The 144179-nt window shown below is 42.3% G+C and overlaps 1 protein-coding gene and 1 pseudogene across 1 annotated transcript; both read right to left on the bottom strand.

The window, feature by feature from the left end:
• Positions 1 to 39882: 39882 nt before the first annotated feature.
• LOC129821426 (uncharacterized) lies at positions 39883 to 99230 on the bottom strand. The gene is made up of 7 exons (XM_055879066.1): positions 97361 to 99230; positions 96628 to 96890; positions 96380 to 96452; positions 96086 to 96175; positions 85421 to 93237; positions 84877 to 85158; positions 39883 to 39970 (listed from the first exon to the last, which is right to left on the bottom strand). The coding sequence occupies exon 5, from the start codon at positions 90019 to 90021 to the stop codon at positions 87940 to 87942; it is 2082 nt and encodes a 693-aa protein (XP_055735041.1). The 5' UTR covers positions 90022 to 93237; positions 96086 to 96175; positions 96380 to 96452; positions 96628 to 96890; positions 97361 to 99230; the 3' UTR covers positions 39883 to 39970; positions 84877 to 85158; positions 85421 to 87939.
• LOC129821505 (uncharacterized) lies at positions 48154 to 82915 on the bottom strand (annotated as a pseudogene).
• Positions 99231 to 144179: the final 44949 nt, after the last annotated feature.

The raw sequence follows: 144179 nt of genomic DNA, 5'->3' as shown, positions 1-144179 counted from the left end.
TTATCTCAGTACGTCCTTGCTGGGATGACACAATCAATATACTGCTGGAGAATAACAACACCAACCACGTTGGTTCACCGTTCCACGGGAGCGGACAGTACACAGCATACCATAATGTTCTGAATAATGGCCAAGTCTACCTCGCTCCCTATTCCACTGAACCGCTTAGGCGTAACAAACACAAGTCCATCATTTATCGGAAACTGTTAAACTACCTGTTCACTACCCTCCTGCTCTCCGGGGATGTGCAACTCAATCCTGGGCCCAACATCACCGAGCCAGCGATACTCACTGAAGTGGAAAGCAGAGGATGGCCTCGTCCACTGATCGTCGCCACTGCGGATTTGGGTGAGTGCTATGGTCCCATAGTTTCTCTCGCGTCACCCGGCTCCAAGATGGAATTTGACTCTTCAAACATACCCAAGTTGCTATATGCGTTCCCTGACTCTGCTTCTGGTATGCAAGCTGTTTTACTTAGTTCCCTGCCTTCAGTGCAAGCGGGAGGGATAGTTAATTGCACTACCAAACTGTCCCTAATCAAAACAAAACGTCCTAAACCCAGCCGTCAGAAAACACCAAAAATTGTACTTTTTTCAATGTGTCAATCACTCTCGAGTCATCTGGTATCCACGAGCTAATCCCAATGGACTACTATGGGGCACTTGAACATTCGCAGTGTCAATCCAAAAAGTGATCAAATTCAACATCTTCTCACAGACTCCAACCTTGACTTCCTTTGCCTTTCAGAGACATGGCTCCATAAAAACTCTCCATATGCTGCTTTGATTGTGCCTGGCTATAATGTTTTCAGGAGAGACAGGACTGAAGGAAGAGGAGGGGGTGTGACGATTTACATCAAAGATCATATCCGATGTAAACAAATTGAGTGGTCGTGTGATAATGAACTAGAACGTATTGGCCTGAACGTTACACTGTCTCCCCAAATGTCTTTTACCCTCATTGGAATGTATAGACCACCTTCCACCAAAAGTGTGTTTTTTGATCAGTTTAATAACATGCTTAGGGAATGGGATTTTGGGAAAGAGGTCATCTTAATGGGAGATTTTAACATTAATAATGAAGACAAGTCTGGTAGGAAACCCCCCAAACGGATCACTAATACCTTTGACCTTACACAGCTAGTTAAAGGGCCAACCAGGGTGACTTGTTGCTCTAAAACACAGATTGATTTGGTGTTCAGTAATAAACCAGAGAGAGTGACTAAATCATTCAATATGGTTACTGGGCTATCTGATCATAATCTGACACTTATAGCCAGAAAGCTGTCTAAGAGCAGGTTTAACCTCTCTACTGTTAGAAAGCCGGATCAGCTAAGAATACCTAAGAGTGAATTAAATTAACTTGAAAATGCAATTAAGGGAATTAACTGGAATGATCTCTTGTCCTATACAGATGTGGAAGCTGAGAGTCAGCCCTAAAATCCAAATTAGAGTATGACAGACGTAGGTTTACCATGTTGAGAAATAAGGTGATGAAGGAAATCAGACAGGCCAAGGCAAGCTTTTTTATTGACATAATTGGTGAAGCAAAGGGGAATTATAAATTGATCTGGGAGAATCTAAAAAAGTTAACAGGGAAAGACATAGTAACACTGCAAAAAGTGAAATCATGGTGAATAACAATCTAACACAGGATGCAGTCGAAATAGCAATATCCTTCAATTCCTACTTTATTGACTCTGTCAGGGTACTGACACAGAACCCCTCCACTGGTTTCTTGGGCTCAGTGCTAGTAAATGACACTCAACCTGTCTTCATCATGAGAGAGGTTTCTGAGTCAAAGGTGAACAAGGTGATTAGCTCACTAAAGAACTCTAAAGCCAAAGCTGTGTTTGGGCTGGACTCTACCATTCTTAAAAACTCCAAAGAGTCACTCATTGGCCCCATTACTAAGGTCACCAACACATCTATTGGTCTGGGGGTGTTTCCAAGGGTATGGTAGTCGGCCATAATAATGGCCATCTTTAAATCAGGCGACCCTGCTGACGTGAGTAACTACAGGCCCTTTATTATACTACCTGTGGTGTCAAAGGTTGTTGAAAAGTGTGTAGCAGAACAACTGATTGCCCACCTCAACAACAGCCCCTTCACATTCCACTCCATGCAGTTTGGCTTCAAAGCGAAACACCACAGAAATGGCCAACTGCTTTCTTCTGGAAAATGTGAAGTCCAAGATGGACAAAGGGGGAGTTGTTGGGGCTGTGTTTCTGGACCTAAGGATGACTTTTGATACTCTTAACCATGAGGTTCTCATCACAAAATTGTCCAAGTCAACTTTTTCCCCGATGTCTTGAGATGGATGAAATCATACCTTGAAAGCAGAACTCAGTGTGTCAGAGTGAGCAATGAGCTGTCGCCCACTCTTAGCTATGATGTGGGCGTGCCCCAAGGGTACGGGTCAATACTGCCTTCTGTCTGTACTGGGTCTGAAGTTCAAATGTATGCAGATGATACAGTGATATATGTGCATGCAAAGAGCAAACAACAAGCTGCACAAGAACTCACTACTGTAATGGTCCAGGTTACAAAGTGGCTCAGTGACTTGTGTTTGCATCTCAATGTGAAAAAACCTGTCTGCATGTTCTTCACAGAGAGGACAACAGATGTTACTGAGCCAGATGTCTATGTGTCAGGGGAGAAGCTCCAGGTGGTATCTGATTTTAAGTACCTTGGCATCATACTTGATTCCAACCTCTCTTTTAAAAAGCAGGCGAAAAAGGTAATTCAAATATCCAAATTCAACCTAGCTAATTTCCAATTTATACGAAAGTGTTTGACTACAGAGGTAGCAAAACTGTATTTCAAATCTATGATACTCCCCCACTTAACATACTGCTTGCCTAGTTGGGCCCAAGCTTGCTGTACAACATTAATTAAAACCCATTCAGTCTGTCTACAAACAGGCTCTCAAAGTGCTTGATAGCCATCATCACTGTTACATCCTCAGAAAGCATGAGCTCCTGAGTTGGGAAAATATTTCGCAATACACCGACGCATGTCTTGTATTCAAGATCCTAAATGGCCTGGCTCCCCCCCTCCACTCAGTACTTCTGTTAAATAGAAAACCTAAACATATGGCAGTAGATCCACAAGGTCTGCTATGAGAGGTGACTGTATAGTTAGTTCCCTTAAGGAAAAGCACCTTTAGTAAATCCACTTTTTCTGTGAGAGCTTCCCATGTCTGGAATACACTGCCATCAGACACACATAACTGCACCACATATCACACTTTCACAAAAAACATGAAGACATGGCTAAAGGTCAATCAGATTTGTGAAATAATCCATAGCTTGTATTGCCGGTTTCCATGTTGTCTGTTGTCTGTAGCTTGTGAGCAGTGAAAACACTTTGTTGCTTTTATGGATTTTGTCCTGTTGCTTTTTGTGCTATGTTCCTCTGTCTGATGCTATGTCTTGCTTGTCCAATGCTCTGCGTGTGCTCACTGCAAATTGAGTGTCTGTATTGTAATTGTTTTTAATAACCTGCCCAGGGACTGCGGTTGAAAATTAGCCGGCTGGCTAAAAACTGACACTTTTACTGAAATGTTGATTAACATGCACGGTCCCTTTAAAAAATAAACTCAAACTAAACTCAAGTAACAAGATCATTTCCCAGGACATAGACATATCTGATATGGGCAGAAAGCATCAATTCTTGTTAATCGAACTGCACTGTCCAATTACAGTAGCTTTTACAGTTAAAGAATACCATGCAATTGTTTGAGGAGAGTGCACAGTTATGAACTTGAAAATGTATTAGTAAACCAATTAGGTACATTTGGGCAGTCTTGATTCAACATTTTGAGCAGAAATACAATGGTTCATTGAATTAGTCTAAAACTTTGTACATTCACTGATGCCATCTAGTGGCCAGAATCTAAATTGCGGCTAGACTCCAAAGTGATATAATGGCATTTCTCTTGCATTTCAAAGACGCATGTTTTTCTTCTTTGTATTATCTTTCACCAGATCAAATGTGTTATATTCTCCTACATTCATTTCACATTTCCACAAAATTTGGGTATGTCATTTTAGGTGAAAATGGAAAAAAAATGGCCAGATCTTTAAAAGGTTCGCAAGGCTGCCTGCCCAGACGGTATCCCTAGCCACGTCCTCAGAGCATGCGCAGACCAGCTGGCTGGAGTGTTTACGGACATATTTTTATTTTATTTATTTATTTATTTTACCGTTATTTTACCAGGTAAGTTGACTGAGAACACGTTCTCATTTGCAACAACGACCTGGGGAATAGTTACAGGGGAGAGGAGGGGGATGAATGAGCCAATTGTAAAGTGGGGATTATTAGGTGACCATGATGGTTTGAGGGCCAGATTGGGAATTTAGCCAGGACACCGGGGTTAACACCCCTACTCTTACGATAAGTGCCATGGGATCTTTAATGACCTCAGAGAGTCAGGACACCCATTTAACGTCCCATCCGAAAGACGGCACCCTACCCAGGGCAGTGTCCCCAATCACTGCCCTGGGGCATTGGGATATTTTTTAGACCAGAGGAAAGAGTGCCTCCTACTGGCCCTCCAACACCACTTCCAGCAGCATCTGGTCTCCCATCCAGGGCCTGACCAGGATATTCAATCTCTCCCTATCCCAGTCTGCTGTCCCCACTTGCTTCAAGATGTCCACCATTGTTCCTGTACCAAAGAAACCAAAGGTAACTGAACTAAATGACTATCGCCCGTAGCACTCACTTCTGTCATCATAAAGTGCTTTGAGAGGCTAGTTAAGGATCATGTCACCTCCACCTTACCTGACACCCTAGACCCACTTCAATTTTTCTCCGCCCCAATAGATACACAGACGATGCAATCTCTATCGCACTGAACACTGCCCTATCCCATCTGGACAAGAGGAAGACCTATGTAAGAATGAGGTTCATTGACTATAGCTCAGCATTCTACACCACAGTACCTTCCAAGCTCATCATTAAGCTTGGGGCCCTGGGTCTGAAACCCTCCCTGTGCAATTGGGTCCTGCACTTCCTGATGGGCCGCCCCCCCAGGTGGTGAAGGTAGGAAACTACACCTCTACCTCGTTGTTCACCCATGTCTGCGTGGCCACGCACACCTCCAACTCAATCATCAAGTTTGCAGAAGACACAACAGTAGTAGGCCTGATTACCAACATTGACGAGACAGCCTATAGGGAGGAGGTGAGGGCCCTGGGAGAGTGGTAACAGGAAAATAATATCTCACTCAACGTCAACGAAACAAAGGAGCTGATCTTGGATTTCAGGAAACAGCAGAGGGAGTACGCCCCTATTAACATCGATGGGAACACAATGGAGAAGGTGGAAAGCTTCAAGTTCCTCTGCCTACACATCACTGACGATCTGAAATGGTCCACCCACTCAGACAGTGGGGTGAAGGCGCAACAGCGCCTCTTCAACCTCAGGAGGCTGAAGAAATTTGGCTTGGACCCTAAAACCCTCACAAACTTTTACAGATGCACAATTGAGAGAATCCTGTCGATCTGTATCACCGCCTGGTACGGCAACTGCACCGCCCTCAACCGCAGGGCTCTCCAGAGGGTGGTGCGGTCTGCCCAACGCATCACCGGGGGCAAACTACCTGCCCTCCAGGACATCTACAGCACCCGATGTCACAGGAAAGCCAAAAAGATGATCAAGGACATCAACCACCCAAGCCACAGCCTGTTCACTCCGTTATCATCCAGGATGCGAGGTCAGTACAGGTGCATTAAAGCTGGGACCGACAGCAATGCACAGTGATATGGTCGCCAGGTGTCGGGTCTTTCCTTCGACACATTGGTGCGGCTGGCTTCCGGATTTAGCGAGCATTGCGTCAAGAAGCAGTGCAGCTTGGTGGTGTCGTTTTTCGGAGGACGCACGGCTCTCGACCTTCGCCTCATCCGAGTCCATTTGGGAGTTGCAGCGATGGGACAAGATTGTAACAACCAATTGGAAATAAAGTAATTGGGGAGAAAAAGGGGTACAAAATAAAAATAAGCTGAGACTGAGAGACTGAAAAACAGCTTCTATCTCAAGGCCACCAGACTGTTAAATACCCATCACTATCCGGCTTCCACCCGGTTACGCAGCCCTGCATCTTAGAGGCTTCTGCCCTATATACAGTGCCATCAGAAAGTATTCAGACCCCTTGATTTCTTCCACATTTTGTTAGGTTACAGCCTTATTCTAAAATGTATTAAATTGTTTTTATCCTCATCAATCTACACACAATACCCCATGAGGAGAAAACGAAAACAGGATGAGAAATTTTTGCTAATTTATTAAAAATTAAAAACTGAAATATCACATTTACATAACTATTCAGACCCTTTCCTCAGTACTTTGTTGAAGAACTTTGGCAGTGACTACAGTCGTCTTGGGTATGACGCTTCAAGCTTGCCACACCTGTATTTTGGGGAGTTTCTCCCATTCTTCTCTGCAAATCCTCTCAAGCTCTGTCAGGTTGGATGGGGAGCGTTGCTGCACAGCTATTTTCAGGTCTCTCCAGAGATGTTCGATCGGGTTCTGGCTCTGGCTGGGCCATTCAAGGACATTCAGAGACTTGTCCTGAAGTCACTCCTGTGTTGTCTTGGCAGTGTGCTTAGGGTCGTTGTACTATTGGAAGGTGAACCTTCGGCCCAGTCTGAGGTCCTGAGCACTCTGGGGCAGGTTTTCATCAAGGATCTCACTGTACTTTGCAACGTTAATCTTTGACTCGATCCTGATTTGTCTCCCAGTCCCTGCCACTGAAAAACATCTCCACAGCATGATGCTGCCAACACCATGCTTCACAGTAGGGATGGTGCCAGGTTTCCTCCAGAAGTGACGCTTAGCATTCAGGCGAAAGAGTTCAATCTTGGTTTCATCAGACCAGAGAATCTTGTTTATCATGGTCTGAGAGTCTTTAGGTGCCTTTTGGTAAACTCCAAGCAGGCTCTCATGTGCCTGTTACTGAGGAGTGGCTTACGTCGTGCCACTCTACCATAAATGCCTAATTGTTGGAGTGCTGCAGAGATGGTTGTCCTTCTGGAAGGTTCTCCCATCTCCACAGAGGAACTCTAGAGCTCTTTCAGAGTGATCATCCTATTCTTGGTCACCTCCCTGACCAAGGCTCTTCTCCCCCGATTGCTCAGTTTGGCCGAGGCGGCCAGCTCTAGGAAGAGTCTTTCCGAAGGCAATGTACATAGACTTGGAATCGCTGGCCATTTTAATAATGGAACACTAGTCACTTTAATAATGTTTACATGCTGCTTTACTCATCTCATACTCATCTCATATACATATACTGATTGGCTATGAAAAGCCAACTGACATTTACTTCTGAGGTGCTGACCTGTTGCACCCTCTACAACCACTGTGATTATTATTAATTGACCCTGTTGGTCATCTGTGAACATTTGAACATCTTGGCCATGTTCTGTTATAATCTGAGTTGTCAGCACAGCCAGAAGAGGACTGGCCACCCCTCATAGCCTGGTTCCTCTCTACGATTCTTCCTAGGTTCCGGCCTTTCTAGGGAGTTTTTCCTAGCCACCGTGCTTCTAAACCTGCATTGCTTGCTGTTTGGGGTTTTAGGCTGGGTTTCTGTACAGCACTTTGTGACATCAGCTGATGTAAGGGCTTAATAAATACATTTGATTTATTGATTGATTGATATTGTATTCTATTCTACTGTATTTTAGTCAATGCCACTCCGACATTGCTCAATCTAATATTTCTTAATTCCATTCTTTTACGTCTAGATTTGTTTGTATTGTTGTGAATTGTTAGATACTAATGCACTGTTGGCGCTAGGAACAAGCATTTCGCTACACCCGCAATAACAGCTAAATATGCTAAATATGTGTTTGTGACTAATAACATTTTATTAGATTTTTATTTGAAGACAGAGTGATGTGTCTCTTAGTCATTTAGCTCTTTAGGGTTATCCTCACTGAGTACATGACAACTCACACACACACACCTCCCCCACACACATACTTCAGAGTGTTTTCCACTATGCCTCATACAAGCACAACCCAGTTAGCCATGCGTTGTGTGACGGTGACAACCATGATAACTGTTAAAAGTCTAAAGACTGGCATAGCGTAAGCCCTCAAACTAGACAGTTTTATATCCATCTATACATTCAAAGACTTAATAGTGGACACTTACTGACACTTGTGGCTGCTTCGCGTGATGTATTGTTGTCTCTACCTTTTTTCCCTTCGTACTGTTGTCTGTGCCTACTAATGTTAGTACCACGTTGTGTTGCTACCATGTTGTGTTGTTGTCATGTTGTGTTGCTACCATGTTGTGTTATCATGTTGTATTGTTGTCTGAGGTATCTCTTTATGTAGTGTTGTGGTGTCTCTCTTGTCGTGATGTGTGTTTTGTCCTACTTTCTTTTTCATCCCAGCCCGCGTCCCCACAGGAGGCCTTTGCCTCTTGGTAGGCCGTGATTGTAAATAAGAATTTGTTCTATGGACTTGCCGAGTTAAATAAATGTTAAATAAAAAATATAAAAAATGGCCTGGAGTCTCTCTAACCAGCCTGCTCCCCAACAAGCAACAACTTGTCAGCCGTTCTCTATGAAACAATAACTGCCTCTGTTCCCAGCTGGCACCCATTTCCCTACATAATGTAATACTTTTGAACACATCCCTACGGGCCCTGGTCAAATGTAGTGCAATATCGGACACAGACAATGTCAGATCAATAATTGACTTTGAATCCAGGGCTAAACAATGCTATTCTACGCTATTCCCTACTGAGCTTGGCTTAACGTCGCTTCACTGACCTCGGACTGGAACAGATAAACGCATGGGACATGTTGTAACTAAATCACTTTAACTAATCATCACTTTTGCCTGTTGTTAATCAAATAAAATCCCATGGTATTGAGTGTAATCGTAGGGCTTGACTGTGCTTGGTAAATCTGACTACAAACCACCCAAACTGTAAAACTCAGTAATGTCACGACACACGCAAACACGCATGTGCAAAGAAAGACACACACACACACACACACACACTTTTATGCATGTACCAAGTGACCTATGGGCTTCTGAAGTAAACAAGATTAAAATAGCTGCGTCAGGAGATTGGATCAGTTATGACTTAACTTTGCTATGGTTTTAGTACAGACTGTCAAGTATTCTGAGCTTGCAGCCCCTCGGCCAATGGGCTGGCTTCCTCAACACATAGCTAAAATACCAGGAAGGATGTAGAGATGTGATGGGCTGTGAGTGTAAAAGAGGATTTCATTCATACGATTTGATTCCTACTGTAGCTAAGCTGATTACTCAAACCATTACAAGGTAGCACACATAACACAAAAACGATAGTTTGAATTACAATGTACAGGTACGTCAGGGTTGAGGTCCATTCCAATTCAATTCAGTTTCATGAAGTGAAATTCAAATTAAAGTGTTGAAAAATCCTAACTGAAACTAAAAGACACCTTTCCATTCTTGAATTGCAATTTCAATTCACCTCCTGAATTGACCAAATTAAAATGGAATGTGGACCCCAAACTTAACTAGCCCACTGAAGTACAGTGAGGCAGCTTTGAATACTTTGAATACTGCTACTACCGTACTTTGAATACTGCTACTACCGTAGCCTGTCTTCGTCGTGCAAACTCCTGTGGTTAAACACATTGGCAAGACAGTACAAACAAATCTGGGACCAGGCTGCTAATACCGTATACATAGAACTATAATTACTGAAAGGGGCAAACATAAAAAAGAATGGGTTATATAGAGTATAATAGAGTGAATAACTATAGAAGAATAAAAGAATAAAGTGTTAACCTAGCCTAGCACAGCATACAGTATGTACAGTAAGGTTATATATTTACCTTGGATATTGCTGCTATGCCCAGTAGTCGTTCGAAGGCCTTGAGGTTTAGGCTAGGTCTATTATAGAAAGTTTCGCTTTGTGCCTTCCTACCCAGCCAGTATATGGAGATCAGCACCTGGGAGAAAGAGGACATGAGTTATTACAAAAATCATGATTATAACGTAGGCATACGTACTTTACAGGAGCAATGCCAATGTCTCTAAATACAGCAACTGGGTGGGTGCAGATGCTTTTTGACAGAATTCTTTCAACTGTTCTACTAGAACAGCTTTTAAAGAGAATAAACAAGCAGACCTGGGTTCAAATAGCACTTGTTTTCTTTCAAATACTTTTAGTGTTTGAGGAGTGCCAGATGGGCAGGGTTTGCAGGTTTGCACTTGTGGGACAATTGGTTATATGCCAGGCACCCTCAATCAAGTGTGGCTAAATTATTTGAATGAAAACAAATCCTGTTTGAACCCAGGTAAACAGTGGAAAACAGTAGGACATAGTTATATATTGATAAGGACACACTTACAGTACATTCTAGCAGAACACTAAGAAGCCTACATATAGTATGGACTGTTAGGATGGTTTCTGTATTGTAATGCCCATACGTAGTTGTCCTCAGGTTATACTGGCCTCTGTGGCTCCTGTGGCCACTAGTGTCCAGCTCTTTGCTTTCCTGCCTCATCCAGAACCGTCTGATATATCGCTATTTGTTTGTGTGCACTGACCTGACCTATACCTCTTGTAAACATGTAGGTCTTTGAATCATGTTCTAGAAAAGTAATGTAGCTCTCAATAATGTAATTCCATGAGCACTACAGATGTCACAGAACTCAAATGCTATTTGCATGTAAAAAATGTTGAGGGATGCTTTTACTCCATTTAGTACGTTTTTGTCGGTGTCCCGCTCTTTGATGGTAGTTACCCTTTATGTTCAGTTTTCTGCATATTACATGGTAATTACACGTTGTATTGGCAGCACAGGGTAATACTAACTACAGAGCATATTACAGGCCTTCCCTGCAAAAATATTGCTCAAGAGTCTTTAGACTAAAGCGGATACTTCGTCAGTTGCACAACTGAATGCATTTAACCAAAATGTGTCTTCCACATTTAACCTAAGGTACAGGGAGGCTGCCTTATTCGACATCATCTACGCCTGGAGAGCTTACCTTGCTCAAGGGCAGAACGGCAGATTTTTCCACTTTGCTGGCTCAGGGATATGAACCGGCAACCTTTTGGTTACTGCTCCAACACTCTTAACCACTAGGCTACCTGCCACCCCCTAGCCCAAGCTACTTGCTGCCCCAGAAAGTGATCTGGGTATGCTATTATGGAAATCACTTCTAATGCACATTGTCGGGCTTCTATTGACGCGGTCTGATGGTTAAAAAATGACTACATACTGTATACAGTAGATTGGAATGTAGCAATAGGATGGATAAAGACATACTGTAAGCACAAAACCCTACAATCACCCTACTGTTCCATTGGATTCTACAGTAGTGGGCAAAGCCAATCTCCGCCATCTCCTCAAACCTTCACAAGTAAAATAAAAACATTTCCACTCACATGTTTCAGTCCCCTGTTGGTCTCTTGATAGGTGTGTGTGTGAGAAGTGTATGAGGGAGTGTTTGTGTGGGTTATCACTCACAGCCTGCTAAAATGACAATAAAAGAATAGTGTGTTTAGGTCTATGCGCTGAAAGAGCTGGAAAGAGAGAGTACAATCCATGCGACTGCCAGCCCTCGAATCACCCCTGCCCCCCCTTACACAACAACAGAACAAGACAAAGGCTGGGGCTAGGATGGAGTGGAGGACACACACACAAGCACACAAATGGACACGCTAAGCACACATACAATTTGTGTCAATAGCCATATGCACACAGACTCACACAAATACATACAGTGCCTTCGGGAAGTTTTCTGACCTCTAGACTTTTTCCACATTTTGTTAGGTTACAGCCTTATTCTAACATTGATTAAAATGCATTTTTCCCCCCTCATCAATCTACACACAATACCCCATAATGACAAAGCAAAAACAGCTTTTTAGAAATGTCTGCTAATTTCAGAACACAGAAATATTACATTTACATAACTATTCAGACCTTTTACTCAGTACTTTGTTGAAGCATCTTTGGCAGAGATTACAGACTTGAGTCTTCTTGGGTATGACGCTTCCAGCTTGGCACACATGTATTTGGGGAGTTTCTCCCATTTTTCTCTGCAGATCCTCTCAATCTCTGTTAGGTTGGATGGGGAGCGTCACTGCACAGCTATTTTCAGGTCTCTCCAGAGATGTTCGATCGGTTTCAAGTCCGGACTCTGGCTAGGCCATTCAAGGACATTCAGAGACTTGTCCCGAAGCCACTCCTGAGTTGTCTTGGCAGTGTGCTTTGGGTCGTTGTCCTGTTGGAAGGTGAACCTTCGGCCCAGCCTGAGGTCCTGAGCGTTCTGGAGCAGGTTTTCATCAAGGATCTCTCTGTACTTTGTTCCGTTCGTCTTTCCCTCACTCCTGACTCGTCTCCCAGTCCCTGCCGCTGAAAAACATCCACACAGCATGATTCACAGTAGGGATGGTCCCAAGTTTCCTCCAGACGTGACACTTGACATTTAGGCCAAAGAGTTGAATCTTGGTTTCATCAGACCAGAAAATCTTGTTTCTCATGGTCAGAGTCTTTTTGGCAAACTCCAAGCGGGCTGTCATATGCCTTTTACTGAGGAGTGGCTTACGTCGGGCCACTCTACCATAAAGGCCTGATTGGTGGAGTGCTGCATAGATGGTTGTCCTTCTCGAAGGTTCTCCAATCTCCACAGAGGAACTCTAGAGCTCTGTCAGAGTGACCAGCGGGTTCTTGGTCACCTCCCTGACCAAGGCCCTTCTCCTCCAATTGCTTTGTTTGGCCGGGCGGCCAACTCTAGGAAGTGTCTTGGTGGTTCCAAACTTCTTCCATTTAAGAATGATGGAGGTCACTGTGTTCTTGGGGACCTTCAATGCTGCAAAAAAATGTGGTACCCTTCCCCAGATCTATGCTTTGACACAATCATATCTCGGCGGTCTCCATACAATTCCTTCGACCTCATGGCTTGGTTTGTGCTCTGACATGCACTGTCAACTGTGGGACATATAAACCGGTGTGTGTCTTTACAAATCATGTCCAATCAATTGATTTTCAAGTTCCAACCAAGTTGTAGAAACATCTCAAGGATGATCAATGGAAACAGAATGCACCTGAGCTCAATTTCGAGTCTCATAGCAAAGGGTCTTAATGTAAATATGGTATTTCCGTTTTTTATGTTTTATAAATTTGCAAACATTTCTAGAAACTTGTGGGGTATTGTGGGGTATTGTGGGGTATTGTGGGGTATTGTGTGTAGATTGCTGAGGATTTTAATTTAATTTGATCCATTTTAGAATACAGCTGTAACGTAACAAATTGTGGAAAAGGTCAAGGGGTCTGAACATTTTTTGAAGGCACTGTATTTGGCAATAATACATGGCTTCATTGACTAAATGGGTTATATCAAATAGCTGTTTTCTGATCTCTTTAATAAGAAGTGTATGTTTTAAAATCGAACAAGGTTGATTCCAGAACAATCTTCTATGTGAGTATGTTTTGGGTGGTCATGGCTTTATTGATAATGTATTGTTATCAAAGAAGATGCATGCATACATAGTTGGAAATAAAACTGGCTTAATTAAGTACATTGATTGTATCAATCTCTTTTAGAAGTTTATGTTCTCATAAACTTTTTCTCAAGTCTGACTTGAGAACCTTCCTGTGTGTGCATAGGTGGTTCAGCTGTCACAAGAAGAAGACCAAGGTGCAGCATGGTGAGCGTACATACTTTTAATAGTAGATGTCACCAACAAAACAATAAACAATACCAAAACAAACCGTGACGCTTAAGGCTATGTGCCATCAAACAAAGTTAACTTCCCACAAAGACAGGTGGAAAAAAGGGATACCTAAGTATGGTTCTAAATCAGAAACAACGATAGACAGCTGCCTCTGATTGAGAACCACACCCGGCCAAACACAAAGAAATAGAAAACATAGAAATAAAGAAACTAGAATGCCCACCCTAGTCACACCCTGGCCTAACCAAAATAGAGAATAAAAGCCTCTCTATGGCCAGGGCGTGACATCAGCGTTTGGTTCATATTTGCTTTGGTTATTTACGACAGTCACTAAATACCACACAGCCATAAAAATAATTGGACTTTGAAGGGTAAAAAGCAGAGGTAAGAAAACAATGAGGTCCTGACACAGGCCTATTGATTTATATGAATTTAAACCTCCCAAATACAGTAACACACATCCTGCACATATACGTAGATTCACAGACTGTCAGAGATATACAACCCCAAAACATTCCACTGATGCATTTCCAGAAGTTCAGTCATATTTTTGGTTCTTGTGTATACTGACTCCCAAATGTCAGTAAGTCACGCTAGTAGTAGAAGTATTGAGTCTCGATGGGTCACTTTGCAAGTGCAACCAAACTACACCGAAAAACAAAGCACATTCTAACCTTCCTGAACTTACACTCTGCCTCCAATTAGTCTCCATATGTCACCTGTGAAGAGGACAGTAGTTTTTACGTATATCACGTGTGCTTCTACAGGGGACCAATAGTGCTGTAAAGTAGCACTAACGTGATAAACACAGTGACAGAGGGATATACTGTATACAACCATTCTCCGTGCTCCGCATTCCTCCCGTCACACGACGGTAATAGAATACTCACACCACACTGAGCGCGTGTGTGGTGTCCTGTGGCCCTTGCTTTAAACCAGCATGCAATGGGACTGGTGCGGCTTGGAGCACTTGCTGAGTGTACAGGGGGTGAACATTCCGTTCTGACAACTGAGCTGCTGCGGCGACGACCATCTGACTTTCTATCAAAATGGTCGGAATTCTACTACTGCTTCGGTTTAGCATGAAAAGCGACAACAACAAAAAACATATAGGTATGAGAAAGGTTCAATTCAGTTTGAGGTTAAATTATTGGTGTTGTTATCCCAATATTACTTTTTAGATGATCTTTCAACTTTATTTGGTATATGAAAGTACAATATAGTCTGATCTATACCACACAAGACCACTGTCAAATTTAGATTTTTGGGGTGACCTATCTCTTTAAATGCCACCGATATGGTTGATGAAAACAAGCTAGTTAATGAAGTCAACATGGGTTGACACAACATCACAGTATGTGATATCACCACGGCTGGCTCTCAAGGACCTGCACCATTTCAAATGCAAGCGATCCTTACACCCCAACAAACCTGTGAACCAAAGTAAAAATTAAACCAGGCGTTCACCGATTCCACGTCTCCCGGATTTATGGGGCCAATACACCATCTCACTTTCTCTCCCTGGTGTGGCCCGGAGCAAAGTCTACATTCTTCTTAACATTTATGGTTACTGCGAGGACTGGAGGGGTGGGGGTGGAGGGTTCAGGCCAAACTACCACAGGCCTGGTTACCTAATGCTAATTTATGAGGGGTGGTAATGGATGCAGGCCTTGTTAGGAGAACATGGGATAAAAACCTATTCTCTGTGCCCCTCGGGCCTGTACTGACGCCTCACCACCGGATCAGCTGAGAGAGAGCTATCAACAGCACCAGGCATTGTGACTCGTGTCGTCATTGAAACTGAGGCATTATGCTTCCCTGTCAAAATAAAGGCTTAATAATAGCAGGATACCATCGGATTAAAAATGAACACGGTTGGCTCTATATAACACCTACAGTATCTATACGTACTTTACATTGTTTGTTTGCGAATCACACATAATATCACTATAATCAGAGTGTTCATTTTCGGAAGTTCCTTTCATTTCGGCGCATGTGATTTGTAAACATTTCAACTGTATTATATAGATAATTACACCCATCTTTCTTCTCTTTCTTGTGATATAAGTGTCGAGACGATGCCTTAAATCCCAGACTAATCTTTAGCGCTCTTATAGATGCAACGGAAAGGCGTATTCCATTGAGCTTAATTCAGCCATTACTGGGGTATGTTTGACAGGTCAAAACAAACATTTCCTTGGTCGTAATGTTAACGGGGAAAAAACGACAGACACAGGCAAGAATATGAAAGAGCCGCAAGAGTAAATGAAAGCAATCAATCCAGTGAAATTTAAATGACAAGTGGATTTTGCACACCTGAAACACAGGAAATAGACGGCCGGGAAAGACAGATGCTCAGGTGGACAGGGCATAAGCTGAGAATAGTGACACACGAGTTACAAGGGTTGAAATCAACGCAGCCGCAGTGCCACACGAGTACATCGCCACCTGACTCATTACTGAAATGTTCAGAATGTCTCAGATAGAAAATTCTATGTATATAATAGTTTAGAACGTTTCAAATGTATTGAACACACTCCAAACAGTATTCATAGAGAGAAGATCATTCATTTAAGGCTTATCATGAAGCTGCTGATGAACAGTTCTTGTGATGACGTTGCTTCCAGAGACAGTTTGGAACTCGGTAGTGAGTGTTGAAACCGAGGACAGACAATTTTATGCTCTACTCGCTTCAGCACTCGGCGGTCCCGTTCTTTGAGCTTGTGTGGCCTACCATTTCACAGCTGAGCTGTTGTTGCTCCTAGATGTTTTCACTTCACAATAACAGCACTTACAGTTGACCGGGGCAGCTCTAGCAGGGCAGAAATCTGACAAACTGACTTGTTGGAAAGGTGGCATCCTATGACGGTGACAAGTTGAAAGTCACTGAGCTCTTCAGTAATGCCATTCTACTGCCAATGGTTGTCTATGGCGATTGCAAGGCTGTGTGCTCAGTTTTATACACCTGTCAGCAACGGGTGTGGCTGAAATAGCCAAATCCACTAATTTGAAGGGGTGTCCACATACTTTTGTATACAGTATATAGTGTACATGCTGTAGCCCTTTATACTCTTACTCGTTTACAGGACAAAAATGGCAGATTTGGACGCTGATAAGTGCCTAAATTGGAATGCAGTGGCGCACAGAAACATGCTAAACGTAACATCAGATCTCTGGGTCTCTGCTTCACAGCTTTGTATGGCTTTTGACTGACAGCCATTCTGTCCAACACCTGTGAGTCCAAAATGTTCACTACATTCACCAAAATTGTGATTGGATTTTCTGAATTGCCCTGTTAAAGCCCAACATCGTATTTTACGATTTAGCTAGTCATATTGGCAATATAAAAAGCTTCAAATGGTGCCTATCTGACCCAGATTGAGATTTATAATGGACTGTTTTGGGATTTAGTAAACAATACCAGTAATTGTGTTATGGCTGTGGTCCAGACTGCACAACTACACGTGTGCTTGCTGTGGTTCTTCAACGGCACAGCTAGGAGAGCTAGAAAAAAAGCACCTTATAGTTGATGACTCTTCTATGAGTCATAAACGTGCATTGAAATGACTTAGGAACAGTGTACACTGTGGAGAGGTGTGTGGCCACTTGGACACACCAGTTTGACCTCTCACTAGAAAAAGCCTTGTCATTTTTTTTGTCTTATGTTACAGCTACACCAAATTTTCCAAGAATATTCATATCATGTTATTGAATGTATCCCACAATCTCCAAACAGTTCCCTTTTAATTGCTACCATGGTTATGCGTATGCTTTCCATATTTTGTCTGTAAGAAACGTTTCAATTTAACACTATCCATTTAGGCCAATTCCCAGCCCCTGTTACCTCATATCCCCCCTGAGAAGAAAACACTTCAATTTGCTCAACTTGGCATTGGCTCAACCATTGGCTCAACTTACCCCAAGACAAACATTTTGACTATATTAGCCCACACAGCTACAGGGATGCACTTTCATGCTAGGTTATGACCTCATATTGAGGCTTATAGAGACCCCAACTGATGTATAGAACAATCTTAAAATGATCTACTTTGATTTAGATACAAGCATCATGAAACCTCTAACACATTAAATGAATTAGACTTTGTGAAAATCAGTTTTTTGGTTGCTTAACCACTTTTTCCATGTGGTTTCTTATGCCAGAGACTCAATGAAATGATGACATTTTCCTAAATATTTGGTCAAATTATTAATTTTGTGTATGGTTTCCTAGAAACAAGGATGGCTCAACTTACCCCACTCTCCCCTATGTCCTGATTTGATAAAACATTAAGAACACCTGCTATTTCCATGACACAGACTGACTAGGGGAATCCATGTGAAAGCTATGATCCCTTATTGAGGCCACTTGTTATATCCACTTCAATCAGTGTAGTTGAAGGGGAGAATGACAGGTTAAATACGGATTTTTAAGCCTTGAGACTTAGATAGTGTATGTGTGCCATTCAGAGGGTGAACGGGCATGACAAACTATTTGAGTGCCTTTGAACCTGGCATAATAGTAGGTGCCAGGCGCAACAGTTTGTGTCAAGAACTGCAACGCTGCTGGATTTTTCAAACTCAACCATTTCCCATGTGTATCAAGAATGGTCCACCATCCAAAGGACATTAAATCAACTTGACACAACTGTGGGAAGCATTGGAGTCAACACCTTGTAGAGTTCATGCCCCCGATGAATTGAGGCTGTGCTGTGGACAAAGGGTGGTGGTGCACCTCAATATTAGGAAGTTATTCTTAAGATTTTGTGCACTCAGTACACACGATAACCAATTGTCTAACAACATCATCACATGGCTCTTTCACAAAGCAGTGTCAACGAGTGAGCCAGCTAACATTTGAGATAAGAGAATCCATATTACTGTCTTGTTTATAAAGAAAGATGGGGAGAGTATAACTGTCTTTCCTTGAAACTCAACTCAACTCAAATATTCAACTATAGCCTTTTTTAGAGGCAAGGAAATGAGGTCATACAATATGTAATGTCAGATAATTAACTGATTGCTGCCGCTTTGTGACTTAACTTACAACTTTGCTGAATCAGAAAGCCTTCATCTTGCTGGGGTTGACAAATTGGGGACAAATATTTGACAATAACTCATCGACATGGACCTAGTGCCCTCCTGTGAGTCAAATGTTGCAACCTCTGCTTGGTTACAATGGGTGGGGTGGACCAAACCTCCAAATTCCGGGATAGGTCGAGCAACGAACCAAACAACCGCGGGCCTGTCACATCCTTCCTGGTTCGACCGCCAATGTGAACAGAAGAGGAAGTCAGACAGTACATTCTTGTGCGGTACCGTCCCTGAGGCAGAAACAGAAACTGGAGCCTTCTGACGGAGGCCCTACCTGCACTGGTAAGGTGTATGTCAGAGGACAATACAGGCACACGTTGTACATCTGCTAGGCTGACGGCTATGGGAGTAATACGTTTAAGGGCTGATCTTTCAGAAACGCGTACATTAATGACGTACTGTATATTACTGTTTTGTATGTGACTGTTTTGAGAGGCTCAATTAGATCATGGATAACTACAGTGCCACTTTGTTAGCTATTCACTGTGTTTCTTAAGGACACTTGTTTATTGTGACTTAATTCCCTTTTAATTGCAGGTAGATTTCTGAAGAGTTAGATACACATTCAGACTAATCACAAACATACACGCTAATAACAAAAATACAATGCGCACTAAATCGCACACACAAACACTAATCACACACGCACACACACTCAACAATAAAAGGATCTTGCACTTGCTATTGCTCCGTGCCAAACGAACGGCCTGTACACAATGGAACACCACCCACAAGGACACACCTGCAAGATGCCAATGACCCATTGGTCCACCCCACCCATGCCAAGCCCTGCTGGGCGAGACAAGGCCATCACACACAATAGGATGGGTAGGTCTGCGAGTCCTGATGAGTGATGCCTCAACAGTAAAAACGACACACACTGAACACACATACCTAAACACCACACCGCGTTGTACCGATAGTACACCCTTCAAAAATAAAAATACCAACGCACAGTCATCAGCATACCTGGGAAAATTAAGATCATCAGTTCTTCTGCGTGATTGATTGATTCAGCCAGGGCATGGAATAATCCTACTCTGCGTTCAGCATCAATAAATACCTCACCTATATACGTACACATAACACCTTGTCACTAAGCATAAATCAGGTGTCATGAAAAATGAAAGGTGGGTTATAAAAAAAATGAAAAAAGCTCTCGAGGAAAAATGTCTAGGATCAGTCTCAGCTGAGCTCAGATGTCAAATATTGGTTTATTGGAGGCATCACACACACACACAAATATTGAGAGAGGGATTGTGTCACGCTTATGAGACACTATAGCCACTGTTGTCGGGTAAAGGAACAAGTGGGTGGGCAAATGGTTGGGCTGGCATTTCTCTCTCCAGCCAGGGAGCACAAATATAGCCTTTGAGCTGTGTCGCTCCGTCGCCGTTTATAGCCAGGGCCGTAACCATGGAGGGGAGAGGACTTTATTGGCCGTTCACCATTATCGCTCCTCGTTCCGTTTCACAATCTCTTCACAGTTCAAATACGGCTGCTGCAGAGGACGAATAGTTTGAGCAGTACAGTAAGGGATGAAAGCACATCAATACAGTGCGACTGTTGTGTCACAGACACATTAGGAAACAGAGAGCTCTTTTTTTCTGCTTTACTGAGGAAAAGGGACAGTTACAGACTTGTCCTTGTGAAGATAAAACAAACAAATGCTGTTTCTTTACGCCTAACAACGGCAAGCTGAAATGTCATAAAAAATAATTTTAAAATCCTTGAATATGAGATGGTGCATCTCAAGGGGTTTTAATACTGTCCTGAACATTTCTAATGAATAGATAAATGTTGATTACGTACTTGTGCAGCATTACTATTCAGCTTGATTTTATGTTTAGGCAAAGTAAACGTTCATTTCCAGCTGTCAATCTGACAAAAAAGGAACTCCACCCTGTAAATCAGACAGTTTGCTCGATCAACAGTTGCAGAGTGTCGCAAAATCAAACGCTATCGTGCCACATTGCCATTCCTCTAGCTAATTGTCTGGTGATTTAAATTCCTCAGGAGCCGAAGATGATTGTACTCTAACTCATTCAGAAGCCTGTGTAAAGTTATGTTTTTGGGCTGTGAAGTAATCTCCCCATGTCAATAATTTATATCAATAATTTACCAAATCGAAAGGCCATCAGCAGAGTGACTTTGGACCAGAAATACAGTCTGTGTCTCTCATAGACACAGAAAGGAAGCCGGAAGGTCTCAAATTAAGACAAAAGCGGAGCTAAATACTGCATATTTAGGCTGCAAGGTAGAATTTGCCCTTAACCACAGATCTAGGATCAGATTACTCTACCCTCTACAACCCCAACTATTAGGGAGGAAGTCAATTACTAGAACAATGCTGTTGGTACAGTCGTATCCATCCTATAAGATAGAAAGCCCCTTTAGCCTGTAGATTTGGGAAGTAATATGACGTATTCTGAAGGTGTAGGTTCACAGACTAGGACCTAATCAGCTGATTTCCAGGGTCAGCTGGTAAAGCCTGACTCAAGACATTCCAGAGCTTTATTTTCTTAAACAGATCAGAGAGACTGTAGTGCAGTCTGTCGTTGGACACAGATTTTTAGTCTGAATCTGCCATTATTGAAAGTTGCTTGGGTGATGACGTTTGTGGTGAAAACAAAGTCATCATGCAAGCCGTCAGACAAGTGAAAAGTATGGTCAGTGTAGAAACCTTTAAGCTTGTCAAAAAAACGTGTCAATACTTTGCCTCTTGATAACCAGCACACTTCTCTACGTTGTAAAAGTGTTACATGGTCGCTGCCCATATCATTGCATAGTGCAGAAAATACACAAGAGTTCAGGGGACTTGCTTTAACAAAGTTAACCATTCTCACTGTAGTGTTCAAAACGTCTTTCAAGCTGTCAGGCATTCCTTTGGCAGCAAGAGCCTCTCAGTGAATGCTGCAGTGTAACCAAGTGGCGTCGGGAGCAACTGCTTGCACGCGTTACCACTCCACTATGTCTCCCTGTCATGGCTTTTGCGCCATCAGTGCAGATACCAACACATCTTGACCACAAATGTCCATTTGATGTCACAAAGCTGTCCAGTACTTTAACAATATCCTCTCCTGTTGTCCTGGTTTCCAGTGGTTTGCAGAAGAGGATGTCTCCTTAATTGACCCCCCATAAAAGTAACGGACATATCCCAGGAGCTGTGCGAGGCCTGTTGACTCATCCAGCTGTAACGCATATAATTCACTGGCTTTTATGCGAAGCAGTAATTGTTCAAAAACATCTCCTGCCATGTCACTGATGCGTCGTGAAACAGCGTTGTTTGAGGAAGTCATTGTCTGTACAGATTTTTTGGCCTTTTCCCCCAGTATTGTCCCAGCCATATCCGCAGCAGCAGGAAGATTTAAGTCCTCCACAATAGTATGAGGCTTGCCTGTCCTAGCTACTTGGTAGCTCACCATATAAGGCTTCTTATTAATGGTATCTGTTGCTTTTATACATGTGTTACTACTCGAAAGTCGTCTTTATTCTCGCTCCAAAAACTCCAGGGGCTTATTTTTCAAATTGGCTTGCTTTGTTTCTAAATGTCTTCGCAAGAGTGAAGGTTTCATCGAGTTGTGAGATGGTACTTTTGCACATATAACACACTGTGGCTGAGGAAAGGCACTACTCCCAATATAAGTGAACACCAAATCAATGTAGTTCTCATCATTTTTGAGCCTCTTCGAAGGTCCAACATCCCTATCTGTTGTTCGGTGCTTTCCCGGGTAAGGGGGCTGCTTCTGCAACTGTCACTGTCTATGCTAGATGGGCAAACAACAAATGTAGAATTACTGATGCTAGCATTGGATGTGCTCGTGGAAGCAGAACAACTTGTGTCGTCGACAGGTGCAGGTGTAGAGCTGGTATGTGTCTCTACTTTTTTTTTTTTTACCATTTATAAATTTTTAGAGCAAACGGAATGAGCAACAGCTAGGTTACATACGGACCGTTAGTGGAATTCCCGCGAGAGAGTGACGGTTAATGTGATTGGATCTTAATTATTTGATTAGGCTACCTGTATTTGACATTGTGTTGTTATTTCGCTGAACACTAGATGGTTTCATTTTATTTTTGGAAGTGTAACGAGGCTACTCAGGCGAGAAAAAAAAATCTAAATGGACTGTTTGAATGTGAAATGTGAAAGAAATAGATATTATTATTTGGCATACCCCCAACACCATTGCGCGTAATCACAGTTTGGGAATACCTGGCCTAGAACATCAAGTCAACAGGCCCAAGATCAGAACAACATACCAACCCAATGATAATAGGAGTGATCTTACCGCTGATGAGATAATGACTGGTGTATGAGAACACACAGACATGGAGCAGCACACCTGTCAGACTGGCTTTGAGGGAGTGGAGACTTGGACACACACCAGGAACACAACAGCTGATGTGGCATTCTTAACGTGTGCGTATGCGTGTGTGTATGTATCTGTGTATGTTTGTGTGGCCAACAACAGCTCCAGGAAGACAAGAGTCATGGCCCAGGGTCTATATTGGTAGACATTCCAGTTTGTGCATGCAAAACATCCACATACCTCCTCACCCTCGACACGCAACTCACAGTTTACAAGAAAACATACACGTAAACACACAGTCACACACACACAAGGACTAATCGAGGGGAGAATGCCAAGCTGGGGAGAAAACACAAGCTAAAGAAAAGCTACATTCCCAAGAATGCTCTCATCATCCCACTTAATCCAATTTCAAAATGTGATCCTCCAGGTCCTAAATTTAGCCAAGCTAGCCCCCCATATCGTTCCCCCCACTTGGATACCTGAGATGGGGGGAACAGAGAGAAACATTGCCCTAGAAAGAACCAGCACTCAGCCTGGTATTAACTCTGTGTGTACTGCCCCTAAGGGAGTATTAGCCTTTGGACATTCGATATATATATTTTTTTTTACATACAGTACCAGTCAAAAGTTTGGACACGCCTACTCATTCAAGGTTTCTTTTTTTTACAACTTTCTACATTGTAGAATAATAGTGAAGACATCAACACTATGAAATAACACATATGGAATCATGTAGTAACCCAAAAAGCTTTGAACAAATCAAAATATATTTTATATTTGAGATTCTTAAAAGTAGCCACCCTTTGCCTTGCTTTGCACACTGTTGGCATTCTCTCAACCAGCTTCATGAGGTAGTCACCTGAAATGTCTTGAAGGAGTTCCCACATACACTGAGCACTTGTTGGCTGCTTTTTATTCACTCTGCAGTCCAACTCATCCCAAACCATCTCAATTGGATAGAGGTCAGGTGATGCAGCACTCCATTACTGTCTTTGGTCAAATAGTCCTTACAGAGCCTGGAGGTTTGTTTTAGGTCATTGTCCTGTTGAAAAACAAATGATAGTCCCACTAAGCGCAAACTAGATGGGATGGCATATCACTGCAGAATGCTGTGGTAGCCATGCTGGTTAGGTGTGCCTTGAATTCTAAATAAATCATCAACAGTGTCACCAGCAAAGCACCCCCACCCCATCACACCTCCTCCTCCAGGCTTCAATGGTGGGAACCACACATGCGGAGATCATCTGTTCACCTACTCTGAAACACGAGCAATGGACATTAGACCAGTGGAAATCTGATGAGTCCAAATGTAAGATTTTTGGTTCCAACCGCCGTGTCTCTGTGAGATGCAGAGTAGGTGAACGGATGATCTCCGCATGTGTGGTTCCCACCATTGAAGCCTGGAGGAGGAGGTGTGATGGGGTGGGGGTGCTTTGCTGGTGACACTGTTGATGATTTATTTAGAATTCAAGGCACACCTAACCAGCATAGCTACCACAGCATTCTGCAGTGATATGCCATCCCATCTAGTTTGCGCTTAGTGGGACTATCATTTGTTTTTCAACAGGACAATGACCTAAAACAAACCTCCAGGCTCTGTAAGGACTATTTGACCAAGGACAGTAATGGAGTGCTGCATCACCTGACCTCTATCCAATTGAGATGGTTTGGGATGAGTTGGACCGCAGAGTGAATAAAAAACAGCCAACAAGTGCTCAGTGTATGTGGGAACTCCTTCAAGACATTTCAGGTGACTACCTCATGAAGCTGGTTGAGAGAATGCCAAGAGTGTGCAAAGCAAGGCAAAGGGTGGCTACTTTTAAGAATCTCAAATATAAAATATATTTTGATTTGTTCAAAGCTTTTTGGGTTACTACACGATTCCATATGTGTTATTTCATAGTGTTGATGTCTTCACTATTATTCTACAATGTAGAAAGTTGTAAAAAAAAGAAACCCAATCAAAATGGTGGACTGAACACAGCAGTGTAGTTCACCTCAAGATACAAACCATATCGGTAAGCTACACTAAATATTAGCACTTCACAAACTGGTGGGTAATAACCTTCAATCTCGATATCAACACAAACAAATCATAAGACTTGAGAAATGTATCTACAAATATTACGAAAACAAGCAACACCCAAACATGACGCAGAGTGAAACAGGGGAACCAATCTCAAAACGAGAACGTGACTCTTCTACAGACACGGACTATTTAATGGTAAAGGTTGAAATCGATCTGTTAAAATCAGTACTGCTGATACTTGAACTAGTCAGTAATTATATGAAAGAATTGAAGGCAAGCCTCGAGATGAGTGAGTAAAATGCTGCGACATTGGAGAAAGATACAAACAAGCTAAACGGGACAGTCAATAAGATTGTAACCGATGCTGAATGAACTTAAAAAAGGAGAACATCGTTCTGAGAGAAGCCTTACTTGACAAGTCCTCCACAATAGTATGGTGTTTGCCTGTCCTAGCCACTCGGTAGCTCACCATATAAGACGCTTCTAGCCCCTTCTTATTAATGGTATCTGTTGCTTTTATACATGTGTTACTACTCGAAAGTCATCTTTATTCTCGCTCAAAAAACTCCATTGGCTTATTTTTCAAATTATGATGTTTCGTTTGTAAATGTCTGTGCAAGAGCGAAGGTTTCCTGCAAGAGAGTAACGGTTAATGTGAATGGATGTTAATTATTTGACTAGGCTACCTGTATTTGACATTGTGTTGTTATTTCGCTGAACGCTAGATGGTTTAATTGTATTTTTTGGCAGTGAAACGAGGCTAGCTAGGCGAGAAAAAAACCTCACCCAAATGTATTGCCCTGTTGGAAAAGAGAAATGTACTGTTTGAAAATGTAAAAAAAAAAGAAAGTGAATCACATTTTTATTTGGCGTACCCCTATTTACAAGCATATAAATTATTTATCTTCTTGTTTACAACCTCAATTAATATGCCTGACGAGGCTTGGACATCTTATTTATATTGTGATATTTGTAAATATTTGGCTCTGAGGTGGACTATTGTGGCTGCAGCTGTGAACTATATTTTAAGGAGCATACTTACTGCAGAATCTGTCCATTCATGACATCATGACCCTTTCCCGTTTTATCTGTATTTCACATTCTGTCTGTCTGTGCTGACCGCGTTGTTAGGGACAGGAAGGTGTGGTGTGGTTAGTTACCAACAGGCAGAGTTAGCTTTGTTTGATGTGTGCGTGGGCTGGTTAGTGTGGGTGCTATTTGGTGTGTGTGTTGTTGTTGTTGTGTGTCGACCTATGTGTGTTCACCAGCCGTGCCTTTGACAGATTGGTGGAGGACACAGCCATTGTGGATCCTGGGAGAAATGAACCTGCTGCTAGTACCACTCCACCTTATCAAAGAAGGGGCTAATTTAAGCATAGCTGGATCATTATACAATGCTGAATGACACACTAAATCCGAGAGAGAGAGAGGCGAGAGAGAGAGAGAGAGATTCACTGGCGTGGCAGGTTCACTTCACAGCGGTTTCGTGTTTTAAGACATTACTGGAACACACTTCTGTCAAATGAATCACTTCTTAAAAGAGTGCAGTGTATAATAGACTTCAACCATGAGAGTCAATAGTCTACATCAGTAGTGTGGCACACCACCTAGTATACAGTGTATTTATCTTATAAAAATCCTATTTGTTACAAATAATTTGACTCTCATTAGCGAACTGATTCATCTAAGCGAAGTTCATTGTGAGCATAATAATGTTTGTGTCCCATGGTTTTTGGACCACTATAGGCAGCCAGGCACTATAGACATTCTTATAAGCAAAGTGTATTGATATTTGTTTGTGCTGTTTGGTTTTCTCCATGCTGCGCCTGCTGCCATGGTAAACATGTCTGAGTGTATGGTCTCTAAATTCCTCCGCCTCGCCCTTCTGCCTCGCTGCCTCCCCAAGACACACCTGTGTCAAAACGGAACAGGTTGTTCGACATACCGCATGCAAGGTTGGAGCTGAGAGTAGGAGAGCAACCAACACAACAACACAAACTATAAAACACGCACACAATATTTCTCATTCTCTCTTTCTCTCTGCTGTCTAGCTCTCTCTCTCTCTCTCTCTCTCTTTGTCTCTAGCTCTCTCTCTATCTCTGCTCACTTTGTTTTTGGTTTCACTGGGTGAATACCAGCGTAGCATTGTATATTAAAGAGACATAACTCAACCACGGCTGATGTCAAATTCGAACACCTGGGTGGTATTCATGACGGAGCAGACACACCAGTAACAAAACATGTGCGTTTATTATTGAACAAGTTGGACCTGCAGAATCCCTAACAGTATGATCATTTGCAGCCGCTTTTATTCCAATCAATTTATAGTTTACACATACACGTACTTTGAAAACATTGCTTAAGCAATGTGTGTTCTGGCTCTGACCCAGGGTCATGGAGTATCGTCTGATTCAGACACCTTGCAGAGTAAGAAAAGTCCGTGGGCATGGCATAGGGTTTGAACGGAGCAATTATTCTGGGTAGACCCGGCAATCTCAATACCATGTATGTTCAGAGTCACATTCCTGTCCAGCTTAGAGAGGACCTCATGTCAAACGCTGTTGAAGTAACATCGCTACAGGTTCACTTGCCTCACCAAAAGCCCATTTTTGTGGGGAAGCTGCTATAGACCACCAATAGTTAACAGTTAGTATTTGGGTAATATGTGTGAAACGCTTGACAATGGACGTGATGTCAACAGAGAGGTATATTTTCTGGGTGACCGGAATATTGAGTGGATTTCGTCAAGCTGCCAACTTTAAGAAAACGCTTCAAACTCAAGCCAGTGCCTGCAACCTGGCTCAGGTTTTCAGTCAACAGGAATGAAATCATCCACATGTATTGAATTATCTTTACTAATGTTGGAAAAATCTTCAAATCCATCAGGTGTAGTGATCATAATATAGTAACCATATCTAGGAAAACCAGCAACCAGAAGCTGCACCTGACACATTGATGAAATTGCTTATTCCAGTTACTAATATGCACCCATTAAGAAATTGACTGTAAAAACGGGTCTATCCCAGTTTATGGCTGAGGAATTGAAAATGGTATGGTTGAGAGGGATGAGGCAAAGGGAATGACAATAAGTCTGCCTGCACAGCCGATTGGCAAATGTACTGCAAATTGAGAAATTATGTGAGTAAACTTAAAAAAGAAGAAGAAACAGTAAAATGAAACAGAGCTAAATGATATAAAGACTGATAGCAAAAAGCTTTGGAGCAGCTTAAATTATATTTTTGGCAAAAAGACCTAGGCAAAAACACCAGGTCTATATTCAGACAAGAACAGCTCAAATAAGCTAAGAGAAACGACCGTCCATCATTACTTAAAGACAAGAAAGTTTCTTCAAGTGCAGTCGCAAAAACCAGCAAGAGCTATGATGAAACTGGCTCTCATGAGGACCGCCACAGGAAAGGAAGATCCAGAGTTACCTCTGCTGCAGAGGATACGTTCTTTAGAGTTACCAGCCTCAGAAATTGCAGCCCAAATAAATGCTTCACAGAGTTCTAGTAACAGACATCTCCACATCAACTGTTCAGAAGAGACTGATTGAATCATGCCTTCATGGTCGAATTGCTGCAAATAAACCACTACTAAAGGACACCAATAAAGAACAGACTTGATTGTGCAAAGAACACAATCAATGGATATTAGACTGGTGGAAATCTGTCGTTTGGTCTGATGAGTACCAATTTTAGATTTTTGGTTCCAACTGCCTTGTCTTTGTAAGGTGCAGAGTAGGTGAAGAGATGATCTCTACATGTGTGGTTCCCCCCGTGAAGCATGGAGGAGGAGGTGTGATGGTGTGGGGGTGCTTTGCTGGTGACACTGTCTGTGATTTATTTAGAGTTCAAGGCACACTTAACCAGCATGGCTACCACAGCAACCTGCAGCGATACGCCATCCCGTCTATTTGCCACTTAGTGGGAATATCATTTGTTTTTCAACAGGACAATGATCCAACACACCTCCAGGCTGTGTAAGGGCTACTTGACCAATAACGATAGTGAGCCAATAAGTGCTTAGCATATATGGGAACTCCTCCAAGACTACTCGAAAAGCACTCCAGGTGAAGCTGTTTGAGAGAATGCCAAGAGTGTGCAAAGCTGTCATCAAGACAAAGGGTGGCTACTTTGAAGAATCTAAAATCGAAAATATATTTTGATTTGTTTAACACTTTCTTGGTTACTACATGATTCCATATGTGGTATTTTTCACTATGATTCTAAAATGTAAACAATGGAAAAAAATAAGAAAAACCCTTGAATGAGTAGGTGTGTCCAAATGTTTGACTGGTACTGTATATACACTGCTCAAAAAAATAAAGGGAACACTTAAACAACACAATGTAACTCCAAGTCAATCACACTTCTGTGAAATCAAACTGTCCACTTAGGAAGCAACACTGATTGACAATAAATTGCACATGCTGTTGTGCAAATGGAATAGACAAAAGGTGGAAATTATAGGCAATTAGCAAGACACCCCAAATAAAGGGGTGATTCTGCAGGTGGTGACCACTGACCACTTCTAAGTTCCTATGCTTCCTGGATGATGTTTTGGTCACTTTTGAATGCTGGCGGTGCCCTCACTCTAGTGGTAGCATGAGACGGAGTCTACAACCCACACAAGTGGCTCAGGTAGTGCAGCTCATCCAGGATGGCACATCAATGCGAGCTGTGGCAAGAAGGTTTGCTGTGTCTGTCAGCGTAGTGTCCAGAGAATGGAGGCGCTACCAGGAGACAGGCCAGTACATCAGGAGACGTGGAGGAGGCCGTAGGAGGGCAACAACCCAGCAGCAGGACCGCTACCTCCGCCTTTGTGCAAGGAGTAGCACTGCCAGAGCCCTGCAAAATGACCTCCAGCAGGCCACAAATGGGAGAACGAAGCTAGTGAGCGTTAGAAATCTTATGTGTATCAATCCAGGTCATCCAGACCGGGGAAGCTTACCGCTAGTTCAGTAGTTCATACCTTTGATGATACTGTGGTAGCAATATATAAGATCTACAGAAAAGACAGAAATGCCAAAGGTGGAGGTGTGGCTGTTATTAATATTCAGAACCACATTCCTGTAAAGCTTAGAGAGGATCTCATGTTAAATACTGTTGAAGTCATATGGCTAAAGGTTCATCTGCCGCACCTAAAGCCCATTCTGGTGGGAAGATGCTATATGCCACCAAGTGATAACAGTCAGTATCTGGAAAACATGTGAAATGCTTGATAATGTATGTGATATCAATAGAGAGGTATATTTTCTGGGTGATTTAAATATTGACTGGTTTTCATCAGGCTGCCAACTCAATAGAAACTTCAAACTGTAACTAGTGCCTGCAACCTGGTTCAGGTTATCAATCAACCTACCAGGGTATTTACAAACAGCACAGGAATGAAATCATCAACATGTATTAATCACATCTGTACTAAGGCTACAGAAAATCCATCGGATGTAGTGATCACAAAATACAGTGGAAGTCGGAAGTTTACATACACTCAATTAGAATTTGGTAGCGTTGCCTTTAAATTGTTTAATTTGGGTCAAATGTTTCGAGTAGCCTTCCACAATCTTCCCACAATAAGTTGGGTAAATCTTGGCCCATTCCTCCTGACAGAACTGGTGTAACTGAGTCAGGTTTGTAGGCCTCCTTGCTCGCACACACTTTTTCAGTTCTGCCCGCAAATGTTCTGTTGGATTGAGGTCAGTGCTTTGTGATGGCCACTCCAATACCTTGACTTTGTTGTCCTTAGGCCATTTTGCCACAACTTTGGAAGTATCCTTGGGGTCATTGTCCATTTGGAAGACCCATTTGCGACCAAGCTTTAACTTCCTGACTGATGTCTTGAGATGTTGCTTCAATAAATCCACATAATTGTCCAACCTCATGATGCCATCTATTTTGTGAAGTGCACCAGTCCCTTCTGCAGCAAAGCACGCCCACAACATGATGCTGCCACCCCCGTGCTTCACAGTTGGGATGCTGTTCTTCGACTTGCAAGCCTCCCCCTTATTCATAACGATGGTCATTATTTGTTTCATCAGACCAGAGGACATTTCTCCAAAAAGTACGATCTTTGTCCCCATGTGCAGTTGCAAACCGTAGTCTGGCTTTTTTATGGCGGTTTGGAGCAGTGGCTTCTTCCTTGCTGACCGGCCTTTCAGGTTATGTTGATATAGGACTCATTTTACTGTGGATATAGATACTTTTGTGCCTGTTTCCTCCAGCATCTTCTCAAGGTCGTTTGCTGTTGTTTTGGAATTGATTTGCACTTTTCGCACCAAAGTACGTTCCTCTCCAGGAGACAGAACACGTCTCCTTCCTGAGCGGTATTATGACTACGTGGTCCCATGGTGTTTATACTTGCGTACTATTGTTTGGACGTGGTACTTTCAGGCGTTTGGAAATTGCTCCCAAGGAGGAACCAGACTTGTGGAGTTCTACAATTTATTTTCTGAGGTCTTGGCTGATTTATTTTGATTTTCCCATGATGTCAAGCAAAAAAGGCACTGAGTTTGAAGGTAGTTCTTGAAATACATCCACAGGTACACCTCCAACTGACTCAAATGATGTCAATTAGCCTATCAGAAGCGTCTAAAGCCATGACATAATTTTCTGGAATTTTCCAAGCTGTTTAAAGGCACAGTCAACTTAGTGATTGTAAACTTCTGACCCACTGGAATTGTGATACAGTGAATTGTAAGTGAAATAATCTGTCTGTAAACAATTGTTGGGAAAATGACTTGTGTCATGCACAAAGTAGATGTCCTAACTGACTTGCCAAAACTATAGTTTGTTAACAAGAAATTTGTGGAGTGGTTGAAAAACACGTTTTAATGACGCCAACCTAGGTGTATGTAAACTTACGACTTCAACTGTAGTAGCCATATCTAGGAAAACCAAAGTTCCCGAGCCTGGGCATAATATAATGTGTAGGAGGTCAAACAAGATGTTTTGTAGTGATTCCTATGATGTTGATGTGAAGACTTTTTATTGGTCCGTGGTGTGTAATGAGGAGCAACTAGATGCTGCTCTTAACACATTTATGAAATCGCTTATCCCAGTTACTAATACGCATGCACCCGTTAAGAAAATTACTGTAAAAATTATTAAATCCCTGTGGATTGATGAGGAATTGATAACATTTTATGGTTGAGAGGGATGAGGCAAAATAAATATCAAATAGGTCTGGCCATCTGTACAACCGATTGGCGCAAATGTACTGCAAACTGAGAAATCATGTGACTAAACTGAATAAAAAGAAGAAACTACACTATGAAACAAAGATAAATGACATAAACAATGATAGTTAAAAGCTTGGATTACTTTCAATTAAATTTTGGGCAAAAAGGCAAACATTCATTGAATCCGATGGCTCATTCATCACTAAACCCACTGATATTGCCAACTACTTTAATGATCTCTTCATTGGTAAGATTAGCAAACTTAGGCATGACATACCAGCAACAAACGCTGACACTACACATTCAAGTATATTTGACAAAATTATGAAGTCCGTAAAGTAAGTGTGGAAGAGGTGAATTTTTGTTGTTGTTGTCTATCAACAATGACAATCCACCAGGGTCTGCCAACTTGGATGGAAAATTGCTGAGGATAATAGCGGATGATATTGCAACTTCTATTTGCCATATCTTCAATTTAAGCCTACTAGAAAGTGTGTGCTCTCAGGCCTGGAGGGAAGAAAAAGTTATTCCCCCACCTTAGGATAGTAAAGCCCCCTTAACTGGTTTAAATAGCCAACCAATCAGCCTGTTACCAACCTTTTGTAAACTTTTGAATAAAAAAAATTGTTTGACCAGATACAATGCTATTTCACTGTAAACAAATTGACAAAAGACTTTCAGCACGCTTATAGGAAAGGACATTCAACAAGTACAGCACTTACACAAATTATTGATGATTGGCTGAGAGAAATTGATGATTAAAAGATTGAGGGGGCTGTTTTGTTTGACTTCAGTGCGACTTTTTACATTATCGACCATAGTCTGTTGCTGGAAAAACGTATGTGTTACGGCTTTACACCCCCTGTGTCACGCCCTGGCCTTATTATTCTTTGTTTTCTTTATTATTTTAGTTAGGTCAGGGTGTGACATGGGGAATGTTTATATTTTGTTGGTTTTGGGTGTTTATTTGGTAAAGGGGTTATGGGGTGTAATATATGGTTTTGTGTTGAGTGTAGATGTCTAGCGTTGTCTATGTTGGTGAGTTATCTAGAAGAGTCTATGGTTACCTGAATGAGTTCCCAATTAGAGACAGCTGATTTCGGTTGTCTCTGATTGGGAGCCTTATTTAGGGTAGCCATAGGCTCTCATTGGTTGTGGGTAATTGTCTATGTCAGAACGTTTGTAGCCTGTCTGTCTATGCACAACGTTTGTAGCTTCACGGTCGTTTTGTTGTTTTGTTTGTTTGTAATAGTGTTTTTTCGTTCCATGTTCATCTTCGTTCGTTTCATTAAAAGAGAAGATGTATTCTTATCCAGCTGCGCCTTGGTCCTCATTCTCTCCAGTACACGATCGTGACAGAATTACCCACCATCGGACCAAGCAGCGGAAAACAAGGCAACAGGACCTACCCATAAAGGATTTCTGGACATGGGAGGAGATACTGGATGGTAAGGGGCCGTGGGATCAACCTGGAGAATATCGCCTCCCTCGTGAAGAGCTGGAGGCAGCGAAAGCCGAGAGGAGGCGATATGAGGAGGCAGCACGGAGACAAGGCTGGAAGCCCGTGAGTACAACCCAAAAATTTCTTGGGGGGGGCCTTAAAGGGAGTGTGGCGAAGTCAGGTAGGAAACCTGCGCCTACTCCCTGTACTTACCGTGGAGAGCGAGAGTACGGGCAGACACCGTGTTACGCAGTAGAGCGCACGGTGTCTCCTGTACGCGTGCATAGCCCGGTTCGGTACATTGCAGCTCCACGTATCGGCCGGGCTAGACTGAGCGTTGAGCCATATGTCATGAAGCCGGCCCAACGCATCTGGTCACCAGTGCGTCTCCTCGGGCCGGCGTACATGGCACCAGCCTTACGCATGGTGTCCCCGGTTCGCCTACATAGGCCGGTGCGGGTTATTCCACCTCCCCGTACTGGTCAGGCGATGGGGAGCATAGAACCAGGTAAGGTTGGGCAGGCTCGGCGTTCAAGGGAGCCAGTACGCCTGCACGGTCCGGTATTTCCGGCGCCACCTCCCCGCCCCAACCCAGTACCACCAGTGCCTCCTCCACGCACTAGCTATATGGTGCGTGTCTCCAGCCCTTTACCACCAGTGTCTAAACCACGCACCAAGCCTCCTGTGTGTCCCCAGAGTCCTGTATGCCCTGTTCCTGCTCCCCGCACTAGCCCTGAGATGCGTGTCCCCAGCCCGGTGCCACCAGTCCCGGCACCACGCACCAGGCCTACAGTGCGCCTCAGTCGGCAGGAGTCTGCCGTCTGCACTGCAATGACTGAACTGCTCGTCTCCCCAGCGCCATCTGAGCCATCCGTCTCCCCAGCGCCATCTGAGCCATCCGTCTCCCCAGCGCCATCTGAGCCATCCGTCTGCAATGAGCCTGCAAAGCCGCCCGTCTGCCATGAGCCTGCAAAGCCGCCCGTCTGCCATGAGCCCACTGAGCCGTCCGCCAGACAGGAGCCGCTAGAGCCGCCAGCCAGACAGGAGCCGCTAGAGCCGTCCGTCAGACAGGATCTGCCAGAGCCGCCAACCAGACAGGATCTGCCAGAGCCGCCAACCAGACAGGATCTGCCAGAGCCGCCAACCAGACAGGATCTGCCAGAGCCGCCAGCCAGCCATGAGCAGCCAGATCCATCAGCCAGCCATGAGCAGCCAGATCCGTCAGCTAGCCATGAGCAGCCAGATCCGTCAGCTAGCCCTGAGCAGCCAGATCCGTCAGCTAGCCATGAGCAGCCAGATCCGTCAGCCAGCCATGGGCCGTCCCTCAGTCCGGAGCTGCAGTCCCTCAGTCCGGAGCTGCAGTCCCTCAGTCCGGAGCTGCCATTCCTCAGTCCGGAGCTGCCCCTTACCCTGGAGCTGCCCCTTACCCTGGAGCTGCCCCTTACCCTGGAGCTGCCCCTTACCCTGGTGCTGCCCCTTACCCTGGTGCTGCCCCTGATCCTGGTACTGCCCCTGATCCTGGTACTGCCCCTTACCCTGGTACTGCACCTTAGTCCGGAGCTGTCCCTTAGTCCGGAACTGCCCCTTAATACAATGGGGTTAATGTGGAGGGGGGTCGTTTGGAGGAGGCCTAGGAGGTGGTTAGGTACTGTGGTGACGTGGGGACTACGACCAGAGCCGGAGCCGCCACCGTGGAGGGGAGCCCACCCAGACCCTCCCCTAGACTGTGTATGGTGCGCCCGGAGTTCGCGCCTCAAGGGGGGGGTTATGTCACGCCCTGGCCTTATTATTCTTTGTTTTCTTTATTATTTTAGTTAGGTCAGGGTGTGACATGGGGAATGTTTATATTTTGTTGGTTTTGGGTGTTTATTTGGTAAAGGGGTTATGGGGTGTAATATATGGTTTTGTGTTGAGTGTAGATGTCTAGCGTTGTCTATGTTGGTGAGTTATCTAGAAGAGTCTATGGTTACCTGAATGAGTTCCCAATTAGAGACAGCTGATTTCGGTTGTCTCTGATTGGGAGCCTTATTTAGGGTAGCCATAGGCTCTCATTGGTTGTGGGTAATTGTCTATGTCAGAACGTTTGTAGCCTGTCTGTCTATGCACAACGTTTGTAGCTTCACGGTCGTTTTGTTGTTTTGTTTGTTTGTAATAGTGTTTTTTCGTTCCATGTTCATCTTCGTTCGTTTCATTAAAAGAGAAGATGTATTCTTATCCAGCTGCGCCTTGGTCCTCATTCTCTCCAGTACACGATCGTGACACCCTGCTATATTGTGGATAAAGAGTTACCTGTCTAACAGAACACAGAGGGTGTTATTTAATGGAATCCTCTCCAACAAAATCCAGGTAAAATCAGAAATTCCCCAGGGCAGCTGTCTAGGCCCCTTACTTTTTTCAATCTTTACTAATGAGTAAAGCCAGTGTGTCCATGTATGCGGATGACTCAACACTAAAAAGGTCAGCTACCACAGCGACTGAAATTATTGAGACACTTAACAAAGAGCTGCAGTTAGTTTGAATGGGTATCAAGGCATAAGTTGGTCCTAAATATTCCAAAAACTAAAAGCATTGTATTTGGGATAAATAATTCACTAAACTCTAAACATCAACTAAATTGTAATGAATAATGCGGTAATTGAGCAAGTTGAGTTGACTAAAATGCTTGGAGTAACCCTGGATGGTAAACTGGCATGGTCAAAACATATTGATACAACAGTAACTAGGATGGGGAGAAGTCTGTCCATAATAAAGCTCTCTTCTGTATTCTTAACAGCACAACAACAAGGTAGTTCAAACAGGTCTCAGTTTTGTCGCACCTGGAATACTGTTCAGTCGTGTGGTCAGGTGCTACAAAGAGGGACTTAGGAAAATTGCAATTGGCTCAGAACAGGGCAGCACGGCTGGCCCTTGGATGTACACAGAGAGCTAACGTTAATAATATGCATGTCAATCTCTCCTGGCTCCAAGTGGAGGAGAGATTGACTCCATCACTACTTGTATTCATGACAGGTATTGACATGTTGAATACACCGAGCTGTCTGTTTGAATTACTGGCACACATCTCGTACTTCCATAAATAACCCACAAGACAAGCCACCAGAGGTCTCCTCACAATTCCCAAGTCCAGAACAGACTATGGAAGGCGCACAGTACTACGTAGAGCCATGACTACATTGAACTCTATTCTACATCAAGTAACTCAAACAAGCAGACAATTATATAAAAAAAAACAGATAAAAATACACCTTATGGAACAGCGAGCTGTGAAGCAACACAAACATAGGCACAGACACATGCATGCTATTCACACACATCCACATGGATTTTGAAGGAACACTCTTAATATGTTGCGAATGTATTGTAATGTTGTCACGGTTGTTTGTATAGACGGACCAAGGCGCAGCGTATGTAGTGTTCCACATAATTTATTATAAAGTGAAACTTAGCAAAACAAACAATAAACGAACAACAAACCGTGACTACATAGGTGCAACGTGCACTACTCAAAACAATATCCCATAACCCACAGGTGGAAAAAATGCTACTTAAGTATGATCCCCAATTAGAGACAACGATAGCCAGCTGCCTCTAATTGGGAATCATACCAATACACCAACATAGAAAAAACAAACTAGAACCCCACATAGAAAATATAAACTAGACTAAACCCCTAGTCACGCCCTGACCTACTCTACCATAGAAAATAAAGGCTTTCTATGGTCAGGACGTGACAAATGTATAACTGCCTTAATGTAGCTTGACCCCAGGAAGAGTATCTGCTGCCTTGGCAGCAGCTAATGGGGATTCATAATAAATATAAATACATGTGTGAACGCCAAATGTTCTATAAATTTCAACTTATTTTAGAAGAAATAGGCCCTACACTGTATATCTCTCTATCAGGACTGCTGAAAAGTATTTTGGATTTTGAAAAGTATTTTGTATTTTGAAAATACATAATACAGCTCTCTAAAGTCTATAAAATACACTGGAGTGAAGTTCAGGCCAGTAAAATATAATTGACAAAATACTCAATAGTCATTTAAATAAGTATTTCAAATACATGTAACAAATGTTGCTCTTCCCTGCTCACACACACACACACACACACACACACACAGAGTATTGATTGATGGCAGGTATCTATTCCATTGTACTGTACAGAAAACAGTAGAGACAATAGCAAATTAAATGCAGAATAGCCCCAGAGATTTACACTTTGAATAGCACCTTTTTGTTGACCCCTTCTCAACCTCTCAATATGAAAGAGATTTCACATGGAGAGCCGCGTGTTCAAGAAAACAGTCCACATAGTTACATTTAAACCTGGGGTCATCTACAAACACATTCACAAGTTCACCCCAATCACCCACACTCTTGCGCAACTGCACACACGCACCCACACCCTTAGTCTTGTTAGAAAGAGAAAGGTGAGTCTGTTCACACACTGTTCAAACTTAGTCTCATAAAAGAACCGATCTCAGAGTATGTGAGCGGAGCAAAGAGTATGTGAGCGGAGCAAAGAGCGATGTGCCCAATTTGACTGGAGCACAGAGCCAGATGCCCAACGGCTGGAGCTCGGACCTTCTCGCCCACTCCAATTTTACTCTAGCAGTGCTCAAAGTAGCGCTCACTTCACGAGCTCAGGGCATGCCCCGGCCCAGCATGCATTTTGTCGTCTACGTGTGAGCTGCCGTAGCCCCTTGCTTTAGGTACTGTCATGGAGTTTGCTAAATATGTTCAGAAAGAAACTGATAAAACACACAGGTGCAAAATCAAGGTGACTAACAAAGACGAGGACAAATAGCAAGAGAAGTAGTGTGGTGATGTAATGTCCACAACTAAAGAATCATCGTGGAATCTGAAGAGACACATATCACGAAAGCATGATGGTGCACTTACTACATGCACATGCTAAAAGAAAGGAACAAGGTGGGTAGATAACTAAATTAATGTGTCATTGTAGCAAACTATTTCTAAACAAAAAATCTGATCTCTTAAACATTTCATTCATTTTTGTTCTATTATTGATACAATAGGACTTAATTGATTTTGGCCCAATAGGCCGGGCATATTCCCACGTTCAAGAGGCTTTCCCTTTTGATTGGGTTATTTTGCCTAAAAACATTTTGGCCTACCTGGCAAGAGTGGCCAAAAGGGTGTTTATCATCCCCAGTGGCTCTGCAAGTGTGGAGAGGATATTCTCCGCCACTGGCCTGCTCTCCAGGCACCATCACATGAGCCTGAAGCCACAGACTTGCCAAACTACTGTTTCTAAAAATGAATTCTAAAAATGAATTAAAAGGCACTAATAAGTAATTTTTCGGGTAATTTGTATTTAATTCTAAGTAAGTCACAGCCTATATGCACAATTTATAGACAATAATGATTTAATACAACAAAATGTTGTTTATATGCTGAGCACTTTATATCCCGACCAGCCTATTGTGTCACAATGCATTTTTTTGTAGGCAATAGCCTTAAAATAATTTAAATAACAGCCTAAATAATTCATTTTTGTTCCTTCTTTGGCTCCCTGTCCGGCTCCTGACCTATTTAGAGTGTGTATATGCTGTTTAATATGACATGTAGTCTATTTGATATGATGTGCGCTTCTTACATGAACCTTTTCATGTCTATTCAAATCATTTTCAATACTTCAAAACCAAATGGTACGTCCAGGTAGTAATTTTAATGAATGGAGCGAATTTGGAGCTGCAGTTTTTTCCCCCTGTGTGCATGGAGTGGTTTTTAGCAGAGCGGTTTGAAAGGATGAGTGGTGCAAATCTCTGAGTTGGATTTCCAACCACTCAACTCCGCTCACATAATATGCCCAGGATGTTCCAGCACATACGAAAGTAATCAATATCTTGTCATCTGTATGTCAAACGTTTGGACGCACCTACTCATTCACTTTTCATGTAGTAACCAAACACTTGTTTGGTTACTACATGATTCCATATGTGCTATTTCATAGTTTTGATGTCTTCACTATTATTCGACAATATAGAAAACAGTCAAAACAAAGAAAAAACGTTAAATGAGTCGACGTGTCCAAACATTTGACCGGTAATGTATATGCATCCTAATATGTAGCAGCACTTACTTGACAGTGGGCTTTAGCGGACGTGTCTCGGAGGTCTCTGGCGTGAAAGAGCTGTGCCTCCTTTAGTCCGAGCTTCCCGCAGTAAGGAAGACGTTGAAGTTGTCCTATGGAGAGACAGATAGACGAACAGACGGACTGAGAGACAGACAGGGAGAGAGAACGTTTTCCACCTTTAGAGACACCGTCAATAATGACTCAGGCATTCTCTGGCAGACCTGACAAGCAACAGTTCCACACTTCACTGCTGCATATCCAAAGTTCATGCCACCGGGGATAACTGAGAAAGGGGCGGGGAGGAGCATGTGTGTGTGTGTGTAGCAAATAGAGAGTGACACACAATGCCGAACACACACAAGCAGGGGCAGGGCAGCATGACCGGCAAATTGACAGCTCTAAAACTACCTGTGAGAGTGTGTGGGCCGGCCAAGGGGGCGAGGTATTTGGAACTAGGAGAGGTGAGTGAAGTTTACTGTCTGTAACACTTTATCTCTCACACACACTCTCACGCACACCCTTAAACTGGCCTCCCTACCCTCCCTGCACTGTGGAACGCCTGCGGTTGTAACAAGAGGGTGACTGAAACAGCGACGACAGGTATCCTAGCAGTTCAGAGCGTTGGACCAGTAACTAAAAATTTGCTGGTTTGAATCCGCGAGCTGACTAGGTGAAACATCTGTTGATTTTGAGCAACGCTCTTAACCCTAATTGCTCCTGTAAGTCGCTCTGGATAAGAGCGTCTGCTAAATGACTAAAATGTAAATTCAACTACCATGCAAATATTCCCAGCTAGTGACTAGTAAGGGGTGGGGCAATACTTTTTTGTGTGAGTGTGTGCTCATGCGTGCACTGTGTGTGAGAGAGAGTGTTACACGCTGTATAGGTCACCTGTCCTGACATAATACCCTGCATACGTGAACCCTGTATTACAATCCAAAAACAGATCCCTAGCGTGTGTACTGTGTACAATAGGCCACTTCCTTCTTCCTAGAATAGTATAGCTCTAATGTTTCATGTTCGAACTCCCCAGTGCCGCCTCCTCCCTCCTCGTTTGTACATCTGCATATCCCTTAGGGATTCAGGGCTACACACAACCCTACTCAATGTCATGACACATTGGATTCAAGCATTCAACATGGGGTTGAAAAAAATAACAGGGGTAGCCGGGTCTATATTTAAATCCCAAACATGCTTATTAGCAGATGGCAAGGGGAGAGTTGACCTCCGCAGCTGCCGGCTTCGCATGACGGGAATTTTAGTGGGCCTCTAAGCGCACAGTAGTAGCACCTCAAAATGTGAAAGGTCAAAAGCCCCTCACTTCCTGCATGGGGGGGGGGTTAACAGTTGCACCGTTTACTTGTAATAGTGCTGTGCATTGGGGGGGGGGTCTTGTTTTATCTGGGTCTATTTATGTTCGGGAAGGTTTATCTGATCACTGTTGAGTTGAGCAGAACAGTGATACAGTAAGACCAAACCTGTGGGGTATATGACAAAGCAGGATAACCAAATTAGCCTTCAAACTTTGATAATCGTTCAGAAATAACTATTGCTTTTCTGGTTCATTTTTTTAATATTTTTTTTTACCTTTATTTAACTAGGCAAGTCAGTTAAGAACAAATTCTTATTTTCAATGACGGCCTAGGAACAGTGGGTTAACTGCCTGTTCAGGGGCAGAACGACAGATTTGTACCTTGTCAGCTCGGGGATTTGAACTTGCAACCTTCCGGTTACTAGTCCAACGCTCTAACCACTAGGCTACCCTGCCGCCCCATTCAGAAAGCTAAGCTTGTTAGATGTTGAGTCAAATGATACCGTGCCCATTTTTAGCCAGCTTCTTGCCTTATCCCCCAGACTGGTAGCAGAAAAAGATGAAATGCTGAATTAACTGATTGGCTGACATCGCATGCTGTTATAGCCACCCGAGGAAACAAACACTCCTTTCAAAACAATCAGATATAATTCATATGGACATTCCATTGTGTGAACTGAATTCATAAAATTGTTACTCAATGCATACCATAGGTATAGTTTACTACAGTTAAAGGCCTTGATACATTTTTTTACTATTGCGTTTCTATCCCCTTCGATCAGTATGTGACCTATGTGGTGTTAAAGTGGATCTTATCTAACACAGTGCGACAAGACAGTGTGAGATAAACTAGACAGTGTGAGGTAAAATAACTAGAATCACATATATTATGCTCTCGTGAAATGGGAAAATATACAGAGTTGTAGTTTCCACCCAAAAATGTGTGTTGATTCTGATGCTGCAATGCACTAACTTTGCTTCTGTGCAAGCAATTTTCAAAATTCCTTTTGCCACGTGGCCAGGGTCACATGTACCTCTGTACCTTTGATTCGTTTAACATTTTTGTAGTTACTACATGATTCCAAATGTGTTATTTCATAGTTTTGATGTCCCTGTGATTCTACAATGTACTCATTCATTGGGGTTTTCTTTATTTGACTATTTTCTACATTGTAGAATAATAGTGAAGACATCAAAACTATGAAATTACACATATGGAATCATGTAGTAACCAAAAAAGTGTTAAAAATATATTTGAGATTTGAGATTCTTCAAAGTTGCCACCCTGTGCCTTGATGACAGCTTTGCACACTCTTGACATTCTCTCAATCCTTTTTTGGGCATCAAGAGTACCTGTGGCCTTAATTCTAATGGAAAAATATAGTATGACATAATGGACAAAACATGAACAGCAACCGTTTTAACCAATCCAATGGGCAGACAATGGTGGGAAGGAAGTGGTAAGCACATTCAATCCCTCCCTGCATATTTCCGCTATGTATCCAGCTCTTTAAGTAGAACATGAGGGAAAGGGAGGAGGCGACAAGAGGAGAGGATGGCAGGGGAGAAAAGAAGGAGGGAAGGGGGCGCTGAGAGGAGAGGTGGGGAGGGTAGAGGGGGAGGAGAGAAAGAGAGTAGAGAATGAGAAGTAGAGGAGAGAGGAGATGAGGTAAAGAAACGTACTTTCTTCAGGGTTGGGGTCAATTCCAGTCAATTCAAGAAGGACACAACAATTCTAATGTTTTTCAATGAAGAACATTTGGAATTGGAATTTGATTTACCTTCTGAATTGACTGGAATTTAAATGGAATTGACCCTAACCTGGTTGTGTTTTTATCTATCTCACTTTTTATATTTTATGGGAAGCACTTTGCACTGCATCTTACCTTTAAGGAAATGTGCTATTTAAATAAAGTTTGACTAGATTTAAAAAAAAGAGGATATGAGAGGAGACAAAACAAGACAATAAAAAAAGAAGACAGAAGCTGGCAGACACATGGCGCTTACAACTGGGATGTTAACCTTTGCTCCTACTAATGATCTAGATAGCGTGAAACACTGACCTTTGTGATCAGGTTATTGAATGAGTCACTGCGTGACATCGAAAAACCAAGAAACCATCCCTCTGGTGTAATGAGTCAGATAAGGACACCGATTTACAAGTAGGGATCATTTCTGACACCTATACATTGTTGTGCCATTGTTGATGAGGATATACAAACAATGGTTTGCTAGTTCGCTGCATCCTCCCTCAGTAAGTATTCATTACTACTACACAATGCAATTATCTCACATAATACATGGATTGTTTTGGTGTGGAGTATGTCAATTTGCAGTGTTATACAACACTGTAGCCTGGTCCCTGATGTGTTTGTGTTGTCTTGCCAACGCCTGCGCACTGTAAACCCTAACAGTGTCATGTGTCACACATTTTTGTTGTAAACTTATTACATGGCAAATTGTTATCCTGACTCTAAAGTATTGGGTTACCCTGACGTGCACGTAGCATTTACTTTTCCTGAACTCAACTATTTTATCTGAATACTGTAATTCGTATTTTTAATAACTGTACAGCCCGTCGTTGTCTGACGGCATGTGTGTCGACAACGTTCCGTACCGTGGTGCATCTCAAAGCGAGGGAATTTCAAATACCGTCAAGGATTTTCATAGTAAGAAGAACAGTAGTAAATTTCTGTTTTGTCAACGACTGTATATTCAAACAGGTTTTACCAAACGGAACTAGACAGTCCCGTTTGGACAGCAACCACGCTGATTATGAGTTTTATCTAAGTTTTTATTACTAGTGAGTTCTATGGAGATATTGTGCAATTCAGTTTAGATAACATTAGTCTAGGTATGTTAGTGTGTTGCTTGACAAGTGGATGTTTTGACCGCGTGTACAAAGTATATTTTGCCTTGATGACAGCTTTGTACACTCTTGGTGTTCTCTCAAACAGCTTCAACTGGAATGCTTTTCCAACATTCTTGAAGGAGATCCCACATATGCTGAGCAATTTTTGGCTGCTTTTCCTTCACTCTGCAGTCCAACTCATCCCAAACCATCTCATTTGGGTTGAGGTCAGGTGATTGTGGGGGCCAGGTCATCTGATGCAGCACTCCATCACTCTCTGTCTTGGTCAAATGGCCCTTACACAGCCTGGAGGTGTGTTAGGTCATTGTCCTGTTGAAAAACAAATGATAGTTCCACTAAGCGCAAACCAGATGGGAGGGTGTAACGCTGCAGAATGCTGTGGAGCCATGCTGGTTGTGTGCCTTGAATTCTAAATAAATCATAGATAGTGTCACTAGCATCTAATGGTATTTTTTGTTGTTTTTGAGATTTCAGTTAAATGGTAATGTGCTTATAGGGCTTTTTTAAAGTATCAAGGTAACTAAGTGAGATATTTTGAATGTCTAGCCTGACAACTATATCTGACTCTTTGTTATATTTTAGCTGAAATTACAAAAGGCACATTTTTTCTTCCTCCCTCAGGGTCAAAATGAGATTGTTGAGCGGCAGTCCTTAATTAATGCAGTAAGTAAAGCTGTCTCAATGGAAGGCTGTAGAATTAGATTATCCATGGATATATTTCCTTTGGTGCCATAAAATACACTACATGACCAAAGGTATGTGGACACATGCTCGTCGAACATCTCATTCCAAAATCATGGCAATTAATATGGAGTTTACTGCTATAACAGCCTCCAATCTCCTGGCAAGGCACTTTGAGTTGTGTGTACTAAGAATATAGTATGGTTTGTTACGTTTTGAGTTAATAGTACCTAACTAAATCGAGGTAATCGCTTTCCGTAAATGGTTGAAGGAAGGTCAAAGGATTTTTTTTTTCATTGAAGTAAATATTTTGCGTTGGTACGACTATTGCACTACTCAATGTTCAATCTTTACTAACGACATGCCACTGACTTTGAGTAAGGCCAGTGTGTCTATGTATGCAGATGACTCAACACTATAAACATCATCTACCACAGTGACTGAAATGACTGCAACACTTACCAAAGATATGCAGTTATTTTCAGAATGGGTGGCAAGGAATAAGTTAGTCCTAAAAATAAAATTAAAATAAAAGCATTGTATTTGGGACAAATCATTCACTGAACCCTAAACCTCAACTAAATATTGTAATGAATAATGTGGAAATTGAGCAAGTTGAGGAGATTAAACTGCTTGGAGTAACCCTGGATTGTGAAATGTCATGGTCAAAACATATTGATCTAACAGTAGCTAGGATGGGGAGAAGTCTGTCTAATAAAGTCTAATAAAGCTCTGCTCTGCATTCTTAACAGCTCTCAACAAGGCAGGTCCTACAGGCCCTAGTTTTGTTGCACCTGGACTATTGTTCAGTCATGTGGTCAGGTGCCACAAAGTGGGACTTTTTGTGGTACCTGACCACAAAATTGCAATTGGCTCAGAACAGGGCAGCACGACTGGTTCTTGGATGTACACAGAGAGCTAACATTAAAAATGTACATGTCAATCTCTCCTGGCTCAAAGTAGAGGGGAGATTGACTTCATCACTACTTGTATTTATGAGAGGTATTGGCATGTTGAATGCACCAAGCTGTCTGTTTAAACTACTGGCACACAGCTCGGACACCCATGCATCTCGGTAGGACCTCGTCCTTTTTGGCTCACAAGTGGCGCAGAGGTCTAAGGCACAGAATCTTAGTGCTAGAGGCGTCACTACAGACACCCTGGTTTGATTCCAGGCTGTGTCACAACCGGCCGTGATTGGGAGTCCCATAGGGCGGCGCACAATTGGCACATTGTCGTCCGAGTTTGGCCGGTGTAGGCCGTCATTGTAAATAACAATTTGTTCTTAGCTGACTTGCCTAGTTAAAAAAAAATAATACTCCACAAGACATGCCACCAGAGGTCTCTTCACAGTCCCTAATTCCAGAACAGGCTATGGGAGGCGCACAGTACTACATAGAGCCGTGACTACATGGAACTCTATTCCACATCAAGTAACTCATGCAAGCAGTAAAATCAGATAGAAAAATTGATAAAAATACAACTTCTGGAACAGTGGGGACTGTGGAAGCAACACAAACATAGGCACAGACACATGCATACAAACACATGATAACAAACGCACTATACATACACGTACACATGGATTTTGTGTTGTAGATATGTGGTAGTAGAGCAGGGGCCTGTGGGCACACACTTAATCGGTTGTGATTGTATTGTAAAATATATTTTTAAGTATAACTTTTGTATACATTTTGCTGGACCCAAGGAGAAGTAGCTGCTGCCTTGGCATCAGCTAATAAATACAAATACAAACTAAGTTGACTACAGTTAAAGCATAGCAATTCAATATGCAGCAATTCAATGTATTAAACTAATTAACAATATATTTTTAAGTAAAGTACAGTTGAAAACATGTTAATTTGCTTAAAACCATTAGGTTAACTACAAGTAATTCAAAATAATTAGGTGTGCCTTAATTTGAACTTTTAGTGTTTTAATTTAAAATTTGAGGTAATCGGTTTCCTAAAAAAAATCTAGTTCACGGAACTTATAGGGTTTTACAGTTAAGTTATTGTCATGCAAAACATGACAACGACCATAGGAGTCGTGATCTGTTTCACCTGTCTTGCGCTTGTCTCCACCCCCCTCCAGGTGTCGCCAATTTTTCCCATCATCCCCTGTGCAATTATACCCGTGTTGTCTGTTACCAGTTCGTCTTGTCTCGTGAAGCGTACCAGCGTGTTTTTTTCCCCGTACTCCTGTTTTCTTTAGTCCCTATTTTCTAGTTCTTCTGGTTTTGACCATTCTGCCTGCCCTGACCCTGAGCCTGCCTGCCGTTCTGAACCTTCTGACACTGCCCTGGATTACTGACTGCTGCCTGACCTGGCCCGGAACCTTCCTGCCATTTTGTAGTTTACAGACTCTGCTCTGGATTACTGACCTCTGCCTGCCCTTGACCTGTCGTTTTTCTGCCCCCTGTGTTGTAAATAAACTTCTGTGATTCGAACTGTTCGGAGTTCTGATAAGGAGTTGACTATAAAGCACTGACAGATCTGGAACCAGGCTAACAGTCCTGAAGACTACTTCCATAGACATTGAGAAAACATTGAGAATTCCCCTATGTCTGCCGTTATCCTGAGGGTGGTAAAAAGTGGAGTCAGGATGAGATCAGCAGAACGATGGGTTGCCTGTCTGTGTCTGACTGTGCTTTACAGAGTGGATGGCCCGAGGGGTCTGGGAGATTTCGCAACGGCCTGTGGTAATTAAAGCCCTCTGCTGAGTCACTGAAACAACACCAGGGTGTCTGGGCGGCCCACCTGCACACACACACGCAAAGAACAGCAACACACACAAGCTGAAGCTACATGCACGCTTACACATGCATGCATCTCAATGTTATCATCATGTTACACTAACATCTCCTTCCACAAGAGTTGAGTGTTCTTAAATTCATTTAGGCCAACGCAACGCTGCTTTGCTTTCCACTGTGGTTTCAGCTACAGTGATCCCAATTAACTCCACAGCCCGTCACCCCTCTCATTAAAGAAGCCAAGATGGCAACCAGCCCGCTCCATCCCAATCACATCTGTCCCACAGGCAAAACCATCCCCATTTAAAATGCATTACAAGACATCAATAGCAAAATGAAATGGGACAGAGAACAAACAAACAAAAAAAATTGTGGGTTTTACTAGTAACATTCTTTGTTGGAAATGTTACTAGTCGGAAATGTCAGTAACAAGACGTCATTGCAAAACAAGACTGAACAGAGGAGAATATGACAAATCAAACACTAACATGGCATATATTTAGGTCCAAATGGGCTCTGTTTTCAATAAGGTGGTTTAACAACAAGGTCTAACAAACAAACATTCTATAGTACATTCAGTGCTGGGAAATCTCAGTAACACTTACGGTAGAAGTAGAGGTCTGGAGATAGGAGAGAGGGTCCTGAATGAATGGGAGGCTTGAAAGAGCGCCAGCAAGATATATTTATAGAGAGAGAGAGAGACAGAGAGGGCGAGACCGTTCTCCAGTGCAGATCGGAAATTGTTGCACCCAAATGTTTTCTTGGCTACCGCCTGTAAACGTGATGAAAAGACAGATACAGTGGGAAAGGGAGTGTGAGAGAGAGAGAAAGAGAGAGAGTTAACCTAGAGAAGAAAGGTAGGCTGTATAGAACAGTAGAGGAAGCTCTGTTGTTCTTTTCTTCAGTCTTCCCCAATCCTCGACTGTAAGTTCCTGCAGAGTGAAAGTTAAGTTTCTTCAGTTCCTTAAGTTCCTTCGCTTTCTGCGTTGGCTCCTATAAGGTCCCCGGTAAACAGAAAAGGAGTGCTATAAACTGTTCTGGAGCCAGCCCCAGTCAGACCACAGGGGCAAGCATCTGGAGTAGAGAGGGGGAAAACACACACACACACACACACACACACACACACACACACACACACACACACACACACACACACACACACACACACACACAGAGCCCCAGTGTTGTTACGGCCTTATGCCTTTCCCATGATCTCAAACCACTGCTGCAGGAACACAGAGCAAGAGAAACAGGCCATTGTTGTTGTCAAAACACACACAGCAGAAACATACAAAAACACACAGACACACACACAGACTCTGGGTTTGGTGTTTATACATGGGTGTGAAGTCAGTTGACATGGATCAGGCCTATCCCAATACAGTTAAAAAAAAAACGAATATTACTGTGCTTATACAGGACTAGCCATTGGAAAAAGGTCTTCTGACTTAATTGGAAATGTACAGTTAAATAAAGGTTAAATATATATATATATGTGTCTCGTTTCAGGAAACTAGGCGTGTCGCACATCACTACTTTAGAGGAGCAGCATTTGAAAGTAAACATTTATTTCTTATCAAAATGCATTTTTTTTTGTCAGAAATATCTTCTGTAACGTGAACTTTCATGTGCCTTAATAACAAACTTATATTCCATCCATGAATACGAATAAAATTGTTAGAGGCTAGTTGGTTTAGCTATGGAAAAAGGGGCGTTATTGGATATATATGATAACAACATCCTGAAGATTGATTCTCTACTTAATTTGACTAGTTTATTCGACCTGGAATATATAACTTTTTGAAGTTTTCGTCCGAGTCCGCCTGGACCGGCGCCAGAGTTTGGACATGTGAACTAAACGTGCTAGCAAAAGTAGCTAATTGGACACTAGTAATGGACATTATCAAACAAAACAACGATTTATTGCGGAACTAGGATTCCTGGTACTGCATTCTGATGAAAGATCATCAAAGGTAAGGGAATATTTATGATGTCATTTCGTATTTCTGTTGAAATACTGTGTCACTCCATCTTGGCTATTTATGTGTGTGAGTACAGAAAATCACAGAAAGTCACAGAAATCACAGAGCTCCAAAACCCGCCTTAACGGATTCGCCTTAACACGCCTCAACTGGATCTATAACTTAAAAAAATAAACATTTGTTTAAGCATCATGAAGTGGACGTTGTACGATTTCTCGTAAACTACTCTAGATAAGTGGCTGGTTCTATTTTTCCTTACACCTTAGGTTTATGTACTTTGATGTGCACTGTTCAAATGTAGGACTGTATTACCATTCTGGACTTTTAATCCCACAAAATGTGCATTAACTCAAAGAGCATTGTGGCCTCGACATTAGGCCACCCCTGTGCTCACCGAGTTTCATCTTTGAAGTCTGTTCCGTTTACGAGAAACCGCCATGTCCATTTGGTTATGAAATGGCCATTTGTTGGAATTTTCCGAAACAGCAGAAAAAAGTAAAACATTAAATAAATTAGATCTCGGAAACCGAGTGTCCTGGACATTTTGTTTTTGATTTCCCCGGAAGACCAGGCCTTGGGGGGCTATTTTAATAGCACCCGCGGACATCTAAGGGACCGTCCATTTGCCCTATGAAAATCCTCATCAATCATAAGTGAGCCGCCAGGACATTCAACGAGCACAGCACTTACACAAATGACTGATGAATGGCGGAGAGAAATTTATGAAAAAAATATTGTGGGGGCTGTTTTCTTAGACTTCAGTGCGGCTTTTGACATTATCGATCATAGTCTGGTGCTGAAAAACATGTGTTATGGCTTTACACCCACTGCGATATTGTGGACTTCTTTAAGGCTAGGGGGCAGTATTTTCGTTTTTGGCTAAAAAAACTTACCCATTTGAAACTGCCCATTTCTCAGCCATCGAAACTAGAATATGCATATAATTGTCAGATTAGGATAGAAAACACTCTGAAGTTTCCAAAACTGTCAAAATGTTGTCTGTGAGTTAAACAGAACTGATATTGCAGGCTAAAACCTGAGGAAAATCCAATCAGGAAGTGCCCCTGTTTTTGAAACCTCTCTGTTCCTATGCATCCCTATTGCCCATTTAAAGGGATATCAACCAGACTCCTTTTTCTATGGCTTCCCTAAGGTGTCAACAGCCTTTAGACATAGTTTCAGGCTTTTATTTTGAAGAATGAGCGTGAACGACCACATTGCGTAAGTGGATAGGTAGGGGCTCTCAGAGTGAGTTGTGCGCAAAAGGGAAAGGCAGCCACTGTTACTCCCGGTCCTAGTGAAAAGCCAACTGTCCCGGTTGATATATTATCGAATAGATATTTGAAAAACACCCTGAGGATGGATTATAAAAAACGTTTGACATGTTTCTGTGGACATTATGGATATAATTTGGAATTTTTGTCTGCGTTGTCGTGACCGCTCTTTCCGGTGGATTCCTGGGCATAACACACCAAACTAACGGAGGTATTTGGATATAAAAAATATCTTTATGGAACATAAGGAACATTTGTTGTCTAACAGAGTCTCGTGAGTGAAAACATCTGAAGATCATCAAAGGTAAACGATTCATTTGATTGCTTTTCTGATTTTTGTGACCAATTTACCTGATGCTAAGTGTACTTATTGTTTTGTTGAGCGATCGATAAACTTACAGAAACGCTTGTATTGCTTTCGCTGTAAAGCATAATTTCAAAATCTGAGACGACAGGTGGATTAACAAAAGGCTAAGCTGTGTTTTGCAATATTGCACTTGTGATTTCATGAATATGAATATTTTCTAGTAATATTATTTACCTGTGGCGCTATGCTACGCTATGCTATTCAGCGTTGCTGATGACAATTATCCCGGATCCGTGATGGGTGGTTCAGAAAGGTGAAGAGTTACCTGTCAAACAGAACACAGATGGTGTTCTTGGAAGTCTCTCCAACATAATCCAGATAGAATCAGGAATCCCCTGGGCAGCTGTCTCGGTCCGTTACTTTTAAAAATCTTTACTAACGACATGCCAGTGTGTCTATGAATGCGGATGACTCAACACTATACACGTCAGTTATTACAGCAACTACAACGTTATAATGGCGCTGGAGGAGATGGCTGCCATTTTACAGTCCCGTAACGAAATGTGTTACTGTGTATGTTTTTTCGCATTACTTTTTAACTTATTTTGTACATAATGTTTCTGCCACCGTGTCGTATGACCGAAAAGAGCTTCTAGATATCAGGACAGCGATTACTCACCCCGTACTGGAGGAATAGTTTCTCTTTAACGAGTCGGACGGGAAGGATTAACTTCTGGAGAATACAGGGGGTGCTGTTTTCGCATTAGCATAATTTCCTCTACAGATTAAACTGCCTCTTATTCAATTATTGCTCTTACTATATGCATATAATTAATACCATTGGATAGAAAACAATCTATAGTTTCTAAAACCGTTTCAATTTTGTTTCTGAGTGAAACAGAAGTCATTTGACAGCACTTTCCCTGACCAAGAAGAAGAATGCAAGATGTGTATGCTCGCTTCAACGCTCTGCCTATATATGGTCACGCCACCTATGACCCGAAACACACTTCATTCGTCTTCCTCTGGGTGTCAAGAGGACGTCAGAGGAGAAATTTTTTGTTTATCTTGTACTGACGTGAAATAAGACCTATTTCTTTGGCGTGACCGACAACTTCCGGTTCTCTGAATCGCGCGATTTGGAGGTGCGATTGTCTACTGTTTTGCTGCCGTTACGGATGAAAACTATCTCCGTCTCGAAGTTTGTTTGATACATGTGACCATATCATCTTAATGTTTATTTTTTCAATATAGTTTAATCAGATTATTTGAATTTTTTCGGGAGTTTTGCCGTGTTCCGTTCTGTGACTTTTTTTACTTTGGCCAGTCGACCAGTACATATGCTAAATGAAGAGGGAAAGTTGCCATTATGAATGGATTGAACGACTCATCAGGACTAAGGACACCTTGATCAACATTCTGATGAAAGTTCAGCAATAGTAATACCCAATTTACGATGTTATTTCATATATCTGTCGTGCATGTGAACTGGTCGGGGGCGCCCAGCTGGTTCTGGTTGGCGTGGCTATGCTAATTTAGCGCTACATTTTGTTTTCGTTATAAAACATTTAATAAATCAGAAATATTGTTTGGATTCACCAGATGTTGGGCTTTCAATATCTGTACGCTGTGTATTTTTTCTGAAATGTTTTAAGACAAGTAATTAGTTATATGACGTTGGTCTCTGTAATTGTTCTGGCTGCGTCGGCACTATTTCAGATTGCAGCTGCAATGTAGAACTGTGATTTATACCTGAAATTCACATTTTTCAAAAAAAAACTATGCTATACCATAAATATGTTATCAGACTGTCATCTTATGAAGTTGTTTCTTGGTTAGTGGCTATATATATTTTTATTTAGTCGAATTAGTGATAGCTACTGACGCAGGAAAAAACTGTTGGAGTAAAAAAATGGTGTCTTATGCTAACGTGTTTAGCTAATAGATTTACATATTGTGTCTTCCCTGTAAAACATTATAAAAATCTGAAATGGTGGCTTTATTCACAGGATCTGTATCTTTCATTAGGTGTCTTGGACTTGTGATTTAATTATATTTAGATGCTACTATTTAATTGTGACGCTATGCTAGCGATGCTAATCAGTGTGGGGGGGGGGGGGGGGGTGCTCCCGGACCCGGGGTAGGTGCTCGGTAGAGATTAACTTCAGATGCCCGACAAGGCCCTCATCCCTGTCATTCGCAGGAGAAAGGGACGGCGATATCGGAAGACAAAGGTCTGGGTGCCTTGTAAGGATCCAACGTACAATCAATCGATAATAAAATAGACAAACTACGATCATGTATATCCTACCAACGGGACATTAAAAACTGTAATATCTTATTTTTCACAGAGTCGTGGCTGAACAACGACATGAATAACTTACAGCTGGTGGGTTTTAAGCTTTTTCGGCAGGATTGAACAGTGGCCTCTGGTAAGACACGAGGTGGTGGTCTTGTATATTTGTAAACAACAGCTGGTGTATGAAATCTAAGGAAGTCTTGAGGTTTTGCTCGCATGATGTAGAGTAATTCATGATAAGCTGTAGACCACACTATGGACCGAGAGAGTTTTCATCTTTATTCTTTGTAGCTGTCTATTTACCACCACAACCCTATGCTGGCACTAAGAACGCACTCAATGAGCTGTATACGTCCATAGACAAACAGGAAAAAGTTCATCTAGAGCCGGGTGCTCCTAGTGGTCAGGGACTTTAATGCAGGTAAACTTAAATCCGTTTTACCACATTTCTACCAGCATGTTACATTTGCAACCAGAGGGGAAAAACTCGAGACTACCTTTACTCCACACACAGAGATGCATACAAAGCTCTCCCTCGCCCTCCATTTGGTAAATCTGACCATAATTATATCCTCTTGATTCCTGCTAACAAGCAACAACTAAAGCAGGCAGCACCAGTGACTCACTCGGTCAATAAAAAAGTGGTAGGATGAAGCAGATGCTAAGCTACAGAACTGTTTTGCTAGCACTAGACAGCACTAGACTGGAATATGTTCCAGGATTCTTCCGATGGCATTGATGAGTACACCACATGAGTCACTGGCTTCATAAATTAGTGCATTGATGACATCATCACTACAGTGACCGTGCGTACATACTCCTACCAGAAGCCATGGATTACAGGTGACATCCGCACTGAGATAAAGGGTAAAGCTGCCACTTTCAAGAAGCGGGACTCTAACCCAGAAGCTTTTAAAAAATGGTGCTATGTCCTCAGACGAACCATGAAACAGGCAAAGCGTCAATACAGGACTAAGATTGAATGGTACTACACCGGCTCTGATACTTGTCGGATGTGGCAGGGCTTGCAAACTATTATAGACTACAAAGGGAAGCACAGTCGAGAGCTGCCCAGTGACACAAGCCTACCAGACGAGCTAAATAACTTCTATGCTCGTTTCGAGACAAGTAAAACTGAAACATAAATGAGAGCATCAGCTGTTCCGGACAACTGTGTGATCACACTCTCCATAGTTGATGTGAGTAAGACCTTTAAAACCTGTTGGGGATGGGGGCGCTGTTTAGACTATTTATGCTAATGTGGCTAATTTTTTAAACGGCTTCCCACAAAATCCTTGATCGTACAATATGCATATTATTATTATTATTGGATAGAAAACAGTCTATAGTTTCTATAGGAGTTGAAATTTTGTCTCTAAGTGGAACAGAGCCCATTCTACAGCAATTTCCCTGACATGGAGTCAGATTTGAGAAACGTTGGCCACTTTTCTGAAGTCATTTAAACGGGCACTGTCGTTGCTATGACTATACGGACACTTCTTACGTCTTCCCCTGGATGCCTTTACGTGATGACGATTCCAACGGGCTCGATTGCTCGTTCACAGGCCCTACAAATGAAAAAAACCTTTAGCTAGCAAGTCTTTTCTTGCTGCGTAACGCGCGTGGAAGACACCGACCCTCTCCTGTTCCAAGCGTTAGTTTAGCCTGTTATATTTCTCCGGTCATCTTTTCACTCGTTATAGGAGTTACAAACATCACAAAGTAGTTAATTTAAAGCGTTTTATAGCAATTTATATCCGTTTAGTGCGATTTTGGGACATTTATTTTTGCAACGATGTGAAAAGTTGGGCACGCTTTTCAGTTCATCCCGAACGTAGTTGACATTTCCACATGGCAAGAGGACAGCTTTCCACCAAAAGACGATTTCTCCCAAGAAAGGATCCTTTGCCCAAGATACTGATGGAAGAACAGCTCAAGGTAGGACATTTTTATTATGATAAATCGTGTTTCTGTCGAAACATTTTAGTGGCTTAGGACGCCATGTTTTTTGACGTAGCTTCGCTTGGCGCAAACTGTATTGAAAAGTAAGGATAAATTAAAAAATGTAATAACGCAATTGTATTAAGAATTAAATTGTCTATCAATCCCTGTCCACCCTATATTTTTTAGTCACGTTTATGAGTATTTATGTATAAGAGTAGATCACTGTCTAAGTGGCGCAAGGACGTTTTCTTTACCAGCTTGTCTACATTTCACATTGTCTAACCATGATTTTGGTGGCTAAATATAAACATTTTCGATCAAACTGTATATGCATGTTGTAATGTGATGTTACAGGAGTGTCATCGGAAGAATTCTGAGAAGGTTAGTGAAAAAATTAATATCTTTTGGCGATGTTGACTTTTATCGCTCACTTTGGCTAGAATCAATGCTGGGCTGCTAATTGCTATGTGCTAAGCTAATATAACGATTTATTGTGTTTTCGCTGTAAGACACTTAGAAAATCTGAAATATTGTCTGTATTCACAGGATCTGTGTCTTTCGATTCGTGTATGCTGTGTATTTTTACGAAATGTTTGATGATTAGTAGTTAGGTAAACACGTTGCTCATTGTAATTATTCTAGTCCATTTGTGATGGTGGGTGCAATTGTAAACTATGCCATATACCTGAAATATGCACTTTTTTCTAACAAAACCTATCCCATACCATAAATATGTTATCAGACTGTCATCTAATGAGTTTTTTTGTTGGTTAGGGGCTATAAATATCTTAGTTTAGCCGAATTGGTGATGGCTACTGGTGTTGGTGGACAAATAAAAGATGGTGGATTATGCTAATGTGTTTTTAGGTAATAGATGTACATCTTTACATATTGTGTCTTCCCTGTAAAACATTTTAAAAATCGGAAATGTTGACTGGATTCATAAGATCTGTGTCTTTCATTAGCTGTATTGGACTTTAATGTGTGAAAGTTAAATATTTAAAAAAAATATTTTTTTTGAATTTCGCGGCACTGGTTTTTCAGTGGGGGGGGGGGGGGAGTGCCGCTAGCGCCACGCTGATCCTAGACAGGTTAACTTCTCTGGGATAGGTGGGACGGTAGCGTCCCACTTGGCTAAAATCCAGAAAAAATGCAGTGCACCAAATTCAACTATATTACTATACAAATCAATCTTTCATGAAATCACACATGAAATACACCAAATTAAAGCTACACGTGTTGTGAATCCAGCCAACATGTCTGATTTCAAAAAGGATTTACGGGGAAACCAAACAATTATGTTAGCTCAGTACATAGCCACAGAAAAACACAGCCATTTTCCCAGCAAAAGATAGTACTAACAAAAAACAGAAATAGAGATAAAATTAGTCACTAACCTTTGAACATCTTCATTAGATGACACTCATAGGACATCATGTTACACAATACCGTTTTGCTTTGTTCGATAATGTGCATATTCATATCCACAAATCTCGGTTTACATTGGCGCCATGTTCAGAAATGCCTCCAAAATATCCGGAGTAATTACAGAGAGCCACATCAAATAACAGAAATACTCATCATAAACATTGATGAAAGATACATGTTTTACATATAATTAAAGATACACTTGTTCCTAATGCAACCGCTGTGTCAGATTTCAAAAACACTTTACGTAAAAAGCACACCATGCAATAATCTGAGACGGCGCTCAGATGTAACAGTTTTCCGCCATGTTGGCGTCAAAAGAAATCCGAAATTAAATCATAAATATTTCCTTACCTTTGATTATCTTCATCAGAATGCAGTGCCAGGAATCCTAGTTCCACAATAAATCGTTGTTTCGTTCGATTATGTCCATTAGTTATGTCCAATTAGCTAATTTTGTTAGCATGTGTAGTGCACGTGTCCAAATGCTCGCGCAAATGCAGGCAAACGTCGGATGAAAACTTCAAAAAGTTATATTCCAGGTCGAATAAATAAAACTGGTCAAAGTAAGTAGAGAATCAATCTTCAGGATGTTGTTATCATTTATATCCAATAAGGTTCTAACCGGAGAATTCTTTTCAGTCTCTATAAGTAATGGAACGCAAGACGATATAATGAGATAAGCGCCCGACCAAGAACTGGCAATCTGTCAGACCACTCACTCATTCCCCTCCCAGCCGGTCCCACAACACAGCATAAGCTTCATTCCACGTTCTACTGACTGTTGACATCTAGTGGAAGGCGTATGAAGTGCAAACAGATCCATATATTACAGGGAATTGAATAGGCGATGATTTTAACAACGACCACTCAGATTTCTCACTTCCTGTTTGGATTTGTTCTTAGATTTTTGCCTGCCATATGAGTTCTGTTATACTCAGACATCATTCAAACAGTTTTAGAAACTTCAGAGTGTTTTCTATCCAATAGTAATAATAATATGCATATATTAGCATGTGGGACAGAGTAGGAGGCAGTTCCCTATGGGCACGCAATTCATCCAAAAGTGAAAATGCTGCCCCCTATACCAAAGAAGTTAATCAGGTCAACATTCACAAGGCTGCTGGGCCAGACGCATTACCAGGACGTGTACTCCGAGCATGCGCTTGCCAACTGGCATGTGCCTTACCTGACATTTTCAACCTCTCCCTGACTGAGTCTGTAATACCAACATGTTTCAAGCAGTCCACTATAGTCTCTGTGCCCAAGAACACTAATGTAACCTGCCTAAATGATTACTGACCCGTAGCACTCACGTCTGTAGACATGAAGTGCTTTGAAAGGCTGGTCAGGGCTTACATCAACAACATTATCCCAGAAACCCGAAACCCTTTCAAAGCAGACGTGAGTGCTACGGGTCAGTAATCATTTAGGCAGGTTACATTAGTGTTCTTGGGCACAGACTCTTTTCTCTGTATATATCAATGATGTTGCACTTGCTGCGGGCGATTCCCTGATCCACCTCTACGCAGACGACACCATTCTGTATACTTCTGGCCCTTCCTTGGACACTGTGCTATCTAACCTCCAAACGAGCTTCAATGCCATACAACACTCCTTCCGTGGCCTCCAACTGCTCTTAAACGCTAGTAAAACCAAATGCATGCTTTTCAACCGTTCGCTGACTGCACCCGCACGCCCGACTAGCATCACCACCCTGGACGGTTCCGACCTAGAATATGTGGACATCTAATAAGTACCTAGGTGTCTGGCTAGACTGCAAACTCTCCTTCCATACTCATATCAAACATCTCCAATCCAAAATCCAATCTAGAGTCGGCTTTCTATTTCGCAACAAAGCCTCCTTCACTCACGCCGCCAAACTTACCCTAGTAAAACTGACTATCCTACCGATCCTCGACTTCGGCGATGTCATCTACAAAATAGCTTCCAATACTCTACTCAGCAAACTGGATGCAGTTTATCACAGTGCCATCCGTTTTGTTACTAAAGCACCTTATACGACACACCACTGCGACCTGTATGCCCTAGTCGGCTGGCCCTCGCTACATGTTCGTCGTCAGACCCACTGGCTCCAGGTCATCTACAAGGCTATGCTAGGTAAAGTGCCGCCTTATCTCAGTTCACTGGTCACGATGGCTCACCCACCCGTAGCACGCGCTCCAGCAGGTGTATCTCATTGATCATCCCTAAAGCCAAAACCTCATTTGGACGCCTTTCCTTCCAGTTCTCTGCTGCCTGCGACTGGAACGAATTGCAAAAATCTCTGAAGGTGGAGACTTTTATCTCCCTCAACAACTTTAAACATCTGCTATCCGAGCAGCTAACCGATCGCTGCAGCTGTACATAGTCCATCGGTATATAGCCCACCCAATTTACCTACCTCACCCCCCCATACTGCTTTTATTGATTTACTTTTCTGCTCTTTTGCACACCAGTATCTCTACTTGCACATGATCATCTGATGATTTATCACTCCAGTGTTAATCTGCTAAATAGTAATTATTCGATTTATTGCCTACCTCCTCATGCCTTTTGCACACATTTTATATAGATTCTCGTTTTTTCTACCATGTTGACTTGTTTATTGTTTACTCCATGTGTAACTCTGTGTTGTTGTCTGTTCACACTGCTATGCTTTATCTTGGCCAGGTCGCAGTTGCAAATGAGAACTTGTTCTCAACTAGCCTACCTGGTTAAATAAAGGTGAAATAAAAATAAATAAAAACCCACTTCAAATTGCATACCTGCACCAAAAGATCCCCAGATGATACAATCTCTATTGCACTCCACACTGCCCTTTCCCACCTGGACGAAAGGAACACCTATGTAAGAATCCAACTCATTGACTACCGCTCAGCGTTCAACACCATATTGCCCTCAAAGCTCATCACTAAGCTAAGGACCCTGGGACTAAACCCCTCCATCTGCAGCTGGATCTTGGACTTCCTGAGGGGCCGCCCCCAGGTGGTAAGGGTAGGTAGCAACACATCCACCAAGCTGATCCTCAACACGGGGGTTCCTCAGGGGTGCGTGCTCAGTCCCCTCCTGTACTCCCTGTTCACTCATGACTGCATGGCCATGCACGACTCCAACACCATCATGAAGTTTGCTGATGACAAAACAGTGGTAGGCCTGATTACCGACAATGATGAGAGACAGCCTATAGGGAGGAGGTCAGAGACCTGGCAGTGTGGTGCCAGGACAACAACCTCTCCCTCAACCTGGTCAAAAGAAAGGAGATGACTACAGTAAAAGGAGGACCGAGCACACCCCCATTCTCATCAATGGGGCTGTAGTGGAGCAGGTTGAGAGCTTTCCTTGGTCTCCACATCACCAACAAACTATCATGGTCCAAACACACCAAGACAGTTGTGAAGAGGGCACAACAAAGCCTATTCCCCTCAGGAGACTGAAAAGATTTGGCATGGGTCCTCAAACCCTCAAAAGATTCTACTGCTGCACCTTCGAGAGTATCCTGACTGGTTGCATCACTGCTTGGTATGGCCACTGCTCAGCCTCTGACCACAAGGTACTACAGAGGGTAGTGCATACGGCCCAGTATATCACTGGGGCCAAGCTTCCTGCCATCAAGGACCTCTTTACCAGGCAGTGTCAGAGGAAGGCCCTAAAAATTGTCAAAGACTCCAGCCACCCTAGTCATAGACTGTTCTCTCTGCTACCGCACGGCAAGCGGTACCGGAGCACCAAGTCTAGGTCTAAAAGACTTCTTAACAGCTTCTACCCCCAAGCCATAAAACTCTTGAACAGCTAATCAAATGGCTACCCAGACTATTTGCATTGCCACCCCCCCCCCTTTTACACTGCTGCTACTCCCTGTTTATAATCTATGCATAGTCACTTTAACTCTACCTACATGTACATATTACCTCAATTATCTTGACCAACCGGTGCCCCCACACATTGACTCTGTACCGGTACCCACTGTATATAGACTCACGATTGTTATTATATTGCTGCTGTTTAATTGTTTGTTACTTTTATTTAAACATTTTTACTTATCTATTTTTGACTTAACATTTATTTTTCTTCAAACTGCATTGTTGGTTAAGGGTTTGTAAGTAAGCATTTCACTGTAAGGTCTACAGCTGTTGTAATTGGCGCATGTGACAAGTACAATTTGATTTGAAATGACTGCAATACTTAAAACCTGTTTGGGATAAGGGGCAGCATTGGGAAGTTTGGATGAAAAGCGTGCCCAGAGTAAACTGCCTGTTACTCAAGCCCAGAAGCTAGGACCTGCATATAGTAGTAGATTAGTATTAGTAGATTTGGATTTAGATTTGGATAGAAAACACTCTAAAGTTTCCAAAACTGTTAAAATAATGTCTGTGAGTATAACAGAACTCATATGGCAACGTTCAGTAGTTTGTACGAAATCTAATCCATTGAAATTCCTTTATTTCTTGGTTTGTTTCTGGTAATTGCAACAATTGACATTCAAATTTTTCTCAATCCCACATTGGCAAAAGGTTCTTGAAACCACTGCGCTCCCAAACGGTGCGTTGACCTGGTGCATCACACACACTGAAGATGGACTTAAAGCCTAAATGTTTTTATTTTGCTCTTGTTGCCTTAATGAAAAAAAAAGCATGAAATCACTTTGTAAATTTGCTTTTTGAGAGCCAACCTACTTATAAATTGGATTTGAAATATGGCCACTTCCTTATCAGAGGAGAAGTATGTGACTGAACGCTTAACCTGTCTAGGATCAGCGTGGCGCTAGCGGCACACCCCCCCCCCCCCCACTGAAAAACCAGTGCCGCGAAATTCAAAAAAAATATTTTTTTAAAATATTTAACTTTCACACATTAAAGTCCAATACAGCTAATGAAAGACACAGATCTTATGAATCCAGTCAACATTTCCGATTTTTAAAATGTTTTACAGGGAAGACACAATATGTAAAGATGTACATCTATTACCTAAAAACACATTAGCATAATCCACCATCTTTTATTTGTCCACCAACACCAGTAGCCATCACCAATTCGGCTAAACTAAGATATTTATAGCCCCTAACCAACAAAAAAACTCATTAGATGACAGTCTGATAACATATTTATGGTATGGGATAGGTTTTGTTAGAAAAAAGTGCATATTTCAGGTATATGGCATAGTTTACAATTGCACCCACCATCACAAATGGACTAGAATAATTACAATGAGCAACGTGTTTACCTAACTACTAATCATCAAACATTTCGTAAAAATACACAGCATACACGAATCGAAAGACACAGATCCTGTGAATACAGACAATATTTCAGATTTTCTAAGTGTCTTACAGCGAAAACACAATAAATCGTTATATTAGCTTAGCACATAGCAATTAGCAGCCCAGCATTGATTCTAGCCAAAGTGAGCGATAAAAGTCAACATCGCCAAAAGATATTAATTTTTTCACTAACCTTCTCAGAATTCTTCCGATGACACTCCTGTAACATCACATTACAACATGCATATACAGTTTGATCGAAAATGTTTATATTTAGCCACCAAAATCATGGTTAGACAATGTGAAATGTAGACAAGCTGGTAAAGAAAACGTCCTTGCGCCACTTAGACAGTGATCTACTCTTATACATAAATACTCATAAACGTGACTAAAAAATATAGGGTGGACAGGGATTGATAGACAATTTAATTCTTAATACAATTGCGTTATTACATTTTTTAATTTATCCTTACTTTTCAATACAGTTTGCGCCAAGCGAAGCTACGTCAAAAAACATGGCGTCCTAAGCCACTAAAATGTTTCGACAGAAACACGATTTATCATAATAAAAATGTCCTACCTTGAGCTGTTCTTCCATCAGTATCTTGGGCAAAGGATCCTTTCTTGGGAGAAATCGTCTTTTGGTGGAAAGCTGTCCTCTTGCCATGTGGAAATGTCAACTACGTTCGGGATGAACTGAAAAGCGTTCCCAACTTTTCACATCGTTGCAAAAATAAATGTCCCAAAATCGCACTAAACGGATATAAATTGCTATAAAACGCTTTAAATTAACTACTTTGTGATGTTTGTAACTCCTATAACGAGTGAAAAGATGACCGGAGAAATATAACAGGCTAAACTAACGCTTGGAACAGGAGAGGGTCGGTGTCTTCCACGCGCGTTACGCAGCAAGAAAAGACTTGCTAGCTAAAGGTTTTTTTCATTTGTAGGGCCTGTGAACGAGCAATCGAGCCCGTTGGAATCGTCATCACGTAAAGGCATCCAGGGGAAGACGTAAGAAGTGTCCGTATAGTCATAGCAACGACAGTGCCCGTTTAAATGACTTCAGAAAAGTGGCCAACGTTTCTCAAATCTGACTCCATGTCAGGGAAATTGCTGTAGAATGGGCTCTGTTCCACTTAGAGACAAAATTTCAACTCCTATAGAAACTATAGACTGTTTTCTATCCAATAATAATAATAATATGCATATTGTACGATCAAGGATTTTGTGGGAAGCCGTTTAAAAAATTAGCCACATTAGCATAAATAGTCTAAACAGCGCCCCCATCCCCAACAGGTTAAACATGAATACATTAACTAATACATTAATAGCAGAATTACCAGCATCTTGAAGATAATTTAACTCGGAGCAGAGAGAAGGAGAAACCTGGCTCGTTCAGACTGCAGTCATCTACTGTTTGTTCCTACAAAATGCAGGGCCACATCAGAAGAGCAGAATGTGAACTTCAAATGTGTAATGGGTGCGTGTTGGTGGCAGGGAAGTCAGGTGCAGGAGAACGAACTTGGTATAAACTGAGTTGTTTAATAAATTCAGCCAAAACTCCAAAATAACAAAAATTTACTAAATAACAAAGTGGGTACAAAACCCGTTGCACACCAACACTAAATAGCACATCACATACAATCAAAACAATCTCCAACAAGGACATGAGGGGAAACAGAGGGTTAAATACACAACATGTTATTGATGGGATTGGAACCAGGTGTGAAGGAAGACAAGAAAAAAACAATGGAAAATGAAAAATGGATCAGTGATGGCTAGAAGATCGGCGACTTCAAAATGACTGCGGTCTGTGTCATCTGTCAGTCTGAAGTGCAAAAAAGAAATGTATACATTTTTAAATAACGAAACAAATGGGTTCAAATCATCGACAGTCAGTATGTGTCCGTATGACAACACAATATTTGATTTTTTGCCAGAATATGAATCAGCACCAAACACAGAACAGAACAGAGTAGAGCAGAGTGAGAGACAGAAAGAGAGAGTGAACGAGATAAAGACAGACGGAGAGTCATTGTTAATTCATGCAGGGGCAATGAAGCACACCTGTATTTTGACGTTTTATTTGACAGTCACACGGAATGCAGCCCATCACTAATTGTGTCAAAGTGCTATAGTAACCCCTAGGGGGTTGCTGTAGGGTAACAAGGACATTAGACAAATTCCAGAATCCAGCTACTTGCCTCCATACAATCCTCTGTTTTACGAAAACAGTTGTTCAAGATAGCTGTTCTTCCAATACAGATACAGTGTGGCAGTCAAATCACACCTTCATGGACTTGTTTCATAGAACCCGAAACTGGGAAAATGCAGCACCTAACCTCTGCGCAATGTATGGCAATTGATGGCGGCTTGCCTGAACTGCCCAGCTGCCCGCTCCACATGACTACATTTGAATACATAGGCTGTGACCTAATTGGCACCCTATTCCTTATCTTGAGAATTTCTTTTGACCAGGTACCATAGGGCTCTGAGGGAAGTCACTTTCCTGGTTTACGAAAGGTTGAAGAGAGTTACTTATCACACGTTGTATTTTTCATGTGAATTGGTTTTGTTGAAACATCACAAACAATGGTGGCTGGCGCTGTATTGAGGGCAGGCTCAGTGGAGTCAGCACAAACATCCGGTTTTCAGGGGAAAAGCAGAGGCAAAGCCCGAAAACCAGTTTCTGGTTTCTTCTAACCTGCACAAGCTTTTATTTTAGGCCTGCTATGTTAGGCTATATAGATAGATCCTCTCTCGCTCTTTCACTGGTGGTACACAATGTGTTTTTAGGGGGGGGGGGGGGGATAATGTGGTGTTTTTATTACAATGAGGTTGGCTCATTAAATATATGCAAAAAGTAAAAGTCTCTCTCTCTTCTGGCTTAGGTCTTGTCTTATTTATCTCATGTTTTGGTGCGAGTGCAGGCAGGTCACCTCTTGACGCTAGGGGTCAGATTATTATTTTATTGTTAAAATAACGTTCCCAAGGTAAACGGACTACTTCTCAGGTCCAGATCGTAGAATATGCAAATAATTTACAGATTAGGATAGAAAACACTCCAAAGTTTCCAAAACTGTGAGTATAACAAAACTGAATCTGCAGGCGAAAACCTGAGAAAAGCTAACCCGGAAGTTATATATTTTTTAAAGAATCTGTGTTTCCTGGCCCGTCTTTCTTCCATTTAAAGGGGTATCAACCAGATTCCTTTTCCAATGGCATCCTCAGGCTGTGACCAGGCTTTAGACATAGTTTCAGGCTTTTATTTTGAAAAATTAGCGAGATTTTTCAAAACTAGTCAGGTGTCCTCTGATTAGTTCCAGCGCGCGAGAGGGGTAGCTCTCCATTTTCTTTTTCTCTCTTATTGAATAGGTTACGTTCCGGTGGAAATATTATCAATTATGTTTGTTAAAAACAACCTGAGGATTGATTATAAAAAAACATTTGACATGTTTCTACGACCATTACGGATACTTTTTGGAATTTTCGTCGAACGGAACGAGGCTTTGGTTTTCTGAAAGTTTTTTTGTTGTAAAATGTAATATTTATCGAACAAAAATAACTGGGAGTCTCGTGAGTGCAAACATCCGAAGATTATCAAAGGTAAGCGATTAATTGTATTGCTTTTCTGACTTTCGTGACCAAGCTAACCAAGCTAATATAAGGCTAACTGTTCTAGCATCGATTGATACACTCACAAAAGCTTGGATTGCTTTCGCTGCAAAGCATATTTTCTAAATCTGACACGATAGGTGGATTAACAACAAGCTAAACTGTGTGTTGGTATATTTCACTTGTGGTTGCATGATTATAAATTATTTTAGTAATATTTTGCGCCCTGCAATTCAGCGGTTGTTTAGGAAAATGAACCCGTAAAAGGGATCCGTAGCGCAGAGAAGTTAACCAACTATTTGTTTTGCTTCTTCTCAGCTGCATCCGATTCATTAACAACTGTGACAAAGTTTGGGATCCTTTGTGGATGCTCTGGGTGTCTGAGAGATTAAAGCCTATACTCAATAGGGTCTAATCACTTAACCACGAATGTACACGGTTTAAAGTATATCTCCAGTCAACATTGCTGCTAGCAATTGCTGCTAAAATAAAGCGTACAATCTGGGTTAACCTGTTGGGGATGGGGGCGCTGTTTAGACTATTTATGCTAATGTGGCTAATTTTTTAAACGGCTTCCCACAAAATCCTTGATCGTACAATATGCATATTATTATTATTATTGGATAGAAAACAGTCTATAGTTTCTATAGGAGTTGAAATTTTGTCTCTAAGTGGAACAGAGCCCATTCTACAGCAATTTCCCTGACATGGAGTCAGATTTGAGAAATGTTGGCCACTTTTCTGAAGTCAGTTAAAAGGGCACTGTCGTTGCTATGACTATACGGACACTTCTTACGTCTTCCCCTGGATGCCTTTACGTGATGACGATTCCAACGGGCTCGATTGCTCGTTCACAGGCCCTACAAATGAAAAAACCCTGAAGCTAGTCATTCTTTTGGAGCTGCGTAACGCGCGTGCTGGACACCGACCCGCTCCTGTTCCAAGCGTTAGTTTAGCCTGTTATATTTCTCCGGTCATCTTTTCACTCGTTATAGGAGTTACAAACATCATAAAGTAGTTAATTTAAAGCGTTTTATAGCAATTTATATCCGTTTAGTGCGATTTTGGGACATTTATTTTTGCAACGATGTGAAAAGTTGGGCACGCTTTTCAGTTCATCCCGAACGTAGTTGACATTTCCACATGGCAAGAGGACAGCTTTCCACCAAAAGACGATTTCTCCCAAGAAAGGATCCTTTGCCCAAGATACTGATGGAAGAACAGCTCAAGGTAGGACATTTTTATTATGATAAATCGTGTTTCTGTCGAAACATTTTAGTGGCTTAGGACGCCATGTTTTTTGACGTAGCTTCGCTTGGCGCAAACTGTATTGAAAAGTAAGGATAAATTAAAAAATGTAATAACGCAATTGTATTAAGAATTAAATTGTCTATCAATCCCTGTCCACCCTATATTTTTTAGTCACGTTTATGAGTATTTATGTATAAGAGTAGATCACTGTCTAAGTGGCGCAAGGACAAATTCTGACCAGCTGAGTTACATTTCACATTGTCTAACCATGATTTTGGTGGCTAAATATAAACATTTTCGATCAAACTGTATATGCATGTTGTAATGTGATGTTACAGGAGTGTCATCGGAAGAATTCTGAGAAGGTTAGTGAAAAAATTAATATCTTTTGGCGATGTTGACTTTTATCGCTCACTTTGGCTAGAATCAATGCTGGGCTGCTAATTGCTATGTGCTAAGCTAATATAACGATTTATTGTGTTTTCGCTGTAAGACACTTAGAAAATCTGAAATATTGTCTGTATTCACAGGATCTGTGTCTTTCGATTCGTGTATGCTGTGTATTTTTACGAAATGTTTGATGATTAGTAGTTAGGTAAACACGTTGCTCATTGTAATTATTCTAGTCCATTTGTGATGGTGGGTGCAATTGTAAACTATGCCATCTACCTGAAATATGCACTTTTTTCTAACAAAACCTATCCCATACCATAAATATGTTATCAGACTGTCATCTAATGAGTTTTTTTGTTGGTTAGGGGCTATAAATATCTTAGTTTAGCCGAATTGGTGATGGCTACTGGTGTTGGTGGACAAATAAAAGATGGTGGATTATGCTAATGTGTTTTTAGGTAATAGATGTACATCTTTACATATTGTGTCTTCCCTGTAAAACATTTTAAAAATCGGAAATGTTGACTGGATTCACAAGATCTGTGTCTTTCATTAGCTGTATTGGACTTTAATGTGTGAAAGTTAAATATTTTAAAAATATATTTTTTTTGAATTTCGCGGCACTGGTTTTTCAGTGGGGGGGGGGGGGGGGTGTGCCGCTAGCGCCACGCTGATCCTAGACAGGTTAACTTGGTTGAGTTTACGAAAACAGATCTAATACGAGTGTCATCCCAGTGCATTTAATGTTTGCCTAAGTACAGTGTAATTACTAGTTATTACACAGGATTTAGCTAGTTAAAACCTCACTAGGGTATGTGGGACAGTAGCGTCCCAGCTCGTCAACAGCCAGTGAAACTGCAGGGCGCCAAATTCAAAACAACAGAAATCCCATAATTAAAATTCCTCAAACATACATGTATTTTACACCATTTTAAAGATACACTTGTTGTAAATCGAGCCACAGTGGCCGATTTCAAAATCGGTGTGCTTTACGACGAAAGCACACCAAACGATTATCTTAGGTCAGAGCCAAGTCACAGAAAAATACTGCCATGTTTTCAGCCAAAGAGAGGAGTCACAAAAAGCAGAAATAGAGATAAAATTACTCACTAACCTTTGATTATCTTCATCAGATGACACTCATAGGACTTCATGTTACACAATACATGTATGTTTTGTTCAGTAAATTTCATATTTATAGCCAAAAATCTGAGTTTACATTGGCGCGTTATGTTCAGTAGTTCCAAAACATCCGGTGATTTTGCAGAGAGCCACATCAATTTACAGAAATCATAATAAACATTGCTAAAAGATACAACTGTTATGCATGGAATTTTAGATCCACTTCTCCTTAATGCAACCGCTGTGTCAGATTTCAAAAAAACTTTACGGAGTACAGCGCTCAGAGACCAAAACAGCCCAAACAGATATCCGCCATGTTGTGTAGTCATCAGAAGTCAGAAATAGCATTATAAATATTCACTTACCTTTGATGATCTTCATCAGAATGCACTCCCAGGACTCCCAGTTCAACAATAAATTACTGATTTGTTCCATAAAGTTCCATAAAGTCCATCATTTATGTCCAAATAGCCACTTGTTGTTAGCGTGTTCAGCCCAGTAATCCATCTTCATGAGGCGCGAGCACTACGTCCAGAAAACTCGAAAAGTTCCGTTACAGGTCGTAGAAACATGTCAAACAATGTATGGAATCATTCTTTAGGATGTTTTTAACATAAAACTTCAATAATGTTCCAACCGGAGAATTCCATTGTCTCTAGAAAAGCACTGGAACGAGAGCTAACTCTGTCGGAACCGCACGTCACAAGCCCGAGACACTCTGCCAGACCCATCCCTCATTCAGTTCCCATTCCCCCCTCCTTTATAGCAGAAGCCTGAAACAAGTTTCTAAAGATGGTTGACATCTAGTGGAAGCCTTAGGAAGTGCAACATGACCCCATAGACACTGTATTCGGTAGGCCAAGCTTTGAAAAACTACAAACCTCAGATTTCCCACTTCCTGGTTGGATTTTTCTCAGGTTTTCGCCTGCCATATGAGTTCTGTTATACTCACAGACATCATTCAAACAGTTTTAGAAACTTCAGAGTGTTTTCTATCCAATACTACTGATAATATGCATATATTAGCATCTGGGACAGAGTAGCAGGCAGTTTACTCTGGGCACGCATTTCATCCAAAAGTGAAAATCCTGCCCCCTATCCCAAACAGGTTTTAAGCAAGTTATTTTTTCATTTCAATTCACCAATTTGGACTATTTTGTGTATGTCCATAACATGAAGACCAAAAAAATATCCATTTAAATTAAAGGTTGTAATGTGTAAAAGGTTACGTCAATCAAATCTGGTATCAGGATAAAATGTGATTCAGAGTCACTGAATATACTATAATTATATTTATTTAACACAAGTGATAAATGGTAAATGCAATTTTCGTTTATACGGGTTCACTGTATCACCACCCAGGGTAAAGCAGAGAACTGACTGAAATAGTACAGACATCTTCTTTTATACTGTGACAGAGGTAGTTCCAACTTTAGAGTTGGCCTGTCACAGTAGAGGCTTAGCGTGGTTTAAACTTGCTAGCCTATCGGTAGTGCCCAGCACTCAGGATTCAAATGTCCAGAATGGTGTTTGTGAAGATTGAGCTGATTTGTTGGTTTCTACACATTCCTCAGTTCCTGTTTTCTTGTTATTCAGCATTTTCCCTACACATTCCTCAGTTCCTGTTTTCTTGTTATTCAGCATTTTTCCATCTTGTCTCAACCTTGTGGTTTGCACAGTCGACACCCTAGATTAACAACAGCTTTTCTGCTGTCACGCTATGTTTGTGATTAACATGTCCTATTTCTATAAGGCATATATTTATGTTAAAAGAGAACAAAACCATCCTTCACAATCCCCCTTTTTACACCCTTTTTACACCCCTAGCAAACATTAAAACCATCTGGTCCTCCCTACTACACCTATCTTGTCCCAGGTGGGCTCCTTGCTACCCAGGAACTTTAAACCTTCACATAAGGGAGGACAAGTTCTTACATGTATGTTAGTTACATTAAGCTACTGATTTTCAACTTTTTCATTCCACAACCTCACCCACAGCAAACCAAGGATCATCCTCAGTCAGCCCCATTTTTCTCCGTAAGTTAGACTCAGTGTCAGCGTCTACTTCCGGAGTCTCAAGCAATGGCATCATACCTGTAGCCTGCGCCACATCTGTAACAGATTTCTTCAAACAAGGTATGATGCAAGCGGCACAGCACATCAGCATAAGGAATACAACAATGAGGGTCAGAAATCCAGTAACCATCAATGTAGTGTACTTACCGAACCAGCCACCCAGCCAGGAGAACAGTCCCCCCTCCTCCGCTCCAGCCAAGCCCTTCATTTCCACAGATAGTTTATCTAGACCACTTAGAGCTTTTGAAATGCTTCCATCAGGGCTGGTGTTATTAGGGATGAAAGTACAGCATTGTTCCCCAAACATTTTACAGACCCCTCCCTGACTGGCAAGGAGCATGTCCAAAGCTAGCTTATTCTGCCTGGCAGTTCTAGAGGTAGCCTCTAATTGTTCAGCCATACTTGTAAGTGCAGTGTAAGTGTAATTAACAAAACGTTGCTGATTGTAATAGATATAATTGATTCAGGCAGTTTGTTTAGCATCAACAATGGCTGGGCCAATAATGGGCAATAAGTACCACAGGCCATCATTCCGGTTTAGTGCCTGAAATTCGTGAGGGACCCCTATTGGGACCCCCAACAGGTTGGTGTGGATGTTATCTGTCCCCTCGGACCAAGGAGCATCACGTTTCTGTCTCCTACTGGGTTGGTCACGAGCATCTGGGTCATGAGCGGATCCCAGGAGTTGGTTAGCTGTAACTTCAATAATGGTTAATGGTATTATAAGACTAGCCAGGGCACATGTACCTTGCCATTCACCTTTAAGAATAGGTGTCAACCGCCTGTTGGGGCCACATATCCACCATACGTCAGCAACACCTCTCGTTTGGTTTAGCCCATCTACTGGCCAGGTAGCATTAATGGTGACTTTACTGATACAATCCGCCTCGGGCAATTGACCATAGTCCACCCCCCTACCTGTACCAGTGATACAGCTGTAATTCCCTCCATATGCCCTGACACCCCATGGGGCCTTTTGGGGAGGAACCTCTGGGAAAATAAGGCTCAGAGCTTTACACAGGGTAGAGTTTGGGTTGACATGATAAAATCTTTCCAATATGCACATCCAACCTTCCCCGCTGCCTAGAGCAAAAGGGTGTGTTGCCAGAACAGGTCTAGCATGCCCACAGATAACACAGTATTTTCTGTTGAGTGTTTTAGCTGTATACCTCATGTAGGCTAACCACATATTTTTCCTCCCCTCATAACCAGTTTCAGTGCCTAATTGGTCACTGTCTGTGATATCCTTAACATTTATTACCTGCACCGGGTTCAATATTTTAGTTGGTGGATTTAGAGTTGGACCTGGAGTGGTGGAGCCGTTCGACTGGATCTGTCTCTGTCCGGTTGGAACTGGTGGTGGTTTCGGCAGTACCTTCAGGGCAATTGATCCCATAAGGTCGTGTCCCGACACCCTTATCCCCAGCGTATATGTTCCTGTATCCGAGAGCTTGACAGACTTAACTGTTAGTAGGATTTCATCACCTTTACAAACATCAGACTGCCCCTCACCCCTTCCCCAGATAATGGAAAACCTGTCTACTTTTGTCGGGTCCCCTATGCTGTACGGGTAACCCCTCCTCCATTCCCAATAAGGACCCGTATTTGTAATCATGTAATCCCAATAAGCACACCCATGCCCATTACAGAGATATACTTGCTGCCTCCTAAACCAAGTGTCTATTGTACACTCTTTTTTGTATGTCACCGAGTTGAGCTTCCAGCTACATATTCCCATTGGACTGGCCTGGTTGAATATCTTGCATCCCTTGAGTCTGATAGCACTGGAATCACCCTCAGTCAGCTGTATAGTCTCTATTTCCTTCCCCCATATTGTTGTCAACCCAACTAGTCCTATCCACATGAGAACAATTGGAGTCATGGCTGAGACTCAGACAGGTCTGTTACTACTTGATCTAACGTTCTCTCCGGGCCTGAGTCTTTTGTACAGTGGGTCCTGTGGTACCAAGTGTCTTTTCGGTCTGTGCGTACCCTCAGGGAGTGACTGGCTACTTCTTTTACTTGGAACGGTCCCTTCCACCTGGGCTCTGTCCACTTCCTGGAGTGCACCTTCACTCGCACCCAGTCACCAACCAGGATGTCCCTGTTTTCGTCTGTGGTCTCAACCGCAGGAGTACGGACCTCCACCACCTGTTTGGACAGTCTTTCGACAAGAGAGGTTAGAGCCTGCAGGTAGTCTGTGTATCTGATTTTAGCAATGTCTAGCCTAGGCAAACTCATGTTATCAGCAGGTGGACCTGGCATTCTTCTCCCTGTCAACAGTTCATGTGGTGTAAGTGTAACAGGGTTGGTTATGTTTCCACGCCATAAAGTTATACTGTTACAAAAGGTGTGTGTCTGACCCTGGTGAGTTTCTCATGGACATTAAAGCTAGAGGTAGCGCATCTACCCATTTTAGCTTGGTCCCTGACATTATTTTGGCCATTTTTAATTTCAAAGTCTGGTTGGCTCTCTCTACGAGGCCCTGAGATTGGGGGTGATACACTGACCCAAATTTGTGGGTGATCCCCAATGCTTGTTCCACCTCTTTCAGGTGTTCATTCTTGAAGTGGGAGCCATTGTCGGATCGGACCATTCGAGGAACCCCAAACCTTGGGATAAGGTCTCTTCGTAGCCATTTAACAACAACCTTGGCATCTTCCCTTGCTGTTGGGATGGCTTCCACTCATCTGGTGAACCTGTCCACCATCAACAGGTATCTTTTCCCTTCCACTTGGTTGTCTTGTCCCATGTCAGTAAAGTCAATGCATATGTCCTGGAAAGGTGCATCAGGTATAGGGAAACTCACTATTACTGCTCCCAATGAGATCTTGTTGTTGTAACCTTTGCAGATCTCACAGCTTTCTGAAACTTCTCTTGTCATGTCCTGCATTTGGGGGTGCCACCACACAATTTCCAGAGCTTTAGCCACGCTCTTCCAACCCCCATGTGCCTTGTTATGTTCTTCTCGTATCATTGACCTGAGCAGTTTGATGGGTGCTACTGTCTTTCCCATGTGTGATCTCCAGATTCCTTTGTGATCTCTTCTGGCTCCATGCCTATTCCAAACAGTCTGTTCATACACGTCCGCAGCCTCTTGTAGCTGCCTGACTGTGTCCATTGTCAGCTCATCTTGCATTTCTCCCGTCCTCTGTAGTATCTGCTGTGCAGTATATCCTCCTGCTTCTTTGGCTGCTTGATCCACCATATAATTTCCTTCCCTCACTTTTGTGTTCTCCTTACTGTGTCCTTTGCATTTCATAATGGCCACACTTGTTGGTAGATGAATTGCTTCGATCAATCGTTGTACTTCTTGTTTGTGTTTTATGGGTTCATTTGAACTGGTCAGATAGCCCCTCCTCATCCACTGTGGGCCATCTATGTGTGCAATACCATGTGCGTATGCAGAGTCTGTGTAAATGTTCACTCTTTTTCCTTTGCTCAGTTCCAGAGCTCTCCTTAGTGCTCTGTGGTCAGCCAACTGGGCTGAGGCCTCAGATGGGTCCAAGTTCTTTGCTTCCACCACCTCATGTCTTCCTGCCATTCCTTCTTGTTTTACCACTGCATAGGATGCTATGTTACCTCCTCCTGGGTCCTTTGACCTGTAACAGCATCCATCTGTAAAAAGGGTCTCCACTGTTCGCTCCAGTGGAACATTCTCAAGGTCCATTCTCACCTTTACTTGTTTTGCTGCCCTGTCCTCACAGATGTGTGGTTCTCCATTCCCCATCCCATCCGTCATGTTGGTCACCTCGTTCACATAGGTAATGTGTTTGGCCGTGATCATTTTTGTGATATTTGATTTTCTTTTGCTTGATAGAGTAAACAGTTTAGAGCCAATGAAAACTGTTACTCCATGATCTGTGTTGATTTCCAGAGGGTGTCTCATAACAATATGAGCAGTTTTCCCAATTGCCTTGGACAGGGTTGCAATGTGTCTCGCACAATCAGTTTGTCCACATTCAATGTTATCTAATTGGGCACTGTAGTAATGTAGTACTCTCCTCTCTCCCATTTGTTTCTGATACAGGATGGAATGGACATAACCATCCTGCTCAGAAACATCCAACCTGAATGGCAGCGTGTAATCGGGCAGAGACAGAGCTTCGGCCTGTGGTAATGTCTGTTTCAGAGCGATGAATGCTAACTCACCCTCAGTGGTCCAGGTGAGGTTGGCAGTAAGGTTCCTGTTTCCTGCTTCTCTCAGTATTTCCCGCAAAGGGTCAACCTTAAGGCAATACTCAGGGATGTGAGTCCTGCTGTAACCAGTGAGTCCCAGAAAGAAGAGTAGGTGTTGAACTGTGGAGGGTTTAGGATGTTCCAAGATGGAGGTACGCTGTGCTGTGGATACAGCCTGACCTTTACCTGACAGTACTCTTCCAAGGAACTGTACAGTTCTGCGGCAGCATTGAACTTTTTCCCTCTTTACTTTGTAACCTTTATCTGCAACATGTTTAACCTGTCTAGGATCAGCGTGGCGCTAGCGGCACTCCCCCCCCCCCCCCACTGAAAAACCAGTGCCGCGAAATTCAAAAAAAATATTTTTTTAAAATATTTAACTTTCACACATTAAAGTCCAATACAGCTAATGAAAGACACAGATCTTATGAATCCAGTCAACATTTCCGATTTTTAAAATGTTTTACAGGGAAGACACAATATGTAAAGATGTACATCTATTACCTAAAAACACATTAGCATAATCCACCATCTTTTATTTGTCCACCAACACCAGTAGCCATCACCAATTCGGCTAAACTAAGATATTTATAGCCCCTAACCAACAAAAAAACTCATTAGATGACAGTCTGATAACATATTTATGGTATGGGATAGGTTTTGTTAGAAAAAAGTGCATATTTCAGGTATATGGCATAGTTTACAATTGCACCCACCATCACAAATGGACTAGAATAATTACAATGAGCAACGTGTTTACCTAACTACTAATCATCAAACATTTCGTAAAAATACACAGCATACACGAATCGAAAGACACAGATCCTGTGAATACAGACAATATTTCAGATTTTCTAAGTGTCTTACAGCGAAAACACAATAAATCGTTATATTAGCTTAGCACATAGCAATTAGCAGCCCAGCATTGATTCTAGCCAAAGTGAGCGATAAAAGTCAACATCGCCAAAAGATATTAATTTTTTCACTAACCTTCTCAGAATTCTTCCGATGACACTCCTGTAACATCACATTACAACATGCATATACAGTTTGATCGAAAATGTTTATATTTAGCCACCAAAATCATGGTTAGACAATGTGAAATGTAGACAAGCTGGTAAAGAAAACGTCCTTGCGCCACTTAGACAGTGATCTACTCTTATACATAAATACTCATAAACGTGACTAAAAAATATAGGGTGGACAGGGATTGATAGACAATTTAATTCTTAATACAATTGCGTTATTACATTTTTTAATTTATCCTTACTTTTCAATACAGTTTGCGCCAAGCGAAGCTACGTCAAAAAACATGGCGTCCTAAGCCACTAAAATGTTTCGACAGAAACACGATTTATCATAATAAAAATGTCCTACCTTGAGCTGTTCTTCCATCAGTATCTTGGGCAAAGGATCCTTTCTTGGGAGAAATCGTCTTTTGGTGGAAAGCTGTCCTCTTGCCATGTGGAAATGTCAACTACGTTCGGGATGAACTGAAAAGCGTGCCCAACTTTTCACATCGTTGCAAAAATAAATGTCCCAAAATCGCACTAAACGGATATAAATTGCTATAAAACGCTTTAAATTAACTACTTTGTGATGTTTGTAACTCCTATAACGAGTGAAAAGATGACCGGAGAAATATAACAGGCTAAACTAACGCTTGGAACAGGAGAGGGTCGGTGTCTTCCACGCGCGTTACGCAGCAAGAAAAGACTTGCTAGCTAAAGGTTTTTTTCATTTGTAGGGCCTGTGAACGAGCAATCGAGCCCGTTGGAATCGTCATCACGTAAAGGCATCCAGGGGAAGACGTAAGAAGTGTCCGTATAGTCATAGCAACGACAGTGCCCGTTTAAATGACTTCAGAAAAGTGGCCAACGTTTCTCAAATCTGACTCCATGTCAGGGAAATTGCTGTAGAATGGGCTCTGTTCCACTTAGAGACAAAATTTCAACTCCTATAGAAACTATAGACTGTTTTCTATCCAATAATAATAATAATATGCATATTGTACGATCAAGGATTTTGTGGGAAGCCGTTTAAAAAATTAGCCACATTAGCATAAATAGTCTAAACAGCGCCCCCATCCCCAACAGGTTAAGCAGGAGTTCAGTTGCTTGGAGACAGGTTTCAGCAGTGGGAGCAGCCAACAGCAAGTCATCAACGTATTGGAGAAGGGTAACCCCTTCAGGCAAGATGAGCTCTTCCAGATGTTCTTTCAGGATGGAATTGAATATTCCCGGAGAGTCCCTGTAGCCCTGTGGAATTCTCGTGTACATAAGGTGCTGATTTTCATACGAGAAAGCGAACAAAGGCTGTGAGTCCTCATGGAGTGGTATGCAGAAAAAACACATTTACCAGATCAATGACAGAGAACCAGTCTTGGGTTGGTGAGATATTCTGTAGTGCCAGGTAGGGATCAGGAACAGGTCTGACATCAGGTACTGTTACGTCATTAATAGGTCTGAAGTCCTGAACCATTCTCCATTTGCCAGTGTCACCCTTCTTAACAGGAAGGATGGGTGTGTTCCATGGAGACCTTGTAGGTGTCAACACAAGGCTTCCCTGTAAGCCTTTAATGGTAGGTTCAATGCCCCTCACCTTTTCATCACTCAAAGGGTACTGAGGTTTGTGGCCTGGAAGACGGAATTGAGTGTCCGTTCTGATCTTAATTTTAATCGGTTCAACATCCACCAATCCTACATCTTCAGGACTGGAAGTCCATAGTTTACCTGGGACACGGGAGAGCATATTCTCAGTATCAGGGTGATCTGTCATTTCCCGGCCATGGAAACGAGCCCTTCTTACAACCTCAGGGATTGAGGTGTCCTCCTCGTTGATCCTGGAAATCCTCCACACTTGTGTCTCCCCCATATAAGCAGTGGAGACATTAGGTAGGTTGGTTTTAGTCCATGTCAGAACTTCAGCCTTCTTTACAGCAGCACCTAGGGAACGAGCCTCGTACCCAAACCCCACCATCAGTGTAACATGTGGTGTAGTGTCAGAATCCATTGTGAACCATTTATCTCTGAGATCCACATCTTCGTCCATCGCCACGCAGCTGGTGGCCACACCTTCCTTGAGGACATATAAATGATTGCTGTGTACTATAGGCCTTCTGTCTGCCATATCCTCATACCATGCTTCATCATATATCTCATCCTTCTCCCTGGAGCAGTTCATTGTCACATGTGGAGGGTCATCAGGTGGGTAGTAGGCGTTCAGTGTTTGTATCCATGGTTTCCACTTCTGGAAGGTTCAACACACTCTCGGGTATCAGGGTCACAGTCTAACAGCTTCAGCCAATAGATATAGATTCGTCTTCCAGGTCCTCCTGAGTGTCCCCTAAGTACAACATCCTAGGTGGGTCTGAAAACTTTAGGCATCAATTCACATGGAGAGATAGTGGTGGTATGCAATCCTTTTCCATTGCAGTAAATACTGCAGCCTAATTTTGATAGCAGATCCCTCCCCATCAATCCTATGGAGCATTCCGGATTGTATAAAAATTGATGGGTGACCTTTTGGTCGTCCCAGTAAACATCCAGTGGTACAGTAAAAGGCTTTCGCATAATTGTTCCCGAGACCCCCGAGAAAGCTTGTGTTTTGTCAGATAGGGGGTATGATGCTTGAACAGAAGACCAGGTGCATCCCGTGTCAATCAACATACGTTGCCGTTTTCCTCCAATTAGACAATTAACTACTGATTCTTCACTAGGTGGAAAATTGAAGATGGTGGCACTGGTGCTGTTTGGGGTCTCTGGGCAGCTTCATTGGTGTGGTCCAGTTTCATGGCCCAGCCAGGCCATGCTTGGGATCAAGCTTGAATTCGGAACTGTGGGTCCAGTGGGCATCCCAGGGTTGGGTGACTGCTGTTGGGAATATGTTTGTTGGGTTTGGGCCTGCTGACCACCCCCATATCCGCCACATTTTCCATGCCCACATGGTGCCCAGTTACCGTGTCCCCTTGGCGGTCCATAGTATCCCCCGCCCCCTTTGTGGGCCTTGTTGGAAGGAAGGGGGATGACTGCAGTTCCTAGCATAGTGACCACTCCATCCACATCGATAACATCTTACCATTGAAATGTCATATGCAGGTGGCCCCTGGTTGTAGGGGGTCCATCCTGTGTTTTGCGGAGGTCCTCCGTAGGCATTCCTCTGGGGAGCCATTAATCCAACCATGGTCTGCACAACTGCAGCAACTGCATCACTGGTGTTGGTATCAGCTGCAGGAGGTTGTGGTGTGCCAGTGAGGGGCATCTGTTTGGCAGGTTTGTCCTCTGCCAGTTGTTTCTTCAGCACCTTCTTCTGTAGTTGTTTCAGCTCCTCTTCTTCCCTTCTTTTACCCTCCTGGTATCTCTCCACATGGTGTTGGGCAATTTCCGTGAATTCCATTACGTTCTTTGCAGTGATACCTACCACTTTTTCACACTCAGTGCGAACATGGTCAGGTAAGCCCTTCATGCATTGTTCTGGGAACAGGTTTCATCTCGTTTTTGTCTGGTTCTGCATTCCAGGCCTGTCTCCACAGAATCCTAGCTTTTTTCATATATACTGGCATACTTTCTTCATCTGCCAGGGCCAAGGTCTTCATTACCTGAGGTCTGGGTTGAGTGGGGTATTTCCTCCTGATGGCGGCCCACATCCCACTTCGATACTGATCGAATGGGGTCTGTATAACAAATCTGCCTCTCATTCCTGCATCGTTCATGAGTTCTCGACATTCCTGGTCCCCCATACATCGGTTTATGGCCGCCACCATGTCTCCCACAGTTAGTTCATCCGCCGCGGTCAGGCTTTCGAACATTTTAACCCATCGGCAGCCAGAGTCTTCTGGCAGTGGCAGACTATCGACCAAAGTCTGCAAATCTCGGTGAGCCCAGGGTTTGTACACTGTCCGCCAGGTAGTTGTCTTAGTGGTATCATGTTTGTTCCTTCCTGCCTGGTCTTACTCCTGGTGTGGTATGCAGGTGCAGCCTGCTGATTCCATAACCCCCCTTCAAAGTGGCCACATATGAACTTTGATTCGGGCTCACTCGTTTGGTGCTCAACGTGGAGTCCCCCCAGCCCATCGTCCTCTTCTTCTTCTGCTTCTCGGTTGCTGGTGCCCAGCCTGATGAAATGGCCTCCTGTTCCTGGTTGAGCTACGCTTCGTTTTCGTTCAGCCTGTTCCATCTCTTTCAGAGTCTGCTCCAATATTTTCACTTCTTCTTCATCATTTCTTAGCTTGTCCTCTAGTTCCTTCCAGACATTTCTTTGTCTTTTTTCCAGTCCCTGGTTTAAGGTCGGACTTGTTTCGGTCCACATTACTCCTCCTCCTGATGATCCACTTCCTTCATCCATGCTCATACTTGCTCCTCCAGTCTGTATTTTGCTGAGGCTGGCCACTCCTCTACTTAGCGCTCTGGCAGCTTCCACCAGTGCATGTACGTCCCCCTTTCTGTCTTCAGGTACGGGAAACCATGCCTGCCCGTTGCTGCCATCGTCTGGTCTTTTGTGGTAGTTTACTGTAGCGGTGAGATCCAGTACAGGAGCCATTATGCACGTACCGTCATAGGGTGGTGGTGTTGTAGGAAGCGCTGGATACAACCTACCGCTCTGAGGTTTTGGAGGGTTATCTTCTGTGCACATTTTCTTGAGTTTGTCCAACATAGCCAATCCTATGTGTTCCTTTAATTCCTTTTGCCGACCCCTACTTGTTTCCACTCAGAAGCGACTTTGTGTGTTCTCCTCTTCAGTGCCGCCAGTATTCTCCCCGGCTCTTATTCCACCGGGAGACCGGAGGGTGCGGCAATGCTGCCCTCCTCTATCCATTCTCTGTATTGTTCTCCTCTCTTTTTCCATTCCTTTCCATCTTTTCCACCATTTATCTCCAATGTAGATTCTTTAAAACTTTCTCAACATTTTGGTGCTCCATGATAGGGTTTTTATTTGTCTCCTGGGGTAAGTTTAAATAGGAATATACTTTTGAGGTTTCAAATTGGGCTTAACTAATTTTTCTATTATCCTTATTTATATACTTGTCACTCTGTTACAGCAATTATTTAACTGGACACGGGAGAATAAGGTAATCCACCCGTCAATCACGGCCACACCCGGTGGGGAATGTACAAATTGTATCACGTTCCCCGTATCTAATATGTACCTTTCTTAATACTCATCAATCAAGTTAAAAAGTCAATTTCCCACAATACCCAATGTTAAATTCAATGTTGTGGTTAAATATACAGATTTAGTAATTTTTGTCAAATGTTTGAATATACAGGTTTAGTAATTTTCTAACAGATTAGTACAGTTGAAATCAGGATATGCGTTTACATAGGAATATACGTTCACAGAGGTTTTTAGGGCTTAAATGGGCTCACTTAACTTTCTATTAATCTAACAATGTAAATGGACTCACTTAACTTTCTATAATTCTAACGATATAATTCTAACAATATAAACACTCCTTTAACTGTGTCACTCACTAGTTAGATCAGATTGAATGTTTATCTAAAAGGGAAAAACACGGTTATTTTCGCCAAATATACCTTTCAATTAATCACAGTCACACCCAATGGGGAATGTATAAATTGTATACATTCAGGGCCAATCTTAACGTACTTTACTGTATCACTTTTCTCGTATTTCATGCACACCTCAATATTCAATGATATAACTCTGTTACGGACATCTCATCCGTCGGTCCGCGACCGTTTAAAAATCATTCTCACCGATACCAGCTCCAACTGAAATATCTAATGTACTGCAGTCACTTGGCAGTTTCAGTTAATACAACGTAGACATCTCATCTGAAGGTCCCTGACCTCATTCAAACTGATAACCAGCTCCTACTGAAATATCAAGTGTAATTCTTTCATACAATTTGAGCATCTCTAAATCTTCATTCACATCAGTTAGCTTCAACTTACACCATACAAACTCGGCATCTCACCTTAGTACACTTCATTCACTGTTGCATTAATCCCCACCCTCACTCATGCTTTTGGACATATAGCCCATTGGGCATCTCACCCAGTACATCACATTTATTCGTTATATCATAGAATACCTGGCCAGTCAAAATTGCATTCACCACTATGTATTCCTTATGATTTTTTACCAATATAAACTAATAACATTTGGTTACTTACATCAAACAGGTATCTCACAAAACTAAATTTGGATAATGCCAATGTGCAGAACTTTAGCTTTTCACAATAGGTATCTGCTTCCCTTTTTTTTTTAGTTGACCGGTCTTTTTTGTGAGAAACACTGTTCGACAACAGTAATGGTCAATTTACTGGCACGCCAGTGTCCAGCGAAGTCCTTCAACCAGATCACGTCGTCGGGGTCTCCATGTAAAAGGTTACGTCAATCAAATCTGGTATCAGGATAAAATGTGATTCAGAGTCACTGAATATACTACAATTATATTTATTTAACAAGTGATAAATGGTAAATGCAATTTTTGTATATACGGGTTCACTGTATCACCATGCAGGGTAAAGCAGAGAACTGACTGAAATAGTACAGACATCTTCTTTTATACTGTGACAAAGGTAGTTCCAACTTTAGAGTTGGCCTGTCAGAGTAGAGGCTTAGCGTGGTTTAAACTTGCTAGCCTATCGGTAGTGCCCAGCACTTAGGATTCAAATGTCCGGAATGGTGTTTGTGAAGATTGAGCTGATTTGTTGGTTTCTACACATTCCTCAGTTCCTGTTTTCTTGTTATTCAGCATTTTTCCATCTTGTCTCAACCTTGTGGTTTGCACAGTCGACACCCTAGATTAACAACAGCTTTTCTGCTGTCACGCTATGTTTGTGATTAACATGTCCTATTTCTATAAGGCATATATTTATGTTAAAAGAGAACAAAACCATCCTTCACAAATGCAACAAAATAGGAAAAACGCCAAGGGGGGGTGAATACTTTTGCAAGGGACTGTACCTTTGCCCCTACTCCAGCTTCAGTCCTAGCCTATTTTTTTAAATTTAATTTTAATCTTTATTTAACTAGGCAAGTCAGTTAACCTGTCTAGGATGAGCGTGCCGCTAGCGGCACCCCCCCCCCACCCCCACTGAAAAGGCAGAGCCGCGAAATTCAATTTTTTTTTTTTTTTTAAATATTTAACTTTCACACATTAAAGTCCAATACAGCTAATGAAAGACACAGATCTTGTGAATCCAGTCAACATGTCCGATTTTTAAAATGTTTTACAGGGAAGACACAATATGTAAAGATGTACATCTATTACCTAAAAACACATTAGCATAATCCACCATCTTTTATTTGTCCACCAACACCAGTAGCTATCACCAATTCGGCTAAACTAAGATATTTATAGCCCCTAACCAACAAAAAAACTCATCAGATGACAGTCTGATAACATATTTATGGTATGGGATAGGTTTTGTTAGAAAAAAGTGCATATTTCAGGTAGATGGCATAGGTTACAATTGCACCCACCGTCACAAATGGACTAGAATAATTACAATGAGCAACGTGTTTACCTAACTACTAATCATCAAACATTTCGTAAAAATACACAGCATACACTAATCGAAAGACACAGATCCTGTGAATACAGACAATATTTCAGATTTTCTAAGTGTCTTACAGCGAAAACACAATAAATCGTTATATTAGCATAGCACATAGCACATAGCAGCCCAGCATTGATTCTAGCCAAAGTGAGCGATAAAAGTCAACATCGCCAAAAGATATTAATTTTTTCACTAACCTTCTCAGAATTCTTCCGATGACACTCCTGTAACATCATATTACACAATCCATATAGAGTTTGATCGAAAATGTTTATATTTAGCCACCAAAATCATGGTTAGACAATGTGAAATGTAGCTCAGCTGGTCAGAAAATGTCCTTGCGCCACTTAGACAGTGATCTACTCTTATACATAAATACTCATAAACGTGACTAAAAAATATAGGGTGGACAGGGATTGATAGACAATTTAATTCTTAATACAATTGCGGAATTACATTTTTTAAATTATCCTTACTTTTCAATACAGTTTGCGCCAAGCGAAGCTACGTCAAAAAACATGGCGTCCTAAGCCACTAACATTTTTCGACAGAAACACGATTTATCATAATAAAAATGTCCTACTTTGAGCTGTTCTTCCATCAGTATCTTGGGCAAAGGATCCTTTCTTGGGAGTAATCGTCTTTTGGTGGAAAGCTGTCCTCTTGCCATGTGGAAATGCCAACTGCGTTCGGGATGAACTGAAAAGCGTGCCCAGCTATTCACATCGTTTCAAAAATAAATGTCCCAAAATCGCACTAAACGGATATAAATTGCTATAAAACGCTTTAAATTAACTACCTTATGATGTTTTTAACTCCTATAACGAGTAAAAAGATGACCGGAGAAATATAACAGGCTAAACTAACGCTTGGAACAGGAGCGGGTCGGTGTCCTCCACGCGCGTTACGCACCAAGAAAAGACTTGCTAGCTACAGGGTTTTTTAATTTATAGGGCCTGTGAACGCGCAATCGACCCCATTGAAATCGTCATCACGTAAAGGCATCCAGGGGAAGACGTAAGCAGTGTCCGTATAGTCATAGCAATAACAGTGCCCTTTTAACTGACTCCAGAACAGTGGCCAACATTTCTGAAATCTGACTCCATGTCAGGGAAATTGCTGTAGAATGGGCTCTGTTCCACTTAGAGACAAAATTTCAACTCCTATAGAAACTATAGACTGTTTTCTATCCAATAATAATAATAATATGCATATTGTACGATCAAGGATTTTGTGGGAAGCCGTTTCAAAAATTACCCAATTAGCATAAATAGTCACAACAGCGCCCCCATCCTCAACAGGTTAAGAAAAATTATTATTTAGAATGACGTCCTACCCCGGCCAAACCATATCCTGGACGAGTTTGGCCAAATTGTGCGCCGCCCTATGGGACTCTCAGTAATACAGCCTGGAATTGAACCAGTGTGTCTGTAGTGATGCCTCCAGCACTGATATGCAGTGCCTTAGATTGCTGCGCCACTCGGGAGCCCCCCGAGCTTCTAACCATCCTGTCCACAACAGCCCTTGCCCCAGCTTCTACAACTGACTGTAGTATTTCCCTGCCCCAGCTCTTGTCCAAGCGTCAACCCATCACCCAGCCCTGTCTCTAACCCTGCTTAGTCCACCGGCCTGGCCACAACAATATGCCTACTATCACTACTCAGCCCCGTCCCCTTTACAACAGTCCCTACCGCTGCCTATGTCTCTAACCTCAGCCCCAGCCCAAGCCCCTACTTACCCCAGCTCCTTTCTTAGCCTCCAGCTCCAGTCCAAGTCTCATTCCCAGCTCCAGTCCACACCTCAGCGCTATCCCCCTACCACTGCCCCAGTCCCTGCCAAGTTCCTCCGGCCGCACGGCCACAACAATGTGCTAGTGTGCAAGCGTGAAAGAGGCTGATGTCACAGTGAAAGCATTCAGATTCACCCCTCGTGAAATAAGAATAATATATGTTTAGTTACAGCCAGTGCACTGATGGGAAAGGAATTCACAAGGCTTGGAAACTCCTCATAACTCTAGTAACTCATGGGGCGGCAGGGTAGCCTAGTGGTTAGAGCGTTGGGCTAGTAACCGAAAGGTTGCAAGTTCAAATCCCCGAGCTGACAAGGTACAAATCTGTCGTTCTGCCCCTGAACAAGGCAGTTAACCCACTGTTCCTAGGCCGTCATTGAAAATAAGAGTTTGTTCTTAACTGACTTGCCTAGTTAAATAAAAAAATAAAAAAAGGTTAAATGTAAGTCGCTCTGGATAAGAGCGTCAGCTAAATGTAAATGTAGTGTAGTACCATGTATAATGGAGGTAAAATAGGTGAGAACAAGGGGGTCTGGAGGCTCTATAGAAAGTTTGGAAACTACTGATGATTGTTCAGCCTAGTCTCATCAACGGGCCCGGGCTTCCGGTCCAGAAACACGGTTTTGACTGCTCCGACAGTTTTGCTTCGGTACTGCAGTTTAACCTTTACTAAAACCCATCCCGGATCCGGGAGCATCCTCATCAAAAAAGCTGATTAGCATAGCCTAGCCTAACGGGACAGGGATATCATATAATATAATTTTCATGAAATCACAAGTCCAATACAGCAAATAAAAGATAAACATCTTGTGAATCCAGCCATCATTTCCGATTTTTAAAATGTTTTACAGCGAAAACACAATATGTATTTCTATTAGCTAACCACAATAGCCAAAGACTCAACCGCATATTTTCACCATGTTTCTACCGCATAGGTAGCTATCACAAAACCGACCAAATAGAGATATAATTAGTCACTAACCAAGAAACAACTTCATCAGATGACAGTCTTATAACATGTTATACAATACATTTATGTTTTGTTCGAAAAATGTGCATATTTGAGGTATAAATCATAGTTTTACATTGCAGCTACCATCACAAATAGCACCGAAGCAGCCAGAATAATTACAGAGAGCAACGTGAAATACATAAATACTCATCATAAAACATTTATGAAAAATACATGGTGTACAGCAAATGAAAGATAAACATCTTGTGAATCCAGACAATATTTCAATTTTTTTAAGTGTTTTACAGCGAAAACACAGTATATATTTCTATTAGCTCACTACAGTAGCCAAACACACAACGCAATTTACTCCCCACCAAAATAGCTTGCACAAAACCGACAGAATAGAGATAAAATTAATCACTAACCTTGAACAACTTCATCAGATGTCACGATCGTGTGGCGGATTAACGGACCAAAATGCAGCTTTTGGAAAATAAGCCATCTTCTTTTATTATAACACGAAGATGAACACGACACAAAAACACTTTAACAAAACAACAAAACAACAAAACGACCGTGAAGCTACAAACGTTGTGCACAAACATACAGGCTACTAACGTTCTTACATAGACAATTACCCACAACTAATGAGAGCCTATGGCTACCCTAAATAAGGCTCCCAATCAGAGACAACCGAAATCAGCTGTCTCTAATTGGGAACTCATTCGGGTAACCATAGACTCTCCTAGAATACTAACCACCATAGACAATACTAGACATCTACACTCAACACAAAACCATACACTACAACCATTAACCCCTTTACCAAATAAACACCCAAAACAACAAAACATAAACATTCCCCATGTCACACCCTGACCTAACTAAAATAATAAAGAAAACAAAGAATAATAAGGCCAGGGCGTGACATCAGATGACAGTCTTATAACATCAGGTTATACAATACGCTTATGTTTTGTTTGAAAATGTGCATATTTAGAGCTACAAATCCTGATTATACATTGTGAATACGTAGCATCGATTCACCAGAATCTCCAGAGATATTTTGGACACTCACCTAATCTGACCAAAGAACTCATCATAAACTTTACATAAAAATACTTGTTGTATGGCAAATGAAAGATACACTGGTTCTTAACGCAACCGCCGTGTTAGATTTTTAAAAATAACTTTACCATAACAAACAGCTTGCGTTATTGCGAGACAGCGCTCGCCAAAACGGCAGAGAATAGGAATCAACATTTTCCACAGAAATACAAAATAACATCATAAATTGTTCTTACTTTTGCTGAGCTTCCATCAGAATCTTGTACAAGGAGTCCTTGGTCCAGAATAAATCGTTGTTTGGTTTTAGAATGTCCTTTTTCTTCTGTCAAATTCGCGCCAACAATGCTAGCCAAGGTTGATAACGTTCCCACCCTCTCTTGACGCAAAGAATGGAAAACTCCAAAAGTCCCAATAAACGTTGAATAAACTGATAAAACTCGTTTGAAAAAACCTACTTTACGATTATATTATCACATGTATCAAATAAAATCAGAGCCGGAGATATTTGCCGTTTAAACCGAAAGCTTTTCAGAAGCTATGTAACGGCGGTCCTTCTCCTCTTCAACCGAAAAGGAGGAGTAGTGAGGGAACCAAAATGCAGCGGAGTTTGAAGACATGATTTATTAAAGAACAACACGAAACACGAACTTGACTAAACTAACAAAATAACAAACGGTGTAGACAGACCTGGATGACGGACTCACATAACACGAAAACGCACGAACAGGGAATATAGCCTACACATAAATGACAATGAACAAACAAACCGAACAGTCCCGTATGGTGCGACAAACACTGACACAGGAGACAACCACCCACAACGAACACTGTGAAAACGCCTACCTAAATATGACTCTTAATTAGAGGAACGCCAAACACCTGCCTCTAATTAAGAGCCATACCAGGCAACCCAATAAACCAACACAGAAACAGAAAACATAGAATGCCCACCCAAACTCACGTCCTGACCAACTAACACATATAACAAACTAACAGAAATAGGTCAGGAACGTGACATAACCCCCCCCATAAGGTGCGAACTCTGGGCGCACCAGCACAAAGTCTAGGGGAGGGTCTGGGTGGGCATCTGACCACGGTGGTGGCTCAGGCGCCGGGCGTGGTCCCCACCCCACCATAGTCAATCCCAGCTTCCATCTCCCCCTAAAAATGTCCACCCACATCTTACCCCCACAAAATCCTCTTGGTAACATCCACGACAGGGGCAGCACCGGGACAGAGGGATAGATCAAGACAGAGAGATCGATCAGGATATAGAGGTAGCTCAGGATAGAGAGGGAGATCAGGATAAAGAGGTAGCTTAGGATAGAGGGGCAACTCCGGACTGAAGGGCAGCTCCGGACAGAGAGACAGCTCTGGACTGAGGGGCAGTTCTGGATTACTAGCCGCTTCTGGCTGAGGGGCAGCTCATGGCTGACTGACGGCTCTGGACGCTCATGGCAGGCTGACGGCTCTGGACGCTCATGGCAGGCTGACGGCTCTGGACGCTCATGGCAGGCTGACGGCTCTGGACGCTCATGGCTCTCTGACGGCTCTGGCTGCTCATGGCTCGCTGACGGCTCTGGCTGCTCATGGCTCGCTGACGGCTCTGGCTGCTCATGGCTCGCTGGCGGCTCTGGCAGATCCTGTCTGGTTGGCGGCTCTGGCAGATCCTGTCTGACGGACGGCTCTAGCGGCTCCTGTCTGGCGGGCGGCTCTAGCGGCTCCTGTCTGGCGGACGGCTCTGTAGGCTCATGGCAGACGGGCGGCTTTGCAGGCTCATGGCAGACGGGCGGCTTTGCAGGCTCATTGCAGACGGATGGCTCAGACGGCGCTGGGGAGACGGATGGCTCAGATGGCGCTGGGGAGACGGATGGCTCAGATGGCGCTGGGGAGACGGACGGCTCAGATGAGGCTGGGGAGACGGATGGCTCTGGCCGGATAAGGCGCACTGTAGACCTGGTGCGTGGTGCCGGAACTGGAGGCACCGGGCTAAGGACACGCACCTTCATGCTAGTGCGGGGAGCAGGGACAGGGCACACTGGACTCTCAAAGCGTACTCTACACCTGGTGCGTGGTACCGGCACTGGTGGCACCGGGCTGAGGGCAAGCACATCAGGATTAGTACAGGGAGAAGAAACAGTGTGTACAGGGCTCTGGTGACGCACAGGTGGCTTAGTGCGTGGTGCCGGAACTGGAGGCACCGAACTGGATACACGCACTACAGGGAGAGTGCGTGGAGGAGGAACAGGGCTCTGGAAACGCACTGGTAGCCTAGTGCGTAGTGTAGGCACTGTAGGTACTAGGCTGGGGCGGGGAGGTGGCGCCGGAAATACCGGACCGTGCAGGCGTACTGGCTCTCTTGAACATTGAGCCTGCCCAACCTTACCTGGTTGAATGCTCCCGGTCGCCCGACCAGTGCGGGGAGGTGGAATAACCCGCACCGGGCTATGTAGGCGAACCGGGGAAACCATGCCTAAGGCAGGTGCCATGTATGCCGGCCCGAGGAGACGCACTGGAGACCAGACGCGTTGAGCCGGCCTCATGACACCTGGCTCAATGCCCAATCTAGCCCTACCAGTGCGGGGAGGTGGAATAACCCGCACCGGGCTATGCACACATACAGGAGACACCCTGCGCTCTACTGCGTAACATGGTGTCTGCCCGTACTCCCGCTCTCCACGGTTAGCCTGAGAAGTGGGCGCAGGTCTCCTACCTGCCCTTGGCCCACTACCTCTTAGCCACCCCCCAAGAAATTTTTGGGTGTTACTCACGGGCTTTTCGGGCTTCCGTGCAAGACGCGTCCCCTCATAACGCCGGTTCCTCTCTCTCTTCTCCTCCGCTCTCCGAACTGCCTCCAGCTGTTCCCATGGACGGTGATTCACTTTAGCCCATGGTCCTTCTCCGTTAAATACCTGCTCCCAACTCCACAAGTCCTGTATACTCTCCCGTTGCTCGACATTATGCTGCTTGGTTCTGGATTGGTGGGTGGTTCTGTAACGGCGGTCCTTCTCCTCTTCAACCGAAAACGAGGAGTAGTGAGGGAACCAAAATGCAGCGGAGTTTGAAGACATGATTTATTAAAGAACAACACGAAACACGAACTTGACTAAACTAACAATATAACAAACGGTGTAGACAGACCTGGACGATGGACTCACATAACAAGAAAACGCACGAACAGGGAATATAGCCTACACATAAATGACGATGAACAAACAAACCGAACAGTCCCGTATGGTGCGACAAACACTGACACAGGAGACAACCACCCACAACGAACACTGTGAAAACGCCTACCTAAATATGACTCTTAATTAGAGGAACGCCAAACACCTGCCTCTAATTAAGAGCCATACCAGGCAACCCAATAAACCAACACAGAAACAGAAAACATAGAATGCCCACCCAAACTCACGTCCTGACCAACTAACACATATAACAAACTAACAGAAATAGGTCAGGAACGTGACAAGCTAATATCGAGCTCCGCCTCGCGCCTTGGTAGAGAAAGGAAATTCCTGACCTGCCACTCCAAAAGCTCTTGTTCGACCTCAGATCAAGCTAGACACCCCATTCCACCTTCCACTGCCTCTTGACATCTAGTGGAAGGCGTATGAAGTGCATGCATATCGATAAATATAAGGCAATTGAATAGGCAGGCCCTGAAACAGATCCTCGTTTTCAGAATTTTCACTTCCTGTATGGAAGTTTGCTGCCAAATGAGTTCTGTTTTACTCACAGATATAATTCAAACAGTTTTAGAAACGTGAGTGTTTTCTATCCAATAGTAATAATAATATGAATATTGTATGATCTAGAATAGAGTACGAGGCCATTTAAATTGGGCACCTTTTATCCTAATTCTAATAAATATCAAGGACCTTTATAGGCAGCCCCTAGAAGAGAGCATCGATTTCAGATTTTCCACTTCCTAGTTTCTAAACTACTCTCTAGTTTCTAAAACCGTTTGAATTATATCTGTGAGTAAAACAGAACTCATTTTGCAGCAAACTTCCTGACAGGAAGTGGAAAATCTGAAATCGATGCTCTCTTCTAGGGGCTGCCTATAAAGGTCCTTGATATTTATTAGAATACATGCACTTCATACGTCTTCCACTAGATGTCGACAGGCAGTGAGAGAAGAAATGGAGTGTATAACTTGATCTGGGGTAGAATAAAAGCTCTTTGTATGACGTGTCACCAGTTTCCTGTTTTCTGGAGAGCACGCGAAGGGACCTGGTTTTTCCTTCTGTACAGCTGTCGTTATAGACGACTAATATCTCCGGCTTTGATTTTATTTGATACATGTGACAATATCATCGTAAAGTATGTTTTTTCAATATAGTTTTATTAGATTATTGAAATTTTTTCGTGACGTTAGGCGTGTTGCGTTGTCTGCGTTTGTTCACGAAGGAGAGCTTAGCGCCACTTTGCTAGCTTTCCGTGCTAATTGACTGGAGAAGAGGACATTCTAAATCCAAACAACGATTGTTCCCGACAAAGGACCCCTTGTACAACATTCTGATGAAAGATCATCAAAAGTAGGACCCATTTTATGATGTTATTTCATATATCTTTCGAACATGTTGTACTAGTAGGTTGCGGCCAGGTTTTGGGCACGCTCTCGCCATAACGTAAACTGCATATCGTAATGAAGTTATTTTTAGAATTCTAACACGGCGATTGCATTAACTATCTATCTATCATTTCCTATACAACATGTATTTTTTAGTTATGTTTATGAATAGTTATTTGGTCAGAATATGTGAGTGCCAGAAAAATATCCGGACGTTGTGGGAAAAAGATGCTACGTTAGCACAATGTATAACCTCTGATTTCAGCTCTAAATATGCACATTTTCGAACAAAACATAAGTGTATGTATAACCTGATGTTATAGAACTGTCATCTGATGAAGCTTATCAAGGTTAGTCAAACATTATATATCTTTTGCTGGTTTGTTACGATCGCTAACTTTTGCTGCTGGGGCATGGCATGTGTTTCTGGCTATTGTGGTAAGCTAATATAATGCTATATTGTGTTTTCGCTGTAAAACACTTAAGAAATCGGAAATATTGGCTGGAATCACAAGATGCCTGTCTTTCATTTGCTGTACACCATGTATTTTCCAGAAATGTTTTATGATGAGTATTTAGGTATTTGACGTTGGTGTCTGTAATTACTCTGGCTGCTTCGGTGCCATTTCTGACGGTAGCTGTGATGGTAGCTGCAATGTAAAACTGATTTATAGCTCAAATATGCACATTTTTCGAACAAAACATAGATTTATTGAATAACATGTTATAAGACTGTCATCTGATGAAGTTGTTTCTTGGTTAATTTGGTTGGTTCTTGGTTAGTTAGGTTGGTTTTGTGCATGCTACCTGTGCTGTGAAAAATGTCTGTCCTTTTGTGTATTTGGTGGTGAGCTAACATAAATATACGTGGTGTTTTCGCTGTAAAACATTTTAAAAATCGGACATGTTGGCTGGATTCACAAGATGTTTATCTTTCAAATGCTGTATTGGACTTGTTAATGTGTGAAAGTTAAATATTTCTAAAAAATATATTTTGAATTTCGCGCCCTGCACTTGAAGTGGCTGTTGTCATATTGTGCCCGGCTTCGGGCTTGCAGCCATAAGAAGTTTTAATAAAACTTTTCAAAATAAGATAAGGAAAACAATGTGAATAAGTGTAATTATATATCATATTAATTATATGACTATAGGTGGTGTTTTGATAATCTAACTGACATATAAATAGATCAAGATATAGCCCAACGTTTGCTAGGTTTTTATGAGCAAGACAATTTTTTCAAGTGCGGTATATTGCATTTTATAGTGTTAATCTGGGGTGCAGAATGAGAACCCCTGAAGAATGAGAATAAGAACCCCTGAAATAGGCTATCTATTGGAGGTGTAATGGTTGATTCCATTGGTATTACGTGGCTTTCATCGGTCTCTTCCTTAAAAATCAAGGAGCCTTGCTGCAGGGCTCTAAGTTCAGATTCCTCTGTACATCCCTTTGTCACGTTGAAAGATTGTGGAGGGTTGCAGGGTTGCAAAAACCATCACCAAGGATTGTTGTAGTGTGTAAAGACCCAGAGTGTTGTTTTCAGATGATTCTGAAAACAACTCTGGAAAGCTACCTTCGGGACCTGGAATAAAGAAACATCCATTGCCAAATGGATAGTGCTGTTAAGACCCTCTTTCCGGAGCTGCATAGCCACATGTTTCACACCACTGTGGAAGATGTACATCTCTTGGTGAAAAAGGCATCCTCCATGTACTGCAAAAATCAAGATACACAAAGAGAAATTTAGAGAGGAAGGACACTTGTTCAACAAAAGATGTCCAAGTTGATTAATTTTCATCACGAGCAGTGAGAGGGTTGTTCCTACTTTTTTTGTGTGTCCCTATGTGTGTGGGTTCCATATCTTTGTGTGTTATGATGTATACACTCACTGCCCAGTTTATTAGGTACACCACCCCGATCGCGAAAATGGTTGGCTCCTATAGACTGAGTTAAGTAGCCATGGCTTGCTCGTATGTAAAGCAGGCAAACAGGTATCAAAGCATTCAGTTACTGTTCGATTGAACATTAGAATAGGCAAAACGAGTGACTTAACCTGTTGGGGATGGGGGCGCTGTTTAGACTATTTATGCTAATTTGGCTAATTTTTGAAACGGCTTCCCACAAAATCCTTGATCGTACAATATGCATATTATTATTATTATTGGATAGAAAACAGTCTATAGTTTCTATAGGAGTTGAAATTTTGTCTCTAAGTGGAACAGAGCCCATTCTACAGCAATTTCCCTGACATGGAGTCAGATTTGAGAAATGTTGGCCACTCTTCTGAAGTCAGTTAAAAGGGCACTGTCATTGCTATGACTATACGGACACTTCTTACGTCTTCCCCTGGATGCCTTTACGTGATGACGATTCCAATGGGGTCGATTGCGCGTTCACAGGCCCTACAAATGAAAAAACCCTGAAGCTAGTCATTCTTTTGGAGCTGCGTCATGCGCCTAGAGGACACCGGCCCGCTCCTGTTCCAAGCATTAGTGAAGGGGGTAATATTACTCGGGTCATGTTTCTACTCGTTATGGGAGTTAAAAACATCATAAGGTAGTTAATTTAAAGCGTTTTATAGCAATTTATATCCGTTTAGTGCGATTTTGGGACATTTATTTTTGCAACGATGTGAAAAGTTGGGCACGCTTTTCAGTTCATCCCGAACACAGTTGACATTTCCACATGGCAAGAGGACAGCTTTCCACCAAAAGACGATTTCTCCCAAGAAAGGATCCTTTGCCCAAGATACTGATGGAAGAACAGCTCAAGGTAGGACATTTTTATTATGATAAATCGTGTTTCTGTCGAAACATTTTAGTGGCTTAGGACGCCATGTTTTTTGACGTAGCTTCGCTTGGCGCAAACTGTATTGAAAAGTAAGGATAAATTAAAAAATGTAATAACGCAATTGTATTAAGAATTAAATTGTCTATCAATCCCTGTCCACCCTATATTTTTTAGTCACGTTTATGAGTATTTATGTATAAGAGTAGATCACTGTCTAAGTGGCGCAAGGACTTTTTCTTTACCAGCTTGTCTACATTTCACATTGTCTAACCATGATTTTGGTGGCTAAATATAAACATTTTCGATCAAACTGTATATGCATGTTGTAATGTGATGTTACAGGAGTGTCATCGGAAGAATTCTGAGAAGGTTAGTGAAAAAATTAATATCTTTTGGCGATGTTGACTTTTATCGCTCACTTTGGCTAGAATCAATGCTGGGCTGCTAATTGCTATGTGCTAAGCTAATATAACGATTTATTGTGTTTTCGCTGTAAGACACTTAGAAAATCTGAAATATTGTCTGTATTCACAGGATCTGTGTCTTTCGATTCGTGTATGCTGTGTATTTTTACGAAATGTTTGATGATTAGTAGTTAGGTAAACACGTTGCTCATTGTAATTATTCTAGTCCATTTGTGACGGTGGGTGCAATTGTAAACTATGCCATCTACCTGAAATATGCACTTTTTTCTAACAAAACCTATCCCATACCATAAATATGTTATCAGACTGTCATCTAATGAGTTTTTTTGTTGGTTAGGGGCTATAAATATCTTAGTTTAGCCGAATTGGTGATGGCTACTGGTGTTGGTGGACAAATAAAAGATGGTGGATTATGCTAATGTGTTTTTAGGTAATAGATGTACATCTTTACATATTGTGTCTTCCCTGTAAAACATTTTAAAAATCGGAAATGTTGACTGGATTCACAAGATCTGTGTCTTTCATTAGCTGTATTGGACTTTAATGTGTGAAAGTTAAATATTTTAAAAAAATATTTTTTTTGAATTTCGCGGCACTGGTTTTTCAGTGGGGGGGGGGGGGGTGTGCCGCTAGCGCCACGCTGATCCTAGACAGGCTAAGTGACTTTGAGCGTGGTATAATTCGATTGAACATTAGAATAGGCAAAACGAGTGACCTAAGTGACTTTGAGCGTGGTATAATTGCCAGTGCCAGGCGTGCTATTTCCAGTATCTCAGAAATTGCCGGCCTCCTGGAATTTTCACGCACGACAGTTCTAGGGTTAACCGAGAATGGTACAACAACATAAAAATATCCAGTGTGTACGCGATCAACAACACTGGACAAATTAGGAGTGGGAAAACCTTGCCTGGTCCGACAAAGCCTGGTTCCTTTTGCGTAATGCTGATGGTAGCGTCAGGATTTGGCATAAGCAGCATGAATCAATGGCTGCATCCTGCTTGGTGTCAACGGTACAGGTTGGTTGAGCGGTGTAATGTTTGCCTGGCACGTAAAGTGGTTCCTCCTTTAAAAGTTGCGAGCTTACATCGCGGGACTTAGAGGTACTCAGCGTCATGGCTTTATTGCTCCAGACCACCACAAGGGGGAGTTAGAGCACTCGTTATCGAGTGGTTCCAATGACGAATTTGACGCAAGCCACCCGTCCCTGGTGACTTTCTTCAGCAAAGATGGCTGACAAAATATTACGGTGAAAGCAAATTTAAGTAATTATAACGTCAAAACGAGTCAGCTAGCTAGCCAGCTAGAACAGATGCAGACAGCATATGATTAATGAATTACAGTGCTACCCTAATATTCTCAGTGGGCCTGAAGGTTATCTTCAGAGCGGGTGAGGTGGCGATGACGGGACTGGCTTCCTCTCTCACATCAAAACATACCTGCAGACGAGAGACAGATGGATAGAGAGAGAGCATGAATAAGCCTTGTTTTTTTATTCTAACACGGTCAGTCATCGTAATCATCAGGAGGTGAAATGCAAAGCTGACCTTGGATCATTAACTCTGGGACTACTACATCTCTATTTCAATGTAAAGTATCTCTTTCTTAATACTTCCTGTTGACCCGACCAAGTGACCTCTCACCTATGATCATGCTGTGCCCTCTGTGTCAACCAGTTCAGATACGGGAGGGGTTCACCAACACAGCTAATATAACCTGGAGGATTTAGGGAGAAGGGGGACAGGGATGAAGTGAAGGAGAGAGACTGTTATTGTGTGTGTGTGTGTGGTCTCACCTGGTGTCCACACTAAGTGGCTACAGAGTACTTTATGAAAAACAGATACATGAGTGCAAAACAATAGAAGATAATGACATTATTCGACATAAATACCACTTGAAGCTTGATGATGACTTGATCATTTGAATCAGCTGTGTAGTGATAAGGCATAAACAAAAATGCACACAGGTGTTTGGTGCATTCCAATATGCCACAGCTGGTGAGGCGTCAGGTTGGCCTCAATACTTAATACAGGGTGATTATTCCAACTCTCTGTGAAATGCTGCAGATCTGCCCGCAGACGAGGTAGGAACACATATCCCACACAGAAGAGGTGGATAGAATTCGACAGTTCAAGGTATCCTTCTTCATCCAAACTGCATGTGAGACAGGTTCCATATACATGACAGGCAGAGAGGAAGAGAGAAAAAGAATACAGAACGGTTTAATGTAGATATGAAAACAATAACTGAGATATGCTTTAGATTGAACGGTCATCAGATGTCATTTTCAGGATACGTCAATACAGCACAGAAAGCTTAATCTCTCTTGGGCACGTGAGACGGTAGCGTCCCACCTCTTCAACAGCCAGTGAAACTGCTGGGTGCCAAATTCAAATACAGAAATACTCATTATAAAAATTCTGAAAACAAAACATATTTTACATGGGTTTAAAGATGAACTGCTTGTGAATCCAACCACGGTGTCAGATTAAAAAAATGCTTTACGGCGAAAGCATACCTTACGATTATTTGAGAACATAGCCCACTAGACAGATCATTACAAACAGTAGCCAGCCAGGTAGAACAGTTACACAATTTAGAAAGAGATAATATTAATCCCTTACCTTTGATGATATTCATATGGTTGCACTCAGCAGACATTCATTTACTCAATAAATGTTATTTTTGTTCGATAAAGTCTCTTTATACCCAAAAACCTCCGTTTTGTTTGCGCATTTTCTTCAGTAATCCACAGACTCAAACGCAGTCAAAACAGGAAGACAAAAACATCCAAATTGTATCCGTAAAGTTCATAGAAACATGTCAAACGATATTTATATTCAAACCTCAGGTTGTTTTTAGCCTAAATAATCGATAATATTTCAACCGGACAATAACGTTGTCAATTTAAAAGGTAAACAAGAAATGCACTCTCTCGGTCTTGTGCAGGAAAAAGCTCTGTGACACGGCAGGGTCCACTCATTCAGACTGCTCTTACTTCTTCATTTTTCAGAATACAAGCCTGAAACAATTTCTGAAGACTGTTGACATCTAGTGGAAGGCATAGAAACTGCAATTTGAGTCCTAAGTCAATGGACACTGAATTGGCATTGAATAGAAAACTACAAAACCAAAAAATAATCCTACTTCCTGAATGGATTTTTCTCAGGTTTTCGCCTGCCAAATCAGTTCTGTTATACTCAGACACTATTTTAACAGTTTTGGAAACTTTAGAGTGTTTTCTATCCAAAATTCAGAATGCTGCCCCCTACCCTAGAGAAGTTAACACCAGACTGGTATTGTGGTTGTTCATTAGGTGATTAGAAATACCCAATATGTATACAAAATAATATACTTACCTTCCTTGAAAATCCATCTATGCTGCCAAAACTGACAATGTTGTATCTTGAACAAAAGCATTTGAATTAAAAGTGAAATGTTTAACCTTTAATTAACCTGCTTAATTATTTATGTATTACCAGTTGATGAAGAACAGCTCCAACTCCAAACATCATTGAACATTTGTCTACGAATAAGTAAGAATAAAAAAGTTAAAATAACCTCTTAGATTTGATGGAGACATTATACATCTTAGCACCTTATCAATGTATGATTTGCATCAATGTGGACAAGAGACAGGAACAGAGTATTTTTGCCGAGCAATGCAACGAAGCTGGATCATTCTGGCAATGATACCTGCACCATCTACAAGCTGCAAAGACGCCCTAACTCTTCGCCATTGTACACGATGGCCCATTGCTCTGAGACTTCCTTTGACCAATCTAAAGCCCGCATGGGGCATCCTTGCCTTAACCTGTTGGGGATGGGGGCGCTGTTTAGACTATTTATGCTAATGTGGCTAATTTTTTAAACGGCTTCCCACAAAATCCTTGATCGTACAATATGCATATTATTATTATTATTGGATAGAAAACAGTCTATAGTTTCTATAGGAGTTGAAATTTTGTCTCTAAGTGGAACAGAGCCCATTCTACAGCAATTTCCCTGACATGGAGTCAGATTTGAGAAACGTTGGCCACTTTTCTGAAGTCATTTAAACGGGCACTGTCGTTGCTATGACTATACGGACACTTCTTACGTCTTCCCCTGGATGCCTTTACGTGATGACGATTCCAACGGGCTCGATTGCTCGTTCACAGGCCCTACAAATGAAAAAAACCTTTAGCTAGCAAGTCTTTTCTTGCTGCGTAACGCGCGTGGAAGACACCGACCCTCTCCTGTTCCAAGCGTTAGTTTAGCCTGTTATATTTCTCCGGTCATCTTTTCACTCGTTATAGGAGTTACAAACATCACAAAGTAGTTAATTTAAAGCGTTTTATAGCAATTTATATCCGTTTAGTGCGATTTTGGGACATTTATTTTTGCAACGATGTGAAAAGTTGGGCACGCTTTTCAGTTCATCCCGAACGTAGTTGACATTTCCACATGGCAAGAGGACAGCTTTCCACCAAAAGACGATTTCTCCCAAGAAAGGATCCTTTGCCCAAGATACTGATGGAAGAACAGCTCAAGGTAGGACATTTTTATTATGATAAATCGTGTTTCTGTCGAAACATTTTAGTGGCTTAGAACGCCATGTTTTTTGACGTAGCTTCGCTTGGCGCAAACTGTATTGAAAAGTAAGGATAAATTAAAAAATGTAATAACGCAATTGTATTAAGAATTAAATTGTCTATCAATCCCTGTCCACCCTATATTTTTTAGTCACGTTTATGAGTATTTATGTATAAGAGTAGATCACTGTCTAAGTGGCGCAAGGACGTTTTCTTTACCAGCTTGTCTACATTTCACATTGTCTAACCATGATTTTGGTGGCTAAATATAAACATTTTCGATCAAACTGTATATGCATGTTGTAATGTGATGTTACAGGAGTGTCATCGGAAGAATTCTGAGAAGGTTAGTGAAAAAATTAATATCTTTTGGCGATGTTGACTTTTATCGCTCACTTTGGCTAGAATCAATGCTGGGCTGCTAATTGCTATGTGCTAAGCTAATATAACGATTTATTGTGTTTTCGCTGTAAGACACTTAGAAAATCTGAAATATTGTCTGTATTCACAGGATCTGTGTCTTTCGATTCGTGTATGCTGTGTATTTTTACGAAATGTTTGATGATTAGTAGTTAGGTAAACACGTTGCTCATTGTAATTATTCTAGTCCATTTGTGATGGTGGGTGCAATTGTAAACTATGCCATATACCTGAAATATGCACTTTTTTCTAACAAAACCTATCCCATACCATAAATATGTTATCAGACTGTCATCTAATGAGTTTTTTTGTTGGTTAGGGGCTATAAATATCTTAGTTTAGCCGAATTGGTGATGGCTACTGGTGTTGGTGGACAAATAAAAGATGGTGGATTATGCTAATGTGTTTTTAGGTAATAGATGTACATCTTTACATATTGTGTCTTCCCTGTAAAACATTTTAAAAATCGGAAATGTTGACTGGATTCATAAGATCTGTGTCTTTCATTAGCTGTATTGGACTTTAATGTTTGAAAGTTAAATATTTAAAAAAAATATTTTTTTTGAATTTCGCGGCACTGGTTTTTCAGTGGGGGGGGGGGGGGAGTGCCGCTAGCGCCACGCTGATCCTAGACAGGTTAATGGGGCTGACTTTCTGGTCTACATCTGACATTTCAGAATAGCATTCCCTGACAGACAGAGTGTTTTTTCATCCTTCTGTAAAAAAAAGCTAACCGTTACACTGTCACGCAATATGATTACATATCAACTATGAAACAAATAGGACATGGACTGCTTATGAGTTGCCATGAAAGAAAGTTAGATTCATTCAACTGAAAATGGCGAGAACAGGCGTTTGTAGCTAAATGTTTTTGGTTAGCTTGAGAATAATAATTGCATGATTTATCATTCCAAGGTATGTATGTATGTAATATAGTACAATGTTATGAACCGACACTGAATCGTAGGAGCTGACTACTAGCTACGTAAAAGTTGGACGAAAGAACGCCTGTGCGTTAAGTGCTGCTTACCTGAGATGACATCATCACACAGTCCTTCATAGGTGTCCGTTATGACTTCCTTTGTGTCGAAAAGAGTTCTGTTTTCAAATATCTTTTGGGAATAAAATGCATAAAGTTTTGCGCTCTATTACAAAATATTTGATTGCAAAAGAAATCATTTTGAAGCCTTGTTTTTTCTTTCAGAACAATTATTTTTGATTGAAAATAAAAAGTTTTGCTCTCGACAAAAAGACATCCATTTGTTGCAAGTTGGGGAGGGGGGCTAATAGCTGAACAATAGACCATTCAACCTTTACTAAAGAATAGTTTAATAGCCGAGCTAGGTGTGAAAAACCCTCGTCCTATCACAGACCAGATTTTCCCTAATGACCAAGGGGGAGTTAGAGCACTGATTATGCTTTTGGGTCCCAATGCACTACTGTGTCTCTGACAATTAATTGGCAATTTAAACCAAATAATAAACTGATAATTGTGCACAACTTCAAATGAAACAAGCAGGGAGATTACGAACCCTCAACCTTCTTACCCGAAATCCAGCGCGCTATCGACTGTGCACCAAAAGCATGCTCAAGCCACAGAGTCGATAGAGCACGTCCTCGTGGTAGCTTGCTACTCAATGTAATAAAGTAATGACTTTTCAAATAAGTTGCGCTCAACACCGGTTGAATATGGCCGGTGTCAGTAATGGCCGGTGTCAGTAAACGTTGGCAAAAAAGTGTAATTAAATTGTAACTGTGCTGCTGGAAACAGTCACCAATGCTCTGGTTAACACGAAAACTGCCTAACCAGCTCTGCTACGGTGAGTAACATGGTCAGAGTCATCTCATGTGTGTCATTAAGAAGCTAGCAAGCTAGACAACATCAAATTCAACCCTACTCCTCGGCCCGAACGTCCAGTGTGCACGCCGAGAGCGAAACTACCCATGAAATTACCCATGGGTTCTTTTGTTTTTCATGGAATAGAAACACCATAATATTAATGAAATTAATTAAGCAAGTACCAGTCAGAAGTTGACACACCTACTCATTCCAGGATTTTTCTTTATTCTTAAAATGTTCTACATTGTAGAATAATAGTAAAGACATCACAACTATGAAATAACACATATGGAATCAGTTAAGAGCAAATTCTTATTTACCAGGACAGCCTACTCCTTCCTCCTGGTCCGGGAGTTAAACCCCGGTCTCCCACGTGTCTGCAATATGGAAGACTATGGAATACTTCTCAAAGATGCCCTATGGTGTTCAAACTAGTACTAACTTGCATTAACAAAAGGCTCCACTATGCAAGTAACCTGTTCGGGTGCGTTTGTAAATTCAGTCTGGCCATCTACTCTGATTTCAGAGCACTCTCGTCTATGTGTGCCAATGCGCAGAATAACTGTTGAATTTACGAACGCTCAACACCAGTTGAATATGGCCGGTGTCAGTAAACATTGGCAAGAAAGAGTAATTAAATTGTTGCCAGCAGCACAGTTAGTCACCAACGCTCTGGAGAACATGAAAACAGCCTAACCAGCTCTGCTAGGGAGAGTAAAAAAAGAGTGGGATGTTCTCTCGTTATGTGTCTGGATGTAGCTAGCAAGCTAGCCAATGATAGCCAATTAGATTGGGTGCTTGATTGCCGTTGTGAGGTCAGAACGTTCAGATCAACCCTACTCATCGGCCAGAACATCCAGTGTGCCTCCTGAACGCTCGGAGAGCGAAAAGCTCAGAATTTACGAATGGAAAATCTGACAGCACAGTTGCAGTCACCAACGCTCTGGATAACATAACAGCCTAGCCAGCTCTGCTAGGGCGAGTAATGTTCAGTGAGCTGTTCTCTCCTTTGTGTCTGGAAGTGGCTATCAAGTCAGCTTGGGGGCTATTTTTTAAATTATTATTATTATTATTATTATTATTATGATTATGATGATGAACAAAACAAATACAAAAACAGAAATATACCAACAAGAGTAGATAAACCTAACAGACCGGGGTATTACAGAGAGATACATTTTACATAGAGATACATTGAAACAAGTTTTATGGAAAGTAGTGTTTTTTTGTTTTTACACTTACTGATAATTTCAAAATAATATTTCAATTCTATCTTAAACATTGTGAAGATGGGCTTGTTCTCCGCCCACTTCATTTTATAAATAAAGAATCTGCAATGAATCATAAACAAATCAAAAAGGAAAGTTAAATCAGGGCCCATATAATAATATCAGTCTTTCAAATTAACATTAATAGCAGTTTATTTTAAACTAAATCTTCTGACAAGAACAGTGCCAAAATAAATGGTCAAGAGACTCTGGGTCACAACCACAAAATGCACATTTGTTATTAATAGCTATTTTGAATATGTGTATAATAAAAGGTCTTTACAGGGGTGTTTGACTGCTGTTGTTAGTACAGAACGCTCAGATCAACCCTTAGAGATGTGTGGTTCTAATGCTTAAGAGGGTGTGAACGATGCTGAATGGGTGTAGACAAAGAACGGCTCTCCAGTAGTAGTACCAAACCATTCAAAGGCCATTTTCTCAAAAGTGAGTTTACAAGTTTATCAACTTTCAAAGCAAAATTACTTTCCCATTGTTTCTCAAATGCAGTGTATGATATACTACTAGTTAGATATTAGTGCACTGTTGGAACTAGAAGAACAAGCATTTCGCTACACTCACATTAACATCTGCTAACCATGTGTATGTGACCAATAACATTTTATATGATTTGAGTAACCCAAAAAGTGTTAAACAAATCAAATCAAATTTGAGATTCTTCAAAGTAGCCAGCCTTTGCCTTGATGACAGCGTTGCACATTCTCTCAACCAGCTTCATGAGGTAGTCACCTGGAATGCATTTTAATATACAGGTGTGCCTTGTTAAAAGTTAATTCATGAAATGTCTTTCCTTCTTAATGTGGTTGAGTCAAATAAGTTGTGTATTGACAAGGTAGGGTTGGTATACAGAAGATAGCTCTATTTAGTAAAAGAACAAGTCCATATTATGACACGAACAGCTCAAATAGGCAAAGAGATATGACAGTCCATCATTACTTTAAGACATGAAGGTCAGTCAATCTGGAAAATGTCAGGAACGTTGAACGTTTTTCAACTGCAGTTACAAAAACCATCAAGCGCTATGATGAAACTGGCTCTCATGAGGACCGGCACAGGAAAGGAAGACCCTGCTAAGTTCATTCGAGTTACCAGCCTCAGAAATTGCAGCCCAAATAAATCCTTCACAGAGTTCAAGTAACAGACACATCTAAACATTAACTGTTCAGAGGAGACTGCGTGAATCAGTGCTTCATGGTCAAATTGCTGCAAAGAAACCACTACTAAAAGGACACCAATAAGAAGAACAGACTTGTTTGGGCCAAGAAACACAAGCAATGGACATTAGACCTGCGTCCTTTGGTCAGATGAGTTCAAAATTGAGATTTTGTGTTCCTACCACCTTGTCTTTGTGAGACACAGAGTAGGTGAACGGATGATCTCGCATGTGTTGTTCCCACTGTGAAGCATGGAGCAGGAGGTATGATGGTGTGGTGGTGCTTTGATGGTGACACTGATTTATTTAGAATTCAAGGCGCACTTAACTAGCATGGCTACCACAGCATTCTGCAGTATTACGCCATCCCATTTAGTTTGCGCTTAGTGGGATAATATATATTCAACAGGACAATGACCCTACACACCTCCAGGCTGTGTAAGGGCTATTTGACCAAGGAGAGTGATGGAGTGCTGCTTCAGATGACCTGGCCTCCACAATCACCCGACCTCAACCCAATTGAGATGGTTTGGGATGGACCGCAGGGTGAAGGAAAAGCATCCAACAAATGCTCAGTGGTTTGTCCTTTAAAAGTTGCAGCGTACTGCGACGCAGCTTGCATGGTGCTGCAGAATTCTATGGCACGTTATTTAAGTGTGAACCACTGGTACCATTAATGCTAGTTTGACCACCAGAGGGTATCTTTGAGAATCAGTTGATAGCCTTCATTAGAGGCTGTACTAGAGATTTTTTTTTTTTGTAAGAACATAGTATATGGGATTGATTAAGACATTTTGCTTAATTAATATTATGGTGTTTCCATAACAAGAAACACAAAAAACCCTCTGGGCTATTTAGCTAAAGAGGGCCTGTGTCGTGCGGGCATTTAGGAGACCGGGGTTCATTTCCCCGATGGGGAGGAAGGAGTAGGCTGTCTTTGTAAATAAGAATGTGTTTTTAACGGACTTGCCTAGTTAAATAAAGGTAACACTAAGAGAAAAACATTTCTACACCCTAAATTTCAATTCTTAGTCTAACCAAATACCCAAACGGAGAATCAGTTAAAATTTAAATCTCATTGATTTACCAAGACCTGTCCCAATGTTGTCTCAGAGCAGCGCAAAACGATGCTAAAATAGTTGTTGACTATTGTTTCAAATCAATTTGCTTCTATGTTCTTTTAATAAATAAGACCTACCCCAATTTTATTAACAGCACATTACTCAACACTAGTAAGACTCATGTCGCCTACGGTAGGCCTACAGTATATCAAAAAATATGACGTGACTCTCCGCCAGTAATTATATATAGAGAATTGGAGGATTCTAAATTAAAACCAAAAGCCACCTCATGGGTCTCCCGGCAGCGGCCGACATGGGTATTGAACCTGCATCTGTAGCAACGCATTTTGCACTGCGGGAGGTGCTGGTAAAGGTATATTGTCCTGCTAATAGCCCACAATGGGCTATTATACTACTGTACATGGTATCCAGGTCAGGATAACCAAAAATGTATTTACTAAAGACTAACAGAAAGATTGTTGGTACTTATTTATTTTGATCCAAGGCCATGAATGAGTGAGTCACTCAGCTTTATGTTGGTGCCGGACTATATGACTGTCATCAACTTGATAATATATAACGATATTTTGGAGGTTATTTCGTGTTCAAAAAAAGATGAGGAGTGATCGGCAAAGGCCATCTGTAATCTGCTGGCATCACGGCACAACATCAACATCACTCTAATCACAGTCAGAAGACAGTTGAAGAAACTTGCGTGGACTTGCGATAAGACATGTTTTATATATATATTTTTAAAATTATCTTATTTTTCTTTTCAGAACATTAACTGTTCTGTAGTTTCGACCCAACGATTCGTCTGACAAACAAAGAACTTTGCGTCCTGCAGGCCCAGGCATGGATGGATCAAAGCTGGCGAGACATTCAAGGATGTCATCTTCACAGAGGAATCAACTGTGGCCCTTGAGCATTTTGCTCAAAATTGCTACAGGAAAAAAAGGAAGAAGGTCAAGCAAGCATCCGCTCAAACTCCATTTGTGGTGGGAAATTTCATACCAGGGACCAGGCCCATACTTGATTTTTGATAGTAGGTTTGGCTATTTACGAATCAAAAGGTACATAAAATATTGTAGCCTACACCGCACGGGCTGCTATGTGTTCCACAATAATTCACCGTTGCCTCCTTTTTCAGGTATCATGGCTCGAGATGTCTTTGAGGAAGAAATCCTCAAGAGATATGCTGGACCCTATTTCAGAGAGGTGTTTCTGGGACCACATCGTTTCTTTCAAGGTAGGATTCTAGCAATATTTTGTTATGTTTAGGCCTATTGACATGTATATTTCTAGCATTGTACCTAATTTTGGATGTTAGGCTAAAAGTATTTTTTTCTTCTCCAAATGCAGACAATGACCCTAAACACACTGCCACCTGGGTTTGCGTTGCAAACTTCAATATGCTCTTCAAATAAATAAGACCTACACACCTTTTAATAGCACATTCCTCAACACTAGTGAGACTCATGTCGCCTACGGTAGGCCTACTGTATATCGAGAAATATGATGTGATTTTCCCCTAATAATTACATATGGAGGATTGGAGGATATTTCTGTAATTCAGATATATTTATTCCCATAGTAATTCGTTATGGATCCATTACTAAATACACTTCGGCATTTAGAAAGAGTATTTTTATCATTATTTTATTCACGAAAGCATAAAGATGCTTTTATTAGTTGCATTGTTTTAGTTTGAACGTACAGTCTGGCACTTAGAATAGAACAACGGGAACGTTTCCCTAGTCAGCTCCATTATAAGTGCAATGTCCCTTAAAGTGTTGCCAATGTGGCGGGGTGGGGGTCCACCCCTCCTCCCCTATTTCGTCCTCCCTTCCCCATGGGCTAGGTCGGTCTTCTGTGCGCGGATCTGCGGCCCATCCCGTGCCCCCTGCCCTCGTGCCTTGAACCTTGCGTGCTTTTAGTGGATACAGCTGGAGAACTGCAAGGCAATCCCATTGTGCGCCACTCGGGAGCCATGACCAATTTATATTGCTTATATTATATTGATAATATATATGTGAGAATAGCCAACGTGCTTTAACACTTCTTGCCACTATAGGGGGTGCTGTTTTGCATTAGCATAATTTGCTCTCCAGATTAAACTGCCTAGTACTCAATTCTTGCTCGTACAATATGCATATTATTGTTATTATTGGATAGAAAACACTCTCTAGTTTCTATAGCCGTTTGAATTATGTCTCTGAGTGAAACAGAACTCATTCTACAGCACTTTTCTTCCCAGTGTGTGAGATTTAGACATCTTGGCCTCTGGTTCCAGATCAGTTTTAAAGTCCCTGTAAATCCTATGAGGATACAAACACTGCCCACGCCTTCCTCTAGATGTCAGTAAGTGGTGACAATTTGAATGGAGTCGATTGCGCAATCAGTGCCTGTATAAAACGGCAAAGACCGGATGTACCGTCCCTTTGCGCCCTGCGCCTGACGCAGGATGGACGTTGGACCTCCTCTCTTTCCAAGCTTTGGTTTAGCCACTTATACATCGCCGGTCATGTTTTTACTCGTTATTGGTGTTAAAAACATCATAAGGTAGTTAATTTAAACCGTTTTATAGCAATTTATATCCGTTTAGTGCGATTTTGAGGCAGTTCTATGTGACGCCCATCCAAGAGCAGGGCACGTTTCGGGGTCCCGGTCGAACGTTAGTGGGCATTTCGACGGACAGAGAACATCTTTCGACCAAAAGAAGATTAGACCCAAGAAAGGATACATTGCCCAAGATTCTGATGGAAGATCACCTCATAGTAAGAAATATTTAAGATGATAAATCCTTGTTCTGTCGAAAATTTTTAAACGCATATTCCGCCATTTTGTTTGGTATAGCTTCGCTTGGCGAACCATGTATTGCACAGTAAGGATAATTTTAGAAATGTAATTCAGCGATTGCATTAAGAACTAATTTGTCTTTCGATAGCTGTCCAACTTATATTTTTTTAGTCAAGTTTATGAATAGTTATCCATGAGACAAGATCACTGTGAAAGATGGCGTCCGACATTTTCAGGCTAGTTTTGCTAGTATTGTCATTGTATAACCACGGTTGTTTGTGGCTAAATATGCACATTTTCGAACAAACTCTATATGTATGTTGTAAGATGATGTTACAGGAGTGTCATCGGAAGAATTCTGAGAAGGTTAGTGAAAACATTAATATATTTTGACGATGATAACGATATCGCTCTCTTTGGCTTGAATCAATGGTCGGGTAACGTTTGCATATGTGGTATGCTAATATAACGATTTATTGTGTTTTCGCTGTAAAACACTTAGAACATCTGAAATATTGTCTGAATTCACAAGATCTGTGTCTTTCCATTGCTGTGAGTTGTGTATTTTTAAGAAATGTTTTATGATTAGTAATTAGGTAATACACGTTGCTCTGTGTATTTATTCTAGTCGAGTTGTGATGGTGGGTGCAATTGTAAACTAGGATTTCTACCTGAAATATGCACATTTTTCTAACAAAACCTATCCTATACAATAAATATGTTATCAGACTGTCATCTGATGAGGTTTTTTCTTGGTTAGTGGCTATCAATATCTTTATTTGGCCGAATTGGTGATAGCACCTGATGGAGTTAGGAAAGTGCTGTCTTTTGCTAACGTGGTTAGCTAATAGATTTACATATTTTGTCTTCCCTGTAAAACATTTCAAAAATCTGAAATGGTGGCTTTATTCACAAGATCTGTATCTTTCATTTGGTGTCTTGGACTTGTGATTTAATGATATTTAGATGCTACTATTTAATTGTGACGCTATGCTAGCGATGCTAATCAGTGTGTGTGGGGGGTGGGGGGTGATCACGGATCCGGGGTTGAGGTTCGGTAAAGGTTAATATAATTCTAAATAAAAAATAATCGCTTTGTTTAAAACAGCAATATTTTGGGGACGATTTCGTTTTCACAAAATGTAAAATGAGCGAGGGGAAAAGCATTGAGACATTGTTACTAATTTGTAAATCAAACCAGTTTGTTATTTAGAAGTATTTATTTCTGTTTTTAGAGCGAGAGAAACCGTGAACCTACCGTCATCTCTTGGGTCCTGCTGGTTCCACTTTTCTGGGCTCCGTTATTTACTTAACAAATAAGGAACACTCAAAATGTGCACTTATAAATCATACCAATTTTTTTATCAAAATACAGCTGTAGACAGAACTCAAAGATCAAACATACAACTGGTGTCTCTCCTGAGTTCTGCAAAAGAAACAAAAGAAAGACAGCATCTTAAATACCCGAGATCACACCTTATCCTATGTCGAACCCTGCATGTGCAGCTAAAATGACAAGTTATTATTAACACAAGGTTTCTGAGAACCTGTCTCAGCGGTATGCAAATCTGCCCTTGTTTCAGAGAAAAACAGAAACTGTCTCTCTGTGTCTTGCTATCACCCTCAGTCCCTTTTCTCACCTTTTCTCACAGACTCCGGGCTGTGGGTTTTGGCAGAGAGCTAGACACAGACAGAGGCCTCAATATTCAGCTATTCAGTGAGTATAAGTACAATGGCATGTAAGCAAATTAATAACAACACAATCAATGGTGGGTTTCTTTAGAAGACCCCCAAAATCAACTTTAACCCTACAGTCTCCCAGTCAGGGCCAGCACTGGTATTGAATCAGCATTTGTAGCAACACAACTTGCACTGCTATGCAGTGTCTTAGACCATTGCGCTGCTCAGGTACTACAGTAAGACCAAAATAACTCTAACAAAATAAAATAATAAAAACCTTAGTGTAACAACAGTTTTAGTAAGTAATACTGAAGTCGTTCACAATTATCAGTTTCTATTAGGTTTATATCGCCCATTTATTGTCAGTTAGAGACACAGTAGGACCCAAAAGCATAATCAGTGCTCCAACTCCCCCTTGCGCTGGTCTGGAGCAATGAAACGGTGATGCAGGGTACCGTACTAGACCACAAATTACCTCTAAATCCCGCAGCATAATCGCAAAACTTGTAGTGGAGCCACGACTGTACGTGGGAACTCCTTCAAGGCTGTTGGAAAAGCATTCCAGGTGAATCTGGTTGAGAGAACGCCAAGAGTGTGCAAAGTTGTCATCATGGCAAAGGGTGGCTACTTTGAAGAACCTAAAGAACATGAGCTGGCGCACACCCAGAAAAATGTGTTTGTGTGAAGGTGCTGAACGGCGAATAAACTACAACCTATCAAAATAGAGTGGCACACTCCATATATAAACTCCCAGTAATTTTGGGGGTATTTACCTTCCATGTGTAGCTGGTTGAGAGAATGCCAAGATTGTGCAAAGCTGTCGAGGCAAAGGGTGGCTACTTTTAAGAGTCTAAAATGTAAAATATATTTTGATTTGTTTAACACTTTTTTAGTTACTACAAGATTCCAAATGTGTTTCATAGTTTTGATGTCTTCACTATTATTATATAATGTAGAAAATTGTAAAAATAAAGAAAAACCCTTGAAGGAGTAGGTGTCCAAATGTTTGACTGGTACTTTACATTCAGCGCAATCAATTGGTGTGTGTGCGTGCTCGCATGCGCGTGTACAATGAGCCTGTCATATTGGATGTAAACAATGTCCCCATGCGCTCTGGCAGCTTTCATGGCTGGGATCAGTTATTTCCTCCTCTGGCGCACAGCTTATGGATAGACCTCGTTGAGGAAGAAATACATCCCTCCCGTCGATGAGAATGGGGGCGTGCTCGGGTCTCCTTTTCCTGTAGTCCACAATCATCTCCTTTGTTTGATCACGTTGAGGGAGAGGTTGTTGTCTCTGATCTTCTTCCTGTAGTCTGTCTCATCGTTTTCGTTGTTCAGGCCTACCACTGTTAAATCATCAGCAAACTTCATGATGGTGTTGGAGTCGTGGGTGGCCATGCAGTCATGAGTGAAAAGGCAGTACAGGAGGGGACTGAGCACGCACCCCTGAGGGGGCCCAGTGTTGAGGATCAACGTGGTGGATGTGTCGTTACCTACCCTTACCACCTGGGGCGGCCCTTCAGGAAGTCCAAGATCCAGTTGCAGAGGGAGGTGTTTAGTCCCAGGGTCCGTAGCTTTGTGATGAGCATTGAGGGCACTATGGTGTTGAACGCTTAGCTGTAGTCAATGAATAGTATTCTCACATAGGTGTTCCTTTGTCCAGGTGGGAAAGGGCAGTGTTGAGTGCAATAGGTTGCATCATCTTTGGATCTGTTGGGGCGGTATGCAAATTGAGTGTGTCTAGGGTTTCTGGAATAATGGGTCGTTAGTCATTTTAGACAGGTTAACGTAATGTTCTTGGCCACAGGGACTACGGTGGTCTGCCTGAAACACGTTGGTAATATAGACTCAGGCAGAGATAGGCAGGGACAGGTTGAGAACCTCAGTGAAGACACTTGCCAGTTGGTCAGGGCATGCTCAAAGTACACGTCCTGGTAATCCGTCTGGCCCTGCGGCCTTGTGTATGTTGACCTGTTTAAATGTCTTACTGAGTGATCACACAGTCGTCCGGAACAGCTGGTGCTCTCATGCATGCTTTAGTGTTACTTGCCTTGAAGCGAGCATAGAAGTTATTTAGCTCGTCTGGTACGCTCGTGTCACTGTGCAGCTCGCGGCTGTGTTTCCCTTTGTAGTCTGTAATAGTTTGCAAGCCATGCCACATCCGACAAGCGTCGGAGCCGGTGTCGTACGATTCAATCTTAGTCCTGTATTGATGCTTTGCCTGCTTGAAGGTTCGTCGGAGGGCATAGCAGGATATCTTATAAGCTTCCTGGTCAGAGTCCCGCTCTTTGAAAGCGGCAGCTCTACCCTGTAGCTCAGTGCAGATGTTGCTTGCAATCCATGGCTTCTAGATGGGGGTATGTATGTACTTTCATGGTGGGGACAGCGTCATCAATGCACTTATTGATGAAGCCAGTGACTGAAGCGGTGTACTCCTCAATGCTATCGGAAGAATCCTGGAACATATTCCAGTCTGTGATAGCAAAACAGTTTTGTAGCTTAGCATCTGCTTCATCTGACCACTTATTGAACGAGTCACTGATGCTTCCTGCTGTAGTTTTTCTTGTAAGCAGGAATCTGGAGGATAGAATTATGGTCAGATTTGCCAAATGGAGCGTGAGGGAGAGCTTTGTACACGTCTCTGTGTGTGGAGTAAAGGTTGTCTAGAGTTTTTTCCCTCTAGTTGCACATTTAATATGCTGGTAGAAATTAGGTAAAACGGATTTGACTTTCGTTGCATTAAAGTCCCCGGCAACTAGGAGTGCCCGCCTTTGGAAGAGCGTTTTCCTGTTTGCTTATGGCCGTATACAGCTCATTGAGTGCAGTATTAGTGCCTACCTCAGACGAGCAAAACCTCAAAACTTCCTTAGATTTCGTGTACGAGCTGTTTACAAACATACATAGACCGCCATCCCTTGTCTTACCAGAGGCCGCAACTCTATCCTGCCGAAAAAGCTTAAAACCCGCCAGCTGTATGTTATGCATGTCGTCGTTTAGCCACGACTCGGTGAAACATAAGATATTACAGTTTTTTGTGTCCCTTTTGGTAGGATATACAGTTGAAGTCGGAAGTTTACATACACCTCAGCCAAATACATTTAAACTCAGTTTTTCACAATTCCTGACATTTTCCTCCAAACATAATTTACATTTACATTTAAGTCATTTAGCAGACGCTCTTATCCAGAGCGACTTACAAATTGATGGTGATGATGGTAATGATGGTCATTATGGTGAAACAGTTTTATTTTTATTTCATCAGACCAGAGGATATTTCTCCGAAAAGTACAATCTTTGTCCCCATGTGCTGTTGCAAACCGTAGTTTGGCTTTTTTATGGCGGTTTTGGAGCAGTGGTTTCTTCATTGCTGAGAGCCTTTCAGGTTATGTCGATATAGGACTCGTTTTAATGTGGATATAGATAATTTTGTACCTGTTTCCTCCAGCATCTTCACAGGGTCCTTTGCTGTTGTTCTGGGATTGATTTGCACTTCTCGCACCAAAGTACAGAACGCTTTCCTTCCTGAGCGGTATGACGGCTGCATGGTTCCATGGTGTTTATACTTATGTACTATTGTTTGTACAGATGAATGTGGTAGGTACCTTCAGGAGTTTGGAAATTGCTCCCAAGAATGAACCAGACTTGTGGAGGTCTCCAAGTCTTGGCTGATTTCTTTTGATTTTCCCATGATGTCAAGCAAAGAGGCAGAGTTTGAAGGTAGGCCTTGAAATACATCCACAGGTACACCTCCAATTGACTCAAATGATGTCAATTAGCCTATCAGAAGCTTCTAAAGCCATGAAATCCTTTTCTGGAATTTTCCAAGCTGTTTAAAGTCACAGTCAACTTAGTGTATGTAAACTTCTGACCCACTGGAATTGTGATACAGTGAATTACAAGTTAAATAAGCTGTCTGAAAACAACTGTTGGAAAAATTACTTGTGTCATGCACAAAGTAAATGTTCTAACTGACTTGCCAAAACTAGTTTCTTAACAAGAAATTTGTGGAGTGGTTGAAAAACGAGTTTTATTGACTCCAACCTAAGTGTATGTAAACTTCCGACTTCAACTGTATATACATGTGATCGTAGTTTGTCTATTTCATTATCGAATGATTGTACGTTGGCTAATAGGACTGATGGTAAAAGGTAGATTACCCTCTCGGCGACAGATCTTCACAAGGCTACCAGACCTTCGTCTCCGATATCTCTGTCTCTTTCTCCTGCGAATGACGGGGATGAGGGCCTCGTCGGGCGTCTGAAGTAAATCCTTCCTGTCCGACTCAATGAAGAAAAAGTATTCCTCCAGTACGGTGTGAGTAATTCCTGTCCTGATATCTAGAAAATCTTTTCGGTCATAAGACACGGTGGCAGAAACATTATGTACAAAACGCTAAAACATACAATAACACAATTGGTTACGGGATCATAAAACGGCAGTCATCTCTTTCGGCGCAATTCCTGTGGTCCGTCTTTAATTTCTCTGAGTTAATTTTTCTCACTTTGGCCTCAGACTCCGTCCAGGTCTCATGTAGAGATTCTGCAATTCCGTCCACAACCAAGTTGTTCCGCCTTGATTGTCCCTCCATTGACTTATCCGTCATTGTTATCATGGATTCACACACAGAACTGATGTCCTCTCTCAATGACTCACAGATTTTTGTCATCCTGCCGTTCTCCTTTTTCAACTCATCAAGCTGACCCTGGGAGAACTGTAAACTGTTCTTCAGGTCCTGGACCTCTCTGGTCAGGTTGTCCATTCTATACTAGTTGAATCTACCAGTATTCGGACAAATCGTTTTTCTTGTTTTTGTAATAACTCGTAACAACTCTTGTAACAACTCTTGTAGAACGTTTTTTGTTAGTTTAAAAGATTGTTTACATGTGATAGAGAGACAACGCTGTCCTCAACAGTACTCCCGGTTGTCGCAATTACATTCTATTGAAATGGATACTTGGATAGTGGAGTATGGAACTGGGATTCCTGGGAGTGCATTCTGATGAAGATCATCAAAGGTAAGGGAATATTTATAATGCTATTTCTGACTTATGTGGACTCCAACATGGCGGATATCTCTTTGGGTTGATTTGTCGTCTGAGCGCCGTACTCAGATTATTGCATGGTTTGCTTTTTCTGTAACGTTTTTTTTAAATCTGACACAGCGGTTGCATTAAGGAGAAGTATATCTTTAAATCTGTAAATGACACTTGTATCTTTTATCAATGTTTATTATGAGTATTTCTGTGATTTGATGTGGCTCTGTGCAAATCACGTGATGTTTTGGAGGCAAAGACAAATGTAAACTGAGGTTTTTGGATATAAATATGAACTTGATTGAACAAAACATACATGTATTGTGTAACATGTTGTCCCGGGAGTGTCATCTGATGAAGAATATCAAAGGTTAGTGATTAATTTTATCAATATTTCAGCTTTTTGTGACTGGAAAATCGCTGTATGCTTTCTGCTGTCGCCCAAAAGCTTTTTTGAAATCGGACACTGCGGTTGGATTAACGAGAATTGTATCTTTAAAATGGTGTCTAATACTTGTATGTTTGAGAAAATTGAATTTGAGATTTTGAGAAAATTAAAAAAATGAATTTGAGAAAATTGAGATTTCTGTTGATTGAATTTTGCGCCCTGCAATTTCATTGGCTGTTGGCGAGGGGTTCCGCTAGCGGAACGGGGTTTCGCTAGCAGAACCCCAGTCCTAGACAGGTTAAGCATATCCCAGTTTAGGTCACCTAACAGAATGAACTCTGAAGATAGATGGGGGGCAATCAATTCACATATGGTGTCCAGGGCACAGCTGGGAGCTGAGGGGGGTCTATAACAGTGAGAGACTTTTTTCTGGAGAGATTCATTTTTAAAAATAGAACTTTGAACTGTTTGGGCATAGACCTGGACAGTATGACAGAACTTTGCAGGTTATCTCTGCAGTAGTTTGCAACTCCTCCCCCTTTGGCAACTCCTCCCCCTTTGGCAGAAAATGTTGTATTTTTGGTGGCCTTCCTAAGCCAGGATTCAGACATGTCAAGGACATCATGGTTGGCAGTGTGTGCTAAAGCAGTGAGTAAAACAAACTTAGGGGGAGGCTTCTGATGTTAAAATGCATGAAACCAAGGCTTTTTCGATTACAGACGTCAACAAATGAGAGTGCTTGGGGACACACAGGGCCTGGGTTAACCTCCACGTCACCCGAGGAACAGAGGAGGAGTAGGATGAGGGTACGGCTAAAGGCTATCAAAACGGGTTGTCTAGTGCGTTGGGTAGAGAGAATTAAAGGAGCTGATTTCTGGGCATGGGCGAATAGATTCAGGGCATAATGTACAGTCAGGGGTATGGTTGGGTGCAGGTACAGTGGAGGTAAACCCAGGCATTGAGTGATAAGAGAGGTTGCATCTCTTGATGTGCTAGTTATGCATGTGTGGGAGGTGGGACAAAGGAGGTATCTGAGGCATGTTGAGTGGGACTAGGGGCTCTGCAGTAAACTAAAACAATGATAACTATCCTAAACAACAGTATACAAGACATATTGACATTTGAGAGAGATAAAGCGAGGCATAAGGCAATCACAGGTGTTGATTGGGAGAGCTAGCTAAGACAACGGGTAAGACAACAACAGCTAATCAGCTAAGACAACAACAGGTAAAATGGCGATGAATGGGCAGATAGGGTCGGTTAACTACACACAAGGCCTGAGTTTGAGGCAAATAAAATAAACAAAGTGGAGTACCGTGATTAATGAACAGTCCAGCAGGCATCAGCTATGTAGCCATGTGATCATAAGGTCCAGTGAACAGCAATAGAAGAAACAGGGACGCCGGGGTAGTCGTTACTATGCTAGCAAGCAGGAGACATGGCGTTTAAAGTTAGCAGGCCGGGGCTAGTAAAAGTGTCTGCTCTGACGTCCAGCAACGGCCGGTTGAGGGCACAACGGATGGAGTTATGTAGGCAGACCAGTCGTGGTGATACCACAACAAATGGTCTTCCCTATGCTCTCTCAACTTTGTGATTATTTTGATTAAGGACAAAACGTCAATCTTTTCAACTAACATAAGGAAGTGAATGTCATCACCAACATGCGTTTTTACCCACTCTTAACAGTGGGTGGACACCCTACAAAGAGTTTCCTAGGTTTCCTTTCCTAGGATGTCGGTGCTTGCAAGACAGTGACACTAAAGTGAGTGACTCTGATCTTGTCAGTCAGTTTAGCTTACCCAATCACATCGGTGAGAGACGTTCATTTGGCTACCTAATTTGCAAAGGCAACTGGTAGGCTTTTTGGAGATTATCTGCTGATAAATTATGAAAACATTCGATGAAGATGGTGCATCATCACTGCAGGGATAATATGTAGGGGAGAGCAGCCTCTTGGTCCCAAAATTAGGAAGGCCCTCACGGAATACAGGCATTAAAACGGAATTCAATAATATAAAAACATGTATTGACCTTTAGTAGGGAATTAATTTGCCCAAGTTTATCATAAGACAAGAACAGAATGCATTAGTGATTAGATGAATATAGATGAAAAGGCTTTCCCAAAAACCTCAGTTAAACATTAAAGGGTAGGTAGCATAAATGTAGCATGTGGATTTGCATTGGTATGCGCATCAAAAGTCCCAATACAAAGTTAGACCTCATGCATTTGTGGTTTCTTCTTCATGGATGTACATAGTAGCTCACCAACGCCTACACTTGGTCTTGATTGTAATTAAACGCTAGCATGACTAGTAGCTAATGTTAACCAGCTGGAGCTAGCTAAGTAGCATCGGTTCTCCATATGCTTTCCTTTATTTAGTCAGTTTCAAAACAATTTTTGGAGTTATAGGTAGCCACTCCGTGACTACAACTAAGTTACTAAGTCTGAGCACACTATTTTGTTACTTTGGTGAGTAAAAACTCATGCTACCTACCATTTAACTACAAATTAGCCAATGCTTACCTGGCTGAATTATATGATATTTTTCACAATTTTTATGTCTCCGTGTCCAATATGAAGAAAGTTAGCGATAGTTTTGCGGGCTAGCAGTACCCATAGACTTCCAGTCATTGCACTAACACTAGTTAGCATTTGCTCTAGCTAGCAACTTTCTTCAAACTGCAAGCAGAGACATAAAAACAGAATCCACAAGTTCATCTGACTCTGGGGAAGCAGATAAAATCCCGAAGTATACCTTTAATGTTCTCGTACTTAGAAAATACTCCTGAAAATATAGACCTAGACGATATCAAAAATAACTAATACACTGAATTCATACTGTGGCAGACCAGGGGGTTGGGTCAAAACGTGTACACAGATCAGACACAGACAGAGTAGGATTAGCTCAGTTTCAAAAGGTGTTTATTAAAATAGTAGTTCAAAAGAAAAAGACTTCCCATGAGACCCTCTCCGGGACACCATCTTCTGGGCTCCAGGTCTTGCTGTATCCTGTGGGGATCAATAATTGAACTCAATCCTGTTACCTCTGCAACCATCCCCAACTATACGGGAGTCCTTTCTTCCCCAACTATACGGGAGTCCTTTCTTCCCCAACTATACGGGAGTCCTTTCTTCCCCAACTATACGGGAGTCCTTTCTTCCCCCACTCTCCCCTGTGTGCTGCCACTCTGGCAGCTTTATGGGACTTGTACAGCTGGTGAGCAATCAGCCCTTGATTACTCACCAACTCCCAAACAGCCCTAATTAGTCCTGTCCAGAGAGCCCGTCGAGACCTGGCACGTCCAGCAGATGGAGCCATCGCCTCGTGATGTATACTCCTTCTGGTGGCTGACCTGCTGTACGCCACAATACATTTTCAGTCATTTAAATTATAAAGTCATGTCTTTCTACATGAAAGTACAACAAATTCTTCCAATCTGGGAGGTAAATTCAAAAAAGTATTCAATATTATCGTTGTGTTTTTCAGATGGAATCAAGGCATTAGAATGGACGGCCAAAATAGAGCTCCTTCGATGACGCACGCACGCACAAACACACACACACTCGCCACTCCCATTCAACCCTTGTCTTTGGCTTCTGTGTCTGTGCAGTCATGAAGGGGAAATAGTGGATTGTAGTAGCTTTGAGACCACCATGGACTACCTGAAAACTACAATTCCCAACCTCACCCACACCCAGATGGAGGAGACCATCTCAAAGGTACAGATGGGGGGGAGACATTAAAAGTAGGGCTGTTGGTGCTATATAAGGACTAGGGTTCCATTTGGGATGCACAAAAGACGCTTTGGAGTCCAAAACTGTGTATAATCTGGGTCTGGGAAACTGGCCCTACATTTAGATGGTGCCCAGGATACGACACTAAACCCCAAAGTCCGTAGATGCACTGTGGATAACCCTGAATGTGTGAGTGTGTGTTATCGTGGTTTCAGGTTATCCAGAGCAAAGAACCATATTGTTTTGTTTCAACAGTTAACAATAAAGCACTATTCTATTTTTGTGATTTATGTATCCAAATGTGTATGTTTATAGGGTAGCTCAAATCCACGAGTGCTCATTATGATTACAGCCCTGGTGGACATGAGCGTTATAAATGGCTTTGTTCATGTTTGTGTTGCTTCGCAGTCCCCGCTCTTCCATAAGGTGTATTGTTATCATTAAATCTAATTTTACTGATTGCATGAGTTACTTGATGTGAAATAGAGTTCCATGTAGTCATGGCTCTATGTAGTACTGTACGCCTCCCATAGTCGGTTCTGTATTGGGGACTGTGAAGAGACCTCTGGTGGCATGTCTTGTGGGGTATGCATGGGTGTCCGAGCTGTGTGCCAGTAGTTCAGACAGTTCGGTGCATTTAACATTTAACATTACCTCTCATAAATACAAGTAGTGATGAAGTCAATCTCTCCTCCACTCTGAGCCAGGAGACATTGACATCCATATTATTAATGTTAGCTCACTATGTAGATCCAAAGGCTAGCCGTACTGCCCTGCTCTGCTTGCATGAGTTCTAGTTACACTTTTCCTTCGCATTGCTGTTCATTGTGGCGCGTGGAATGTTGTCCCACTCCTCTTCAATGGCTGTGCGAAGTTGGTGGATATTGGCGGGAACTGAAACATTCTGTCGTACACACGTCGATCCAGAGCATCCCAAGCATGCTCAATGGGTGACATGTCTAGCGATTATGCAGGCCATGGAAGAACTGGGACATTTTCAGCTTCCAGGAATTTTGTACATATACTTGAGACATGGGGCTGTGCATTATCATGTGGTGATGACAGCGGATGAATGGCACGACCATGGGCCTCAGGATCACAGTATCGCTGTGCTCTGAAATTGCCATTGATAAAATGCAATCGTGTTCATTGTCTATAGCTCATGCCTGCTCATATAGCTCATGCCTGCACACCATAACCCACCATGCGGCACTCTGTTCACAACATGAAAATTGGCAAACTGCTCGTGACATTTCTCCCCTGGCCAATGTCATTTCCCACAAGCCTCATCACCACATTCGCCGACACTAGCTCACATGCTTCCAGATGTGGATATTTTCGCAGATATTGAAAGCCGTTCAGCATGTACAATTACGCACGCTCTCACTGTGTAGTATACTCCGAGGAGGCCAGAGTAGACTGATGAGACTGTTTGGAGTGGGTGGATTGATATAGGGTACATAACATTTTAAGATTAGGCCTATAATTAGAATGGATCAGTACGATAGAATTTCCCGCCCTATTCTTCATTCCAAATTGGTGATTACATCATTTATAGTTTTCTTCCCATCATACTTTAGTTAATTTATTTAATATGTTATACAGTGTGTGAAATTAGTTTCAGTTCAGTTTTAAGGCAATTATCAGGGTGATTATCAGCTGGGCACTGCATTTTCAACTATTGGAAGGAGGAGCGGCAATGTGGATTTTTTTCTCTCCAAATAATGACATGCCCTTGTAAAACTGGTTACAACGCCAGTTCTGTTTATTTATTAATCCTTGTGTGGTTTTCATGTTTTTGTTATTCAACCAATGTTTGCGGATCTGATGGACCCACAACATTTTGTTTTTTTTAGAACAATACAGCCATAACAATTTTCTTAAAAATACTTAATACTTACAAGCAATATAGACAGCATTACATGGTTAATATTTGTCATTTCCCTCTACTAGATCACATATTTTTTTTTATAAATTACAATTATAATGAAGACACGGATGGAATAAATCATGTTTATCTTTAACCTCTCTAGGGTAGATGGGACGTTAGCGTCCCACCTCATCAACAGCCAGTGATACTGCAGTGTGCCAATTTCAAAACAACAGAAATCCCATAATTTAAATTCCTCAAGCATACAAGTATTTTACACCATTTTAAAGCTACACTTGTTGTAAATCCAGCCAAAGTGTCCGCTTTCAAAAAGGTTTTACGACGAAAGCACACCAAACGATTATGTAAGGTATGAGCCAAGTCACAGAAAAAGACAGCCATGTTTCCAGCTAAAGAGAGCATTAACAAAAACCAGAAATAGAGATAAAATGAATCACTAACCTTTGATAATCTTCATTAGATGACACTCATAGGACTTCATGTTACACAATACATGTATTTTATGTTCGGTAAAGTTCATATTTATATCCAAAAATCTGAGTTTAGGCAAGACGCTACTGTATCACTTGGCAAAAAGCCTGAGAAAATGCCTGAGAAAATGCATAGCGCCACATTAAAATGAATGACTATGAAAATTACTATAAAATCAAACTTTCATTAAATCACACATGAAAGATATCAAATGAAAGCTACACTGGTTGTGAATCCAGCCAACATGTCATAATTCAAATAGGCTTTTCAACGAAAGCATACAATGCTATTATCTGAGCATAGCACCATAGTAAACAAAAGAGAGAAAACATTTCAACCCTGCAGGCACGACACAAAACGCAGAATAAAAATATAATTCATGCCTTACCTTTGACGAGCTTCTGTTGTTGGCACTCAAATATGTCCCATAAACATCACAAATGGTCCTTTTGTTCAATTAATTCCGTCGATATATGTCCAAAATGTCCATTTATTTGGCGCGTTTGATCCAGAAAAACACCGGTTCCAACTTGCTCAAACATGACGACAAAATATATTAAAGGTTACCTTTAAACTTTGCCAAAAAATGTCAAACTACTTATGTAATACAACTTTAGGTATTTTTTTTACATTAATAATCGATCAAATTGAAGACGGGGTGATATGTGTTCAATACAGGATTAAAACGATATGTAGCATGCCTTCTGTTTGATTGAAACGCATGTCTAGGACATCAGGAGTGCCTCGACTTCAAGATGGCCGTATTTCTTCATTACACAAAGGAATAACCTCAACCTATTTCTCACGACTGTTGACATCCAGTGGAAGCCGTAGGAACTGCATGCAAGTTGCTTAGAAATCTGGTGTCCCAATGAAACCTCATTGAAAAGACAGTGACCTCAAAAAATAATAAAATCTGAATGGTTTGTCCTCGGGGTTTCGCCTGCTAAATAAGTTCTGTTATTCTCACAGACATGAATCAAACAGTTTTAGAAACTTCAGAGTGTTTTCTATCCAAATTCACTAATAATATGCATCTCTTGTCTTCTGGGGATGAGTAGCTGGCAGTTTAATTTGGGCATGCTTTTCATCCAAAATTCCAAATGCTGCCCCCTACCCAAGAGAAGTTTTAACAGACACATCTAAACATCAACTGTTCAGACAAAACTGTGTGAATCAGGCCTTCATGGTTGAATTGCTGCAAATAAACCACTACTAAAGGACACCAATAAGAAGAAGAGACTTGCTTGGGCCAAGAAACATGAGCAATGGACAGCAGACCGGTGGAAATCTGTCCTTTGGTGTTGAGTCCAAATTGGAGATTTTTGATTCCAACCGGCGTATCTTTGTGAGACATGGTGTGGGTGAACAGATGCTCTCCACATGTGTATTTCCCACCGTAAAGCATGGGGGAGGAGGTGTTATGTTGTGGTGGTGTTTTGCTTGTGACTCTGTCTGTGATTTATTTACACTTAACCAGCATGGCTACCACAGAATTATGCAGCGATACGCCATCTCATCTGGTTTGGGCTTAGTGGGACTATCATTTGTTTTTCAACAGGACAATGACCCAACACACCTCCAGGCTGTGTAAGGGCTATTTTACCAAGAAGGAGAGTGATGGAGTGCTGCATCTGTAACGGATGTGAAATGGCTAGCTAGTTAGCGGGTACGCGCTAGTAGCATTTCAATCAGTTACGTCACTTGCTCTGAGACTTAAGTAGTGTTGCCCCTTGCTTTGCAAGGGCCGTGGCCTTTGTGGAGCGATGGGTAACGATGCTGGGCGACCGTTGTTGATGTGTGCAGAAGGTCCCTGGTTCGCGCCCGTGTTGGGGCGAGGGGACGGTTTAAAGCTATACTGTTGCATTGATGCTGTTGACCCGGATCACTGGTTGCTGCGGAAAAGGAGGAGGTTGAAAGGGGGGTGAGTGTAACGGATGTGAAATGGCTAGCTAGTTAGCGGGTACGCGCTAGTAGCATTTCAATCAGTTACGTCACTTGCTCTGAGACTTAAGTAGTGTTGCCCCTTGCTTTGCAAGGGCTGCGGCTTTTGTGGAGCGATGGGTAACGACCGTGCTTCGTGGGCAACTGTTGTTGATGTGTGCAGAGGGTCCCTGGTTCGCGCCCGTGTCGGGGCGAGGGGACGGTTTAAAGTTATACTGTTACACATCAACCTAGTGGTTAGAGCATTGGGCCAGTAACCAGAAGGTTGCTAAATTTGAAATACTTATTTTCCACCATAATTTGCAAATACATTCATTAAAAATACTACTATGTGATTTTCTGGATTTTTCTTTCTCATTTTGTCTGTCATAGTTGAAGTGTACCTATGATGAAAATTACAGGCCTCTCTCATCTTTTTAAGTGGGAGAACTTGCACAATTGGTGGCTGACTAAATACTTTTTTGCCCCACTGTACATGTGTTGAGCAGGTGTTATTGAAGGTGTAGTGAAATGCTTGCGTTTCAAGCTCCAACAGTGCAGTAATATCTAACAATACACACAATCTAAAGTAAAGGAATGGAATTAAGAATATATAAATAATTTGTACGAGCAATGTCAGAGCGGCATAGAATAAGATAAAGTAGAATAAGACAGAATGCAGTATATACAGCTGAAGTCGGAAGTTTACATACACCTTAGCGAAATACATTTAAACTCAGTTATTCACAATTCCTGAAATGTAATACTAGTAAAATATTCTTAGGTCAGTCAGCTGTCTTAGGTCAGTTAGGATCACCACTTCATTATAAGAATGTGAAATATCACAATAATAGTAGAGATAATGATTTATTTCAGCTGTTATTTCTTTCATCACAATCCCAGTGGGTCAAAAGTTTACATTACACTCAATTAGTATTTGGTAGCATTGCCTTTCAATTATTTAACTTGGGTCAAACGTTTCGAGTAGCCTTCCACAAGCTTCCCACAGTAAGTTGGGTACATTTTGTCCCACATCCTCCTGACAGAGCTGGTGTAACTGAGTCAGGTCTCTAACAATTTTTCTATAGGATTGAGGTCAGGGCTTTGTGATGGCCACTCCAAACCTTGACTTTGTTGTCCTTAAGCCATTTTGCCACAATTTTGGAAGTATGCTTGGGGTCATTGTCCATTTGGAAGACCCATTTGCGACCAAGCTTTAACTTTCTGACTGATGTCTTGCGATGTTACTTCAATATATCCAAATAATTTTCCATCTATTTTGTGAAGTGCACCAGTCCCTCCTGCAGCAAAGCACCCCCACATCATGATGCTGCCATCACCGTGCTTCACGGTTGGGTTGGAGTTCTTTTGCTTGCAAGCGTCCCCCTTTTCCTCCAAACAAAACGATGGTCATTATGGCCAAACAGTTCTATTTTTCTTTCATCCGACCAGAGGACATTTCTCCAAAAAGTAGTATTTTTCCCCATGTGCAGGTGAAAAAATATATACAAAAATAAAACAACTCTGAGGAGGTCATTTGCTAATTTATATACTTTTGCAATTACTATTCACTAACAAGTTAGTCAGGAGAGTCTGTCCATAGCATATCAGTTGTATTAAATGTCAAAAGGCCCAACATTCTGGACTTCATAGTCTGGCTTTTTATGGCGGTTTTGGAGTAGTGGCTTCTTCCTTGCTGCGCGGCCTTTCAGTTTATTACGATATAGGACTCGTTTTACTGTGGATATAAATTATTTTGTACCTGTTTCCTCCAGCATCTTCACAAGGTCCTTTGCTGTTGTTCTGGTATTGATTTACACTTTTTGCACAAACGTACGTTCATGTCAAAGAGACAAAATGAGTCTCCTTCCTGAGCGGTTTGACGGCTGCGTGGTCCCATGGTGTTTATACTTGCGTACTATTGTTTATACAGATGAATGTGGTACCTTCAGGCGTTTGGAAATTTCTCCCAAGGATGAACCAGACTTGTGGAGGTCTTGGCAAAAAATTGGGAGGTCTTGGCTGATTTCTTTAGATTTTCTCATGATGTCAAGCAAAGAGGATCTGAGTTTGAAGGTAGGCCTTGAAATACATCCACAGGTACACCTCCAATTGACTCAAATTATGTCAATTAACCTATCAGAAGCTTCTAACGCCATGACATCATTTTCTGGAATTTTCCAAGCTGTTTAAAGGCGCAGTCAACTTAGTGTATGTAAACTTCTGACCCACTGGAATTATTATACAGTGAATTATAAGTGAAATAATCTGTCTGTAAACAATTGTTGAAAAAATGACTTGTGTCATGCACAAAATAGATAACCGTCTTGCCAAAACTAAACAAGAAATTTGTGGAGTGGTTGAAAAACAAGTTTTAATGACTCCAACATAAGTGTATGTAAACTTCCGACAACAACTGTACATATGAGGTGAGTAATGCAAAATATGTAAACCTTTCACAAGAAGGCAAAAAAGATCATCGAGGACAACCACCCGAGCCACTGCCTGTTCACCACGCTATCATTCAGAAAGCGAGGACAGTACAGGTGCATCAAAACTGGGACCAAGAGACTGAAAAACAAATTCTATCTCAAAGCCATATGACTGTTAAATAGCAATCAGTAGCACATTAGAGGCTGCTGCCCTATACATACACTTGAAATCACTGGCCACTTAACTAATTGTTTAACCTTTTACGGGGCAGCCCGACACCGGTACACTTATGACAACATCCAGCTCAAAGTGCAGGGCGCGAAATTCAAAATCTTTTTTTTTTTTAAATATTTAACTTTCACACATTAACAAGTCCAAGACACCAGATGAAAGGTGCACATCTTGTGAATCAAGCCAACATGTCCGATTTTTAAAATGTTTTACAGGGAAGACAAAATATGTAAATCTATTAGCTAACCACGTTAGCAAAAGACACAACTTTTCTAACTCCATCAGTTTCTTACTCCATCAGGTGCTATCACAAATTCGACCAAATAAAGATATAAATAGCCACTAACCAAGAAACAAATTCATCAGATGACAGTCTGATAACATATTTATTGTATAGCATATGTTTTGTTCGAAAAATGTGCATATTTCATGTATAAACCATAGTTTACATTTCAGCTACAATCCGAAATTGCACCGAAAGCAGCCATAATATTTACAGACACCAACGTCAAATAGCTAATTACTCATCATAAAACATTTCTGAAAAATACATAGTCTGCAGCAATTGAAAGACAGGCATCTTGTGATTCCAAACAATATTTCCGATTTATTAAATGTTTTACAGCGAAAACAAAATGTATCACTATATTAGCGTAGCTACAATAGACAGACACAATTGGGCGCCCACGGCCAGTTCACATGCACGACAGATATGAAATAACATCATAAAATGGGTCTTACTTTTGCTGATCTTTCATCAGAATGTTGAAGAAGGTGTCCTCTGTCCAGATGAGTCGTTGTTTCGATTCAGAATGGCAAATTTCCCTCTTCAATTAGCATTGGCAATAGCCGAGTGGCATAAATTTAACCCTAACCCATTGCAATCCCAACTGTCTCAGTGACACAATGAATGGTCGTTTTGTTCGATAAATTCCTTCTTTATATCCCCAAAATGTCCATTTATTTGACGCGTTTGATTCAGAAATACACCAGTTCCAACTCACCCAACATGACTACAAAGTATCTAATAAGTTACCTGTAAACTTGGTCCAAACATTTCAAACAACGTTCCTAATCCAACCTCAGGTACCCTAAAATGTAAATAATTGATAAAATTTAAGACCGGATAATCTGTTTCCAATACCGAAGAAAAATAACACGGAGTGCGCTCCTGTTCACACGCACCAAAATACTAGAGACCTTCAGAGTGGCACGTACAAAGAACAGCACTACTTCTTAATTTCTCAAAAGGAAAACATCGACCAATTTCTAAAGACTGATGACATCTACTGGAAGCCATAGGAACTGCAATATGGGCCCTAATAAATTAGGGTTCCCATAGAAAAGCATTGGAAAACACAATGACCTCAAACATTTTTTTCCCATGATGGATTGTGCTCGTGGTTTTGCCTGCCAAATCAGTTATGTTATACTCACAGACATTATTCTAACAGTTTTAGAAACTTCAGAGTGTTTTCTATCCAAATCTACGAATTATTTGCAATTCTTAGCTTGCAGGCCTGAGTAACAGGCAGTTTACTTTGGGCACGCTTTTCCTCCGGATGTGAAAATACTGCCCCCAACCCATGAGAGGTTAACTTCTTGACGCACGGATCCCGTTACCGGGATCATTTATCAACAACAACCGCTAAACTGCAGAGCGCCAAATAAAAAAAAAGATATATATATATTTATAATCATGCAATCACAAGTGAAATATACCAAAACACAGTTTAGCTTGTTGTTAGTCCACCTATCGTGTCAGATTTTGAAAATATGCTTTACAGCGAAAGCAATCCAAGCATTTGTGAGTTTATCAATCACTAGACAAAACAGTAAGAACAGCTAGCTCCAAATTAGCATGGTCACAAAAGTCAGAAAAGCAATAAAATTAATCGCTTACCTTTGATAATCTTCGGATGTTTGCACTCACGAGACTCCCAGTTACACAATGAATGTTCTTTTTGTTCGATAAATATTAGTTTTATAACCAAAAACGCCATTTGGTTTGCGCTTTATGTTCAGAAAACCACAGCCTCATTCCGTTCCTGAAGGCAGACGAAAATTCCAAAAAGTATCCGTAATGTTCTTAGAAACATGTCAAACATTTTTCATAATCAATCCTCAGGTTGTTTTTAACATACATAATCGATTATATTTCAACCGGACGGTAACCTATTCAATAAAAGAGCTATATGCATATTCTACGATCTGGGCCTGGGAAATAGTCCGTTTACCTTGGGAATGTTATTTTAAAAAATAAAAAATAATCTGGCCCCTAGCGTCAAGAAGTTAAGAATAGCCACCTCATTCCTGCAATCCTCCGCTAGCAAACAATTGCCGCATTGGGACACTGGATTGTCAATATTATCCCGGACAAAAGTATAATAAACACAGCTTCTACAGTGCTGGAAACATTAGTTAGCTATTTGAAGCGAAGCATGCTCCATTGCAAGCTAGGTAGATTGCTGACTAGTTGGTAGCAGGTGTTGGCACAAACACTTATGAACAAAATAGAAATAGGCAATAGGTCGAGGTGCAGCAGGTATCGGTGTTCGTTGCTAACGGAGAGACAGCTCTTGACTGTTTGAAGGATTTCATTCTATTATACACTTCAGAATATGAATACTCATCTTGTTGACCTTTCTGAACCACCCATCCCGGATCCGGGATAATTGTCATCAGAAACGCTGACTAGCATAGCGCCACAGGTAAATAATATTACTAGAAAATATTCATATTCATGAAATCACAAGTGCAATATTGCAGAACACAGCTTAGCCTTTTGTTAATCCATCTGTTGTCTCAGATTTTGAAATGATGCTTTACAGCGAAAGCAATACAAGCGTTTGTGTAAGTTTATCGTTTGCTCGACAAAACAATAAGTACACCTAGCATCAGGTAACTTGGTCACGAAAATCAGAAAAGCAATCAAATTAATCATTTACCTTTGATGATCTTCGGATGTTTTCACTCACGAGACTCCCAGGTAGACAACAAATGTTCCTTTTGTTCCATAAAGATATTTTTTATATCTAAATAACTCCGTTAGTTTTATGCGTTATGCCCAGGAATCCACCGGAAAGAGCGGCCACGACACCGCCGACAAAAATTCCAAATTATATCCATAATGTCCACAGAAACATGTCAAACGTTTTTTTATAATCCATCCTCAGGGTGTTTTTCAAATATCTATTCGATAATATATCAACCGGGACAGTTGGCTTTTCACTAGGAACAGGAGTAACAATGGCTGCCTTTCCCTTTTGCGCACAACTCACTCTGAGAGCCCCCACCTATCCACTTATACAATGTGGTCGTTCACGCTCATTCTTCAAAATAAAAGCCTGAAACTATGTCTAAAGGCTGTTGACTCCTTAGGGAAGCCATAGAAAAAGAAGTCTGGTTGATATCCCTTTATATGGGCAATAGGGATGCATAGGAACAGAGGTTTCAAGAACAGAGGCACTTCCTGATTGGATTTTCATCAGGTTTTAGCCTGCAATATCAGTTCTGTTTAACTCACAGTCAAAAATGTACAGTTTTGGAAACTTCAGAGTGTTTTCTATCCTAATCTGACAATTATATGCATATTCTAGTTTCGGGGACTGAGAAATAGGCAGTTCAAATGGGTACGTTTTTTAGCCAAAAACGAAAATACCGCCCCCTAGTCTTAAGTAAGTGTTCTCGGTTAATATGTCCTTCAGTTGGGCATTATTTCCCTATTTGTGTAAGCTGCACTGAAGGACGTCTGGTACTGCCCTCACAGTATATACAGTACACACAGAACACAAACATAAACACGTTTTGGAGTCCAATTGCACTGGTCTGCCAGTAGGTGTCACCAGAGCACAACCCCAAACACAGGCATAGAAAGACAAAATAAGGCAAATTTTTCCTTCCAAGGAATTCTCACTTTTTGGCCCAGTGGTCATTAATCCATAATGTAGGCCAGTAAAAGTCTGTGAGCTGAGGTCACATCTGAGGAATCACAGGAATTTAGGATTGACCCAGATTTGGTGAGACCCCCTAGTTAATGTTAAAGGAAAACAGGGAACATATTATAGTCTTGAAATTTTTCGTCTTTTTACACAGGCACACAAGCAAGTAGATATGCGTGTGTGCGCACACACACACAGCCATTCAGTCAATCATTCACCTACTATATTTTCCTATATCATTGTTCTTCTAAAAACATGGTCTGGATGCACTCAGTATCCACCTACCCCATGTGATAGTCTAAAACCATCCGTTCTCCTTTTTCTCTCCCAGGTGGTGCATCAAAAGATCCAGAGCCTGGAGTACAACATGGAGAACTTCTTGTCACGCAAGTCCAAGATGAAGCACATGATTCGCTCGCCGGAGCAGGAGCACCAGTCCTACCAGAAGACTATCGAGCACATGCGCTCCTGCCTGGCCCCGGACACCCTAGGCAACGTGGAGATGACCCACATGGTCAAGCCAGCCCAGGGGCCAAACGGCAAGTCCAAGTCTGCTGCCAGTGAGCCCTGATGGGGTGAGGAGAAAAGGGTAAAGGCGCCCGATCTGGAGGTCTGGAGAGAGAGACTCTGGACAATAGACAGAGAAAGGGAGACAGTGGTTACGAACAAATTGAGAGGACTCTGACAATGGATATAATTTATTTGAATTTGAAAACAAACTTCATTGGCACAGATTAACTTTATGAGACTGTTTAGCCGTACATGTTTGGGTCCTGTATGTGTGGATGTGTTGTCATTTCACGACAGGACATGTAGATCCGATGTCGCCCTTTCGACAGACAGACTGACAGATAGTTTGGGAACTCTGCTATCTCCTTACAAACCACGCACCATAGTTGAGGAGGGCAAAGGGGAGATAGGGCAGCCGTATGGGAGGAACGGACAAGTTTTTCAGGTTTCATTTTTCAACTCGATTAACCTCTACAGAGTACCTAACCCGGATCCGGGAGCACCCCCCCCCCCCCCACACACTGATTAGCATCGCTAGCATAGCGTCACAATTAAATAGTAGCATCTAAATATCATTAAATCACAAGTCCAAGACACCCAATGAAAGACACAGATCTTGTGAATAAAACCACCATTTCAGATTTTTTAAATGTTTTACAGGGAAGACAAAATATGTAAATCTATTAGCTAAACACGTTAGCAAAAGACACCATTTTCTTACTCCAACAGTTTCTTACTCCATCAGGTGCTATCACCAATTCGGCTAAACTAAGATATTGATAGCCACAAACCAACAAACAAATTTATAAGATGACAGTCTGATAACATATTTATGGTATAGCATAGTTTTTTTTTTTTAAATGTGCATTTTTCAGGTATAAATCACAGTTCTACATTGCAGCTGCAATCTGATATAGTGCTGATGCAGCTAGAACAATTACAGAGACCAACGTTATATAACTAATTACTTGTCTTAAAACATTTCAGAAAAAATACACAGCGTACAGACATTGAAAGCCCAACATCTGGTGAATCCAAACAATATTTCAGATTTTTTAAATGTTTTATAGCGAAAACAAAATGTATCGCTAATTAGCATAACCAGGCCAGCCAAAACCAGCTGGACGCGCGCGACCAGTTCACATGCACGACAGATATATGAAATAACATCGTAAATTGGGTCTTACTATTGCTGGTCTTTCATCAGAATGTTGATCAAGGTGTCCTTAGTCCTGATGAGTCGTTCAATCCATTCACAATGGCAACCTCCCCTCTTCATTCAGCCTGGGTACTGGTCGACTGGCACGGTCAATTCCCAAAGTTAAAAAACTCAAAGAACGGAACACGGCAAAACTCCCGAAAAAATTCTAATAATCTGATTAAACTATATTGAAAAAACATACATTACGGTGATATGGTCACATGTAGCAAACAAACTTCGACACGGAGATAGTTTTCATCCATAACGTCAGCATAACAAAAGACAATGCCACCTCTGAAAACGCGCATCTCAGAAACCGGAAGTTGTCGGTCACGCTAAAGAAATAAGTCTTATTTCACGTCAGTACAAGATAAACAAAAAATTTCTCCTCTGACGTCTTCCAAACACCCATAGGAAGAAGTAGGAAGTGTCATTCGGGTCATAGGTGGCGTGACCATATATAGGCAGAGCTTTGAAGCGAGCATACACATCTTGCAATCTTTTTCAGGCTCAGGGAAAGTGCTGTGAAATGACCTGTGTTTGACTCAGAGACTCAATTGGAACGGTTTTAGAAACCACAGCTTGTTTTCTATCCAATGCTATATGGTTATATGCATATAGTAACAGCAATAATTGAATAAGAGGCAGTTTAGTCTGTAGAGGCAATTATGCTAATGCGAAATAGCACCCCCTGTATTCTCAAGAAGTTAACCTGTCTAGGATGAGGGTGCCGCTAGCGGCACTCCCCCCCCACCCCCACTGAAAAGGCAGAGCCGCGAAATTCAAAAAAAACATTTTTTTTAAATATTTAACTTTCACACATTAAAGTCCAATACAGCTAATGAAAGACACAGATCTTGTGAATCCAGCCAACATGTCCGATTTTTAAAATGTTTTACAGGGAAGACACAATATGTAAAGATGTACATCTATTACCTAAAAACACATTAGCATAATCCACCATTTTTTATTTGTCCACCAACACCAGTAGCTATCACCAATTCGGCTAAACTAAGATATTTATAGCCCCTAACCAAGAAAAAAACTAATCAGATGACAGTCTGATAACATATTTATGGTATGGGATAGGTTTTGTTAGAAAAATGTGCATATTTCAGGTAGATGGCATAGGTTACAATTGCACCCACCGTCACAAATGGACTAGAATAACTACATAGAGCAACGTGTTTACCTACTTACTAATCATCAAACATTTCGTAAAAATACACAGCATACACTAATCGAAAGACACAGATCCTGTGAATACAGACAATATTTCAGATTTTCTAAGTGTCTTACAGCGAAAACACAATAAATCGTTATATTAGCATAGCACATAGCACATAGCAGCCCAGCATTGATTCTAGCCAAAGTGAGCGATAACGTCAACATCGCCAAAATATATTATTTTTTTCACTAACTTTCTCAGAATTCTTCAGATGACACCCCTGTAACATCACATTACAACATACATATACAGTTTGTTCGAAAATGTGCATATTTAGCCACCAAAATCATGGTTAGACAATGTGAAATGTAGCCCAGCTGGTGAGAAAATGTCCGTGCGCCATATTAGACAGTGATCTACTCTTATACATAAATACTCATAAACGTGACTAAAAAATATAGGGTGGACAGGGATTGATAGACAATTTAATTCTTAATACAATCGCGGAATTACATTTTTTAAATGATCCTTACTTTTCAATACAGTTTGCGCCTAGCGAAGCTACGTCAAAAAACATGGCGTCCTAAGCCACTAACATTTTTCGACAGAAACACGATTTATCATAATAAATTGTTCCTACTTTGTGCTGTTCTTCCATCAGTATCTTGGGCAAAGGATCCTTTCTTGGGTCTAATCGTCTTTTGGTGGAAAGCTGTCCTCTTGCCATGTGGAAATGCCAACTGCGTTCGGGATGAACTGGAAGCGTGCCCAGCGATTCACAGCGTTTCAGAAATAAATGTCCCAAAATCGCACTAAACGGATATAAATTGCTATAAAACGCTTTAAATTAACTACCTTATGATGTTTTTAACTCCTATAACGAGTCTTAACATGACCGGAGAAAGATTACTCCCAACACTAATGCTTGGAACAGGTGCGGGTCGGTGTCCTCCACGCGCATGACGCACCAAGAAAAGAGTTGCTAGCTACAGGGTTTTTTAATTTATAGTGCCTGTGAACGCGCAATCGACCCCATTCAAATCGTCATCACGTAAAGGCATCCAGGGGAAGACGTAAGCAGTGTCCGTATACTCATAGCAATAACAGTGGCCTTTTAACTGACTCCAGATCAGGGGCCAACATTTCTGAAATCTGACTCCATGTCAGGGAAATTGCTGTAGAATGGGTTCTGTTCCACTTAGAGACAAAATTTCAACTCCTATAGAAACTATAGACTGTTTTCTATCCAATAATAATAATAATATGCATATTGTACGATCAAGAATTTTGTGGGAAGCCGTTTCAAAAATTACACGATTAGCATAAATAGTGACAACAGCGCCCCCAGCCTCAACAGGTTAAGCGTGCTTGTTGCAATGGAACCAACCAATGGAGCAATCCCAAAAGTGCAAAGCCCTTCCATCTAGCATTTCAGACAGGCTCAATCAAAAACAAATACTACTCCTACCTAGGTTTGGATCCTCAAGTCCAATGTCGATGACAACGTCTGTGTTCCACCCATGGTGTAATGCTCTAGGTGTCGGGGTGTTTGTGGAATCAGACGCAGGAACAGCAGAGCTTCAAATAGGTTGAGTTTAATTTCCCAACTCGTCAACAAACAATGTCCAAACCGGACTACTGGGTGTCAAATAAACACCTGTCTTCAAACATGAAGACAAAACCAGTACACACACACGAACCACTCCCGAAATCCAAAGAAACAGACGAACAATCCCGCACAAAGAAGCAGACAGGCTGGCTGACTAATAAATCCACCCTGATTGCCAATTCCCTCAAACCAGGTGATAACCATAAACACATAAGGAGGGGGAGGAAAAAGAGTCAGTAGCAGCTGGTAGGCCAGTGACGACGACCGCCGAGCGCCACCCGAACAGGAAGGAGAGCCTGCCTCGGTTGAAGTCGTGACAGTACCCCCCCTCTGACGCGCGGCTCCCGCAGCGCGCCGACACCGGCCTCGAGGTCGACCCGGAGGACGAGGCGCAGGGCGCTCCGGATGGAGGCGATTGAAATCCTTTACCATAGATGGATCCAACATGTCCTCCACCGGTACCCAGCACCTCTCCTCCGGACCGTACCCCTCCCAGTTCACGAGGTACTGTAGGCCCCTCGCCCGGCGTCTCGAGTCCAGAATGGCCCGTATCGTGTACGCCGGGGACCCCTCGATGTCCAGAGGTGGAGGAGGGACCTCCGGTACCTCACCGTCCTGCAGGGGACCAGCTACCACCGGCCCGAGGAGAGACACATGAAACGAGGGGTTAATACGATAATAGGAAGGGAGTTTTAATCGATAACACACCTCGTTTATTCTCCTCAGGACTTTGAATGGCCCTACACACTGCGGCCTCAGCTTCCGGCAGGGCAAGCGGAGGGGTAGGTTTCGGGTCGAGAGCCAGACCCTTTCCCCCGGTACAAACACGGGGGCCTCACTGCGGTGGCGGTCAGCGCTCCTCTTCTGCCTTCCAGTAGCTTGTTGAAGGGACTCCCGGACGGCCCTCCAGGTCTCCTTGGAGCGCTGTACCCACTCCTCCACCGCAGGAGCCTCGGTCTGGCTCGGATGCCATGGTGCCAGGACCGGCTGGTACCCCAACACACACTGAAAGGGGGACACATTAGTAGAGGAGTGGCGTAGTGAGTTCTGGGCCATCTCAGCCCAGGGAATGTATCTCGCCCACTCCCCTGGCCGGTCCTGACAATACGACCGCAGAAACCTACCCACCTCCTGGTTCACTCTCTCCACCTGCCCATTACTCTCGGGGTGATACCCGGAAGTCAGGCTGACCGTGACCCCCAGACGCTCCATGAACGCCCTCCACACTCGGGACGTGAACTGGGGGCCCCGATCAGAAACAATATCCTCCGGCACCCCGTAGTGCCGGAAGACGTGAGTGAATAAGGCCTCCGCAGTCTGTAGGGCAGTAGGGATACCGGGCAACGGGAGGAGACGACAGGACTTAGAAAACCGATCCACAATTACCAGAACCGTAGTGTTTCCCTGAGAGGGAGGCAGATCGGTCAGGAAGTCTACAGACAGATGAGACCATGGCAGTTGTGGAACGGGGAGGGGTTGCAACTTCCCTCGAGGAAGGTGCCTAGGAGCCTTACTCTGAGCGCATACCGAACAGGAGGAGACATAAACCCTAACGTCTCGAGCTAAGGTAGGCCACCAATACCTCCCCCGAAGGCTCCCTACTGTCCTTGTCACCCCAGGGTGACCCGAGGAGGGTAGGACATGAGCCCACCGAATAAGGCGGTCCCGAACACCAAGCGGTACGTACTTACGGCCCGCCGGACACTGAGGAGGCGCGGGTTCCGCCCGTAGCGCCCGCTCGATGTCCGAGTCCACCTCCCATACCACCGGCGCGATCAGCCTCGAGGCGGGGATGATGGGAGTGGGTTCAGTGGTCCTCTCCTCCGTGTCGTAAAGGCGGGACAGTGCGTCTGCCTTTACGTTTTTTGAACCGGGTCTATAGGACAACGTGTACCTAAACCGGGTGAAAAACATGGCCCACCTTGCCTGACGTGGGTTCAGTCTACTAGCTGCCCGAATATACTCCAGATTCTGGTGGTCGGTCCAGATGAGAAAAGGGTGCTTAGCCCCCTCAAGCCAGTGTCTCCACACCTTCAGAGCCCTGACCACCGCTAACAACTCCCGATCCCCCACATCATAGTTACGCTCCGCTGCACTGAGCTTACTAGAGAAGAAAGCGCAGGGGCGGAGTTTTGGTTGCGCACCTGAGCGCTGTGATAGCACGGCACCCACCCCAGCCTCGGAAGCGTCCACCTCCACTATGAATGCTAAAGAGGGATCCGGATGCGCCAACACGGGAGCCTCCGTGAACAGAACCTTCAACCTGTTGAAAGCTCCGTCCGCCGGCGCTGACCACCGCAACCTCACCGGACCCCCCCTCAGCAGTGAGGTAATGGGAGCCGCTACCTGGCCAAAACCCCGGATAAATCTCCGGTAGTAGTTGGCAAAACCCAAAAACCGCTGCACCTCTTTTACCGTGGTCGGAGTCGGCCAATTACGCACGGCCTTTATGCGGTCACTCTCCACCACCACCCCGGAGGTGGAAATGCGATAACCCAGGAAGGAGACGGCTTGTTTGGAAAACACACACTACTCAGCCTTGACGTATAAGTCATGCTCCAGCAGTCTGCCAAGCACTTTGCGCACTAGAGATACATGCGCGGCGTGAGTAGTTGAGTAGATCAGAATGTCATCGATATACATAACTACCCCCTGCCCGTGCAGGTCCCTGAGAATGTTGTCTACAAAGGATTGGAACACGGCTGGAGCATTCTTTAACCCATACGGCATGACGCAGTACTCATAGTGGCCCGATGTGGTACTAAATGCGGTTTTCCACTCGTCTCCCTCCCGAATACGCACCAGGCTGTACGCGCTCCTGAGGTCCAGTTTTGTAAAGAACTGCGCTCCGTGAAATGATTCCACCGCCGAAGTGATGAGAGGTAGTGGGTAACTAAACCCCACCGTGATGGCATTTAGACCTCTATAATCAATACACGGACGCAAACCTCCCTCCTTTTTCTTCACAAAAAAGAAACTCGAGGAGACGGGTGAGATGGAGGGCCGAATGTACCCCTGTCCCAGAGATTCCGTGACATATATCTCCATAGCCAACGTCTCCTCTTGGGACAAAGGGTACACGTGACTCTTAGGAAGCGCAGCGTTAACCTGGAGATCTATCGCACAATCCCTACCCGGTCGATGTGGTGGTAATTTCGTCGCTTTCTTTTTACAGAAAGCGATTGCCAAATCGGCATACTCGGGGGGAATGCGCACCGTGGAACCCTGGTCTGGACTCTCCACCGACGTGGCACCAATGGAAACTCCCAGGCACCTTCCAGAACACTCCTCTGACCACCCCTGGAGAACCCCCTGTCTCCACGAAATATTGGGATTGTGCCGGGCCAGCCAGGGAATACCCAGCACCACTGGAAACGCAGGCGAATCGATAATGTATAGACTGATACGTTCCCTATGATTCCCCTGCGTCACCATGTCCAGGGGAACTGTGGCCTCCCTGACCACCCCTGACCCTAATGGCCGGCTATCTAGGGAGTGCACGGGAAAGGGAGAATCTATCGGCACAAGCGGAACGCCCAACTCTCGGGCGAGTCCGCGATCCATAAAGTTCCCAGCTGCACCTGAATCGACTAGTGCCCTATGCTGAGAAGAGGGGATAAAATCAAGGAAAAAAATTGAGACAAACATGTGACCGACAGGAGGTTCTGAGTGAGTTTGGTGCTGACTCACCTGGGGTGATCGAGAAGCGTCCCGCCTGACATCTCGACTCCCAGACAGACCCCCCCAGCACCGATCGGCCGTGTGTCCTCTCCGACCACAGTTGGTGCAGGGGAGGCCTCGTCCTCCGATACCCCTAGGCGCGGCCCCTCCCAACTCCATCGGGATGGGAGCCGGGACGCTGGGTGGTGGAACGCACAGGACCCTCTCCGAACGCCCGCGGGCAGCCAGCAGATTGTCCAGTCGGATGGACATGTCGATGAGCTCATCCAACGACAGAGCGATGTCCCGACACGCTAGCTCCCTACGGACGTCCTCCCGGAGACTACACCGGTAGTGGTCAATAAGGGCCCTGTCGTTCCACCCTGATCCCGCGGCCAAGGTCCGGAACTCCAGTGCGAAATCCTGTGCGCTCCTCCTCTCCTGCCTTAGATGAAATAGTCTCTCACCCGCCGCTCGGCCGTCTGTGGGGTGGTCGAACACAGCACGAAAACGACGGGTAAACTCCGGGTAGTGCTCCTTCACCGAGTCCGGGCCATTCCAGACTGCGTTGGCCCACTCCAGAGCGCGACCCGTTAGGCAGGAGACGAGGACACTCACCCTCTCCGCTCCCGAGGGAGTGGGGCGAACAGTGGCTAGGTATAGCTCCAGTTGGAGTAAAAACCCCTGACAACCTGCCGCTGTTCCATCATAATCCCTCGGGAGCGTAAGACGGAGCGCGCTGGAGCCGGGGGATGGAGAATCCTGGGGAGGGGGAGCCGAAGGTGGAGAGAGGAGCCCACTCCTCTCCCATCGCTCCATTCTCTCCATCATTTGATCCATGGCGGATCCGATCCGATGGAGGACGGTGGTGTGGTGGAGAACCCGCTCCTCCATCGATGGGAGAGGGTTAGCTGCTGCTCCTGCTGACTCCATGCGGGTGCGGGATTCTGTAATGCTCTAGGTGTCGGGGTGTTTGTGGAATCAGACGCAGGAACAGCAGAGCTTCAAATAGGTTGAGTTTAATTTCCCAACTCGTCAACAAACAATGTCCAAACCGGACTACCGGGTGTCAAATAAACACCTGTCTTCAAACATGAAGACAAAACCAGTACACACACACGAACCACTCCCGAAATCCAAAGAAACAGACGAACAATCCCGCACAAAGAAGCAGACAGGCTGGCTGACTAATAAAGCCACCCTGATTGCCAATTCCCTCAAACCAGGTGATAACCATAAACACATAAGGAGGGGGAGGAAAAAGAGTCAGTAGCAGCTAGTAGGCCGGTGACGACGACCGCCGAGCGCCACCCGAACGGGAAGGAGAGCCTGCCTCGGTTGAAGTCGTGACACATGGCTTTTCTGAACACTGATTAACATAGCATTTGTGCTTTTCTTCAGATTTAAAAAATAGTTGAACATTTTGGATGCGAATGTCATTTCCCCTCCAAAGAGTTTGTGTCATTGGGGGAAGACATAACCAGGCAACTGCTGATGTCTATGTAAAGTAGCTACATGTCGGGGTTGAGAATCACATCTAGTTTGCCTTGTTAACACGTATGCTCTTTACGTGTTTCGTTTTTGTGTTGCTTCTCGCAAAACACAGTCTACAAAGGAACTCAGGCAGCTGCAGCCGTGGCGCAAGAGAAACCAAATGCTTACGGCTTCAGTGGTTTCAGGGGGAAGCGCTTCACAGTTTCAGGAGGAAGCGCTTCACCCAAAACCTGAGACAGGATGTGAGGGTGTCTACCTCGCCATCTCCTGTGTGACTGATCATGGTGTCATCCCAGAGTCGGGGGGCTGTGATGGTGCAACACCTAGAAATGTTAGGTATTGAGCATCTGAAAGAGTTCCATATTTTGTTAGCAGTGCTCTGCGTAGCAGGATTAACCCTCTTTTTTGTCACATTTTAGACTTCCACTATGGTTGACTCACTCTTAAGAGTGTACACATAAAACATCATTTCCATCATCCTCTGATACACTTTCTGTGTCTGGGCCTATCAGGGCTTGTATTTCTCTGTAGTGAAATACAGCTGACAGATGTATTTTGAATGTGCTGTGTGTGTGTGTGTGTGTGTGTGTGTGGGTGTGTGTGTGGGTGTGGGTGTGGGTGTGTGTGTGTGTGTGTGTGTGTGTGTGTGTGTGTGTGTGTGTGTGTGTGTGTGTGTGTGTGTGTGTGTGTGTGTGTGTGTGTGTGGGTGTGTGCGCGTCCACAGCAAACAAGAAGAATATAAAGATGGTTCACAGTCTCTGTTAGGCTGGAGAACATACTGAGTTGGCTGCCACTGTAGGTCCACTGGGTGTACTGCTCACACACACAGCGAGAGACCGGCTACTGACCTCATCGAAAAACACACGCGCACACACACACACACACACGCACGCGCACACACACACACACACACACACACACACACACACACACACACACACACACACACACACACACACACACACACACACACACACACACACACACACACACACACACACACACACACACACACACACACTCCAAGTGGACGTACAGCCTATTTGGGTCATTGTTATATGGATTATTTATATTAATTGCTTTCTGAAATGTTAAAGGGGCTATCTGCAGTTGTTACATCCATTTTTGGACTTATCAATTGATGACATGTCCACATTGATTCATACAAATATAACTTATAAATGCCTCACATGTTTAAAACTATAGTTTTGATATCATGGATGGTCAGTCCTTGCACCGATAGCTCTGTCTATGAATTTGAGAGAGGTTACATTTCTCCAGCCCCATCCCGCTGATTGCCGCTTTAAAACATTTATTTTTGATTGTCTTTCTGTCAATTATTGAGTGTGAACAATGTAGGACCAGTCATTTTTCAAAGAGTTGATGCGAATACGAACAGCACTCCTTCTGGATACTTTGAATTTGGCGACTGCAGCCGATCCACACACGTTTAAGGTTGACAAAGCCTATCCAACATGATCCCTCATAATGTGACCATCAAGGTGACATCATTCACAGCAAATGAATACAAATATTACACGTTGATTTCTTTGAGACAAGGTTTTACCACAACCTTATCCCAACAACGTGACACACCCACACAGATAACTGAATGGTGATGTGTTTTTCTAAATCTGCTTCAAATTCAGCAGCATATCCATAGAGATGGCTGACACAGGCTTCTCTTATTCAGCAGCATACCACCCTGCATACCACTGCTGGCTTGCTTCTGAAGCTAAGCAGGGTTGGTCCTGGTCAGTCCTTGGATGGGAGACCAGATGCTGCTGGAAGTGGTGTTGGAGGGCCAGTAGGAGGCACTCTTTCCTCTGGTCTAATAAAATATCCCAATGCCCCAGGGCAGTGATTGGGGACACTGCCCTGTGTAGGGTGCCGTCTTTCGGATGGGACGTTAAACGGGTGTCCTGACTCTCTGAGGTCATTAAAGATCCCATGGCACTTATCGTAAGAGTAGGGGTGTTAACCCCGGTGTCCTGGCTAAATTCCCAATCTGGCCCTCAAACCATCATGGTCACCTAATAATCCCCAGTTTACAATTGGCTCATTCATCCCCTTCCTCTCCCCTGTAACTATTCCCCAGGTCGTTGCTGCAAATGAGAACGTGTTCTCAGTCAACTTACCTGGTAAAATAACGGTAAAATAAATAAAATAAATAAAAAATTCAACAGCTTCTTAGTCAGCATTGGGTATCTTTGGCTCTCTCTGGACGCTTTTAATGTAACACTTCCCAATGGGAAAAAACTGATTGAATCAATGTTGTTTCCACATTATTAAAGAAAATATAATAATGTAATGTGATGCCTTTGAATCAACGTGGAAAACTGATTGGACTTGCAAAAGTAATCAGCGTAAGGGAATTTCGTATTTTTTTTCCACCCATCTTTTAACCTACATCCAATGACATGGTGAATGTTTCTGTTGATGTCATGTTGAATTCACGTTAGTTGCTCACTCAACCAAATGTACAGTTGAAATCGGAAGTTTACATGCACTTATTTTGGAGTCATTAAAACTCGCTTTTCAACCACTTCACAAATTTCTCGTGAACAAACTATAGTTTTGGCAAGTCGGTTAAGACATCTACTTTGTGCATGACACAAGTAAATTGTCCGACAATTGTTTACAGACAGATTATTTCACTTATAATTCACTGTATCACAATTCCAGTGGGTCAGAAGTGTGCATACACTAAGTTGACTGTGCCTTTAAACAGCTTGGAAAATTCCAGAAAATGATGTCATGGCTTTAGAAGCTTCTGATAGGCTAATTGACATAATTTGAGTCAATTGGAGGTGCACCTGTGGATATATTTCAAGGCCTACCTTCAAACTCAGTGCCTCTTTACTTGACATCATGGGAAAATCAAAAGAAATCAGCCAAGACCTCAGAAAAACTATTCAAATCAAAGTTTATTTGTCACATGCGCTGAATACAACAGGTGTAGACCACAAGTCTGGTTCATCGTCGGGAGCAATTTCCAAACGCCTGAAGCTACCACGTTCATCTGTACAAACAATAGAACGCAAGTATTAACACCATGGGACCACGCAGCCGTCATACCAGTCAGGAAGGAGATGCGTTCTGTCTCCTAGAGATGAACGTACTTTGGTGCCGAAAAGTCCAATCAATCCCAGAACAACAGCAAAGGACCTTGTGAAGATGCTGGAGGAATCAGGCACAAAAGTATCTATGTCCACAGTAAAACAAGTCCTATATCAACAGAACCTGAATGGCTGCTCAGCAAGGAAGAAGCCACTGCTTCAAAACTGCCATAAAATTCCAGACTATGGTTTGCAAATGCACATGGGGACAAAGATCGTACTTTTTGGAGAAATGTCCTCTGGTCTGATGAAAGAAAAATAGAACTGTTTGGCCATAATGACCATCGTTATGTTTGGAGGAAAAAGGGCGTAGCTCGCAAGCCGAAGAACACCCTCCCAACCATGAAGCACGGGGGTGGCAGCATCATGTTGTGGGGGTGCTTTGCTGCAGGAGGGACTGCTGCACTTCACAAAATAGATGGCTTCATTAGGAAGGAAAATTATGTGTATATGTTGAACAACATCAAGACCAGTCAGGAAGTTAAAGCTTGGTTGCAAATGGGTCTTCCAAATGGACAATGACCCCAAGCATACCTCCAAAGTCATGGAAAATGGCTTAGGACAACAAAGTCAAGGTATTGAAGTGGCCATCACAAAGCCCTGACCTCACCCTATACAGTGGGGCAAAAAAGTATTTAGTCAGCCACCAATTGTGCAAGATCTCCCCCTTAAAAAGATGAGAGAGTCCTGTAATTGTATTCATAGGTACACTTCAACTATGACAGACAAAATGAGAAAAGAAAATCCAGAAAATCACATTGTAAGATTTCGAATGAATTTATTTGCAAATTATGGTGGAAAATAAGTATTTGGTCAATAACAAAAGTTTATCTCAATACTTTGTTATATACCCTTTGTTGGCAATGACAGAGGTCAAACGTTTTCTGTACGTCTTCACACACTGTTGCTGGTATTTTGGCCCATTCCTCCATGCAGATCTCCTCTAGAGCAGTGATGTTTTGGGGCTGTTGCTGGGCAACACAGACTTTCAACTCCCTCCAAAGATGTTCTATGGGGTTGAGATCTGGAGACTGGCTAGGCCACTCCAGGACCTTGAAATGCTTCTTACGAAGCCACTCCTTCGTTGCCCGGGCTGTGTGTTTGGGATCATTGTCATGCTAAAAGACCCAGCCACGTTTCATCTTCAATGCCCTTGCTGATGGAGGGAGGTTTTCGCTCAAAATCTCACGATACATGGCCCCATTCATTCTTTCCTTTACACGGATCAGTCGTCCTGGTCCCTTTGCAGAAAAACAGCCCCAGAGCATGATGTTTCCACCCCCATGCTTCACGGTGTTCTTTGGATGCAACTCAGCATTCTTTGTCCTCCAAACACGACGAGTTCAGTTTTTACCAAAAAGTTATATTTTGGTTTCATCTGACCATATGACATTCTCCCAATCTTCTTCTGGATCATCCAAATGCTCTCTAGCAAACTTCAGACGGGCCTGGAATGTACTGACTTAAGCAGGGGGACACGTCTGGCACTGCAGGATTTGAGTCCCTGGCGGCGTAGTGTGTTACTGATGGTAGGCTTTGTTACTTCGGTCCCAGCTCTCTGCAGGTCATTCACTAGGTCCCCCCGTGTGGTTCTGGGATTTTTGCTCACCGTCTTGTGATCATTTTGACCCCACGAGGTGAGATCTTGCGTGGCGCCCCAGATCAAGGGAGATTATCAGTGGTCTTGTATGTCTTCCATTTCCTAATAATTGCTCCCACAGTTGATTTCTTCAAACCAAGTTGCTTACCTATTGCAGATTCAGTCTTCCCAGCCTGGTGCAGGTCTACAATTTTGTTTCTGGTGTCCTTTGACAGCTCTT

Source organism: Salvelinus fontinalis, chromosome 23, assembly GCF_029448725.1.
Source record: "Salvelinus fontinalis isolate EN_2023a chromosome 23, ASM2944872v1, whole genome shotgun sequence".
Taxonomy (NCBI): Eukaryota; Metazoa; Chordata; class Actinopteri; order Salmoniformes; family Salmonidae; genus Salvelinus; species Salvelinus fontinalis.
Note: the sequence above shows the minus strand (reverse complement) of the source record. Positions and strands in the feature narration are given on the sequence as shown.

Bases quoted from the DNA above. Each gene is read 5' to 3' on its own strand.
- LOC129821426 (XM_055879066.1), bottom strand. From the start codon at position 90,021: ATGTCTTCAAACTCCGCTGCATTTTGGTTCCCTCACTACTCCTCGTTT.